This window comes from Dendrobium catenatum, unplaced genomic scaffold (assembly GCF_001605985.2).
Source record: "Dendrobium catenatum unplaced genomic scaffold, ASM160598v2 fragScaff_scaffold_31, whole genome shotgun sequence".
Classification (NCBI taxonomy): domain Eukaryota; kingdom Viridiplantae; phylum Streptophyta; class Magnoliopsida; order Asparagales; family Orchidaceae; genus Dendrobium; species Dendrobium catenatum.
Window position 1 is genome coordinate 195,271 of NW_021318493.1, and position 144,179 is coordinate 339,449.

The 144,179-nt window shown below is 33.1% G+C and overlaps 1 protein-coding gene across 1 annotated transcript; it reads left to right on the top strand.

Moving 5' to 3' along the window:
• The first annotated feature begins 95,895 nt into the window (after positions 1-95,895).
• Positions 95,896-96,897, top strand: LOC110113074. Its single transcript, XM_020845497.2, has one exon. It carries the CDS (start codon positions 95,896-95,898, stop codon positions 96,895-96,897), a length of 1,002 nt encoding a protein of 333 aa, XP_020701156.2.
• The last annotated feature ends 47,282 nt before the right edge of the window (positions 96,898-144,179 follow it).

The following is a 144,179-nucleotide window of genomic DNA, read 5'->3' on the forward strand; positions in this document are numbered from 1 at the left end:
CTTTAGTGATAAGATTCAATTCATCAAAATACTAGGATAGATGTTTAGATTTTTGGTAGATAAAAATTTGTTGGAGTTGATCACCGAACGCATAACCAGCATAACTGAAAATTCTACCAAGGAAGAAAATTTGAAATTTGCTCTCTGTAAAAACACTATTTCTCTAACTCAAGGAAGCAAATTCATTTGACTTCTCTTGGTTTGGGATGGGTTTTGTGTTCCTTTTTTTCAAAATAAGTGATCGAGAAAGTTATGTCAGGAGGACCATGGTTTATTAATGGTTACATAATTGGTATAGAAAAATGGAGTTCAGATTTCTCTCCATCTTCATTAAAAGGATTCAACTCGCCAGTTTGGGTTAGGATGCCTAACCTTCCTCTTTTTTGTTGGGATAAAGTCAATGTGGCTAGAATTTCTTCTTTAATTAGAACTCCTTTATTGATAGATGGCAATATGTTCCAATGGAGTAGAAGGGAAATTGCTAGAGTTTTTGTGCAGGTGGAGCTAGATAAACAACTTCCTTTGGGAGTTTGGGTGGAAGGATTGAATGGAAAGTTTTTTCAAAAGTTGAGTATGAGAAGGTTTCTTCATTTTGTTACAATTGTTGTAAAGTTGGTCATTTGATCAATTCATGTGTATTGAAGAATGTTGAAGATAGTCGTGGAGCAATAATGGAGAAGAACAGTAATGAGCTGGTGCTTAAAAATCCTATTTTTAAGGTTCCTTCTTATGGACCTTGGATACATATTAATAGTAAAAAAATAAATGGGCAACTGCTGCAAGTAGGAAAATGAATGTTATTTCTAAGTTTGTTCCGATTAAGAACAATCTGAGGACAGCCATGCAGGATGATTCAAGAGTAAGGATATCTACAATCAATAATGATGATGAGGTGCTTATTAAGAAGGGGAATCATAATCATGATTCAATAGAGGAAGGACGTTTGAATATGCTGGTTATTGATCTAGTGATCCATAATTTAAAAGGTATGATTTCTAACAATTAGAGATTTCCTTCTTTATCTATAATAGTTAATCAAAGAAAATTTGATGTTTTAAATGTTTTGGATGCGAAGGATAGTGGAAAAGCATTACTGATTAATTCCAAGAGACTGCTATTACTGAAATTAAGTAGGTGAATTTCTTAAGCAATGTGGTGAAAAGGTGGAATTCTCTGAATTTTGAACTGATGTAGGTGAGGAGGAAGGTAATGGGGTTTTGTTGAATATTGATAATAAAGTATCATAATGTAAGGGAAAACCAAAATAGAAACTTCGATAAAAAAGAACTCAGATTTTTTGGGCCATTGAACTCTTCTTCTAGAATTAAAAAACTAGAAGGTTTGAGTAAAACAAGGAGTGGGGGTCATTCCCCCTTGGAAGGGAAATGAGTTCAATTTATTTTTGGAGTTATAGGGGGGCTAATAAGAGAGAAGCCTCTCTATACTTGAAGGAGGTGGTTAAAAATTTGGATGTAATTTTTGTGGGCATTGTTGAAACCAAGATTTCTAATATGGATAAATGTGATTTTATTAAACACATGGGCAAAAGTTGGGATTTCTTTCTATCTATTTCTCGCGTGATGTCAAGAGGGATTATTGTTGCAAATTTAGTTTCATGGATTATGTTTTAATGTTTAGGAAACACTCTTGCTTCTTTTTGACAGCCTTTTACTGCTGACATTTTCATGATTCAAAGATCTGACGAAAAACGGAATCAGCTCAAGACTTGGTAGATTAGAGTTTAGACAGATAGTATTTTTTTTTCCTTTTCTTGAGTCAATTGTAATCTTTGAAGTGACAGATGATAACTAACCCTACACACACACTTGAGTGACTTAGAATTTCTATTTTTACTCATATCATCCCAGATGATATTAATATCATCCTGGACGATCGAGTTTAAAACAGAAACAATCAAGATTTCTTAGTTAAGGCAGCCATAATTAGCTTATCGTCCTGGACGATACATTTATCGGATAGGACGATATACTCAAAATAGAAAGAAATAGCTGCCATGATCAATTTAAGTATTCTGTATTTTTGGAAATTGGCCAGGATGATCGTTAGATCGGTTTGGACGATATTTCACAATTATGCCTAAATTGATCTGGCAATCAAGGAAATAATTAAGGATGAATTGATACGATCACATCATCCTTTACGATCGGGGGATCGGCCAAGACGATATATTGAAAAACCCTTAGTTTCTCCTGGACAATAAATATTGGCCAGCACAAATTCAGGGCGATGTTCTGGCAGATCATGATCGGACAGCTCGAATTCATGGCAATGCACTGAACGATTTCCCCCTGATTTGAACTGATGGTCCAGGACGATTCTAAGATTGGCCGGGATGATCAAGCCAATTTTAGATCAACCGGGATGGTGCCAGAAAGGAGGTGTTTTGTAAAGGCTTCTCCGCCTAGCTGTGGGGGCTAAAGGAGAGTCACATTGGAAGTGCAATACTCGGAGGGTGCATCCGGGGAGTGGACATATATCAAGTTGACCGAACCACTAAAAAACATTGTATTCTTTTTACTTCTTCCGCGCTTGTTTTCTGTGATGATTTTGGTTTGTGATATTTATTCATTATTTTAAAGAATTTTTTAAAATACCAATTCCCCCCCCCCACTTGGTTAGCTTTGGTCCAGTATATAGCGCTTAACATCCCTAATGAACTTTCAAATGGTATCAGAGCGGGATTCATAAAAACTTAGTTTGAAAACTTTTTGAATTTTGATCCATGGCTAACTTTGGGAATCGTAATACAACTGAAGGATATTCTATTGCACAACCCCCTTTGTTTGACAACCTTCCTTTTGATTTTTAGAAAACTTGCATGTCTAGTTTTTTACAATCAACTGATTATCGCATGTGGATGCTTATTAAAGAAGGATATTCTCCATTTTCTCGTGAACTTAATAGAACTAAAACTGAAGTGCCTTTTACTGAATGGACTTTTGACGAAAGAGATTTAGCTCAACTTAATACGAAATGTTTGAATTATTTTTTCAGTGCTTTAAAATATGAGGATTACATGCGTGTTTCTACTTGCTCTAATGGAAAAGAGATTTGGGATAGGCTGTGCATTACTTATGAAGGAACCAATGAAGTGAAACAATCTCGTTTGAATATTCTCTTGCATGACTATGAACTTTTTTGTATGAACCTTCTGAATCGATTTCTGAAATGTATATAAGGTTTACTCAGATTATAACTACTTTGCATGCATTAGGAAGAGAAATTTTGAATTATGAAAAAGTAAACAAGATTTTGAGATGCTTGCCTTTATCTTTTGATGCAAAAATCACTGCAATCATCGAATCTAAAGATTTGAACACTTTTTCTATTAATAACTTACTTGGCTCACTCATTGCTTACGAGCAAGGAGTGAATCAAAGAAATTTTGATGTAGGTGAGAAAAGAAAGGAGAAAACTATGGCATTGAAGGCCAACAACACAAATTCTGATTCTTCTGGGTCTGAGAGCGAAGACATTGCCTTAATCACAAGGAAGTTCAAAAACCTTCTAAGGAAGAAGCACTAGCATCATCAAAACTGGAGAAAATGCAAGGATAATAAATATTCTAAAGGATCTTCTGATATTGTTTGTTTTGAATGCAGGAAGCCTGGACATGTCAGAGCGGATTGTCCTACACTTCAAGATCACTCAAGCAAAGAAAAGGGTGAGGAAAAACCCAAGCTCAGGAAGGACAAAAAGAGACTTGAAAAGGGGTTTTGGGCGGATTTTGCATCTGATTCATCGGAGACTAAACCTCAAGATGAAACAAGAAACTTGTGCTTAGTGGAGGAAGAACATCTTGATAAAAGTGATGAAGAAGAGGTATGAAAACCAACTTATGATCAATTGTTCGAAATTTGTGAGAAAATTCATGCATCATACAAAAAACTTAAGAAAACTCATGCTAGTTTAAAGATGGAGCTTTTAAATATACAAAAAGAGCATAAAATTATTCCCAAAGATCATTCTACGATTGATTCAAACCACATGGCTCTACTTGATGAATTTGATGATTTAAATAAAAAGCAGTCGAAATTAATTGATGAGTGTGATGCATTAAAAGTTTTACACACCACACTCAATTCTGATTTGAAAAAGATACAAAGAGATAGAGCGCAACTTGAGGATTGATAATAATTCTTTAGAAAATACTAACTTGAGGCATAAAAATGAATTAGACTCAATTAAGAGAAATTGGATAACACCTACTTTTGATCTAATGCCGAGACCTAGGAAAAGGCATTACAATCCAAACCATTTAAGAAATCCTTTTCGTGGCGTTAAATGCTTTTCAAGTGGCATGCTAGAACACATCTCACACACCTGCACTGTTCATCATAGTACACACTGGTGTGGAGAACAAAATTGCATTATTATTAACATAGCACACAAGCATCACTTTTTACTATTCATAAGAAGGGACCCAAACCTTTTAGGGTTCATAAATCTGATAGTTGTTGATTCTTGCAGAAGTGCTCTCACCAAAGACCTCGTGAGAAGCATATGATACTTGGACAAAACGGAGGCTCACAGCTCATAATTGCTTAAACTTGCTGCTTCACAATTTCTTGAAATGCTTTGTTAATTAAATGATTGTTTTGTTTTTTTTTCATGCTAGCTTTTTGTTGTTTAAACTATTTTTTTCTTTGGTTTTCTATATGATGATTTTTTCAAGCCTTTTAGATTTTAGAGATTTAATTCCAATGATTAGCACCTCTAAATAAGTTAAAGGGAGAAACAACATTGATGTTTTTCCCTCCTAACTTCTTTTAGTAGGTATATTTTTCTTCTCTAAAATAAAAGTCTATCTCATTTTAACAAATAGTTTTTGAAATTAAGATTTTTTTGTCTTGATATAATAATATATCCTATATATAATTTCCAAAGTTTTTATATATCTTTCAAGTTATTTGAAATCTTTCCATTGCACATATCATATTATTTTAATTGTGTTTTGTGACTAGTTGTTCCATATGTTAGAGAGAGAGCTCCTATTCTCTAATATCTGGAAGATATACTCACAACTAAAAATAATTTTTAAGATATTACAAAAGAGAATTTAGCTTGCAAAAATAAAAAAAAATGAAAAGTGGCAAATACGCCAAATTGAAATAAAAAGAGTATACACAAAAGTGTATCAAAAATCAAAAGAGGCTCAAAGAGAAAATCAAAGTTACATGAGGCATAAAATGAGCCCACTAAAGGCAAGCTATCCTCTCTTTTCAAAACTTTTAAAACTTAGATGAACTCATGGGTTATTTGATATTTTCAAAACTTTTATTATCTATGAGATATTTTTGTTGTAACCAAGTTTTAAACAGATCTTCTTTTTACCCAATTAAGTTATTCTGAGTTAAGCCTTTTATTTTCAAAAGACAATTTTTACCCTAAAAGAAGTTCGAGCTAGGGATTAACAGGATCGGATATTGTACCATTTTTAGATTATGACATTGTTAACTCATTGATCTTTTGAATCTCTAAAATTTAATGTTTTGGGAAATTTGTCAAATGGATGCTTTGCTAAAACAAAAACAAAAAAAAAAATAATATATTAAAAATAATAAAAAACATAAAATTTGTTTTTTTCCTTTGCTGGTTTTTAGTTTTTTTGTTGTTGTTGTTCTTTTTAGAGGAAATAAGGAGGATCTACATATGATATTTATTGATTTAGAAAAAGCATATGATAAAGTTCCAAGAGAAGTGCTATGGAGAGTTCTTGATAAGAAAGGAGTCAATAATGCTTATATTCAAATCATTAAAGATAGGTATGCAGGAGCCATTACCTTTTGTGTTCAAAACACAAGTGTGGTTGCACCAAGTTAATTTCCATATTTCGTTGGTTACATCCAAGGATCAGCCTTAAGCCCATATCTATTGCTTTAGGTCATGATTGTTCTCACGCTAGACTATTGCAAGATGATTTCCTGGGTTATGCTTTTGCGGTGTGATTATTCTTCTTGTTGACTAAGACTAGAGAGGGAATTGAAAGGATAAACTTGAATTATGAGGTCAACCTAGAGTCTAAAGGTTTTCGCTTGATAGATCTATAAAACGGAAATATGGAGTGTAATGTTTTAGCAGTAATTCCTAGTGAGGCGATGTGATGCTTTGGGCGATCAAAGTCATTAATAAGAGTACACGTTTTAGGATTCTGTGGATCTATGTGTTCAAGAGTGATGGATGAAATATGATGCGGAGATATCCAGCCAAATTCAAGTTTGGATGGTTGAGAGTGGCGACAATGCTATCGGATTAGACAATTGTTATGTGATAGAAATGTACCCCTCAAAACTTAAGGCTGGAAAATTCATTAAGATGGTAGTGAGGTCCTACAATGCTTTATCGGTGCCGAATGTTGGCCATTAAAAGAGAAGCATAATACTAAGTTAAGTGTGGCAGAGATGAGGATGCTTAGATGGATGAGTGGCTTTACCCTTAGAGATAGGATACGAAATGAGCATATACGTGAAAAGGTTGGAGTAGCTCCAGTAGAAGATAAGATTAGAGAGAGTCGCCTTAGATGGTTTGGTCACATAAAAAGGCGGCCTTCCGACGACCCAGTTAGGAGAGTAGAGGTATTAGATTTGACTTGTGTTAAGAAAGGTAGGGGTAGACCTAAAAAGACTTGGTTAGAAAATATTAGGAATGACCTTTCTTTATTAGATTTAAACGAGAATTTGGCTTTTAATAGGACACAATGGAGAAAAAGGATTCATGTAGCCGACCCCACGTAGTGGGATAAAGGCTTGATGTGTTGTTGTGTTGTTGTTGTTGTTCTTTTTAACTTTTTAATTGTTTTTTTTTTCTTTCTCTGATCATCTCTATCATTCCTTGGTTTCCAAGTTCTTGTCACATCATCCTGGCCGATATTTCTATCATCCTGGATGATATGATAATTTCTTTTCAAACTTCCATCTTCTGAACTTTTTTGAGCTTGCTCCAAATCATCGTCCTGGCCAAACTCTATTTCGTCCTGGACGATATGATCATTCTCTACAAACAATCATCTTGATCATCTTGGTTGATAAATGTTTGTCCTGACTGATGCATTTATGTGAATCGTCCTGGCCAATTTACTATATTGTCCTGGATGATTCACGTGTCAGTACGTTTAAAATCCTTAAAATCGGCCCTGAACGATCCATTATTGGGCAATCGGCCCGGCCGATCCACTGTTCGTTCTGGAAAATACACGTGGCACAGATTTAAAATATTTTAAATTCAATCAAAATGATTAATTATTGAGCATCATCCTGGTTGATACACCTAATCAGCCCGGACGATCTGCTTTTTGAATAGTCATCCGGCTCTACTCCTCGAGTAGATCGCCTGTGTCTAATCATCCTGGCCGATATCTAATCAGCCCCGACGATTGGATCGTCTTTTTGACCAATCGTCAATAATTGAACGATATTATCCAGGACGATTCTATGATCGTCCTGGATGATGTGGCCATTTCTTTAAATTCAGTCCTTCCAGCCATTATTTCTCACCTCAAGCTTCTCCTCCTATATTTGCTTACTATTTTTTCTTCTATGGCTGGTGGAAAGCGAGTCTGACAGAATTTCGGGAGCTCTTCAAGTGCTACGATTGATCCTCATTTCAGGGAGGCAGGAGATGAAGCTGCTTACCATTGCTATAAAGAGTGTGGGATTACTCTCTCTAGAACAATCAATCTTGTCCACCTCTCATACCCGATATTAGACCTTTTTACCCACACCTCTCTTTGCTTCATTCTTACTCTCGCTGTCCCTTTCAACTCTGATTTTCTTCATGAATTTTTTGCAAAACTTCGCATAAATTCTGCATACACAGCCCTGACCTCCTATATGAATTGACGCCCTATCGAAATCACATATTAGGACTGTACTGAACTGTTGTAGCTATCCACCACCGAGGATAAGCTGCATACCATCATCTCAGATCCTAATTTTAACTGGACCTCAGCAAATCATTTTCATCGCCAGACCAACACACCCTTTCATGTTGGAGATACTAGCTCTTTAGTCAAAGATGTTAGGACAATCCATCATGTCCTTCGCACTTCCATTATTCTAAAAGCTGGGGACCAAGTCCACATCACTCCTCTGCTTTCTTTGACCACCTTTTACATCATGGCCCGTAGAGAATTTAACACCTTTGACATGATTTTTGGATACATTGATCATTTGACAACAATCCGCGACTCAAGCCATAAGAGGAAACCCAACCAGGCTTTAGGACACCTCATAGCTTATGTTCTTGAAACCAAATATCAACTTCAATATCATACTCCTCCCAACCTCCTAACTCTCTTTTACTTGAACAGCTCTTTTAATATCCTTCACAGTACTCATTTCCACCCAAGGGATGGGGAACCTCAGGGGGCTGAGGAGGAGGAGGCTTCCGCTCCCATTCCTGAACCTGCTCCTTTCCGCCAGAACTCACAGTTTAATCAGTTAGTAGAGAGATTTGATCAGTTGGAGACCCGATTCAACACTTTTGTAGCTCACATGCAGCAGCAGCACGAAGAAGTTATAGCTCATTTCAATACCTTTGATGCACACCAGGAGGAATAGCACGACCAGGACATGGCCTGGTTTGGCTCACAGTTTACTGCAATAGCCAATTTCTTTCAGCCACCACCACCACCACCGTCTATTGATCAGGGACCCTCATTTTTCTAATCTTAGATTCTGTTTCATGTAGTTGCTTATGTTTTTTTTCCTTCTTTTTGTACTTTTTCTTCTTTAGTTGCTTTTTTGTTCCCTCCTCCTTTTTGAGATGTCAAAAGGGGGAGTAATATGTTTGTACTTGCTAGTCTATAATTTTCTTTTTTTCCTTTTCTTGAGTCAATTGTAATCTTTGAAGTGACTGATGCTAAGTAACCCTACACACATACACTGGAGTGACTTAGAATTTCTATTTTTACTCACATCGTCCCGGACGATATTAATATCGTCCTGGACGATCGAGTTTAAAATAGAAACAATCCGAATTTCTTAGTTAAGGCAGCCGTAATTAGCTTATCGTCCTGGACGATACATTTATCAGACATGAAGATATGCTCAAAATATATTGAAATAACCTCAATGATCAATTTAAGTATTCTGTATTTTTGGAAATCGGCCTGGACGATATTTCACAATTATGCCTAAATTGATCCGGCAATCAAGGAAGCAATTAAGGATGAATTGATACGATCACATCGTCTTGGACGATCGTGGGATCAGCTAGGATGATATATTCAAAAACCCTTAGTTACTCCTGGATGATAAATATCGGCCAGCACAAATTCAGGGGGATATTCTGGCCGACCATGATTGGACAGCTCGAATTCAGGGTGATGCACTGGATTATTTTACTCTGATTTAAACTGATCGTCCAGGATAATCATGAGATCGGCCGACATGATCAAGCCAATTTTAAATCGTCCAGTTCATTTTCAGAGCGGTGTTCTGACCGATCATCTGTGTTTTGAACTGATCGTACATGACGATATTATTATCATCCTAGACGATAAAGTCGGCAACTTGAATTTATTGAGCTCCTTTGAAGTTCTTCTATTTAAGACCTATTATTCAACGTTTTTGAACATCCTTGGCTGCTGTCTTGACCTGAGAAAACCTAAAGGAGAGAGAGAGAGAGAGAGGGAGAGAGAGAGAGGATCTTATGAGGGGAGCTTATGAGGGAGTTCACAAGGGTTGCTCCAAGCATTGTTCCACGTCTTCTTCCCTAGAGTCTCATGTCCTTGGAAGGGTTGGGAGTTGTAAGCTTCAGCGATTAATCGAGGTTCTCTGCCTGCTTCAGGAGGAAGCAAAAGGAGTGGGGTTCTCTGCTTTGTTGGGGGTGGAAAAAAGGAGGTGTTTTGAAAGGGCTTCTCTGCCTAGCTGTGGAGGCTAAAGGAGAGTCACGTTGGTAGTGCAATACTCGGAGGGCGCCTCCGGGGAGTGGATGTAGGTCCAGTTTACCGAACCACTATAAACCCTTGTGTTCTTTTTACTTCTTCTACACTTTAATTTTCTGCACTTGTTTTCTGAAGTGATTTTGGTTTGTGATATTTTTTCTTAGTTTTAAAGAATTATTTAAAATACCAATTCCCCCCCCCCCCCCCCCGCCTCTTTCTTAGCCTTGGGCAGGTTTATAGGGCTTAACATCTCTAACGAACTTTCAATTGTGGTATTATGGAGATCAGATCTTGCTTCTTTTTCATTTATTGAAACTTTAGCTCTATGTGTTGTTGGGGAGCTGAAGGTGGTTAATAAGAAAACTTGGCTAGTTTCTACTATTTATGGGAGTAGAGATTTGTATAATAGGAGGAAGCTTTGGGATTGTTGGGGTTTGCATTCTTTATTGGATATTCCTTTGGTAGTTTGGGAAGATTTCAATTGTATATTATCTCAAGAAGATAAAAGAGGACGTAAAAAAATTAAATTCTCTCTTGCTCCTTAAGAGAAGAAATCTTTCATGAATGACTTTGATTTTCATTATGTGGGTACAATTGGTCCTAAATACACTTGGTGTAACAATAAAGAAGGAAATGCTCATATTTGGGAATGACTTGATAGCTGTTTATTGAATTCTAAAGCTTTAGAATTGGCACATTGAGCGGGTTAATAGACATTTGGCAGGAGTGGCCTCTGACCATTGTCCTATAGTGATGAAGATTTTTAATAATGTTATACAAAGCTCTAAAATTTTGATGTTTGAAGATATATAGATATCTTATCCGGCTTTAGTGTTTGTGGTGCAAAAATCTTTGAATAAATTCAATAGAGAAAAATTGATGGAAATTCTCAATATGAAATTTCATAGGGTGTTAAGGGCCTTATTCTTTTGGACCAAAACAAAATTTCAAAATTTATTTGAGCTGAATGTTAAACTCAAAAGGGAAATTGTTGAGCTTTAAACTGAAGAGGAGAATGATGGTTGTTTTCGAACTATTTGTTTTTTGTTGCTGAGAGCTAAACTACAGAAATTAAATGTCACTTTTGCTCCTTTAAACACATGGTGGAGGCAAAGGGTGAAGATCAAATGGTTGGAGATAGGAGACATTAATTCAAAATTTTTTCATGCATTTACTAATGGAAGGAGGAATGGAAATTTTATTAAACAGGTGAAAAATGAAAATGGTGAATTGCTGGAAGACCAGGAAAGCATTGAAAGAAATTTCTTTCAGTTCTTTTGTAAGAAATGGAAAGTTAGGAAATGTGACTTATCAGGTTGGCCAAGAGTTATCAAGGCATTAAGCAATGAGGACTCTATGTTCTTGGATGTAGAATTCTCTTTTGAAGAAGTTGAAAAGGTAATTTTAAATCTTGGGAGGAATAACTCTCCAGGGTTGGATGGCATTTCTTATTCCTTTATTAAGGCATATTGGAAAATAATTGGGCATGATGTTTGGAAGGAGATTATGCAGTTCTTTTCTTCAGGAAAATGTTCTCTGGTTGGAAAGATTTGTTGGTGGTTCTTATCCCAAAGATTCAAAATCTTATAGAGTCTTCTCACTTTCGCCCCATAAGTCTATGCTTCTCTATTTATAAAATTATTGCAAAAATATTATTAAATAGATTGATGATGGTGGTTTATAAGCTGATTTCTGAAACTCAAGAAGCTTTTTTAAAAGGAAGATCTTTATCTAAACATATTCTTCTTGTGCAAGAACTTCTTATTAATTTTAGATTTTCAATGTCTAAAAAAGGTTAGGTGGCCATTAAAATTGATATGGAACAAGCTTATGATAGTATGGGTTGGCCTACTTTGAAACGGGTGTTGGATCTTTTTGGTTTTCCTTCCGATTTTTCAAATATTTTGATGGAATGTGTTTCAGATTCTATGTTCTATATTATTATCAATGGAAAAAATTCAAATTGGATTAAAGCTAAGAGTGGTTTTACACAAGGGTGCTCATTATCGCCGTATTTATTTATATTGTCTTCCCAACTTTTATCCAATAGTTTTTTTCATGTTGATAATGTGTTTGGTATGAAGGTAGCTGCCTCTGCTCCTAAGATTTCGTACCTCTTATATGTGGATGATGTTTTGATGTTTTCGGATGCTAAAATAGTGTATGTTAGAATGTTAAGAAGGATTATTTCAGACTATTACAAATGGACTAGTCAAACAGTCAATTTGAATAAATCTTCTTTGATCTTTGGAAAATCAATTGGTCGAGCTAAAAGGAGAAAAAATTCAAATATTTTGAAATATAAGGAGGTCAATGAATTGAAGTATTTGGGTATCAAAATTTGCTTAAGGATAATGGTTACTAATGATTATCTTTTTAATCTTGAGAAAGCTGTTAGTAAAATTAATAGTTGGGCGGACAAATTTTATTCCTTGGATGGGAAAATAGTTTTCATTAAATCGGTGATGCTAGATATTTCGGTATTCTATGTTTCTCATTCTCTTATTCCTTAAGGCATTTTAAAGAGTATTAATAATATATGGATAGAAATTTTATGGAATAAACCTGTGAATGTTCGTGGCTTTCATTATGTTGCATGGGAAGTCCTTTGTAAACCATTAGAGGAAGGAGGTAGGGGTATTCATTTGGCGGTTAATGTTGCTGATCCATTGAGATCCAAGTTTGCCTAGAAATTCATAAATAAACCTGAAACTCTGCTTTATAGATCACTAAGAGCTAAATATCGAGATAATATTTGGAATGATGAGTGCAGGAAAAAATGCTCATCTACTTGGAAAATTTTGTTGAGAGGTGCTCAAGCCCTTTGTCTCTTGATTAGATGAAATGTGGCTGTTGGAAGATCTATTAATGTTCTAGAAGATGTTTGGCTTCTTGATAGGAGCATTGCTAGATTGCCAACTTTCATTATAGTTTTGGAGAAATAATTCATTCTCTTTATAAGTTCATCAAAGAAGGGGAGTGGATCCGTAGTGAGTTAGATAATTTTTTTCGGAAGAATCTGGTCGAGCTTATACTCCTGGTTCAAATTGATCAGGAATCTACTGTTGATCATATGGAACATCTATATAGGTTCTCTAGAACGTCGATAGCAGCTATATGTTATCCAAGCTTGATGTACTTAATTCAACTGTAGAGGGATAGTGGAATTGGCTTAAGTTGCTGAAACTTTCTTCTAGAGTGGAATGTTTTTGGTGACGAATTCTAAGTAATGCTCTTCCTACATTTGAATTTTTAATGTACAAATGATTACTGGATCATAACAGGTGCCGAAGGGGATGTTTCATGGTGGAGGATTCAGGGCATGTTACGAATTTCAATGATAAACTCATTCTTTTGATTGAGGTGCTTAATAAATGGGGATTTAAAGTCCCTAGATTTTCATCTATTTTAGATTGTAAAGAAAAACTTAATATTCTAGCTAAATATAATCCATTTATTGCCAATCTTTATTGCTCAGTTTTATATTTTTCTTAGAAGAATAGGAAAATGTATACATGATGAATAAGAGGTCGGATTATGTTCACTTCTTGAAGAGCAATTTAGTATGGCTCTTTCTTCATCTAATTGTAGGTTCTATTCGGAACACTGGGTTTCTAACCAGCTTTCAAAGATATCCTCTTTTCTTTGGCTCCCTCCTCCACCCGAATGGATCAATATCAACTTTGATGTGATCTTCTAAATTCTAATGAAGCTAGAATTACTGGTGTTTTTAGAGATTATAAGGAAAATTTCTGCTTACTTTTTGGTTTTAAATGTGTTCATTGGGATATTGGATTTTTGGAGCTTTTTGCATTTCGTGCTTTGAAGGTTGTTCTTCAAGATTTGAGGTTTAATGCCAAAGGTATTATTATTGAAGGTGACAATTTGAATGTCATCAAGTTTCTTCAAAGCTCGGTTGAATAAAGCTTTCAATCAATTGGATAATAATTTGGTGGAGGACTTCACTTTCTTCAAGGATTTTGGGAAATTTTTATTACATTTTTCTAATAGAGAATGTAATAAGTTAGCCGATTTTTGTGCTAACTTAGCTTTAGTGGGAGATTTTTTTATGGGATGATCTTTATTGTAAATAAATTCCTCCTTACTTTCATTATTAATCTAGGAGGATTATGATAGAATAGCAATCACTTAGTATTTTGTATTAGTTTTTCTTCTTTAAATGCTATACGCAGTTTCAAAAAAAAAAAAAAGGATTAGGAAATACAATATCATGGTCAACCAAAGGTAAATCACTCTTATGTGATTGTTTTGAAGATTCCTTCTCCTTTTGAAGATGTGGATGTGACCTATAACACACATTTAATACAAGTCCATGCATCTTACAATGAGAGTAAAAAATATGTATGTTTTCAAATTAAACATTTTTGGAAAATAACCATTCAGTTCCGAACAAATCCAACTCTCATTAGGTTGTTTCTTCGAGATGTCCAATTTAACTAAACACGGGCTATAGACGACTAAGACATGGGTGTTATAGATTTAGTCAATTTGCAAAGGCCTACCAAGATGGAAGTCAAATAAAATATAATTTGGGAATTAAAAAAATGGAATCTGAGGATCAGGAAAGAGATCTACAAAGGGGCTGATAAGAGATTCCTCATGCACATCAAATTCAAGTGCCCAATTGAGCAATCTCATTTGACAACCATGAATGTAATAGGTCCTCTTAAGAGAATAAGCCTATATTCTAGATTATTGCTTAGTTGAATGGAAATATGCCTCAAATCCAATAAAACAAATTGAAATGAACCAAAAAAAAAATTAGGTTAATAAAAAACCAAATGAATGATCCAAATTTGGCTACCTAAGAAGGAACTTGCCACAGCGTATGAGCAAAAGTATAAACCACATCGAAACAACTCGGTCATCAAAAATCAAAGTTGATCAACCTTTAAAAGAAGTATGGAATGAACTAAAGTTTGGCAGAGGTAGAGGAAGAACTAGCCAAAACCTCCTTAAATGACTAGGCTTGACATTCAAAAGCACAACAGACGGAGGTTGATGATGATGGAGTCCTCATCTCACGAATACCATAAACACAAAAACACAAAGTACAAAAAAAAAAAGACAAAGAAAACATCAAAGAAAAAAATCGAGCAGAAATACCACAAAGTCCATGCCAAGAATGAAGAGAATGGAGCTCGAGAATGGAAGCCCTAGATCGCCTCAGAATTGTTAGAAGAGTAGAGAGCCGATGGGATGCCTTTCAACACTGCCGATATATTCCTCGAATCTACATATAAAAAGTTTATAATATATATATATATATATATATATATATAATATATATTATATATATATATATATATATATATATATATAATATATATATATAGTATATATATATATATATATATATATATATATATATTAGATAGAGTTCTAGTAGCTTATGAAGATATAATCACCGAGGTTTAGTGAAAACTTAGCTTAAAACTCTTGTCATCATGAGTAATATTACTTAGAATCATAGTAATCTAAGTAGATTCCTAGTTTTTCATACATGAATTTCCATCTCATCGTAGGATAAAAGCCTTTTGACATATAAGTTTCCTTTTTTAACTATAATAAAAGGCTAGTAGGAAATTTTTTTTAATAGCACTAGTAAGATAAATTGGCTTATTCATACGGATAGTACTAGAGTAATCTTTGGATAACTCCAGTCCTACTAAAAAGGATATTCTACTCACTCATTTATTACTTGACATGACATGTATACGAGTAAAATCATGTTTTGTGCAATCTAATCAATAGGCAAATCAATCTATTAAGTTTTTAGGGCCGTTGCATGTGATTTTTGTTAATTTTGCTTTTATTTAATTTATAGGAATTACTACTTTAACATTATAATTATTCTTATTTATTTTTTATTGAGTTAGTATTATTACTTCTTTTTGGTTAATTTTTTAGTTGATTGAGTAATTAGTGTTTTTGTACTATAATTTATATTCATATATGGTGTTTACTATTAATACATGAATTATAGAGAACTCATAAAAGAGAATTATTATTTGGTTACGACATGTAGTTGAATTCCTTACCTAAAAGATTAATCACCACAAGGAATGATCTAGATAAAAAGTTTTTAGATAAGTTTTTCCTTCCATCCAAACGTACAAAGCTTAGGAATAACATCCTTTAATTCACCTAATTAAATAGAAAGTTTTTTTATGAAGCCTAAGATAGATTCATGAAGTTGTTTAGAAAGTTTACGTATAAGAAGAATATTTTGGAAGAAAATTTTTATGTTTCACATAGTGACCCAAATTCTTCATGGGAAAAGTCCTTAAATGCCATCAGTAAAAAAAATAATCCCTTACTAAACACCTATAAACGTTAATGGAAAAATCACCAAAATTCATAATAGATTAATAACCCTACTATGGTAGTTAGTGGAATTCTAATCAAACCAACAATAGTTGATAAACTTCAAGTGAAAAATGAATTCACTAACACTAAAATTTATGAATGCATCAGTAGTAATTTTTTTTTGAAAAAAATAACCCATTTTCATTTATTAGCACTAAATTGAGACATCAGTGGGATAACTTTGGTCACTTCAATCTAATTATTATTGGTCTAGATTGGGTTATATTCCCCTATAAATCTAGTCAAACATTATAAGAATTATTTAAAGGAAGACCTTGTTATATAGGTGTACATATTATAGGTATGGAAAAATAGTCACTAAACTACTCACCTTTATATATGAAAGGGATGTCTTCATCAATGTGGATTCGAATACCATATCTCCCATTACAATGTTGAGATTATGTAAATGTTACCAAAATAGCATCGATGGTTGGTAGACCATTATTGTTTGATGATGATATTTTTAATGGGGAAATAGGGAATATGCTAGAGTATATGTTCATTTCAAATTTTAGAGTCTACTACCATTGGGTGTTTTAAAAGAAGGCATCTAAGGATAATTTTTCAAGAAATTTGAATATGAGAAGATATCTTCTTTTTTATTTATATATGGTAGAATTAGCCACAATCAGAATGCTTGTTTGGAAATCAAGTCAGATAATGGGATTGTTTCAAATGATGCTAAAAATGCCAAGCATGACCCTAAAGTTACTAAAGATGCTATTCCTAAGGACATGTCACATAATTATTCATTTGATAAATCTACTAAATAGGCTCCTGGATTCATGTTAATTATGGTAAGAATATATTTAAGGCTTTTTGTAGGAGTTCTTTTTAATGAAGATTTCAGAATAACCACAAAGCTACATCAAACAATGTAGTGAAGACTATCAATGATAATATTGCTAAAAAAGGTAACATGTTTGAAACTAATTTTGTATCAAAAATTAAGAATAAAATTAATAAAGGATTTAAGGAGTTGTATATCAAAGACAAAGCATTGAATTAATCCTTTGTCGGGATTTATAATATATATGAAAATGATCCAGTGAAGATTAAATCAGTTGTTCTGGTTCTTCACCGAATTACTTACATAAGTTCTAATGATAAGTGACCTTCAATTATACAATGTGTCAAAAATTATAATGTTTTAACTAAAATTAATGATGATTATGATAAAGTAGACAAGAAGATGGATAAGAATTCTTAACTAGAATATGATTAGGTTTAGCATAAGAAAAGGAATATAAATATTATCATATCAATGGTGGCCCGGTATGGAGAAGGATGTAATGTTATTTCTAAATCCAAACTTAGTAATTAACTCAAAGCTTTAGGCCCTTCTAAAATTCTTTCTAAAAATAGGAAATAAAATTATGGGAATAAAGAAATAGGTGGTGTTTTAACCCCTAATAAATAATTATCTATCATTCTATTTTGGAATTTTAGATGAGCTAAGAAGATTGAGGCTTCAGTGAAAACATTTTCTCGATGAAACGGCTCTAACGTCTCTTTTCCTGGCTTTTGGGGCAATTCTGAAGCGATCATAGGGCTTTCTTTGCGCGATCGTTGCGGAGCATCTTTGTTGGTGCTTTTCAGGGTTTTTTCCTACTTTCATTTGGGAGTCTCTCCTCATTTTTTTCTTCTATTTTTTTCTTTGTTCTCAATTGAGTTTGAGTTCCACTCCTTGTTTTCTTGGTTCTCCGTGTGGCTTTATTTTACATTGTCTATCTGTTTTGGCCCTGCGGCTTTTTCTTTTGCTTGGGCTCTTCTCATGAGGAGTTGGATTTTATTCTGGTGATTCTAGGTTTTCTTGGTTTGTCTCAGTTGTCGACTTTTATGGTTTAGCGGGATGATGATTCCGTTGTCATCTTACCCTTAATTGACTTCTATTATGATTGGTAAATCTTAGTCTTTCAAAAATGTGCTTACTAGGTCCTCTGATTCCTCCCTTCCATTGCATTTTACTCATTTGTCTTTCAAGGGATGTCCAGTGTTAATGTTTAAAAATACTGTGGTAGCTCAATTAGCCACCCCTTTTTCTTTGACTCTAGTGGGTATGTTTTTTCTTAAGCATCTCAATCTTTACATTATTAAATTTTTTTTTGTGAATTTAAAGCTGTCTGGTTCTTTTCATATTAGATTACCTGATCCTCGGTATGTCCCGATTTAGTTGAGTAATGTCTTAGATTATAGCCATAATTTTTCAATATCTTATTACATTTAGGCTTACCAAATAAGGCTCCTCAAATGGACACCTGACTTTGACATCCGTGAGGAATTTTCTATTGCTCCTGTTTGGGTCTCTTTCCCTAACTTGAGGATCCAATTCTTTTAATTCTTAAGTACTTTTTGGTCTTGCTTTTATCCATGATATGCCTCTTAAAACTGATCAGGCTACTACTTTGGTCTCTAGGCCGTCTATGGCTCGTGTTTTGGCTAAATTAGATATTTCAGAAAGCATCCTTAAAAAATTTTGTTAGGTTTTGAATTAAATGGTTATTTCCAAAAAGTTGAATTTGAAAATTTTCCAATTTTTTGTTTCGCTACAAAATGCATGGCCATGGCTTGAATGAATGCTTTAAATTACACCCTCATCTTCGGAAGGAGAAAGAAGTGGTTAGGCCTACTAAAGTGCAAGTTGAAAATTTTAATATATCGGTTAATGATCCTTGAGTAACATTGATGTTGAAGGTAATGGTATTCTTACTTGGGGAAATGTTGTTAGCAATTGCCAACCTGATCCTATTCAGGTTATCCAGGTTGACCCATCCTCTAGTGCAAGGGAACTTATTAGTACTCAAACTATGGATCCTTCATTGATATCTGCTATGTCTGAAGGGGAGGAACAAACTTTATCTATCAATGATGAGATAATATCCGACCCGTCTTCTTTTATTACTCATTTTGAGTCTCACCATATTTTACCTTAAATCATTATTTCCTATTTAAATATAACTTGTCCTAACTCTATTCATTTTATGGATGTTCTGATCTTAATATTGTTAGAAGTGATCCTCTATTGCAGAAGGAAGATTTATCCCTTTAAGGGAACCTTACTATTATCCAATCTAAAGGTGCTAAGGAATGTGGTGAAGGAATTGAGAGGAACATTTCTACTATGGAAGATGGTATTTTCTATATGGAAGGTGAGAGGCCTCCTATGGGGCCTTCAGGTAATTTAAATAATAGTGAGTTGCTCTTAACTGATCATTATCATTTTGATGCTTTTTATAACACAAAAGTGGATATTATGGCTAAATGTTATGTTAGAGAAGATAATGATTTGAGCTTCTGTAAGGGTCATGGTAAGAGAGGTAGAAAACCTAAACATGTCTTTTTATAGTCTCCTAGGAATACCCGTTTGCATACTTCACATTAATCTTGTTTTTCATGTTTAATGCCATTATTTGGAATTTTTAGGGCATTGGATGCCCTTCTTAAAAATTTAGAGTTAAAACTTATGTCGTATTCATAATGTTCCTATTCTTGTTTTGCTTAAACCTCTTATTTCTGTGGATAAATTATTTGGCACTACTAAATACTTGGGTTTTAAATATGCTAAGTCGAAATGTTGCCAAAAAATTTGGGTGTTCTGGAAAGATTTTGTTAGAATTAATATCATTGGAGACTTTACTCAAGTTTTACATTGCAATATTGAAAGTTCAAATTTCCAATGTTGTACATCTTTTGTTTACGCTGCTTCTTCTCGTTATACTTGAAGGATTTTGTGGGATCAAATTATGAACTTTCATAGTGTTTACAACCTTCCTTGGTTGGTTGGTGGTGATTTCAACACTATTACGAACCCGTCTAAGAGCATAGGGGATTCTCTTCCTATATATCAGTCAACGGAGGATTTTAAAGATATGATTATGTCTTGCAATCTTATTGATATTGGTTTTTCTAGTTATAATTTTACTTGGCATCATGGGCAATTGTGGCAACGGTTGGATAGAGTCTTTTTAATAATGCGTGGCTTAACACTTTTAATTTGATTAAGGTGGAACACCTTAGTCATACCCTCTCTGATTACTCTCCTATTTTTATCAAAATTAAGTATAATATTACAGGTTTACCTTCACAATTTAGATTTCAGAACATGCAGTTGCAACATGAGTCTTTTCTTGATGTTGTTCAAAATAATTGGCAAGCTCCTCTTTTCCGAATGATTATATTTCTGGCATGACTAGACTCTGACCTATGTTTAAAAGGTTAAAGCAAGTTTTGAACTAGTGGAATCATAACATTTTTAAGAGTCTTTTTTCTAATATTTTACTTGCCAAAGACAGGGTTAACTCTTTGTAGGATTTTTGTCAGTTAGTCCCTCTGAGCCCAATCTTTTTCTTTTAAATGAGGCTAAAGTGGATCTTTACATGTTTCAAGTTCAGGAAGAAATCTTTTGGAAGTCGAAGGTTGGGGTCAAACATTTGGTGGAAGGTGATAATAACACTAAATATTTTCATTATTTGGTTAATAAAAAATGTGCTATTAACTACATTCATAAAATTACATGGGAGGATGGCTCTGTTACTAAGAATAATGATGAGATTTCTAATCTTGTTGTTAGTTTCTTTCAAAATAACCTTAACAAGTCCTTTAATCCTACTACTATTGCTACTCCATCTTTTATTCCTAACTTAGTCTCTCAAGAGGATAATTGTGGCTTATAAAAGTGTCTTCTTCTTGATAAAATTAAAGAGACCTTGTTTGTCATGAATGCGGATTTTGTGGCTGGTCTGGATGGCTTCACTACTATATTTTTTAAGAAATCTTGGCATATTATTTCTAATGATATTATTATTTTTGTAATTAATTTCTTTAATGGTTCTCCTATTCTGAAGTTTTTTTCTTCTACATCTATTGTCCTGATTCCCAAGAATAATGTTGTTAATTCTTGGAATAATTTTAGACCCATTAGTTTGTACATTATTTTTTATAAATTGTTTTCTAAAATCTTTTTGAGCCAGCTAACTTGTTATTTCCTAATCTTATTTCTACTTTTCAAATGGGATTTGTGAAAGGCCGTGCCATTGTTGACAATATCTTGCTAGCCCAGGAATTTTGTCATGACTTGGATGTCATGGTTAGAGGTGGTAATATGATTATGAAATTGGATATTGCTAATACCTATGATAATATTAACTGGTGTTTTATTTATAAAATCTTGAGATTATTGGTTTTGATGATAAGTTCATTTCTCTTATCAATTCTTTTATTAAAAGTCTTTTTTTCTCTGTTATTATGATTGGTAAGCATCATGGTTTCTTTAAAGCCTTCCATGGCCTGAGGCAAGGTGATCCCATTTCTACTGCGATCTTTATTATTGCAGTGGATTACCTTTCTAGGGTCCTTGTGGATCTTATTCACAAATGTCCTAGTCTTTATTTTAGAACTTTAGGTTGCAATAAAATTTCTCACTTATTCTTTTCTGATGATTTCATTGAGCTTTCGAATGCTTCGAAGAGTAGGATAGGTAAAATTTTGAGTTTTTTTATCAGTTTTAATCTTTTAGTGGTTTAGCTTTAAAAAGCATAAGTGCTATTTTATTATTGCTAAAAATGTTTCTTCTGCTTGGGTTATGGATATTAAGAATCTTACTAGTTTTACTCAAGGTGCTTTGCCTTTAAAATATATGGGTATTCCACTCTTTATGGGCCGGAAGATGTCCTTTCCTTTCAATGATTTAATTTTTGTGGTTTAGAATATATTGACTTTGTGGGATTCAAAATTTTTAAGCTTTGGTGGAGATCTTATTCTTATTAAAAGTGTTCTTTCTTCTATTCCGATTTATAGTTTTCAAACCCTTCTTCCTACTAAAATGGTGTGCAGTAGAATTGATAGAATTTTTAAAAAAAGTTTTTGGAAGGGTACTGGGAATAATTCTAATATTCATTAGACGTCTTAGACTAATTATTGAGGTACTTTCCAAAAAGGGGCTCTTGGGTGTAAGACTATGTTTGATATGGCTTCTACGTTTTTCTTTAAACTGTGGAATAATTTTAGATCAAATGTGAGTCTTTGGGTCAACTTTATGATGGCCAAGTATTGTGGGTGGATTCATCCTTCCAGGTGCAATTTCTCTAAAGGACACTCTAAGGTGTGGCACAGAATTTGTTTGGTTAAATAGAAAGTGGAGCCTTCTTTAGTTTGGGGTCTTGGGGATGGAAATATTCTATTTTGGCAAGATTATTGGATTAATGGCCAGTCGATTGATTCTTTATTAAACACTAGTTCCATTAATAATGTAAAGGTTAACTATTTATTTTCTTCTAATGGGTGGGATTTGGAGAAGCTTTCTATTATTCTTCCTGATTCTATTGTTTAGCTTGTTTTTAAGATTCCCCTTAATATCAACTCTAATGATGTTTTGCTTTGCACTTTTACTAAAGATTGTTTATTTATAATTATGGATGCTTGGCACTCTTTTAGAAGTAAAAATGAACCTTCTAAGCTTTTTAAAATAATTTGGCACAAAAGCATTTCCTCTACGATCTCTATTTTTATTTGGAGAATCCTTCACAAGTTCAATCCTACTGATGAGATGATAAGGAAAAGAGGATTTATCCATCCCTCTAGTTGCTAATGCTTTTTCCATGTCGACAATATGCATCACATCTTCATTTCTGGTCCCATTGCTGTTTAGGTTAGGTATTGTTTTGAGGACTTATTTCAACTTAACCGTTATAATCCTAATATTTCTTTTTACAACTTGCTTGATGATTGGTTACTGAGGTCTAAAGGTCATGTTTGGAATGTGATACATGCTCTGATTCTTTAGTTCCTTTGGTTGGAGAGAAATTATTCCTGTTTCAATGGGGTTGTTATGAATCATTAGAGAATCATTCATAAAGTTAAGGATAAGGTGACTGCTCTTTTTTCTGCAAATTTACATTCTTTTATTTTTAAGAACTTTCTTTTTACTTTTAATGCTTTTGGAATTAACTTGGATGTGGCTAATTCCCAAATCTCTTCTAGGTGTATTAATTGGCACAAGCCTCTTCCTAACTTTTTAAGTTGAATCTGGCTAGTGTTTATGTGGGTAACTTTTTTTTGTGGTGGTGGCCTCATTAGAGAACATAATGGCACTTTAATTTTAGCTTTTGTTGGGCATGTTAACAGTGGTGATCAGAATTTTGCCCTCTTTACTGTTGTGCTTCATGGTTTAAATCTTTGTGCTAGTCTTTATCATATTAATATTGTTTTGGAGGTTAGCCCTTACTTTGATTTAAATTTTCTTCTTGGCAAGGAGGATAACACTTGTTCTTCTTCCCTTTTCTACATTCAGAGAAATGTTAGGGAGATTTTGGTCTCCCTAAATTGCTCTTATTCGACCATTCTGGATGAGCGAAATGCTTGTGCTCAGGCTTTGGCTAATTTGGGTTATAATCGTACTAGTATGACTGAGTTCTCTATTTCTCAGTTGACGGTCCTGATTCAATGTCTGGTTAGATTGGATCAAATTGGGTTAACTTATGTTAAATGTTAATTTTGGTGTTTGCCTGCTATTCCGGTGACTGTGGGCCTCTTCTTTTCTCTGGGGCCCTCTTATTATTCTATCATGTTTCTTTCTTGGTTTTGCTGTGCTAAGTTTCTAGCTGTGGGGTTCTCCTTAGTTTGTTTGGGTGGCCTTGTGGTTTATAAGCTTGTGTTTCTTATTTTTTGGGTTCTATCTGGCCTTGGCTGCTTCAAACTTTCTATGGTTCTGCTTTGGGGCATTTTCTCTTTTTTGTGAATTAATAATGTGTGGTCATGAGTTTGGATTACCTGGTGTCTTGGAGGGTTATGGTTTATCTGGTGCAGGTTCTCGGTGTGACTTTGCTTGACCTGGGGTACTGGCTTTTTAGGGTTGGTTTGGCATGCTGGGGTGTTACTGATAGTTGCTCCTATTTTAACATTCAGGTTTGCTGCTTGAAGTTTCTTCATATCTGGATTGATTATGTTCTGCATTATTTATTTCCCTATCTCAGTGGTGTCTATGTTCCCCTTATGCTTTTTGTGGGTTATTACTTCAACTGTTGTTGGATCCTTCTTCTTTAACTTGTTTGGGTTTGGCTCCATCCTTCCTATAAGCTATTTTCGTTGGTGCCTGTTAATGGGAGTTATTTGGGTTTTGAAGATATTAGCTGGTTACTTATGTCTTGTGGTAGTTGGAGTTGTCTTTGCTTGCTGAGTTGGTATTTCTTTGCTTGCATATTGGTTTTTAACTGATCACCTCTTTGGTTGGTCCTTTACTACTATTCAGTGGATGTGGTATGACTTCTGCTTTCAGATCCTCTCTTTTGGCTATAATCTCTTTAAGTTATGTTATTTTGCCTCATTTTTTTGTTTTAAATTGGTTTTGAAGGTATTAGTTTTTGTAGTTATCAAGACTAGTACAAATTTTATTGGGAAGTAGATCGCTCACTCTTGCGCACCTTAGAATTTATCTAGTGCTTGTGTATTTTTGTGTAGTTGGGACCAAGTGCTCGTAGGTATTTTTTTGTTTTTCTAGCTTTTTTGAGATGTAGAGGGCGCGAGGCACCTTTAAAAACTTTAAAATCTTTCCTTATATTAAGGCATAGGCCCCTACGTGGGTCCCCCACCAAAAAAAAAAATAAATAAATAAAATAGAGACTTCTATTATGGTAATAAATATATCAATATTATGAGAAAATAATTGGATAGGCTTGAGTTTTCTTCCTCAAGTAAAATTATTCTATTGTGGGAGGAGATATTAACTATATTTATCTCAAGGAGAAAAAAAAATGTATTATCTGAATATCCTTAAGAGATTAAGAGAAAATACAAAAGGGCTCATATCAAAAGGAGGTATGTGACCTATCCTACGATGAAATTCAATAAATCATCTTTAAAAAAATTTGTATTCCCAAGGACATGTCACATAATTAATCATTTGGTCTCCTCTTAAAGATGACTAATAATCATTTTCATTATGTATGGGTTATTGGTCCTAAATTCACATGGTTTAAGGACAAATATAGTCAGGTTATTATTCTGGAAATGTTGGATAGATGCTTATATAATTCTTACAATCTTAATACTATTCCATTGAAAATTGCTAGACATATGTGTTAGAAAGAACATAACTTTGGTAAAAACTGCTAGAGCCATATTGGTTGAATATTCACTTCCAAAATATTTTTGGAATGAAGCAATTGATAAGGTTTATTAAATTCTGAATAGGGTGAATGTTTGACTTAAGGTTAATAATACACCCTATGAACATCCTAAGGGTAGAACACACAACCTCTCACATCTACATACTTTGGTTTTAAAGTATTCATTCATACCATTGGAAAAACTCTTTTAGAAAAAATTGAACCATATTTATTCATCATGTGTTTCCAATTGATTACTAACTCATTCGAGCAAAGAGGGAAGAGCCTTGGCATTCAAGTTTCAAGTGGAGGGCCAAAGATTACGAATTTACTATATGCAGATTATGCTCTAATTTTCTCTCATGCATCTGTTGAGCTTGCTAAAAGTATGAAGACAATTGTGGAAAAATTTTGTAAGTGGACTGGGCAGAAGATTAATATTGGCAAATCTCAATTGCTGTTTGGAAAGGTAGTCAACTATCATATGAGGAGGAAGATTGGTAGACTTCTTGGGTTTAAGATAGTGAAGGAAATGAGATACTTAGGAGTAAAAATCTCACTTGAAAGAATGAAGATGGCTGATTATCAAGAAGTTCTTAGTAATGCCATGGAAAGACTTAATGCTTGGAGCAGGAAATCTTTATCCTTGGGAGGTAAATTGATTCTTGTAGAAAGTTCTTTGCTCTCTATGTAAAATTTTCTAATTACCCAATCTTTGGTACCTAAGAGGCTTTTACATGACTTGGAGAACCTATGTAGAAGTTTTATTTGGAATAATAAAGGTGGCACTAAGGGGATGCATTATATTGCTTGGAATGATATTTGCAAGCCTAGTAGTATGGGAGGATTGGGCTTACATTTTCCTTTACAGAGAATCGGAGCTTTAAGATCCAAAGTGACATGGAACTTTTTTCAAAAGCCTGATTCTTTGCTTCACCGTGTCATGGAAAGTAAATATGGGGATAATGTAATGAATGGAGCTCACATGAATATCCGCTCAAATGCTTGGAAAATCTTACTGGATGGTGGAAAAAATTTGAAGATGGTGGTTCGATGGAAGGTGGGGAAAGGAGATAAAATCAGCATCTTAAATAACACTTGGGTGCTTGATAAATGCAATAATCGCTGGCCTACTTTTGTGGACAGCAATTTCCTGGATGGTATGAGTGTGCAGCAATTAATCCTTGATAATGGTATGTGGAATTATGAATTGTTACAAAGAACATTTCATCCATATTTTATCTCTTTAATCACTCAAATTCCAATTGAGTATGATGAGGAGGATCAGATGGAGCTGATGAAGATTGGTTCAGGGAAGACAGTGTTTGCAATGATTTTTGAACAAATGTGGCTCAACAAATGCAATATGGAGGATGTGGAATATTTCAGCTGGGTGAAGAAATTGAAGATGAGTAAAAATATTGAAAAATTTTGGTGGAGATTTGGTAAATCAGCCATACCAACCAATATGTTTCTCATGAATCGTAAAATCTCAGATAATGGTCTTTGTCCTAGAGGTTGCCAAGTTGATGAAACGTATGAACACATTATGGTAAAATGCAAGTATCTGATTGAAATAATTCTGAAGTTGAGGGAATGGGGAATTCTTATTCCTACCTTTCATTCGCTGGATTGCTGCTTGGAGAACTTAAGGAATATGTCTATAAAGAATCATGGGATTGTTCGACTGTATTGCTCTACTGTCTATTATTCTTGGAAGAGAAGAAATGATATTAAACATGGTAAGAATGTTGTGCCGTGTTCTGTTATTGCTTCTAATGCTCTGTTTTATGCTGTCTCCAAATTTAGTCCATTTCTATCTTGGTGGGGTAGTAATCTCCTTAGGGAGTCTCAAAGAACTTGGTACCCTCCACCAAAAGAATGGATTAAGGTAAATGTAGATGCATCCTTGACAAATTCTAATTTGGCTGGCATTGGAGGAAGATTTATTAGTGCTTTTGGAAAGAATGGAATGCATTGGGATATTGGCCAGCTTGAACTACAAGCAGTCCTCACGGTTAAGGAGTTTTTGAAGAGCTGGATGTTGGAATGTAAAGGGCTTATCATAGAAAGTGATAATATGAATATCATCAAATTCATTCAGAATTCTTTGAAGGATAATAAGGAGAATGTGGGTAAGTGGCCACATAAGAATTTATGTTTTATACATGATTTTAATAAGGTTGTCTTTCTCCATGCTTATAGAGATTGTAATAAAGTAGCAAATTGTTGTGCTACTATGGCATTGGAGAATAGCTTTTTCTTTGATAGCTCTTCTTTTGATCGCATTCCTTCCTTGTTGTTAGGCTTAATCATGGAAGAATGTGATCCCCTTATTACTTGTACTTAGTTTTGTTTTGGTTTTAATGCTATATGATACATTTCTTTCAAAAAAAAAAATTAAAAAAATTGAACCTAAATATGATGAAGGATTTTTTTCTAGGATATTCAAGTATTGGTAAAACCTATAGAGTTTTAAACAAATTAAAACACTTTGGTAGTAGAGGAGACCACTCAAGTAGTTTTATGAATGTAATATTTCTGGAGGATCTAGGTTGGAAGAAGAAGATGTTGAAGAAATTACCCCAGGAATAAAAAAATGTAAACCTTAAAGAATGGGTTGGAATAGAAAACAATTTGGTTAGAGAATAGAAGTATTCTAAAGGTCATCCTAAAGAACTCATTTTAAGAGCCCTGAAAGATGGTGTTAGAGCTAAGCATGTATTTATTGAAGAAATAAGTCACCTAATATTTATTTCAATGATTGAACCCACTAATATAAATCAAGCACTTTATGATAAATTATGGATTTTTCTATGAAAGAAGAATTGAATCAATTTATTAGAAATTATGTTTGAGAGTTGGTATAAAGATCTAAAAATCAATGTGTTATTGAATCTAAGTAATGATTCAGGTGTAATGGTTACAAAAAAAGGCAAGATTGGTGACCAAGGGTATAATCAAATAGAAAGAATTTATTTTAAAGAAACTTTTTCCCTATAGCCAAACTTGAATAAATAAGTATTCAAATAGAAGGAATTTATTTTAAAGAAACTTTTTCCCTATAGCCAAACATGAATTTATTTAAATTGATGTTAAAGGTGCCTTTCTAAATGGATTAATAAAAGAGGATGTTTATGTTGGATAACCTCCAAGTTTAAAAAATTCACTATTTCCTAATTATGGGTTTAAATCGGAAAAGGCATTACATGGACTAAAACAAGCACCTAAGCAATGGTATGAAAGGTTGTGCACATTCCTAATAAGTGGATCTTTTATTAAAGGGAGTGTGGACACCTATCTCTTCAAAAAAATTGTTGGAGATGAACTTTTTATTATTTAAATTTTTGTGATGATATCCTATTTTAATCCTCTAACAAAATCTTTGTGATGACTTTTTAGTAGTAATGAGTAATGAATTTGAAATGAGTTTGAAAATAGAAAGTCAATTCTAAAAAATGCAAATAAATTCTTAGAAGTTAAATTAATTTATTTCAAGGAAAATAAAAACCCTTGAACTTCTTGATTTTGAAAATCCATCAGATCAGTATGCATCATTCAAACTTAGGAAGAGACACTATAACCTGAGTTGATTAGTAAATCCTTTTCCTGTTTTTAGATGTTTTTCTTATGGCATGTTAGAACATATCTTCCACACATGCACCATTCACCATAAAACACATTTATTTTGGAGATCTATAGTTCAAAACTAACAACATTGCATGCATGTGTTTCAATATTCTTTCCCTAAGATTGGACACAAACCTATTTGGGTTCCCAATTCTAACATTTAATGATTTTAAAGAGTACTATCATAGAAGGCCTCATGAGAGCATGTGGTACCTAGGCAGTGGATGTTTAAGGCATATGACTGGTGATGTAAATCAATTCAATTCGCTAGAGGCCAGGGCAAGAGGCAAGGTAACACTTGGAGATAACACCACCAGTAGAGTGGTGGGGTCAGGAATAATTGGCAATTCTAAAAGTTTCATCATTGAAATTGTTTTACTAGTTTATGACTTAAAATATAACTCGGCATCAATCAACTCTGTGATAAAGGCTTTAGCATAAAATTTCTGTCTACCAACTGAATAATAAGCTTTAATAACAACATTATTTTATAAGGAAAAAGGATCAATAACATCTACATGCTTGATTTAAATTGCATTAAATTTGATACTACTCTTTACTTTACAACTTTTTCTGATAAATCTTTGTTGTGGCATAGGAAGTTGGGTCATGCTAGTATGAAAAGCCTTAAAAAGATCACCCAAAAAAAGTTAGTGAGAGGGATACCCAGATTAGAGTTCACTGATGATCACTTGTGTTATGCTTATTAGTAAGGAAAGCAATTAAAATCCTACTTCCCCTCAATTAATGATATTTGCACTAGTAAACCCTTAGAGGCCCTACACATGGATCTCTTTAGACTCGTCAACACTACTAGTATAGGAGGGAAATTCTTTAGGTATGTGATTGATGATGATTATTCGAGGTTTACATATGTTAGATTCCTATATCATAAAAGTGAATCATTTGAGGAGTTTTAAGTCTTTTTTCACTTAAATTCAAAGGAAGTTAGGTTGTGAAATTTTAAATATTTATAGTGATCACGGTGGAAATTTTGAGAATGAAAATTTTGAATCTTTTTGTAATGAGCAAGGGATATACAACAACTTCTCAGCTCCTAAGACTCGTCAATAGAATGGGGCAACTGAATATAAGAACAGGACCATAGTAGAAACCACTAGAGCCATGTTAGTAAAATACTCACTTCTAAAATACTTTTGGGCAGAAGCGGTGAATACAACCTGCTATGTTCTGAATAGGGTGAGTGTTAGATCAAAACTGAAAAACACAACCTATAAAATTTTGAAGGGTAGGACACTAGTAGTTAAGGAGACCATTCATGTAGTGTTTGATGAATCTAATAGAGTCTTTAACAAAAGAACACTAGTAGTTAAGGAGACCATTCATGTTGTGTTTGATGAATCTAATAATTCTGGATGGTCTTGGGTAGAGAAGAGTAGGTTGTAGATGTCACCCAAGGATTGGAATCTTTAAATATGGAGGAAAGAATAGAGACTGAAAACACTTCTCCTAGAGAATGGAGATATTCTTTGAGTCATACAAAGGAGTTGATCTTAGGAGACCCATCTAAAGGTGTTAGAACTAGGCGGTGACTTAGAAAAGCACTAAACCTCTTTGCCTTCATTTTAATGACTAAACTCGCCAAAAAAAATCAAGCCTTATTTGATGAATTCTAGATCATAGCCATGCAAGAAGAACTGAATCAATTTGTAAGGAATGATGTTTGGGAGCTAGTTATAAGACTTTTATGGTCGGAATAAAATGGGTTTTCAAAACTAAAATGAATGTATCTGGAGTGGTAGTGTGGAATAAGGCAAGATTGGATGCTTAGGGGTATAACCAAATATAAGAGATTTATTTTGAATAGAATTTTACCCCTGTAACTAGATTAGAAGCCATTACAATGCTACTAGCATTTACTTACTTTAAGGGATTCAAATTATATCAATTGGATCGACATCACTAACTCTTTTTTTCTAACCATTGCGCTCTGCTCTCTTTGGCAATTTTGGGGTGATTTAGGGTTGCCGCTCAAATCTCTGCATTCCTTGACTCTCTGGCATTTTTGTTTGGATTTTTGCTTCTTCTTCTCTTTTTTTTTTCTTGGCTTTTGTTCCTATGTTCTTTTCATTTGAGGTTTTCTTGTGGTTTTCTTTCGGTAGATGACAATGGTGTCGTTATCTATCCAACCGAATGCGTCTTCTCGTTCCTTTAAGGATGTGGTTTTAGGATCTTCTACTTCTACTCCTAAGCTTTAATTTGTGCAATCATCTTTTAAGGGTTGTATGACACTTTTGTTTGATGACACGGTTGTGTCCCAACTAGCAGCTCTATTTTCCTTAACTCTTATCGGTAAATTTTTGCTATGCTGCCCGAACTTGGATGTTACTCAGAGGTTTTTCATGAGCATGAAATTGACTAGGGCTTTTTATGTTGGTCTGCTGGATCCGCGGCATGGCACCATTCAACTGATGAATGATCTTGATTATAGTCATATTTTTGCTCAGAGGTTATACTGTATACAAGGATGTCAAAATCATCTTCTTAAGTCGATGCCAAACTGTGATGTCAGGGAAGAATCTCCCATTATTTTGGTTTGGCTTTCTTTTCCTAATTTGAGATTACACTTTTCAACTCACAAATTCTTTTTGGCCTTGCTTCAATCTTTAGAAGACCCTTACAAACTGTTCTGGCAACTGCTTCTATAACTCACCCATCTGTAACTATAGTTCTTATGGGACTTGATGTTTTGAAGAAGCACCCAGGTGAGCTATGGTTTGGTTCAAAGCTTAATGTGTAATTTCAAAAAGTTGAATTTGAGAATTCGCCATTTTTTTTTTCTCACTATAAAATGCATGCCATGGTATTAATAAATGTTTTAGGCTTCACCCCCACCTTCTAAAAGAAAAATATGTGTCCAAACAATCTCAACCGAAGGATGATAAAGAAATTTCTAAGTCTGATGATGAGCCAATGAATATGAATGTGGTTGACGTTTTTGTCCATGCCCAAAGTGACCCATTCCCTCCTCTAACAGATCCGCCCATTTTGGAAAGTCTTCCTACCGGTCAGCCTGAACTTATTTCTACATTGAATCTATCACAGAGTGTTGCTAATACTATGATTAATCATGGGTTAAATGATTTTCATTCTCTAAATAACACTATCTCAACTTTAACTATTACAATTTGTGCTTTAAATATTACTAAACCTATCAATATTGATAAAGTTAGTTGCTTTGTTATTAATCAAGAAGGTGCTATTATTAACGGCCAGATTAATATTAACAATAATGTGGGCCCTAGTGAAAAGGAATTGGTTGAAACAGAAAGATTTGTTATTTGCATATCTAATGTGGTGACTGATAGTGAAGAAGTTTTGGAGGAAGGTGAGCTTCCTCATAAGATTAAGGGAAAGGATATTGATTGTAAGTCCCCTTCTTCTTCCCATTTTGATTTTGAAGCTTTTAATGATAATGAGGACATTCAATTTTCTACCAAATGTTTTGCTAAAGATAACAATGACTTAAGCTTTGTGAAAGCTCAAGCTAAACGTGGTAGGAAAAGCAAAAATCTTATTCTACAATTCGGTAGAAATACATGTTCACAATCTACTCATTAATTTTTTGTTTTTTATGTTTAAATATATTATTTGGAACATTAGGGGCATTGGTTATGCTTCTTCTCATGTGCAGGTTAAGAATCTATATCGTATTCATGATATATCAATTCTACTTTTACTTGAACCCCTTATTAATGTTTCTAATTTATTTACTACTACAAGATTTCTTGGTTTTTATAATGCTAAGGCTAATTGTGCTTCTAAGATTTGGGTTTTTTGGAAAGACTCGGTAAGAATTGATGTTCTTAGTAATTTCACTAAAGTTTTGTACTATAATATCAAAGTTTTAAATGTTAATTATTGTGCTTCCTTCATTTAACTGGCTTCCTCTCGTGGCATTAGAAAAATTCTTTGGGAGCAATTAATTGACTTTTGTAATATGTGTAGTTATCCATGGTTGGTTGGAGGTGACTTTAATACCAACTCTAATCTTTCAGAGAGGTTTGGGGTTTCCACTCCAAATTTTCATTCTGTGGATGACTTTAATAATATGATTATGGATTGTAATCTCATTGACATTGGTTTTTCTAGTAACCGTTTAACTTGGAATAGAGGTCAGATGGATCATATTTTATTTAATGATCAATGGATTAGTTCCTTTAGTTCCCTTTTTGTTGAGCATCTTAGTCGTACTCTTACTGATCATTCTTGCTCTTAATATTAGAAATGTTAATGCTTTTCCTCAAATTTGGTTTCAAAATATGTGGCTTCAACATGATTCTTTTTTGAGAGTTGTCAAAAAATTGGAATGCAGTTTTGCATCCTGATAACTCTATTATGGGTATGAATAGACTTTGGTTTAATTTAAAAAGACTTAAGTAGCTTTTAAATTGGTGGAACCATAATATTTTTAAAAATATTTTCTCTTATATTTTAACTGCTGAAGAGATGGTCAATACTATTGAGACAAACTGTCGAAGCTCTCCTTCTGATACCAATTTTGCTTACCTTAGCGAGGCTAAGGCTAATCTGTTTAAACTTTATGCTTAAGAAGAAACCTGTTGGAAACAAAAGGCTGTTGCTAAGCATCTGTTGGAAGGGGACAATAATACCAAGTACTTTCATGCCTTGGTTAAATGGAAATGTGCTTTGAACTCGATTAATAAAATTACTTATGATTATGGAATTGCAATTGACAAGGCTGATGAGATTGCCATGTTGACGGTTAACCATTTTTAGGATAGGCGCAATATGGGGTTAAATCCTGGTAATATCATTAACCCTGAGATTATCCCCTCACTCATTTCGGTTGAGGATAACGATCTTCTTGTTGGTATCCCTACTATAGAAGAATTAAAGAATATGGTTTTTGATATGAACATTAACTTTGTGGCTGGCACTGATGGTATCACCACTAATTTTTTAAAAAATACTTGGAGTTTTATCAAAGAAGATCTATTTACTGCGGTTTTGGATTTTTTTGCTGGTAATCCTATGCCCAAATTTTTTTCCTCCACTTTTATTGTGCTTATTCCTAAGAAGAGTAATGCTAATAATTGGAATGACTTTTTTTTTCTTTTTGAGAAAAATGCAAAGTTGAATTAAAATTAAAATAAAAAACAACCTAATACAAACTAGGAAATAAGAAACTAAAAGATTTTTTGATGAAAAGGATTCTTATTTAAAGCAATTTGGTTATCATTAAACCTATTAATTGGAAATGAAACCCACTGTTTCCTATTTTAAAACGGTTGAGATGCAGGGGACACCAATAATTTGAAACAACCCGAAGATTGATTAGTATCCCAGAGTTCCCATCTAGTTAAGAATAGAATCCAGTAATGATCCTATAAACAAATATAGTACGTTTAAAAAACAAAAATGCCAAAAGAAGAAAACAGCTATAAAGGAAAATCAAAAGAAAATTACAAAAAAGATAAGACATTCACAGAATACCTATAAAAACTGATGATAGGTATTTTAGTATTCTTTTCCAAATACCAATTCTGTAATAACAAGAAAAATAAATAGAAAATTCTTTGATTAGAATTTCTGTCTTCATGTCTCTAACAGCTTTGCAAATTGCAATGAGAAAATCGGGTGTCATATTACTAAAAGGTTTTGGGAAGAACTCTTTAAATCATTCTTCACTTTGTGATCAACAATCCTTTTCCTATTTTGATCTTTCACTAGTCCTAGCCATTGTAGTTCTTTGAATAGCATGAGTTTAGAACCGGATAGCTCCAATAAAGTAATTTTTTTATCTTTTAATAAAACAGTTTTATTGAATTTCAAACTGATTGTAGAAGAAGGAGATAAGGAATTAGAAAATCCATCTCTTAGTTTATCATTATAAGCAGATAATCCCGAAATATTATCAGCTTTAGAAGGAGTCAAAACCGTGACCTGCTCCTTCTCAATCTTCTCCATAATAGTCTTCATCATTTGTGGAACTTGAAAATTCAAATTCTCAGTATCCGTTGGAAAAATAGAATTTTGTACAGCTGGATTTGTTGGGAATAAATTTGGCTGAAGCTCCTCAATAGCCTTATCTGCCTCCATGCTTGGTGGGATTTCAAAATTTGAATTTTGAGATCCTGAATTTTCTGCACTGTTATTTTAAACTCTGGTGGATCCTTCCTCATGTATTGGAATAACCAAATCAACTTCAGTAATTTCATTTCTAATTCCTGGAATCAATGAAGCAACTTGATTATTTTCAGTATTTGTATTTTGAGCTATATCCGGCTCAACAAACAAGTTTGAATTAAGGCTAACAGCACCTTCTTCTCTTCCCTTAATTTCAGCATTTTTTTTAGCTGTCTTCAATGTATGGCGTTCTGAATTTGATCCACCATAGCTCTGGCAAACTGGTTGGAATTCTGAACTGTGTTTTAAATGAGAATCCCTCTTAACACTTTTAATATTTGTTTTAGATTTGAATTTAACGTGCATCCAAGGTCCGTAAGACCTATCTTCAACTAATAAAGGATCTTTGGGAACTTCCATGTTAATTAATTCTGGATTTTGAAAACCATTTGGACATACCACATCTCAATGTCCAATTCTTCCACATTTGAAACAAATAGAAGATAAATTCTCAAATTCAAATTTTTTAAACAACTTTCCATGCATACCTTCTACCCAAATACCACAAGGGAGTTCTGAGTTCAATTTTACACGAACACATGCTCTAGCGAATTCCCTTCTCACCCATCTAAACATATTGCCATCGAATAATAAAGGAGTCCCTATGCTCGAAATAATTCTTGTAATGTTGGTTTCGTCCCAGCAGTGTAATGGAAAGAGAGGAAGATGATCCCAGATTGGAGAAGAAATTCCATCCAAGGAATAAGGAGAAAAATTGGGAGTCCATTTATCTAGACCAATGACAAAACCTCCCACATAACACAGACCTCCATTGAGAACTTCCTCCATTGCTTCTTGAGATTGAAAAGTGCACAAGAACTAATCTAATCCTAAAGAAGTAATATGAAATCCTCCAAATTTACCCCATTGCCTCCTTAATTCAAAAGCACAATTTGAATGGGGCAATTTTTTGCAAAAGAATTTCTTAGAACATGAACATTGGATACTTTTTTTTCCAAGTCAAGTTTAACCACATTATCATCTTTATTACCTTAATGAATTTTAGATGAATTGATTTTAATGTGTGGTTTTTTACTCCACACATTAGAATTATTCAAATTGTGATCGGAGCCACCAGAGGTGGAAGTGTCAAAATCATTAGCTCTAGGGATCAAAATAGGCAAAGATGAACAAGACTTACTTATCAAAGCATCCAATACTTCTTTTCCTTTACCACTTTCCATCAAATATTTTTCCTTAGAATCCAAACCTCCCTCTCTAATAACTAGAGGAGAGTTAAAAATACTAGAAAAGCTGCGATTGAATGTAAACCTACCTTTTGTATCCAACAAAGTTGGACGCACGGTAGATCTAAGGGAATAGGTGTTTCGGTCATCCAAGGATGACCAGCCACCATCCTCTATTTACAAAGAATGCAGCCGAAAATCTCCTTCCAAATCGTTCCTCAAATTGTGGATCTTCTCTCTCTTCACGCCTTGGCTTCCTTTTTTCGGCTGATTTTAATTGGAATGACTTTAGACCCACTAGTTTATGCACTTTTTTCAATAAACTACTTTCCAAAATTATTTTGTCTCATTTAACTAATGTTCTTCCTAAGATTATTTATCCTTTTCAATGGGTTTTGTCAAATGCTGATCCATCTTTGACAATATCTTGTTGGCTCAGGAATTTTGTCATGATTTGGATGTCAAGGTTAGGGGTGGTAATTCTATTCATAAGTTGGATAGTTCCAAAGCCTATGATAATATCAATAGGTAATTCATCTATAATATCTTGCATTTATTTCGCTTTATTTTCACTTTTATTAATCTTATTATAAATTGTATTGAAGGGTCTTATTTCTCTATAATTATCAATGGTAAGAGTCGTGGTTTCTTTAAATCTCCTCATGGTTTAAGTCAAGGTGACCCACTTTCACCTATTCATTTTATTATTATTGTTGGTTATCTTTTTAGAAGCATTGCTAAGATGTTTGAAAATCAACCCAATTTGTATTACCGCACTCGGGGTGGTTTTCCAATATCTCATCTATGTTTTGTCGATGATTTTATTATTTTTATGAATTCTCCTTGTAATAACATTAATAAGCTAATATATTTTTTTCAATATTTTCATTTTGTTAGTGGTTTATCTTTAAACAATCATAAATTCTCTTTCTTGGTTTCAAATAATATGAAGTTTGATCATATTTTGGCTATTAAAGATTTTACTAGTTTTATGCATGGTCACTTACCTATTAAGTATCTTGGCATCCCTTTATATAAAGGGAGAAAGAAATCATTTTATTTGATAAATTAATTACTTCTATTAAAAATAAATTGCAATTTTTGGAATATAGTTTTTTGAGCTTTGGTGGTATACATATGCTTATTAAAAGTGTTCTTTCTTCTTTACATGTCTACTCTTTTCAAACCTTCCTTTCTACTAATCTGGTGTGCAAAAGAATTGATGTTATACTTAACAAGTTTTTTTGGAAAGGCATGCGTAGTAACTCTAAAATGTCTTGGGCTTCTTGGGACAAATGTTGTGGGGTTCTTAAAGAAGGTGGTCTTGGTTGTAAAACCATGGCTGGTTTGGCCCATGCATTCTCTTATAGGTTATGGTTGCACTCCAATTTGTCTTTATGGGCTAAATTTATGTTTTCTAAATATTGTATGGGGAAGCATCCTTCATTTTGTGCTTTTAAAATTGGTGACTCTAAAGTTTAACAGAGTTTGTGTAAGGTCAAGTGGGAAGTGGTCCTGTTGGTGGATGGTTATTTTGCTGATGCTAGTTTTGGATTTTGTCGGGAGGAGCATTGATTGTTACTTTCTTTTATGGGGTTACCTATTAGTTGTTTTTCTCCTTGTGGCTGTGGGTATGCTAGTCCTTATTTGATTTTCTAGTTTTGGCTCCTCTAGTTGCTGGTTGGTGTTATTGCTACATCTTGGTCTGGTGGACTGGTGCTCTATATTTCTCTGTCTAAGTGGCTTTATCCTTTTTATTAAGTTATCTAGTTTTTATGTTATTTCTTGTGGCAGTTTGGTCTGGACTGACTGTTAAAGGTGCTTGTCTATTTTGGGTTTACTATTGAGCTTTGGCAGCTGTTGCTTTGTGCTGTGCCTTTCATGTAGGTTGTAGTGGCATCAGGGTTTTTCCGATGTTGTTGTGTTTCATTTTTTTATTGGTTATTGGAGTTATATTGGGTATTCTTGGTATAAGCTGCTAATTTGGATTGATTTTGTTATTTTATGTTGGTTTTCCCTCTTTGTTCTGTTTTCTCAAAATTAGTTTTTTGGGTGCTAGGGTCTTGCTGATCGGGACTATTGTAGTTTTTGGGTTGTCGAGTTATGTGGGGATGGGGGGGGGTGATCTCTTTGGTGGTTTTTTCTATATTTTCCTAGATTGCTGGTGGGTTGGGCCTACTAGGTTTGTTGTGCAAAAGATGGTGATTTTATTCTCTACCTATGAGGTTGAAGTGCTTGTTTCCTGCTGGAACTTTACTTGCTTTTTTTCCCTACGACTTTGATGGGATTAATAAAATTTTGGTGGTCTCTTGTTTCATTCTGCTTCACTCCATTTATCTTCTATCTATTTTTAAATATTGTAATTAGAGGGTCTGCTTTTGCTATTTTTTAGATGCCTAGTTATTGTTATTACTTTTTTGGTGGAATTGTTTTTCCTATTTTTTGTTGGCCTATTATTTGCTTTTTTTACTGTGCTTTCTTCTCTATTTTGCAGGATTTTTTTTTTGCAGGACATTGCTATATTCAATTTTGGACCTGGGAGCTTGTGCTGAAAGCCTTTTTGATGATTTCCCTATTTTTTGGGTGCTCTTACTTTCGCATCGTAGAATGCACATAGGTATTTTTGTATTTTGGCGTAGCAAGGACCTTGAGCTTTTAGTGCTTTTTGTCTTTTTGCTTATAGCTCTTATGAGCGGTAGAAAAGCTCTAGGTCCCTTTATGGACCATGTAATTTTTTCTTTATATCAACACGTAGGCTCCTTTGTGGGTTTAACCTTAAATTGGATGTTAAGAGTGTCTTTTTGAATGGGGTGATATAGAAAGATGTGTATGTTGAACAACCTCTAGGATTTAAAAATATATAATTTCCTAGTAATGTGTTCAAATTAAAAAAGACATTATATGGACTAAAATATGCACCAAGGGCTTGGTATGAAAGGCTAAGTACATTTCTACTACAAAGATCTTTTGTTATGGAAAATGTTAACACCATCCTATTTTTGAAAATGATAGAAGATGAAATACTAATTGTTTAAATTTATGTTGATGATATTCCATTTGGATCTTCTAATAAAAATCTATGTGATGCATTCTCAAAAATAATGAGTAAGGAATTTTAAATGAGTATGATAGGAGAATTGACTTAATTTTTTGTGTCAATTATAAGGAAAAATGATGATGACATCCCTTCATCAATCAAAATATATTAAAGACATCCTTAAGAAATATGAAATGGTAAAATCCATGCCAATCAACACTCCTATGAGCTCCACTATTCAGTTAGACAATCATTCAAATGGAAAATTTGTTAATCAAAAGATATATAGAGGAATAACTGGATCACTCCTGTACTTGACTTCTAACAGACCTGATATTATGTTTAGTGTTTATCTCTATACGATATTTCAAGCTAATCCAAAAGAGTCTCTTTTGATTACATCTAATAAAATTCTTAGGTATCTCTTACGAACCCCTAACTTAGAAATCTGGTATCCTGGGCATAACACCTCTTTTGAAATCATATGATATTCTAATTTAGATTTTATGGGACATCAAGTTGATAGAAAAAGCACTTTTTGAACTTGTCAATTCATAGGATAGACCTTAGTCTCTTGGTCTATTAAAACATAAAACTAAGTTTCCCTATCAACTGTTGAAGCTAAGTATATTGCCTTTGAAAATTATGTGGCCCAATTCCTCTGGGTAAAGAAACAAATTATTTATTTAGGTTTACCTTTAAGCATAATTTCAATCCTCTATGGTAACACTAGTGCCATCTACATTTTAAAGAACCTAAACTAACACTCCAGGACCAAATACATTGATATAAGGCTTTACTTCATTAGGGACCATGTTATTAAAGGAGACATAAGGCTATAGCATGTAGCCACTCAAAACCAACTTGCTGATATCTTTATAAAACCACTAATCTTTGAAACTTTCAACATCTTGAGAACTAGATTAGGTTTCATAGATATTAATTCTTGGAATCGTTACTTTCTATTTACTTATTTTTCTTTTGTTTTTGTTTACATGTTTGTTTCTATTTATGTAGCTTTATTTTCCATTGTTATGTTATTTTTCCCTTCAGATTTTTTTAAACAGATCTTTGGTCACTATCGATATTAATTTCTTAAATGACTTTTTTTCTTCACTTTTGGTTTTGAAAATTTGTAAATAATGATTGACCTCCCAAAATCAATTAAAGGAAGAAACATCATTGATTATTTCTATTCCTCTAACTCCTTTAGCAGTGTATTTTTCTTTTTGAAGAAAAAATCTATTTCAAATTATAAGTTGGACTAAAATTGAAATATTTTCTATCTTCTTATCGTAATGTATCTCATATGAATAATGTTTAAAATCATTAAATCACTTTCAAGTTTTCTTGATCAGGTTGTTGCATTTATCAGATGAATAAGAATGTGATTTGTGGTTTATTCTTCTTTATATTAGAGAGTGAGTTTTTCTTCTCTTATATCTGGAAGATATTCTCATAGAGTCTTTAAAGGTTTCAAAAGGGAGCAAGTTCCTAAAAATGACAAGAGGCACAAAATGAATCCAAAAGAGAACTTGAAAGAAAGGCACAATGATTGCCAAATAATTGAAATATACATAGTGTATCAGAAATCAAAAGATGAGCAAAGTGCACCAAAAAATTAATAAGAGGCACAAATTGATCCCACAAAGAAATAAGCTTCCTTCTCTTTCAAGCCTTTAAATCTTAGAAGAATTCATGTGTCTTTTAATATCTTCAAACTCTTGGTTCTTGAAACTCCTAATTTTGACAAATTACTTTTCTATTTTATTACATCACATAATTTTTTGAAATGAAGTTTTAAATAGGGCACTTCTCTTACCTAATTTATTTTCTGAGTTAGATTTTAGTTTTAAGATAAAAATTATCCTGTAAGGAGTCTGAGGTGGAGTTAACTAGATCGGTTGTTCTGCTGTTTTTGGATTTTGGCATTGTTAATTTGTTACTTACTAATTTTTAATCCAATCACAAGAAAATTTTATCATTTTTAGTGTTAATTAATTCAAAAAATTTTTATTATTTTTATTTATGTCTGGTTTTTCATAGTTATTTAGTGTGGTTTTTTTCCCGTTCCCTCTTTTTATGATGTCAAAAGGGGGAGTAGTTGTTGGGTTGCTTTCTTTTGTATTTAGTCAAATCTACCTTATTTTACTAGTGTTATTTTTATGGTTTAGGTTTTATTATTTCTTTCTTTAATTTGAAATTTTTAAATAATGTTTATTGATCTAAAAAGTTTAACAACAATGTTTGTCATCATAAAAAAGTGGAGATTGCTATGAATGTGGATCCAAATACTTTGATTTTGATGATAACAAATATTATTTTATCTTTAACACTATTGTTATAGAATATCTATTTTGTTTGCCCTACTTACTAACCTTTTAGGTCTACAATGATCACCTGCAATTCAAATCAGCTCAAGATCAGGAAGATTAGGGTTGAGTCTGCTTGTAATTTCATATCATGAATATGGTGGATGCCAAGATAACTAACCTTGTACACCTACACACTATGGGGAAGAAATTTGATGAGTTAGAGATTTTTTCTATTTTTGACCAAAAAATACAGGATAATATTTAATTATCATGGATGGTCCGTGCAAAAAACATAAACTTTATTTAGGGCATCTAGCAAGTGATTAAACTACTCAAACTGGATGATCCATATCATTTACGACGATCAGATTAAATGATGAAAATAGCTGTCAATCAAAATTTTGTCAATGTTTTAATTTTTAATTTGTGTTTTATTAGTACATGACAATATGTATCATCTTGGAAGATTTTCAACAATCATACCTAAATTTATCTGTTGATTAGGAGAATATTAATGGTTAAATTGTTAAATAAAATCATTCTGGATGATTCATTTGGATCATGCTGGATGATTTAGGGTATTTCATAGGACGATCCCCTATTATTAAGGACAAAAAACCAAAGCTTCACTCCAATCATCAAGGAGGATCATCCTGGATGTCCCGAGATTTTTTTGGGATTATATAAAGATCGCCACCCATCGACAATTTTCATATTGGATGATTAGTATGTTATGTTGAACTAATTGTCTTAGATGATCCAAAGATTATACTGGATAATATGTAAAAAATACTTATATTGATTGTACAGAGTAAAGGTGATCATCGTGGCAAATAGGGCTATTTTTACTAATCGTACAAGACGATATGATCGTCCTGAATGATCAATTGCACATAATTAAAAATTAGGGTTTCTTTTGAAGGCTCTCTATTTAAGGAATGGTATTAATCCTTGGGTTAATCTTTTGCTATGGAGTTAATCTAAGAGGGAGCTTAGTGAAGGAAGAGAGAAATCTTGAGAGAGAGAGAGAGAGAAAGTGAGATCCTTGTGAGGGGGAGTTTGTGAGGGAATCACAAAGGTTGCTCCAAGCAAGGTGTTCATCATCTTCCTCGAGTTGCTCCACTAGTTCCTTGGTGGATCCTAGGAGATCATCTTTAGTAATAGATCCAAGTTTTTGACCTAATTTAGATGAATAAAGAGATGAAGAATATATACCTAATTTAACTAGTAGTATTTTAGATTAGCTAAATAAAAAAGATGGATAGATAGCTCAGATGGAGAAGAAGATGGAAGGGCTATTGGATTTTATGGCATCCCTCCAAAGCAAAGAGCTATCTTAAGTTATGGCCAGATATATTCCATTCCAATTGAATCTTTCCAAAACTACAACAAAACTAAAAAAAACAAAAGAGAATAATATTAAAACTATTGAAATCCAAAAAATGAAATAGTGCAAGTCATAGATATTAAACAGATGGTAGAGCAACAAGTCAATGAAGCTTTAGAATATTCTAAGAGTACCTCATCTATTCTTAAGGGTAGACCATACCAAGAAGAATATGACTTGATTCCATATCCTAAAGTATTTTTTCTACCATCATTCAAAAAATTTGATGGAATAGGGAATCTGAAGCAACATTTAGTGCATCTTAAGGCCAACAATTATAAACCAGAAGCAAGCAATTCTATATAATTTACATTGTTTGAAACAAGTTTATTAAGTGTTGTATTTGAATGGTATGCTAAGATACCTAATGGGTTAGTACAAATAATGACAATATTAGAATAAAAGTTCTCTAGAATGTTTATTAGAGACATTACAATGTCAAAGTAAGGGACCTGGTTGTGGAAAAATAGTAAATTGGTGAAGGTCTTTGTCTTAAATCTATGGTGGAGAAATATTAGCATGAAATGTGAGCCTCAACTCCAAGAACATCATGCTATAAAAATTATTTTGAAGAATGCTCTTGTTTTAACCACCTCCATACTAAAATGATTCGTAAACAAAGCTTTCTAGACGTTATTGAGTAAGGTGTTTAATCTCCTAGAAGAAATGTCTCAATTTACTTTCTCAAAATATTAATCCCCCTTAGAAAAAAAACCAAAATCTATGAAGATACTTGAATGAAGTCTGGATCAATAACCACAATCGATAAGGGTAAAGTGTCGATGGATATTTTGACATAAAATCTAAGTCATTTATCACATTATTAGTATTATACTAGGATATATAATACTTAAGTTAGATCTCACATATATATTACTACTAAAGAGAAAAGAGAGATATTTAAAGTTCCAAAGAATAAGGCTTACTCATTTAAAAGATAATCTATCAAGAATCTTCTAAGGAAATCATAACTCAAACTTCCTAAAACAAAGAAGCAAGAGGATTTAGAAGAATCTAGATAACCTGGACGTTGCCCATATCACCAAATGATTTGTCATAAATTAGAAGTTTTTATAACTTACAAGGAGTAGCTTCAAAAAATATCAAAGATGGATCAATTATGATACCCAAGGAGTATTTAGCTAACTCTAGTCAAGGATATGCAAAATGCATGATTTGTGAGCCTTTCATATCAATTTTCATTTCAAAGCCTGATGACGAATAAGATATAGCTTTATCAAGTTATTCTAAGAAGATTCTAGTTAAAATTTATCATTAATATGTTTAGGTGTTTCAAGGAGTGTAGAGTCCCCTCTAGGTTGATTGAAGAGATCCTAAAGAGAAAGTTCAAAATAAAATTCTTTTTGAAGAAACAAAGAAGAGATCGTCATATCAGTCTTAAATAGTTTAGAAAGAGGAACTCAATAATGAAGTTATAATATAAATAAAAAAGTTGTAATTTATTCTAATGGCAAGAAAGGTATCTTGTACTGCTTATACTGTATCATTTATACTTTGTCTTACCAGGAGATAGAAATGATGAATGATTAAGTGTATATCTTGTTTATATCTAGTGATAATAAAAAAATGATGAAACATAAATAATTTTATATAGGATGAAATTAATTTAAATTATTTAATATAATCTCTTATATATTTATCTAGTAGTGATTCTCATATCCTCAATATTTAGGGTGATCCTATTTGTATTGAAATTGAGATGTTGAATTTTTATAATTCATCAGATGAAGCATTATAGTAAAATGAACATACATAATCAACATAATTGATTGTCTTTTCTTGTGAAGAGATAGTCCAAGTGAATCTTTACATCGTAAAGGTATTTCCAAATTAACATTTACAGACAATAAAGGAAAGCAAATGGTTTTTTATCTAGATACTTCAGCAACAGTACAACCATATATAAATGTTTCTAATTCAAATATTCCTAAAATAGATTATAATGTATTAGCACATAACATAATACTTCATGAAAAACTAATTATTTCTTATGTGTTGGTTCTTTCCAAAGAAATGTGGGAGGATTTAATCAAAACTTTGCTACACACAAAAATTTGTATGGCTCATTTAACATTAGTGTATTATAAAGAAATATTAGGTTCCAAATAAATTATAGAAATTACATTTTAAGATGAATATCTATTTTTAGGAACTGCATATCATAAATTTCCATTATAAATTTCTAAGAATTTAGAAAATTTAAGAGCGTCACATGTCCATATTTATCGGGGAGCATTGGTCAACATTATGACTCTTAAAACTCCTGGATACATTAAAGTGGATACTTATAAACTTAGTTTGTAAAAAATGATGTTATACAAGTTTAAGAAAAAAGGTGAGAGGGATTTGAGTTAAATCTCTTTGTTGTTAAAAGTAGGAACCCTATAGATTAAAACAAAGTTATATATAATTTATTTCATAGCTTCTTTTAATGCTCTTTTTAGTAGACCACAACTACAAGAATATAGAATTCTGACTTCCACCATTCATTAATATTTTGAATACTCTCACGAGGTAGCATAACACTATATTTAAGGTGACTTGTAGCTACTTTCAATTCAAGAAGTTAGTATATACCAAGATATAGCATACTATCTACCTTTTTTTTTTAAAGAAATGCATAGAGCAATTTTATAACGTACTATCTACCTATAAAGCAGACTATCCTATCTAAAAATATCAAATTGGCTGAAAATGTAGCATATGAAATGAAAAAAAATAATAATAAAAAAAAGGAAAAAAATTAAAGCATTTTGATCTAAAAAATGATTTTCGTTGGTCACTAGCTCCTCCCTTACAAAAAAGGTTGTAGAATGGCTTAATGATTTAGAGGAAGAGGTCAAGAATGGAAAAATTGAGTAATAAAATAAAATGAGAAGTGATGTATGAAAATATACACACCTACGATACATATTGATTTTGAATCCATTTTTGAAGGTGAAACATATTTAATTAAGAATAATCCATAGGGTGTAGAATATATGAATAATGCAAAGCAACTGAAGTATAAGATTCGTATTGAAGCTGATAATGACAGGGATAGGGTCCAAGTCACTAGGGAAGCAGATTCAGATCTATCTACTATAGAGATATTAAATAAGTACATCAAAATAATTACCCTTAATCCACTCTCCCAAAGTGATGTAAAAAGGTTAGAGGTGAAAACCACTCTTCCATCAAACCCATACACCACTGGCAACATCTTTGTTACTTCTACTAGAAAAACCACAAAAACTTACATACTCTTCAATTTTCAATTTACATATGAAATAATGGATCTACCTTTTGATTGGTACTCAAATTATTTAAGTAAGTTCACTAAGAAAAATTTAATACCATCGAATTGGACTAGTAGTGAAGCTGAACAATTTGAATATTTGTACTTACACAAAATACATAAATATTCCATGACCAGGTAATAGCTAGTGTATTCTATATTTAATTAACCATAATGAATATTGCTTAGTTATATTAAATATTATAGAATTTGATAGTATCTTTTCAAAAACTTTAAAATCTTTAACTAACTCTATTTAGAAACCTCATATGTTCTAGGTGACTCTTAGGTTATTGATGCCCCTCTAGAGATTAAAGAGGAGATTAAATCTTTGATTCATGATTTGAACAAAATAAATTAGGAAACTAATGAAGTACCTCATCCAATTTTAATAAGCTCCTTATTAAATGAGAATGAGAGCAATAAAATGATAGATTTATAAAGAAAATTAAAAGCCTATTTTACCTTATCTAACAAAGAAATACACAGGTTATCTCCAAATATAGGAGTTCATAATTTGGAAATTTAACTAGAAATTATTCCCATTAAACAAACTCCTCAATGAATGCATGTTTACAAAGATAATAAGTGATTTCTAAAGTCAAAATGTTAGTTGATATAGCCTTTATTAGGGAGGAGAAATATACAACGTGGTTAGCTAGTGTTATTCTAGTTAAGAGGAAGAAATGTCAAATTCAAGTTGGAATTGATTATAGAGGTTTAAATAAAGATTTTTTTAAGATGTATTTCCACTTTCTATATTGGAATGTATGATTTATATTGCTTCCAGTAATGCAGTATTTTCCTTTATGGATGGTTAATCTGGATATAATAAAATTATGATGGTGAATGAAGATGAAAAATATATAATATTCAAAACATTGATATGTTCAAATAGCTATAATGCATTGTAATTTAGATTAAAAATAATTGTAACAACTTACCAATAAGAAATGAATAAGATTTTTGATGAACTTATTCACCCCTAGGTGGATTGTTATGTTGATGTTCTAGTCATTAAAAGTTTTGAAAGAGATGACCATTTGTAAAAGTTAACAATTATTTTCTAAAGATTACATCAACATAATTTAAAATTTAACCCATTCAAATGCACTTTCAGCATCAACTCACGAAAGTTTTTAGGTTTTTTTTAGACATCATGAAACTTAAATAAATCCAAATAAAAATTGTGGATATAATTGAAATGTCATCGCATAAAAGTCTTACTAAGTTAAGATCTTGCCATGTTAATTGGCTTACCTTAGAAGATTCTTGTAAAATTATTAAAGTTGATGTTAATCTTTTACAACTTTATACAAGAAAGATGATAATTTCAAGTGAGATGAATGTTGTCAGAATTTATTTTAGACTATAAAATTGTATTTGACAAATCCTCAAGTTTTTATAATTTTAGACAAAATAATTTAAGTGAATTTCTTCTTGCCTTGTTAGCTCAGGTTAAGATGGAAGGAAAAGAGAATACACTTCACTATTTGAGTAGATGGTTAGTTCCAACTGAAGCAAATTATTCTCTGTTAGAGAATTAATGCTTTGCTTTAATCTTAAATTCTCAGGAGTTAAGGCATTATAAGATCTCATTGGGTGATTATAATACCAAGAATAAATTAATTATAATATTTAATGACTCATCTAATGCTAGAAGAGAGATTTTATAGATGGTCAATTATATTGTCACAATTCAAAATAACATTCATTCCTTTATGAGTAGTGAAAGAAGCTGTGGTAGATTTCCAAGCAGCTCACCCAATATAGGATGATTTTCTAATCAATGATGAACTACCAAAGGAAAAAATTCTAAATCTCAAAACAAATCAAAACACAATTAAGGATTTTTATTTTTATTATGCTTTTTCAAGTTAATAATTGGTAGTTGATCATATTTCCTAACGAAAAGCTTGAATCGGTGTAGTATTTGTTACCTAAAAAAGGGTGTAATTTATTACTCTTACTATTTGTCAAAATTTTGTGAAAACAACAAAGCATTGTATGTGGCAGTAATAATTGGGTTAGAATTAACAATCATGAATGAAATTAGGAGATCAAAATTTTTGGAGATCCCAGCTAATGATTAATCAAATAGCTGGTACTAATCATGTACTAAACAATATGGCATTTATCATCAATATGCAATTCATCTCCTTGAGGAAATTCCAAATGCAAATTAATACAATATTCCTCATAGACATAATTCTACACAATATGCAATAGAAAAATTAGTAAAAGTTATATCTTATCCTAAAAGAGATTCAATTGCAATAGAAATACAAGGTCACCAGGTTTTATCACCTATATATGTTTAATATATAAACAAGAAAATTTTCAATGAGGTTAAATTTGTTTTAATAGTAGAAGATGAGGTGGTGGAAGGGAGAAAGCCTTTTTTTGAAATCTTTTAAGAATATTATCTCCCTCTTGAGAAATCTATAATAGACAAAATTAAAAGAAGTTCTTTGTCATATACATTACAAGACACATTATATAAAAGATTATTAAATTAAATATGGTTGTGATGTAAGTAAATCAAGAGCATTAAAAATTATCAAACAATTATATGTCAAATTATGTTGTGCATTATGACAGTTAAAGCAAACATATCTAGTAATTTTCTAGTGAGAGAAGCTCCCATTTTTTAGTGAGAGAATCACACATTTTCTAGTGAGATTATATTTGAAATTTTCATCTTCATTGTTTGGTAGAATTTTTTCTTATGGCGACAGATCGCACGACGGCCTCCTCCGATGGCCAGAATTCTTCAATTTCTACTCACACTACTTCTCGTATTCTTCTAGGTTTGGAGGATTCATCGCAAGGTGGAGTAAAGTAAAAGATTAATTTCATAATTTCTCCATTAGTTATCATGGAACCAATTGGTGTTCCAACTAAATCCTTATCACCTATGATTAGTGAAGGCAATCAAATTATGGAAGGTTTGGAGGCAAAGACTTCTCGATCAACTGTTAAGAGAAAACCTAACAACTTTGAAGCATCCTAATCATAGGGCATGAAGATTATTATTAATAGGTTTGGAAATGTTAATGCTAAACTTGTTCTTATATCTAAGGGAGACCCCTCTATTCAAAAAAATCATATAAGCCATCAAGCATTTATGGTAATGCTCAAGACAATGTTTTTGTTGGTGATGCTCCAATGGAAATACTGAATGATATTGGTGTTTTGGGTGGTAGGGTCCCAATGAATCCTTGGTCTAGATGACCATATAATAAAGGTAATCTTTCAAATGACAAATCCTTTTTGATAGAAGATGGGGTTGCGGTTAAGTTGCACGAGCAAAATGTGAATGTTAATTTTGAAATACTTTAATATTTTATTGTAGTGAATGTTTTTGGGAATGATATTCTATTCCAAGTGATGGAGGAGGAGTAATGATGCTAGTTGTTGTAATTTGGTAAATTCCATATTACAAGTTTCGGTTTAGGCTGGGTATTATGCTCTTTTTCTCTAGTGAAGCTATGGAGAATGTTCTATCGGGTGGACCTTGGTTTTTGAATGGTTATATAGTAGATCTTTATAAATGGAATCCCAAATTTTCACCTACATCACTGAAATGACTATCATCTCTTGTTTGGGTCAAGATGCCTAATCTACCACTTTATTATTGGGTTGAGATTAATGTTTGAAGACTTGGTTCTTTGATTGGAACACCACTTCTAATAGATGGTAATAAGTTCCAATGGGGAAGAAGAGAGTTTTCTAGAGAATGCATTTGAGTGGAATTAGATAAACAACTCCCTTTGGTGTTTGGGTAGAAGGTTTTGATGGCCGATTCTTTCAATAGGTGGAGTATGTGAAAATCTCATCATTCTATTTCAAATGTGGGAAGATTGGCCATTTGAAAAATTCTTGTAAATTGGAGGAGATTAAAGGTGGTGATAAAGGTGCTGTTAAGCCGATTATTCAAAAAAATAACTCTTAAAAGTCTTTATCAATGGATCCAAATAATGATTCGTCTTATGTTCCTTGGTTCAATGTTAACTTTAGAAGAATAATGAAGTTTACTGTTGTTTCTCAAAAAAAGGTTAATTTTCCTAAATCAGTTCCTATCTATCTTGATAAAACATAGACAAAAGATTTAAAGTTCTCTTGACTAGATAAAGTTTAGAGTACGATTTTTGATGCTGAGGTAGCTGAATTGGCTTCGATCATTATAGAAGGTCAATTTGGTGCTAAACATGTAGTTATGGAGGATGTATTTATCTTAAGAGAGATGGTAGTGATCATCAAAGTTATGGCAAAAGAGGTGTGGATTTATCTGCTATTGCTGGTAAGGATCAATCCTCTTCTAACATGGTGATTTCTACTAAAGATAATATGTATGAATTATTGGAATCTTATTATGGGGATGAGGTGAATATGGATATGTCTTGGTTGCTGAATTTGGGAAGGCATGAATTAGAAGATGGTGAATTGGTGAAGGTTATGAATGGCAATGTCCATCTTGCTTTTGCTTTGGAGGTGAAAGCTCAGGTGCAGTGAAGTGTAGATCTTCGCAAAGTTCATTTTTTGTCTCACAATAGAAAATCTGAATTGATGAAGAAGGGTTTTAGTTGGAGCGATCTCACTTTTAATCTTAAATGACTTCTATTGCTTTTTGGAACGGTGGGGGAGCTAGGAAAAGTGAAGCCTCTCAGTATTTGAAGGTGTTTGTGAATGGTTTTACTACATTTTTTATTGGGCTTGTGGAAGTGAAAATTACATCTATTGATAAGTTTGAGTTCAATATATTCAATGGGGGTAACCATGATTTCTTTCTTTTTCCTACAGATGGTTTATATGGTGGTATCATGGTGTGCTATAGGACAAACATTACTTCTTTTTCAATTATTAAAGCTTCTGCTGATGTTGTTTTTGGAATACTTAGTATTGTTAATAAAAGGTTGTGGCTGATAACTACGATTTATGGTAGTAGTGACACTTATAAGAGGAGGCGCTAGTGGAGTATTTTGGAGGTAATTTTCGGTAGTAATCTTCCTTTTGTGGTTGGTGGTCACTTCGATTATATTTTCCCCCAAGATGATAAAAGATGAGGTAAAAAGTGTGTCCTCTCTCAAGGGCCTCTAGATATGCTTTAATTCATGAGGGATGGAGAGTTTCATTAGTTAAGGCTGATTGGTTATAAATTCACATTGTTCTGCAATAAAAGTGGTAATGATAGTATTTGGGAGAGGTTGAATTGGTGCATTCTCAATTTTGTTGCCTTAAATTCTATCCAGATGGAGGTGGTAAGGCATCTTGCTAAAGTGGCTTTAGACCTTTGTCCCATTTTGCTGAATATTGTCTCTACTAGCTTTCAGTAGTGCAGGACTGTAAAGTTTTAAGATGTATAGGTATCATATTTCGCTTCTTTTTATATTATTTTTCATCCTTGGAAGAAAAGCATCCAGGGAGTTGTGGTTGGTATCCTTAGTAAAAAGTGTAAAGAGAATTGAAAGCTCTGTTCCTCTAAAGTAAAGCTAAGTATAAATAACTTTATGTTTTAAAATATCATCTTAAAAGAGAAATTCTGGAGTATAAGCTGAGTAAGTAGAGTGTGGTGGCTTCTAGGATAGTTATCTTGTCTTATTGAAGTCTAAGGTGATACTAAATCAAAGTTCTTTCATGCTTATGCAATGGTTAGAAGAAATGGAAACTTGATTAATCAAGTAATGGATAATAATGGGTTGTTGTTAGAGGATCAAGACCGTATGCAATAAGTTTTTTTTATGAATTCTTTAAAGATAAGTGGAAGGAAAGGAGGTGTATTTTACATGATTGGCCCTTTCTCGTTATGGTGCTTGAAGATTGTGACAAAAAGTTTTTAGAAAATGAGTTTTCTAAAGAAGGGCTGGAGTTATTTGTGAACTAGTTGGAGGCTAATAACAGGTAATGATGGGGTTACTTACTCTTTCATTAAAGCATATTGGTCAATTATTAAAGAAGATGTTTGGCTATCCATTAACTCTTATTTTACATTTGGAATTATGTGTTATGAGAGGAAGGAAACTTTAGTTGTGTTGGTCCGAAAGGTGAAAAATCCTTTGACACCGTCCAACTATTTACCTATTAGCTTGTGTTTGATTGTTTATAAAATAGTGGCAATAATGTTACTAAATAAGTCATTATATACCAAAAGTTTTTTCTGAAGATCAATCAGCTTTTGTGAAAGGTTATTCAAAGTCAGATCATATCTTACTTGCTCAAGAGTTTTTTAATAAGCTTAGATACCCTAAATCAAAGAAGGGGCTGATGGCAATCAAAATAGAAATGAAATAGGCTTATGATAGCATGAGTTAGTTGTCTTTTAAGCAAGTGCTAGAACATCTCATTTTTCCTTTGAAATTTACTAATCTTCTACTAGAATGCATGGAGGATCTGAAGTTCTCTATCAAGGTGAATAGTGATAACTCTAAATGGATTGCGAAACGAAGTGGGATTATATAAGGTTGTCCCTTATCTCCATAGCTTTTCATTACATTCTCATAATTGTTATCAGATGCATTTGCTTGAATAGGGAGAAGTATTGGTATCAAAGTGGCTCTAAATGCATTGAAAAAATTCTCATTTATTGTATGTGAATTATATTATTATATTTTCTAAGGCTAACCTCAGGAGTGCGAGGAAAGTGAAGAATATTCTATATAAGTATTATAAGTGGTTTGGACAAAAAATTAGTTTCCAAAAGTCTTCTATCCTTTTTGGAAGTCTGTTAACCGAAGAATTGTGAGGTGTCTTTCAACAGAGATAGGGTTTAAGTTTGATGGTGAAATGGACTGTGTGGGATTTAAATTTCTTTAAGAAGATTGGTCTTTCCAAATTTCCAATGTTTTTTGGAAAAAGAATCTTATAGATTAATGTTTGGGAAAGAAGTTTATTTCTCTTTCTAGAAAGTTCTGGCTAACTTTTCTTTTCTTTCTATTCCTATAATTTTATGAACTTATTCATTAGTTCTTTTGGGGGTCTTGAGTCGGTTTGATAAAATGTGTAGGAATTTTTTATTGCACAAAATTGATGGCAGTAAAGGGCTCCATTATATTGCTTGGAACGTGTTAAGCAAATCCAAGAAAAGATGTGGTCATGCATTATATTCTGTGCCAGGGAAAGGTTGCCCTATGATGGCTAAATTGGCCTAGAACTTCATCTCAAAACCTTACTCCTTGCTCAATAAGCTTTTGGCGTCAAAATATGGGGAGGATGTCTGGAATTCTTGTCTTAAAAGGAATGTTGCATCTACTTGAAAGATTATTTAGGATGGAGTGAATTTTTTTCATCTGATTGTTAGATGAAGGATTTGTACAGGGACTAAGATTAAAATCATGAGGGATACTTGGATTTTTCATAAAAGTATTGAGAGGTGGACAACATTTGTCCCAATATGAATGAGGAGAATAAATGTCTTGCGAGTTTTATCAAAGAGGGGAAATGGAATGAATCCCAACTGAGATAGGTTTTAGGAAAGTTTTTGGTGGACATAGTTTTTTCTACCCCAATTTATTCATATGACCAGAAGTATTGCTTGGAGTTGTCATTAAAGTATTCAGTGAAGTCTATTTTTTTTCTAGCTTTTGATAAATCTATTGAAGATAGTGGGGAGGAGGATCATTGGAGATGGATCAATAAACTCAAATTGAGACCTCATGTTAAGTTATTTTGGTGGCGTCTAAAAAGGAATTCCATCCCTTTAAATAACTTTCTAGTGAATTGAAAACTTATGGAGTTTAATGGCTTCCTGAGAGGTTATTTATTTGTTAAACATTCAGATTATGTGGCAGTAAAGTGTTTGAATATCTCATAAGTGTTTCGTTCTCTTAATAAATGGGGATTCTTTCTTTCGATTGTTTGTTCACTTGAAGAGTGTATCTACTAAAACAAATTGCTAATTCATATCCCTTTTCCAAGAATTTGTATTGTTCAGCTAAATTTTGATGTTGGAAAAGTTGGTAAAAGTTAATCCATGGTGGATCAGAGGATAGCCCGACATTCATAGAAGCTAATTCTATTAGTTTAGGTATGGCTTTTTTTTGGGATAATCAGGTTTGGGAGAATTGAGATGCTAACCAGCTCTGTTAGCTGTCTCAGCCATCTTGGCATCCCCCCTCCCATATTGATTAAGGTTAATGTGGATGCCTCCTAGTTGAGTTTGAACAAAGCACGTGTGGGCAGTGTATTTACATATTATAAAGGTGGATTCTTGTGTGCCTTTATATTTAGTTGTCTTCATTGGGACAGTTCACAATATAAACTACTTCCTATTATTTCTTTGAGAAGATTCATGAAGCTAACAATATCACGATTGATTGGAATAACTATAATGTTATAAAATTCTTTCAAAAATTTATTTTGAATAAGGATGAAGTCAAGAAAGAAATATTAAATTTGGAGGATATAGTTTTTCTTAATGACTTCAAGCAAGTTTTATTTCTTTTTGACAATACAAACTATAACATTTTAGCCGATTTGTTTAGTGTTCTAACTATGAACGTCTTTCATATGTTTTTGGGAAGATATTAGTTGTAATAATATTCCTCCTTCCTTTATTTCTTTGTTAGAGGAATGTGATGGGAATTCTTAGGTTGCTCTTTTATGTTTAATAAAATTTACTAGTGCATTTCTTCAAAAAAAAAAAAGAAGATTATGTGGTGCTTACTAATCAAGTCAAAAAATAGGAATAAAAATAAAAAAATAATGGGTCACATTGATGATTAATGACTTCATAAAAATTGCATGTTAATGTCACAACTTGATTCTTTCGAGGAGGGAAAAGGTTTGTTCGAATGAGAAGCTTTAATGATTAGAAAATTTAATTAAAATGAAGAACTCTATGATATCTATCTATCATTGTTTTGGAGAATTTTTATCTTTACAAATATGATCTTAGGACTTGCTGATTAATAGCTCTTGATTCCTATAAGTAGTTGAATTCTTTATTTTTTTTTTTTCTAAATCTAAAGATTGCTAACTTTAATAATTAAAACATATTTAAAAGAAATTTAAAACTTCTAAATCATTAAAAATTAATTCAAACATTCATTTAAGAAATTGAATAAATAAATTTATTAATAGATATTTTTAAACTAATAAAGCATAAGAACTATCATAGGCCACACAATTAGATGGTTTGCTAGGATGACAAACTCTTTCCTAGGCTAGGATAATTTTTTGAATTTATTGCTAGGAGCTTTGATTATGGATATAGAGTTCCTTGAAATATTATGGATACTATTGAATGATTAGATTATCTATATTATTTGCTACACTTTTCTTTTGATAAAGGTTGTTATGCTGCAAAAATTTCTAAGGAATTTTGAGTTATAAAATTTAGTTCTTAGTGGGCCTTCTTGCTAAAGTTCTTTGAACTTAATGTTAGAATTGTTCATCTAAATTTTACAGTCTGGTTCATTCTTTTGATTACTTAGGACAAGGCATAGCTTCTCATACATTAAATATAAGGTGATTGATTAGGAATTGGCATTGTTAGCTGGAAATTCACTCCAAGCTAGTATATGTCAAGATTTAAAAAACATCTTCAGTCTTCATAATCAATTCTTTTCAAATTTAGAATTTATAATATAAATTTAGAGGAGAATTAAGGATTTTATATTCTTAAGCTTATATATTAAATCTTATTTACCCAATTATTTATTAAGATCCATATGTCTTTGAAATCTTTATTCATCAATTTTAATCGAGCATATTCTTTTTGTTTCTATTAAGAAATGTAAATAAAAATAGGGCTTAACCTTATAGGGAGTTTGTTGCAATCTAGAACCTCTAATTTGTGATTTTAGTGATGATAAACATTATTGATAAAATTATTTCTTTTCATAATGAATATATTGGATATTATTTTTGTTTGTGAGCACTAACATAATAGGTAAAAAATACTTTGCTTAAGGCTACTGGAAGCACAAGACTGGGTTGAATAGCATGCCAAGTAAAATAGTATATTGTTTTATTTTTCTTCTTTTCCTAATTCTTGAGTTCAGCCATAAAAGAGTATTTGCAATTGGGTGATCGTGCACATACACACTAAGGGAGTAAGAAGAATTTAAAATTTATTTTTTTGTACTAATCATATTGTATTACATAAAATCATAATATATAATGAGTTATAGAGAAATTGGGCTAAACAGCTAATTGAATAATTAGTATTTTTTAACTAATCATACTATATGATCTAGATCGCACTGCACAATTCGTTATAATTAAAAAATCCTAGCCTCTGGATAAATTAAGTAAGATATTAAAAATTTATATTTTGAACTAATTTTATTGTACGATGTGATTCATATTATAAATTTTTTTGAAATATTACTTAAATTAACCCCCATAATTAGTTAGTGAAATCATGGTTTAAATAAGGATATCAGATCATACTATATGATCTTGATCGTACAAAATAGTAGGTATAGACAAAATTTAGTCTTTCCAAAGATCGTACTAAAAAAATTAATTTTGATTGAATAATATTATATGATATTTCTATCACATTAGACAATCAACTTGAAATCAACTAATTGTACTGTATGATGAAAGCAGTATAAGGTGATTGACAAACATGACTTCCAACCATTCCATGAATCACTCTATATGAATTGAGAGAAAGAAAACAAATCATACTGGACGATCTTTGAATTGTACTGTACAATGTGTTCAAAAAGTTGAATAGTTCATCGTAATAAGTTTTTGCATTGTAATAGATGGCTATAGTTTTTAAATAGATGGTACTATACAAATTCAAATTGCACGATACAAAGAATGCTGGAAAACTTGAGTTTTTAATGTTTCTTAAAGCTTAATACTTAAGTAATATTTTGTATAATATCTTAGCAATAATTGAGGATTGTGTGTATGCTGAAGGAATTCTATGAGAGAAGATTTTGAGAGAGATCCAGGATTTGATAAGAAGGAGAATGGGAAATTGAGCACGAGGGAGAAGATGTGTGAGGGGATCACAAATTTGCTCCGGGCTAGTCTCACCCTTGCTCCTCCTTTGGCATTTTTTAGTCCTTAAAGTCTCTATTCAGTGAGAGGCTTCTAATTGAAGTCTTCCATGTACTCTGCCTTCTCCAAGAGGGATAAAAATATTGGATGTCGCTCCTTTATATAGGAGGGAGAAAAATCTTTGGTTTTACTTTATCTTCCATCTCCAAGAGAGTGTAAAATGATTCAAGGTCTTATGCAATCACCGCAGAACTTGACATAGTAATCAGCACTCCACCATACCAGGTTTTGTGAAGGTGAGTCAGTAAGATCATATATGCATTATTGTGGTAGAAAATGTAGAGACACTATGTGTTAGAGTGATACATAGAGTGGATGGCTCCAGGGAGTAGACATTTGTTAAAGTTAACCAGACCATTATAAAATTCTTGTGTGCTCTCTTTGATTTTATTTTATGTAATTACTTTTCTATAATTTATTTTTTTTTATAATTGCTTGCTTAAAAATTTGATGTTGATGTTTGATTGATTTGATTCAAGTATTATCACCAATTTTATAAGTATTGTTAAAGTTATTAGCTTCCGCATCAAGTGATCAAATTATTTATTTCAAAGGAATAATATATTACAAAAAAAATTTCTTGTGATAAAGAAATTTTTTAGAAAACTAATTCACCCCCCCTGTTGGTGCACCTCGGGCTAGTTTTATGAGGTCTAACAACCTCGTCAAACTTTCAAGTAGTATCAGAGTGGGTTTCAAAAACATGATTTTTGAAAACTATTGAAAAATGATCAATGGAGAATTTTGGTAATCAAAATACCACAGAGAGTTATTGAATAACCCGTCCACATTTATTTGATAATATACTTTTTAATTTTTGTAAAATTTCCATGTCTACTTTCTTGCAGTATATATATTATCTCATGTGGATGTTATTCCAAGAAGGATAAAATTGAACTATTGTTTAACAAATGGAGTAATGCAGATAGGAATTTAGCCCAACTAAATACAAAATGTTTAAATTAATTTTTATATGTATTGAATTTTAAAGTTTATATATATGTATCAACTTATGCTACAAGAAAACATATTTGGGATATACTATGCCTTACCTAAGAAGTAACGAGTGAAGTAAAATAGTCAAGGTTAAACATCGTGCTTTATGACTACGAACCATTTCCCATGAAACTTAGATAATTAAATTTTTAAAATTTATACTAGGTTTAAACAAATAATGACATCCCCTGATCCATTGGTAGAGAACTTAAAAATTATCAAAAGGTTAATAAGATTCTATGTTATCTACCTAGTTATTTTGTTGCTAAGATAACTACAATTATTTAATCTAAAGATTTGATTGTTTACACAATTAAAATTTCTTTTGTCACTCATTTCCTACGAGGAGTAAGTCAAAGGAAAAGTGATGTGGAGGAAAAGAAGAAGAAAAGAATTGTGGCACTAAAAATAAACTATTATGACTGTAATAGTTTTGTAGTATAGGAGAATGATGATCTCACCTTAATGACATTGGAGTTCAAGAGCTTTCTAAAAAAGAAATAGAGGAGTCAATAACAACATTGGAGCAAAGTTAAAAGCAAAAAAAAAGTTAAATTTTCTCCTAATAGTATTTACTTTGAATGCAAAAAGTCATGCCACCTACGAACTAACTTCCCTAACCTAAAGAGTCACCAGATCAAGGAGAAGGTTAAAAAGAAGCCAAATTTCAAGAGGGACAAGCAAAAGACACTAAAAGAATTTTGGGTCTACTCCACTTTAGAATCATCTGAACTAAAAGCAGAGGATGATGTAATAAACATGTGTTTTATGGATAATAATAATCCTGATTAATCTAATCAAGATGAGGTATGTCAACTTTTATATGATGAATTAATCATAATTTAAGAAAAATTATTGATTCTTATAAGAAGCTAAAAAAGATGCATGTTAGTCTCAATGCTTAATTTTCCACTTTCCAAAAAGTGCATGGTTATTTAAATTCTGAGCATTCTAATTTAGATATTGATCTCAAGATCTTTCTTAGAAAATAAAATTCCATAAAAAAAAAGTATATCAACTTAACTAATGCATAATACTCCTTGAAAACCTCACATGTTGAATTAGAGAATGCATGCAAAGGATTAGAATCATGTAAAGGTTAAATAGATGGTAGAGATATTGTATTAAAAATTGAGATGTCCATTCTTGAATTCACAAACAAATTTTTAGCAACAAAATTAACTGCACTTGAGATTAACAAACCACCACCAACATTAGAAAATTTTCATAACCCCTAAACACAACATGAATCATATAAACCTAGTAAGAGGAACCATAACCCATATAGGTTAGTAAATCCATTTCCTGGTCTTAGGTGTTAGTCTTGTGGAAAGTAAGTTCTGAAAGTTCATTAGTGATGTTAAGCCCTTATGAACTAGCACAAGGCTAACCAATAGGGGGGAAAATTTGGTATTTAAAAAAAAAAATTGAAACGAAACACAATCATAAACCAAAATCTCCATAATCAAAGGGGGGAAGAAATAAATACGGAAGATTAAAAAGAAAAGATAAATAAAATTTATAATGGTTCAGCCAACTCGACCTACATCCACTCCCGAGAGGCACCCTTTGGGTATTGCACTAAGCATCGTGACTTTACTTTTGCTCCCATAGCAAGGCGGAGAAGCCCTCACAGAAACTACTTTCTGCCGACCCCGACGAGGCAGAGAACCTAACTCCTTTTGCTTCCTCCTGAAGCAGGATGAGAACCTTAATCGATTGCGGAAGAAGACCTCTCTCAACCCTCCAAGGACAAGAGACTCTAGTGCAACAAGAAGAAGTAGAATAATGCTTGAAGCAACCCTTATGAATTTCCCTCACAAACTCCCCCTCACAAAATCCCCTCTCTCTCTCTCCCTCTGTCTCCCTCTCCTCTAGGCTTTCTCAGTTCAAGACAATAGTAAAAGATTACCTCTAGGGAAGAGCAAGAGATCTTAAATAGAAGAGCTTCAAAATAGCTCTTATTTTATACAAACCGACATTATCGTCTAGGATGACAGGGGTATCAGCCTGGCCGACCAATATAAATTTCGCTCATTAAGCTCGGCCGATTTGAGATGATTAGAGTAATTTTTGTCACATCATTCAGGATGATGGAATATCGTCCTAGCTGATTAGTTCAAATTTGAGGAAAATTATCCTAAACATCGCCCAAAATAGAAGTAGGTCGATGTCAATCGTCCACGCCATCATCCTGGCCGATCCTGCGATCGGCCCGACTGATATGATCATGCAATCAGCCTTAATTACATTCCTAAATTATCAAATTAATTTAGGCATAATTGTGCTGTATCTTCCAGGCCGATAAGATATCATCCTGGATGATATCCTAAAATAAAGAATACCTAAATAGATTATGGCGGTTTATTCTTTCTAATTTTAGCCTAACATCCCAACTTATACAATATCGTCTAGGCCGATCTGCTTAATGATAGCTGCCTTAACCATGATGACCTAATTAGGTTTTTATTTTTGAACCGATCATCTAAAAATAGTAAACTCTAGATCCGGCCGATGTTACCAAAAATAGTAAACTCTAGAAACAATAAAAAATTCTCCCAAGATGTGTGTGTGTGTAAGATTACTTAGCATTAGGAGCCTCATCTTTTACAATAGACTCAAGAAAAGGAAAAGTGTACAAAGTAACTCAAACTTAGTCTACCCAATCTTGAGCTTGTTCTAATAGCCATTTGATCATGTGGACCTAAAATGTTAGTAGGTAAGGCAGTCGTAAAGAAACAAGAGTGTTTGAAATCATCAAAATCATAATCCATAGATTTGAAATAATCTCCCACTTTTTGATGATTTCAAATATGCAATGAATAATTCTAAGTACTTAAGATAACATTGTACTGGAAATAGTGCAAAACATAGAGAATATAAAATATCAGAGAAGAATAGTACAAGTATAATCATACTACTACCCCTTTTGACATCTCAAAAAGGAGGAGACAAATAAAAATAATGCAAAAACTAAATAGCAGAAGAAAAATAGAAACTAATCAACAAAAAAAAAGAAAAAAACTAAAAGAAAACTAGTAAAATGATGAAAATATAATACAAAAAAGACATAAACAAAAACAAAAACAAGGATTTTTTATTTATCAAGGCATGAATATGACATAGTCTCCATGTGATTAATTTTAAAATTTTGTAAGGATCATTGAGTTAACTTTGCCAAAATCCAAAAAATAGTTAGAACAACTGATCCTGTTAACCCTAACTTAGTCATCTTCAGGGTAAACCGTCTTTTGAAAACAAAAAATCTAAACCAGAAAAGCCAATTAGTTTAGAAGGGGAATCATTTCAAAAACTTGTTTCCAGAATAATAATTTATATAATAATATATCAAAGTAATTAGTTACAATTAAAAATTTGAATTCAAGTCTTTGAAAAATATCAAGTGAGACATGAAGTCTTCTATGATTTAAAAAATTTTAAAAGGAGAAGAAGCTTGCTTTTGGTGGGCTCATTTTATGCCTACTATCAATTTGATTGGCTCTTTACGCATCTTTTGAATTTTTATACACTTTGTGTGTGTGTGTGTGTGTATTCAATTTGGCGTCATTGTGCATCTTTAATTTTTGGCTTCATTGGCCACATTTTTTCATTAAATTTTATGCAAGCTAGATTCCTTTCAAAAATTCTTAAATATTCTTAGTTGTGATATTATCTTTTAGATATTAGAGAAGAAAAACTAACTCTCTAATATAAGGAAGAATGAATCACAAAGCAGAATAAAAAATCATATGATAATTTCAATGTGAAGATTACAAAAATTTGAAAGTAAAATAAAGACTTTGAACATTATTTTCATAAAATAGATTAGTTTAGCTAGATTGAAAAGATCTCAGTTTCAAAAGTCATTTGTTAATTTGAAATATATATATTTTTTTAGAGAAGAAGATTACACCACTAAAGAGATTAGAGAAAGAGACCCAATCAATGGTATTTTTTTCATTTCACAGATTAAGAGATGTAAAAATATTGACTCAAAAAATTTAAAAATAAAAAATAAGGCATAAAATATCAATTTCAGCGATGATATCTAAATAAAAAAATAGAAAAAAGTAGTAAAATTAGCAAGAAAAAAAGTTAAAACAACAAAACGTAAACAATAGAATACATAACAGAAATTAGTAGGAAATCAAGTTCAAGCATTTATGTCAATCATACCCAATCTAGTTCTTAAAGTATTGAAAGTGTCAAAGGCCAGTAATTTAGTAAAGATGTCAGCTAGTTGATTTTCAATTGCCACATGGTGTAACTCAATGTCTCCCTTGGTCACATGGTCTCTAATGAAGTGATGTCTAATGTCTATATGCTTGGTCCTTGAATGTTATATAGGATTCTTAGAATTGCATATGGCACTAGTTTTTCACAAAGAATTTGAAGTATACAAACATTTAATCCTAAATCTAGAACTTGTTATTTTAACCAAAAGACTTGGGCAACACAACTTCTTAATGCAATATACTTAGCTTCAGTAATGGAAAGTGAAATAGAGTTTTGCTTTCTGCTAGACAAGGAGACTAATGACTATCATATGAATTAGCAAGACACTGAAGTGCTTTTTCTATCCACCTTACATCCTACAAAATCAGAATCAGAATATCCAATAATCTCAAAAGAAGTGCTGAGCCTAGGGTACCAGATTTCTATGTTTTAGGTCCTTAAAAGGAATCTAAGAATTCTCTTAACTACAGTTAGGTGGGTTTCCTTAGGATCAGATTGAAATCTAGCATGAAGACAAATGCTAAACATAATATCATGTCTGTTAGCATTCAGGTAAAGTAAAGATCCAATCATCCCTCTATACTTCTTTTGATGAACTGATTTTCCATTAGGGTCCTTGTCCAACTGAACACCTGAGGTTATGGGAGTAATAATTGACTTGGCTTTGTCCATTTCATATTTCTTCAAGATGTCCTTTATGTACTTTGATTGATTCAAAAATGTTCCATCATTCAATAATCATATGTTAAACCTCAAAAAATAGAACAACTCTCCCATCATACTCATCTCAAACTCCTTACTCATTATTTTAAAAAAATAATAACAAAGCCTTTTATCAGAAGATCTAAAATGTATATCATCAACATAGATCTGAATAATGAGTAAATCATCCCCTTACTTTCCTTAGAAAAGGGTGGTGTCTACGCTCCCCTTAACAAATTCGCTCTTTAGTAAAAATGTGCTATGCCTCTCATACTAAGCTCTGGGTTCCTGCTTTAATCCATAAAAGGCCTTTTTTAATTTAAAAACATGATTTAGAAATTAAGAACACTCAAAACCTATTCTACAAACACATCATCTTTTATTACCCTATTTAAAAAGCCACTCTTAACGTCCATTTGGAAATGCTTAAATCCCTTATAATAGACAAAGGCTAGTAGCACTCTATTGGCTTCCTATCTAGTTACAAGGGAAAAGGTTTCCTCAAAATCTATCCCTTCTATTTGTTTGTACCCCTTAGCCACTAATCTTACCTTATTCCTAACCACCACACCAGAATCATTCATCTTATTCTTAAAGACCCATTTGGTTCCAACTATATTTTGTCCCTTCGGTCTTCTACAAGCTCCCGAACATCATTCCTAACAAATTGGTTCAACTCCTCTTGCATGGATAAGAACTAAACCTCATCAGAAAGGGCTTGATTGATGTTGGTGGGTTCAGTCATTGAGATAAAGGCAGAGTGATTCACTGCCTTCCTAAGTCCATGCATAGTTCTAACTCCTTCTGAAGGGTCTCCTAAGATCAATTCTTTGGGGTAACTCGAAGAGTATCTCCAATCTCTAGGCAAAGTGTGTTTGGGTTCAACCCTTTCCTCCAGATCTTCATTTTCTGTTCCTTAGGTAATCTCTCTTACTCTAGTATTTTGGGGGTCTACCCCCTTCTTCAAATTTTATACTCCAGTGGTAATCTCTCCAACATCATCATCATCCTCAACTCTAGGCTTCCTAGGATTAGATTCATCAAAGACTATATGAGTAGTCTCCTCAACCACCAATATTCTCTTATTAAACACCCTAAAAGACTTCCCAACACAAGAATATCCTAAGAATACTCCTTCATTAGACTTTGGATCAAATTGTGCTAAGTGAGACTTCCCATTATTGTGAATGAAACCTTACAACCAAAGACAGGAAGGTGGGAAAGATTTGATGTTCTACCCTTAAGTATCTCATAGGATATCTTATCTAATTTGGCCCTAACATTCACCCTATTGAACACATAACAAGCTGTGTTAGTTGCTTCAGCCCAAAAGTATTTTGGAAGTAAATACTCAGCATGTATAGCTCTAGCAGCTTCCATTAAGGTTCGATTCTTCCTTTTAGCTACCCCGTTCTGTTGATGGGTCATAGGAGCAGAGAAGTTGTGGCTAATACCCTTAACCTCATAAAAGTCTACAAATCTCTCATTTTCAAACACTCACCCATGGTCACTATGGATGGTCAAAATCTCACAACCTAGCTTTTTCTATATCTAAGTGAAGAAGGTTCTAAACTCATCAAAAGACTCATTTTTGTGTGATAGAAATCTAGTCCAAGTGAACGTTGAGTAGTCATTAACAATCACTAAACCATAGACTTTTCCTTCTAAGCTAGCAGTACTAATGGGTCCAAACAAATCCATGTGAAGGACTTCTAAAGGTCTAGAGTTGCTAGTGTCCTTAATGAAGTGAAAAGTGGAGTGGACTTGCTTTCCTAATTGGCAAGCACCAAAAAGATGGTCTTTTGAAAACTTAAGCTTTAGGACACCTCTAACTAAGTCTTTTTGGGTTATTTTCCAAAGGGTTTTCATACTGGCATGACATAATCTCCTATGCCATAACCATGAATCATCAACAGTAGTTTTAAAGCAAAATGAAGCATCACATTTAATATTTTTTAAATCAAGAATGTAAACATTGTTGATCCACATTCCTTGCAAAATAATGTTATTATTTAAGTTGATAATGCATGAATTTGCCAAAAATTTTATGATGAAGCCCTTATCTCATTGACTGATGCAGAGCAAGTTGTATTTCAGTCCATCTACAAGTAAAACATTTTCAATTAGAAGGTTCTTAGAATTTTCAATTATAACTGAGCCTACCACCCTCCTAGTGGTGTTGTCTCCAAGAGTAACATTGCCTCCTATCCTGGTCTCCAACAAATTGAATTGATTGGCATCATCAATCATATGTCAAGAGCATTCGCTATCCAGGTAACACATGCTCTCACAAGGCCTTTTGTGAGAGGTTGACTACAAAATTATCAAATATTAGATTTAGGAACCCCAACATGTTTGGGTTCCTTCTTATGGAAAGTAGAATGCAGTGCGTGATGTGAATCATGTAACTTGGGTCTCCAAAACCAATGTGAACTATGGTGAATGGTGTAAGTGTGTGCTATGTATCCTAGCATGCCACATGAAAAATAACTAACTCTAGGAAAAAGATGCACTAATCTACTTATGTGGTGATGCTTCTTTTTATGTGATGCATATAATTATGGTTTTTTATATTAAAAAGTTTTTTAAGTTTTCTAACTTTCTAAACTCTTTTTCTAACTCATCATGAGATGATTTTAATGAATCATGTGCATTAGATAATTCATCATGCTTTTTGTTTAATGTATGAAACTCATCAAGTAAAGGCATGTGATTGCTATCAATTCAAGAATGAATTTTAAGAAGAATTTCATGCTCTTTTTATAAATTTAAAAATTCCAATTTCAAGTTAACATGATTTTTCTTAAGTTTTCTGTATGTTTGTTCTGAAACTTCAAGTAGCTGCTCATAAGTTAGTTCACATATCTCTTCTTGGTCACCATGACCAAGATAGTCGTCTACCATTAAGCACAAGTTTGTTGTCTCCTCTTCAAGTTCACTCTCGAAGGAGTGTGATGTAGAATCCGCCTGTTGGAATCTCTTCTTATCCTTCTTGGACTTGGGTTTCTCCTCACCCTTTTCCTTGCTTGGGTGAGACTTAAGTATAGGGAAATCGGCTTTAACATATCCTGGCTTCCTGTATTCAAAATAAATCACATCATTAGAAATTTTAACATTTTTGTTTCCCTTACCTTTATTCCACTTTTAATGGTTCTTTTGTTTCTTTATTAGAAAGCTTTTGAATTGCCTTGTGATTAAGGAAATATAATGGCATACAGACCCGGAAGATTCAGTGTCCGTGTTATTGGCCTTTAGTGCCATAGTTTTCTCTTTCTTTTTCTCTCCTACATCAAGATTTTTTTGATTAACCCCTTGCTCGTAAGCAATGAGTGAGCCAAGTAAGTCATCAATCGAATAAGTGTTCAAATCTTTAGATTAAGTAATTGTAGTAATTTTAGCATCAAAGAGAAAGGCAAGCATCTCAAAATTTTATTCACCTTTTTATGGTTAGTGAGTTCTCTTCCTAAGGCATGCAAAGAAGTTACAATTTAAGTAAACCTTGTATACATTTCAGAAATTGATTCAGATGGTTTCATACGAAAAAGTTCATAATCATGCAACAAAATATTTAGTCGAGATTGCTTGACTTCTTTAGTTCCTTCATAAGTAATACATAATTTATTTCAAATTTCTTTACTAGTTGTACAAGTTGAAACATGCATGTAATCTTCAGATTTTAAATCACAAAAAAAAGTAGATCAAACACTTTCCATCAAGTTGAGCTAAATCCCTATCATTATGAGTCCATTCAGTAAAAAGAAGTGGAATATTAATGCCATTAAGTTTACCAGATGGAGGTATATAACCATGCTTAACAAGCATCCACATGAGATAGTCAATCGACTGTAAAAAGTAGACATGCTAGTTTTCAAAAAATCAAATGGAATATTATCAAACAAAGGTGGTTGGATAATGGAGTACCCTTATACAGTATTATGATTACAAAAATTAGCCATGGATAAAAATTCAAAAAGTTTTCAAACTTTGTTTTTATGAATCCCGCTCTGATACCACTTAAAAGTTCATTAGGGCTGTTAAGCTCTTACGAACTAGCCCAAAGCTAACTAAGAGGACTAACAGAAAGGGGGGGGGGGGGGGGCTGAATTGGTATTTTAAAAAATTGTTTTGAAATGAAACACAATCACAAACCAAAATCACCATAATCAAAGTGGGAAGAAATCAACGTAGAAGATTAATAATAAAAAAATTTATAGTGGTTCAGTGAACTCGACCTACGTCCACTCCGCAAAGGAGCCCTCCAGTTATTATGCTAAACATTGTGACTCTCCTTTTACTCCTAGAGCAAGGCAAAAAATCCCTCACAAAAACTCCTTTCCACCGACCCCGATGAGGCAAAGAACCCAACTCCTTTTGCTTCCTCCTAAAGTAGGCAGAGAACCTTGATCGATTGCTGAAGAATACCTCTCTTAACCCTCGAAGGACAAAAAACTCTTGTGGAAGAAGAAGAAGTGGAATAATTCTTGGAGCAACCCTTTGTGAAATTTTCCCACAAGCTCCCCCACACAAAATCCTCTCTCTCTCCCTCTCCTCTAGGCTTTCTCAGGTCAAGACAAAAGCAAAAGATTACCTCTAGGGTAGACCAAGAGATCTTAAATAGAAGAGCTTCAGAATAGCTCTTATTTTATACAAACTGACTTTATCGTCCAATTCAATAGGGGTATCGGCATGGATGAACAGCATAAATTTCGCTCAATCACCCTGGTCGTTTTAGGATGATTAGAGTTTCTGTCTTTCAGTCCCATGGCTTTCAGCTGATATCTCATCATTCGCCATTTCACCTATAAAGATTAAAGAACCTGCAATGTTGCAAAAGAAAGAAAAAACAAATAAAAGCAATAATTCATTGATTTCTACTTGCTAGCAATGAAACCACAAAAGGCCAAAGCCTTGGGCTCAATGGCTCAGGGTGAATCTAGTAAAGAAACATCAGCTGCAACAAGTCCAAATATTGTGCCCTCCAAATTTACAACTTGGTAATATGACTTTAAGGCTTTTATCAATTTAATTTCATAGTATCTGCTCAACTGCTCAAGCCATCAAATCATTTATACCAATTTATAAATTGGTTGTATCTAAATGTGTGTTGCATCTAAATCACTTTACTAAGTTCTTCATCACAGATATTAAATGATTAAAACCAACCAAACCAACAATACCAATGAAGAACTACAAGTCTACAATAGAAAAATCCAATAAAAGGCAGCAGTATTACAAGTTTACAACACTTACACAGTAGAAACTAGCAAATTTATAACAACCCGACAACATCAGTACTAACTGATTACAGTAGAAAAACAATCCAGAATTATAGCAGGCATCAAGCCATAAAGGCATCAAGTCCCAACAACATTACTCCAACTTGACAACACCAACTGTCCAACAGCCCAACACCAACACAAAAACCAATAGTCCCACATGGCCTCACCAGCATAAATGTAGAATTACAACATGCATCAAGCTGTACAAGCCAAATAATAACAAAAACATAAAAGATTTCAAGTTCCTGATCTCAAGACTCAAGTTCACAAAGAAACCATAATTAACATTTCAGCACACATAAATCTCTCAGTGTCACTAATCATCTAATCCTCCTTCCTCCATCTATAGATTTCAGAAATCATAGTTCACGGACTCACCAAATCGACAAATCGGTATTGCTCAAAACCTCAAACACCACGATAGGCAAAACTTGAAATTTCCTACAAAAAGAAATAATAAATCTTCGATCCAAAAACTAAATAGAAATAAAAAACATTGCCTGAGGCCCTGAACATCCCACCAACATTACAAAACAACAAAAGGTCATGAGTTATTGAAGATATTACCGACCGTCATGATCGAGAAAGCCAGAAAGGAGTAGGATTTGAGAGCTGAATACTATATAGCAGAAGAATAGAAGATAGCAACAAAACTCCACGGCACAGATTCACTATTCAGTTCTCCTAAAGACCCAGAGAGATGAGGGACAGAGAGAGTGCGGTGATGAGTGAAAACCCTAAGACAGGCGAATGGCTGAAGTGCGCTGCCTCTCGCTCAAAAGTTGAAATAATCCTAAAAATATAAGTAGTCGCAGGTTAGTCGGGTCACCAGTGAGTTGGCGAGTTGACCCGAACCCAACCAGAAATTTAAACGGATCAAGAAATTAAACTCCAACCCGACCCATTTAATTTACGGGTTGACCCGAACCTGGATTTTTTGGGTTGGGTTCGAGTTGGGTTTTTGGGTCGTGTTAGAAATTGACAGGCTTACTTAAGGTATTGCACTATTATCAAAGTGACTCTTCTTTTTCTCCCACATTAATATGAAGAAGCATTTATTGAAAAAATATTTGACTAATCCCGAGTGCAATAGAGTATCTTCATCCTTTCACACTTTCTAAGTGTCGGTAGATTATCATTTTCTTTTCACACTCTCTGAGTGTCAGCATAAAACCATTAGCCTTTCACACTTTGTAAGTGTCGATAGAGAACAGTTATCCTTTCACACTCTCCAATTGTCGGCAGAGAACTATCATCCTTTTGCACCCTTCTGATGTCAGCAGAGAACTAGATCTTCTCCAAAAATTTTCTCTCAAGGAACTTCAAAGAAGTAAGGAAGACATTTGACAAGACTTATAAAGAGGTCCTCACCTCTGGGCAACCTTGTGAACCCTTCACAAATTCCACTGACAATATCTTTTTCCACATTCTCAAACACTCTCCCAAAGCACTCTCACACTTACTCTCAAAGAAAAGATGAATAAGCATTCATTCACAATAAATTTTTAGGACCTTATATATGAAATGCACAAAAAACTATCTAGAAAACTAAAATTTATAGTTTGACCATCCATGATCATACAGTATGATCAAAGATCCTATATACAAATAGTTCAAAATTTACTCGTTTGACCCAGTATGAACCAATTTCATACTCTGGTTAACTTGTGTTTAAAATTTACTAAATAAAGAATTCAAAATTGAATAGGTTCGTCTATTACGATTCAGTACAAGCTAATTTCGTACACTGGATAATGTATTTTATGAATCCAATATCATATAGTATGATATATTCTAATAAAACTATGTTTCAATTGGTATGAAAATGGACAAGTCCATTTTATACTCTAGAAGTAGTCTATATAATCCTAGGATCAAATTATTGTTTAAGTTAACATATAAAACAAATTTTCTCCTCAGCTGCCCCTAAATGAATGACCAACTAAATAGCAAGGGGTTCTCATGAAGATCGAAAATAATAAACCTAAAAATAAAAGGAAACTAACACGAACAGAAACTCAAACAAAAGTGTGAACACGAACAAACATTCAAACATTCAAAACATATAAAATAAACATACACATTCATAATACACGCTCAATACATGTATATATACATAATAAATACATTAATAAATCATCAAATAATATTTTGACTCCCCCTTTTGAAAAGAACAAAAATAGAAGTACAACTTGAAATGAAAGAATTTTATAAATAAAACAAAAGAATTGAAGGCGAAAAGGATTTTAAGCCAATTGTAAATATAATATTAATTTCATAATACTAAAAAGAAAAATTTTAAATTTTTAAATCGAAAAACAACTAAGAAAAGAAATGTCAATCTGGTTCATTGTTCTTGCTAGACAAATTAAATAAAAATGATTATTGCAAAAATGATGAAATGACGATTGGTTAACTTTAAATACAATATTGAATAAGATTATTAATTAGATGGATTTGGATTAGAGATTCAATGAAAAAGGATAGAACAATATAAATATTTTCAATTTGTAACATTGCACAACTTTTCAAATATTTATGACACACTTTATACGTTTTTTCTAGTTTAGCTAATTTTGTGCCTCTTTTCACTTTGTGAATCATTGCGTATCTTTTTTATTTTTGCACTTTTTATGCATTTTCCCTTTCTTTTCATTTTAGGGTCTTCCTAATAACAATAATCTAAATTTAAATTCCACTAATAATAAGTATAAACATATTTAAAAGAAATAAAAATAATAATGCATCAATATTATAATTATTATAGGTTAGAAAAGTTTGTCTATAAGAATATGAAATTGATCTCCTTATTTAAATCCAGTAATAATTTAATTTTAATTTTTGAAAGATTAAATTTTATATGGAAATTCATTTGTAAAGTAGTTGAGAATCAATTCCAATGATCAACTAAAAAAGATTTTACATTTAAAAACTTAAACATTTCAGGAAATAAAATTTAATGCAAGTGAACAAAATATTCCATCATTTTATTAATATCAAGAGCACATACAAACATATGTCTAAAAACATATTTTCTTAACATAACATCTTAGAACACATAATCAAGACAACATCATCCCAATATATAAAAACATTAAATTCAAGAAGAAACATGACAACAACAAATATAAAAATTCATAAGCAACGATAAGATAGAGTATATTTAAAAATATGAGGGGCCCTGGTCTAGAGGAGTTTGTGGATTGATTATTGAAAAATAAATACTAATTATAGCTACATTCATGTTCACCGAGACAAATTGTCCTTCAATCTACCCCATATATTTATTATAACGAGCATCCTACTGGTTGAGGTGATTATAAATTTGATCAAAGTATTGATCAAAATGAGTTTCTAATCGATCGAAGCACTAAAAAATTATTGGGTAGCAGTTATTGTTAGGTGCAGGTGCTAGAATGAGCCACCCCCCCGCACCCCTTCTTCTTCCTCTGAATCATCACTCTCAAAACTCTGATCACTCTTAAAAAGTGCCCGAAAAGAGGCATGAGTAAAATAAATATGTAGTTCGGTGGGAGGATCAGGATGGATAATATTGCACTTTTTTATATGATATAGGCAACTATAAGCCTTAATGCCATGTTTTTCTTTCTCTTATGATGTGGAAGTCAAATTTTAGAAAGATTATAAATGTATTTCAAGATGAGTTGGGCTTCATTAAAGGGTTATTCAATCATAATCAGATAAGCGATTATGAACAAAAGTGGACTCATATTTATGCGATCACCAACTTTTGGAAAAATTGACATTCTCAAAACATATTGGATGATCCGGACATTTTTATTCAAAGAATACACACGAGCAAAATGACTCACATGAGAGACGCCTCTAAGAGTTTGATAAATTTCAGATCAATCATAGTCAACTCTATAGGTTAATGTATGGGCTCTAATCCCTTGGGTTTTCAAGTGGAAAAAGTTTCCTAAATCTTCCTTTATAATTTTTGCACATTATTTCTGAACATAGGAAGTAATCTTAGAATGGTCTTAGTTTACTCTTATATTTTCCAAAAAGAATTGGAAAGTCTTTTTATGATAGGCATACATGAGAGTTAGGGTGAAACAAAGTTGAGTTGAAGAAAACAAGGGCATGATAGAAAAGTTAAGATCACCCTAAATGAGAAGTTGAGATGGGGTGATTTTGGCAGTAGAATACCTAAAGAAGGCATCCTCATTCTCCTTAGATAAAAATTTGTCATCACTACCACTTCTAAATGAAGATTCATTAGAGAAATGTGGACGTTCATTATAACTTATCATTCCTAAGAGGAAAGCTCTAGAGGGTCTTGAAATGGATATGAAATTGAATGAAAATGATTTAAAAAACTATTCTATTTAAAGAAAAATGACTTATCGTATAGTACAAAACTTGGATCATATGTATGATTTTAAAATTACACGTGACAAAAATGTTTCATTTGTATGAATAGAAACAACCATAAATGAAATTACTTTTTGTAAAATGCCATTTCTGACGCATCATTTTATCGATGCTTTTTTACCATACAATCATATAGACGAACAGGTGTTCGTCTATCATCACGGCCAAGAGAGAAGAGAGAGAAGCTCCCCAAAATTAGCAGGATTTTGAAGGAGCATTTGAAGATTTTGGGTTCCAAAGTTGGAGATGGAAGAAGGTGGCCAGTCATCTATGGATGACTGGAACACCAAATCCTTTGTTTCTACATCTAGTCCAATTATGTTGGATTCAAAAGGTAGATTCTACTTAAAATGCATCTCCCCTCACAATCTTCAGGTTTTTGAATCTCCTCTTGTCATCAAAGAGGGAGGTTTGATTTCCAAACACAAGCCTTTGCCGAAATCAGGTAAAGGGAAAGAGGTAATTTCCGTTTTTGAAAAAATACCAAAAGCACCTACATCGGTTATTATCTCTGGAGCAAATGACAAGGAGGCTTCTTCTTCAAGGAGCAGTTTCAGTGATTTATTGAAGAATGATAAGAGTTTTAATCCAATTATTTCATCTAGATTGGATAATTCTAATGTGTGGATAAAAAAACCACACATTAAAATTAGATTGAATTAGATTCATGATGAGATTGAAGATGCTAATGTTGTTAAACTCGACGTGGAGAAGGAAATTTCCAAAATTCAAGTTTTGAGTAAATCGTTGGTGGTGAAAATTCTTGGTAAGAATTTACCTTTTTCACAATGTGCTATTGAATTGAGGAAGCAATGGATGAAATATGGAGGGTTTCATATAACCTTGCTTGGTCTAGATTAATTACTTTGTTCCTTTCAAACTCATGAAGCCATGGAGGAAGTTCTTAATGGAGGTCCTTGGTTTGTAGGAGGCTTCGTTATTGGGTTAGATAAGTGGTCTCATAACGTCTCTCTCAATTCCTTGGATGGAATTTCTTCTCCATTATGGGTTCATCTTCCTCACCTACCTCTTCATTGTTGGGATGAATCTAATATCACAAGGTTTGTTTCTAAAATTGGGACTCCTCTATTGTTGGATGGTAATATGTTTAGATGGGGAAGAAGAGAACTTACTAGAGCATGCATCCGGGTGAATTTGAATTTTAAACTCCATTCTGGTGTTTTGGTTCAAGGTTTGCATGGTATATTTTTTAAAAAAATTTGAATATGAATATCTTTCTTCAAAATTTTTCAAGTGTGGGAGAATAGGACATTTGGATTCTGTTTTTCCTAATTTTAAAGATGTCTCTTCGAGCTCAGTACACATTGAAAATCCTTATGGACCTTGGATGCATGTAAAATTCAAAAAGAAAAATTATGTGAAAAGCAATCCAAAGCTTCTAAAAAAGGAATTTCAAAAGAATTGGAAGATCGGAATGCTAATGATCAAAGTTTGGTGTCCGAGCCTTTGATTGAAGCAGGTAATGTTGATCCATTTGTTGATCGTAATTCCAAAGAAAATAATTTGGTAGCCGATCCAATGACAGATCCTCTAAAAGATGCAGATTTTGTTGATCAAATAAAGGCCGATCCTATGAAGAATTCAGATTTTAATTGTCAAATTGCAGAAAATGCTGAAATCAAGGAAGGAGTGGAAGTTGCTGTCAACAAAAATTCAAATTTGATAATTGAGTCGGTTGATGCTCATAATTCAAATTTTGAATTCAATCAATCACAAATTTGATTGCTGAAGATAATACTGATTTTGCTAAAACTGTTTTGATAAATAATCTAAAAAATATTGCAGCTATTCCCGTGGATCAACAAAAAAAGGCTGAAATTATGGAAATTCAAAATTCAACTTTTGAATTACCACAATTCTTGGATAAGGAGGATAATTATTCGGCAACAAACTTGTTATCCGAATAGATTGTTGAGCCTAGCTCAGCAAATATCTCAAAAGACGGTTTGAATAAGTCAGAAAATTTTGAGGAGATAATCTCGGCCTTAACTCCATCAATTGCAGCAAGGTCTTTTGAAAAAGATGGTTATTATGAAACCAATACTCCAACTTCTACAATCAGTTTGAAATTAAAAAAAACTGTATTATTGAAGGATTAAAAGGGTTCTACTATGGAGCTTGATTCTTCCGGTCATAAACGTAAATTATTTAAAGAACTTCGAGCTCTAGAACAAGTGAAAGAGCAAACTAGAAGAGGGATTGCTGATCTCAGGAAGAAGAACTGCTTGAGAGGTTCTTCCCAATCGTCTCAGTAATATATTAGTCGATTTTTACATTGTAAACATCAAAGTGGAAAGATACCAGAGGTTGGAGCTTATGAACAAAGAATTTACCAAATCTCTTGCTTTGGACTACATCATTGGAAGTTGGAATTGACATCTGAAATACCTATTAATGTTATTCTTAGGTATTTTGCTATTGTCTTGGATTTTTTGTAATTGTCTTATATTTCTATTTTGTAGCTTCCTTTTGCTATGGTCTTTTTATTTGTTTTTTAAACTTATTAGATTTGATTATGAGATCATTAATAGATCCTATTTTTAACTGGATGGGAACTCTGGGATACTAACCAACCCTTAGGTTGTTTAAAACTTTGGTATCCCCTGCATCTCAATGGTTCTAAAATAGGAAATAGTAGGTTTCATTTCAAAAAAAATAAGTTTAACTTAAACAAATATGATTTGAATAAGGATCCTTTTTCTATTGATCAAGGATCTATTAAGTTTTACTTCCTAGTTTGTATTCGGTTGTTTACTCTTTCATTTTAATGCAACTTTTGCATTTCTTCAAAAAAAGAACAGGTGTTCATCCGAGATAATCATAATAGTAAATATCATTTTAAAGGTGGTTAGGTTCATCCCCCATAGAATCTGATAAATGGATAGTATAGATGAAATACAATTTTGTACGTATTATTAGCAATTAATAACTGACTCAACATGGTAAAAATAATCCCCACTTGTATAAGAAAAATTGCACATATCATACATTATGATAATATCATCATATAGTAAAAACCCTATCATGTATAAGCTATATAATTCTTACAAGATGAAGAAATTTTGTGTAGTATAAAAAGAATAATTAGAAAATAATACATGACAATCATAAAATCTTCTCAAAAACTAATTACCTTACATCAAATGACATGCTTCACAGTAAAAATAAAAATGAAAATAAAAAACGCAAAACTTAGCACAAAAAAATGAATAAAATAAATAAATAGAAACAAGCAAAACAAGCACATATTTACAATACATTAACTTTACATAATTTTCAATTTAAGCATTAAGATCAATCAAACCTAACCTAGTTCTTAAGGTCCTAAGAGTGTCAAAGGCTAATTATTTTGTAAAAATATCTTCATGTTGATTTTCCATAGTAACATGATTTAGTCCAATCTCTCCCTTAGGCATATGATCTCTAATGGAGTGATACCTTATATATATATGAATGGTTCAAGAATATTGAATAGGATTTTTTGAAATGCATATGACACTAGTGTTATCACAAAAAATTAGAATTATGCCAATTGAAAATCCTAAATAAATTAATTATTATTTTATTCAAAGAGCCTGTGCTACATAACTACCTAAGCTAATGTATTCTACTTCAGTAGTAGATAGGGCTACTTAATTCTATTTCTTATTAGACCAAAAAACTAAAGAATTTCCTATGAATTGATAAGTTCGAGATGAACTTTTCTGATCAACCCTATATCATTTAAAATTTGAATTATAATATCTAATAATTTCAAATAAAGGGTTGTGCTATGGATACCAAATCCATAAGTTTTGAGTTCATAAAAGATACTTTAGAATTATTTTTACTACTATCAATGTGATTTTTCTAGATCAAATTAAAGTCTAGCACACAAATAAACACTAAATATTATATCTGGTATGCTAGCAGTTAAGTAAAGCAATTATCCAATTATACCACTAAATTTCTTTTGATCAACAGATTTTCCCTTTGTGACCTTATCCAATTGAACTGAGGAAGTCATTAGTGTAGATACTAGTTTTGCAATATCTATTTCATATATCTTGAGGATTTCCATAATATACTTTGATTGACTAAGAAAAATTCCTTTCACATTTTACTTTATCCCAAAACCAAGAAAATAACTCAAATCTTCCATTAAACTCATCTCAAATTCACTACTCATTATTTTTTAAAAATCATCAAAAAAAAAATTATAGATCCAAATAAGATGTCAACAACATATATTTGAAAAATAAGTATATCAACTCTTATAATCTTAAAAAATAGAGTTGTGTCCACACTTCCTTTCTTAAATAATCTTTCTAGTAGGAAAGTGTTTAACCTCTCATACCAAGCCTTATAGGATTATTTCAGTCCATAAAAAGCCTTTTTTTAATTAAAATACATAATTAAGGAAATTTAAATTTTTAAAACCTAGATGTTACTCAACATAAACATCCTCTTATATCACCCCATTCAAAAAGGCATTCTAGACATTCATTTGATAAAATTTAAAATCTTTAAAATATGCAAATGCTAACAAAACCCTAACTGTTTCAAGTTTGGCTATAGGGGGAAATGTCACCTCAAAATCAATCCCTTCTATCTGATTATACCCTTCATCCACCAGTTATGCCTTATTTCTAATCAAAACTCCAGAATCATTCATTTTATTTTTAAAAGACCACTTAGTTCTAAAAAACCCTTTGATCTATAGGCCTTTTAGTTAATTCCCAAATATAATTTCTTATAAATTGATTCAACTCTTCTTGTATGGATAATATAAAAAATTTGTCCTCAAGTTCTTGATTTATATTTATGTGTTCAACCATTGATATAAAGGTAGAATGGTTTACCTCTTTGCTAAGTCTATGCCTTGTCCTAACACCCTCACTAGGTTCACCTAAAATCAATTCCTAAGGATAACTTTTAGAAAATTTCCATTCTTTAGGCAAAGGGTTATCTTTTTCCACTTTTTTTTTTGAAGTTTATCTTTTTAATTCCTTGGGAGTTATTTTTAATATGATCATCTTCCAATCTTGGCTCTTCCAAAATGCTAGATTCATCAAACAAAAAATATGTGATCTCGTTAACTACCAAAGTCCTCCTATTTAAACTCTATAAGATTTTCCAACCCTAGAGTATCCAAGAAAAATTCCCTCATCTGATTTTAGATCAAATTTTTCTAAAGGAGTTTTCGCATTATAATGTGACAAATTTGGTGTTCTCCCCTTAAGAAGTTCATAGCATGTCTTATTTAGTTTTGATCTAATGCTCATCCTATTAAGAACATAACAAATTATATTAACCACTTCAACCAAAAAATATTTTTGAAGTGAATATTCTACCAACATGGCTTTAGTAGCATTATTTAATGTTCTTTTCTTTTTTTTTCTACTACACCATTCTAATAAGGGGTCCTAGGTGCTAAAAGGTTGTGATGAATTCCTTTCTCTTTATAAAAATTTTCAAGTTTTTTATTTTCAAATTCACCTCCATGATCACTTTGAATTGATAAAATCTCACACCCTAATTTTCTTTGAATACATGTTAAAAAAATTTATATAATCCTTAAATGATTCAATCATATTAAAAAAAATTTAATCCAAGTGAATCTTGAAAAATAATCAACAATCCCAAATCTCTACACTTTACCTTTTAGACTTACAGTGCTAACTGGTCAAAAAAGGTCCATGTGAACGAATTCTAATGGTTTGCTAGTTCTAAGATCCTTATTGGAATAAAAGGAGGAATTCACCTAATTTCCTAATTGACATGCATTACACATGTGATCCTTAGTAAATTTTAGTTTTAATATTCCTATAACAAGTTCTTCTTGTGTAATTTTTCCAAACTTTTCATGCTAGCATGGCAAAGTCTCCTATGTCATAAACATGATTCATCATTAATTATTTTGAGACAAAAAGCATTAGAAGATTAAATGTGATTCAAGTCAAGCATGTACACATTATTTATCCTTTTTTCATGTAATACAACATACCATTTTGGCTTAATATGTAGCTAGTTTGAAAAAATTTACATTATAACCCTTATCACATATCTAACTAATATATAAAAGATTATGATTTAAACCTTCTACAAGTAAAGCATTCTCCAAGAAAAAGTTTTTTAAGTTTCCAATCATACTTATTCCAACCATTTTTTTAATGGTATTGTCTCCTAGTGTAACCTTGCCTCCACTCCTGGCTTCCAGCAATATGAATTGTGTAGTGTCTCCAATCATATGCTTCAATTATCTGTTGTCCAGGTACCATATTCTCTCATTAAGTATTGTATGAGAGCATTTAAATAAAATAATTCAACATCAGTCTTGAGATCCCAAACAAGTTAAGGTTCTCCTCTTTGGAAAATTAATTTAGATACATATTTGATATGCTTTGTTTTATGTATCTTTAGTCTCTATAGTAGATATGATTTATTATGAATAGTGAAAGTGTGAGATATATGGCAAATTTTTCCACAAGAAAAATAATTGACTCCAGGAAAAGGATTTATTAATTTACATGTATTAAATTATATTTTCCTATGTTTTAATGTTTTAGGCTTTAGCTCAGGATTAAAAAATCTTCAAGTGTTGTGAGAATTCAATTATCCTTAAAGGCTTTCACTTTTTCTATGAGATATGAGTTTGCATTTTTTAAATTACAATTATTAAATTTCAACTCATATTCCCTTTGATTTGATTCAGTCATATATGTTTTAAACTCTTTTTCAAGTTTGATTTATGATTATTTCAATAGTTCATTATATTTATTCAAATCATCAAACCTATCAAATAATTTCATATGGTTGTTATCAATTAGTTTATGATCTTTCCTAATAATTTCATACTCTTTTTGTTATTCTAGGAAATCTAAGTTTAACCTAACATGCGTCTTTTTGAATTTTCTATATGCATATTAGCTCAAAAACATAAAATAGCTCTTCATAAGTTAAGTCACTTACCTCTTCTTCATCTAACTAATCAAGCTTTTCTATCATCAAAAAAAAATTTATGACTTCCTGCTCTCCTTTTGTTTTTGAGGAATCAAAGCTGGGTCAACCCAAAATACTCTATGCAATATCCACTTGCCCTTCCTCACATTTATTTTCACCTCGACCTTCTCCTTGATAGGATTGGTTATAAGATTTGGTCATTAAGATTTGATGTGTCCAGGTTTTATGTATTCATAATAAATAATATTTTAAAAGCCTTTGCATTTTTGTGGAATATACCTTTATTCCACTACTAATGTCTCCTTTGCTTCATCTTTAGAAAACTCATGAATTACCTTGTCATCAAGGCAATGTCATCTTCATCTTCAAGCTGAGGCTAATCACTCTCTGAGTCGTCAAATTTTAATGCTATATTCTTCTCCTTTTACTTTGCTTCATCTTTAGAAAACTCCTGAATTGCCTTGTCATCAAGGCAATGTCATCTTCATCTTCAGGCTGAGACTAATCACTCTCTAAGTCGTCAAATTTTAATGCTATATTCTTCTCCTTTTACTTTTTACCTACATCATTCTAAATTTGAGTCACTCCTTGCTTGTAAATAAATAGTGATCCAAGAATATTATCAATTGAATAAATATTTAAGTCTTTTGACTCCATTATGATAGTGATCTTTGCATCATAAATAGTAGGCAAATAAAAAATAATTTTCATTATATTCTCAAAATTTGTTAGTTCCCTACCTAAAGCATGCAATGAGGTGACTATTTGTGTAAAACATGAATACATGTCAGTGATTGATTCATTTGGTTTCATGCAAAATAGTTCATAATCATGTACCAAAATATTCAATCTAGATTATTTAACTTCAATGGTCCTTTTATATATGGTACAAATTCTATTCCAAATTTCTTTTCAACTTTTACAAGTAGGAACACGCTTATAGTCTTCAGATTTAAGTGCACAGAAAAAATTATTCAATTATTTAGCATTTAACTAAGCAAAGCCTTTTTCTTCTATAGTCTAGTCTGAAAATGGTGTTTCACTTTTAATGCCATCTACAATATTAGTTGGCATAGTGTATCCTTCCTATACTAAAATCCACATGCGATAGTCAAGCGATTGAAGAAAAGTAGACATACATGTTTTTTGAAAACTGAAAGGGATGTTATTAAACAATGGAGGTCTACTGATCGAATACCCTTCAGGTGTGGTATTGTTTCCAAACGTAGTCATGATCATTTTAAAAAATTTATCTAAACCTTAATTTTTTTGAAACTAGGCTTTAATACCACTTAAAAGTTAGTATAGGTCATTAGACCTAAAGCAATTGTCCCAATACTAACCAAGGACCTAAATTAATGTTCCAAAGCTAGGGGGGGGGGGGGGGGGGGTGAATAGGTAATTTTAAAAATTTGCTTAGAAGTTTTATGGAAACCCATTTAAAAACATTACAACAATTAAAAATTTCTTTCCAAACTCAAAAATTTTTCCAAGAAAATAAAACGTGCAGAAAAAGAAAAATGCCGTAAAAATAAAAACACAAAATTTATAGTGGTTCGGTCTAACTAGACCTAAGTCCACTCCCTGAAGGCTCCCTCTTTAAGTATTGCACTATTACCAAAGTGACTCTTCTTTTGCTCCCCCAACAAGATGGAGAAGCCTTTATAAATCACATCTCTTCCACCAATTCCCAATGTGGTAGAGTACCATCATCCTTTTAGACTCTTCAAGTGTTGGCAGAGAACTGTTATCAATTCACACTCTCCAAGTATTGATGGAGAGTCATTGTCCTTTTACACTCTTTAAGTGTCGGTAAAGAACCATTGTCCTTTCAAACTCTCCAAGTGTTGATAGAGAACCTTCATCCTTTCACACCCTCTTGATGTCGGTAAAGAACCAGATCTTCTCCAAAGATTTTCTCTCAAGCAACTTCAAAGAATAAAATGATTCGACTAAACTTATAAATAGATCCTCACATTTTGGAAACACCTGTTCGTTCATTCACAATCAGTTTTTAAGATCTCATTCCACACTCTCAAACACTCTCCCAAAGCACTCTCACATTTGCTCTAAAAAAAAAAAGATTGAGAAGCATTCATTCACAATCAGTTTTTAGGACATTATATATGAAAGGCACAAAAAATCATCTAGAAAACAAAAATTTTTAATTTGACCATCCATGATCGAACACTATGATCGAAGATTATATGTATGAATAGTTCAAAATTTGCTCGTATGATCTAGTACAAACCAATTTTCTAATCTGATTGGACTGTGTATGAACTGACATCGTATAGTACAATCAATTCAAAATTGAATAGTTTTGTCCAGTGCGATTCAGTACGAACTAATTTCATACACCGGATAACATACTATATGAATCCAATATCATACAACACAATATGTTTTAACCAAATCATGTTTTATTTGGTAAAAAAAATAGATGAGTCCATTTTGTACTCTAGGAGTCGTCTGTATGATCCTAGGAGAGTATAATACAAAAAGTTTAAAAAATTTCCCTATTCGTATAAATGAAAAGATACACAACCATTTCGTAGTCTAAATGTCTTCTATTCGAATGTAAGCTTATATAGTATAAGTAGTTTAGAAAATATTAGGAGTTAATTAGGATGAACTTGTATGTATCTATTTTGTACTCTAGATGTCCTCTGTATGAAGGTAACTTCATATAGTATGAATAAGACTTAGAAATTTTTTCTAGCATGGTTCGATTAATAGCTTTCTAGAGGAACACACAAGCCAAACTGTCACATATGATCCAAAATAGTACAATATTATTAGTTTTAAAAATTACAAATTTTTATACTCCCCAGTGTGTGTGTGTACAGTTATCCAATAATAATCATGCTCTCTCAGACTCAAATAAATTATAAAAATTATATACCTCAAATACAGTTGATCCTAGTCTAAACTTCCTTGAAGTCTACAATTATCTGGAGTATTATTTTCTTGAAACATTAGTACACACACACAATAAAAGCAATATTTCCAATATATGTTAGAAGAAACATTAATCAATATAATAATTTTTTGGAATCATCAAAAACACACATGATATGAAAATTTAGTTATGAAAATTAAATTGGAACACCCTTCTTAAGTTTTGATGAATCATCATAATGCATGTCTTGCTATGTTTGACACAACTTAGGTCTCCACACCAAGTGTTTTCTATGGTGAATGGTACAAGTGTGGCTAATGTGTCCTAATACCCAACATGAATAACATCTAACATATGGAAAAGGGATAAATAAACTATGATAATTATGATCTCCATTCCTAGTTTTATGTGAAGCATGACATGGTGAGTGCTTAAGAAAAGGTTTTTTTTAAAATCCTTTATTATTTTTCTAACAAATTTTCATTAGCTGTTTTAAGGGTAGATATTTCAATTTTTAGAAAGTGCTCACTAAGATAAAAAATGTTAACACATGATTCTAACTCCTTAAATAATTTTTCAAAATAGATATGCAATGCTTTCAAAGAATCATATATTTCAGATGAAGCAGTATAATTCTTATTCAATTCATCAAACTCATCCAGTAAATCCATACGATCTTTATCTAAATCAAAACCGTCCTTTTTTAGCATTTCATTTTCATTTTTCAAAACTAAGCATTCAGTTTTCAAGCTATCATGCTTCTTCTTTTATTTCCTATATGAATCATGAATCTTTTATGAAACATCAATTAATTCATTATATTAAAGTTAACATACCTCATCTTGATCATACTGGTCAACATAGACGTTGGCGATTAAGCACAAATTTGTCACTTCCTCTTCTACTTTTATTCTAGATGAATCTAAAGTTGGGTTATCTAAATAATCTTTTTGAGATCTTTGCATGCTTTTATAGGACTTTAATTTTTCTTTAACATTCTTTTTTTCTTGGGTGACATTTTCCAATTGACCATTAAATTTTAATGTTCCCTAATTTCCTACATTCATCACAAACAGTATTATTTGAGGCTTTCAATTTAGAAAAGCACTATTACTAGTGTCTCTTTTCTATGGAGCTCTGGCAAATTGGTGGTAATTTAGCATTCCTGCTTTGTGCTATTGGTTTTTCCCTCTTGGCGTGGTTTCTTCTCAAATTTCATCAAGTTTTCCTTCTTGTTGCTTCTCCTTATTACTTTTGTGTGTTGTTTTGAGGTCTTTTTTACAGTTTTGTTGCTTTGCGAGATTAGGACTCCATCGTCATCCATCTGCTCAACTTCCTCTCTTCTTGATGGGAAATCTCGATCATTTAAGGATGTTTTGGTACAAAGCTTTGATTTGTTTGTATGCCATTTATGGGTTGTCCTTCTTTGATCTTTGATGATGTCATGGTTTCTTAGTTAGCTGTTCCATTTGCGTTAATGTTGGTTGGCAATTTCATCCTTTGGAGACCTAACCTTGATGTTATTCTAAAAATTTTGTTAACCTAAAACTGTCGGGTTCCTTCCATATTAGCTTACTTGATCAGAGGCATGTTGTGATCAAACTTTCCAATGATCTCTATTAAAGACATATGTTTTCTAGGAGATCCTACTATATTCAAGCGTGGCAAATGCATTTACTCAAATTGACACCGAATTATGATGTTCGGGAGGAATCCCCAATTGCTCCTTTATGGATTTCAATTCTAAACTTGGGACATTATTTCATTAGTTCAAAAATTTTATTTGGTTTAGTTCGATTTTTGGTAGGCCTTTGAAAATTGACCAAGCTACTACTTCTTTTTCTCAGCCATCTCTGGCTCGTGTTTTGGTTGAGTTTGATATCTTTATGAAACATCCAAATCAAATCTGGATTGGGTCGGATTTGAATGGTTATTTTTAAAAAGTGAAATATGAAAACTTACCCATTTTTTGTTCTCACTGTAAAATGCATGGCAACAATTTTAATGAATGTTATAGGTTGCATCCTCACCTTCGTATGGAGAAAGATTCTTCCAAACAATCGCAAAGAAATGTTGTATTTTCTTATTCTCATGACAATGTCAATCCTATGCTTGGAGTACTTGAGGGCAATATGCCAAATTAAGTGAGAATATTGAGGAACCTTTATAATGAGCTTGTTCTATTTTCAAATAAGTGGTTATTAATTTTGATCTTCTTATTCATATTCAGGAAGAAAATGTTAACTCTACCTTTTTCTTATCTATTGGTAACCACAAACGAAAATATTGCTATTTCGAATGCTATCAATCCTTGCATTATTAACAAAAATCATTCGGATAGAGATTTATTATTGCTTTCAACTACTTTTACTAATAACTTGGTTTTTGAATGATCAGGAGGAATTGGTGGAAGCTAATGCGGGTATTGATTTATGTAGTAAAGAAATTATTGGGAATGGCCACACCTTGGAGGAGGGTGGAGGATAGCCTTTCCTTGGGGAAGGCAATGCTGAGCTTGTCATGAGTAACAAAAGAAGTGTGGAGGATGACTGTATGTTTGAAAAGGGTGAATTTCCTCAACTGGTAAGGCAGATCGGCCGACAAATTGATAGTAAGCTTCCTTCTACTTCTCATTATCATAGTGATGCCTTTTTTTTGATAAAGAGGATATGGATATTGTTGCTAAATATTTTGTTAAAAATGATAATGATACAACCTTTACTAAATTTCATTGTAGGAGAGGCAACAATAGCAAGAACATCATTTTAAAATCTCCTAGGACCACCCATCATTTACAAACTAGTCATTAACATTTTTTCTTATGTTTAAAACTATTATTTGCATTATTAACGGTATTGGTTGTCCTTCTTCTAGGGTGATAGTTCAATATTTATGTCAGATTTATAATTTTTTTCATTGTTGATATGCTTGAACCTCTTATTAATATCTCTAAATTACCTATCAAGATTGATGTTATTGGAGATTTTACTCAAGTTTTATATTAAAATATTGAATTTTTAAATTTGAACTATTATGCCTCTTTTATCTATGCCTCCTCTGCCCGTAATACTAAAAAGGTGTTATGGCAGCTACTTCTTAATTTTCATAGTATTTTCAACTTGCCCTTGCTTGTGGGTGATGATTTTAACATGATTTATAATTCCTCTATGTGTATTAGGGGTTCCACTCCTAAATATCACTCTATTGAGGATTTTAACAAGATGATTTTGGATTAAAATTTAATTGATATTGGTTTTTCTTGTAATAAATTAACTTGGAATTGTGTTCTTTTATGTCAACATTTGGATCAGGTTTTGTTTAATCAAAATTGGCTTAACTCTTTTAATATTATTTATGTTGAAGATCTTAGTAGAACTCTTTCTGAACACTCTCATATGTTGATTGCTATTGCTGATAATATTCTTTTGGCTCAAGAATTTTTTCATGACCAAGATGTTAGAGTGAGAAGTAGCAACATTGCATTGAAGCTTGATATTTCTAAGGATTATGAATACATTAATTGGGATTTTCTTAACAAGATTTTATAATTATTTGGTTTTAATTCAATTTTTATCAGTCTTATCAAGAATTGCATTGAAGGATCTTGCATTTCCATAATTGTCAATGGCCAAAGCACTGGTTTTTTTAAATCCTCTCATGGTCTTAGATAAGGAGATCCTATCTCTCGTGCCCTCTTTATTATTACGATGGAGTACTTATCAAGTGACCTTGCTAACCTCTTTGAAAATTATCATAGCCTCTATTTTAAAACCATGGGTGGTTTTTAGAACTCTCACTTATGCATTGCTGATTATTTAGTTATTTTTATAAATGCTTCTTTAAAATTTTGAAATTATTAGTGGATTGTATTTAAATAAAAATAAATGTTTCTATATAGCCCCTAACAAAGTGCCTCAAGCTCGTATTATGGCTATTAAAGCCCTTACTAGTTTATGCAAGCTCAAATGCCTATTAAATATCTTGGGGTTCTTCTTTTTAATGGTCATAAGATTTTTTTTTTATGATTTGATTTTCTCAATGCAAAAAAAAACTTTTATCATGTGATTCTAAATTTCTGAGCTTTAGTGGTTAGCTTAATCTCATTACAAGTGTTCTTTGTTCTCTTCCGATTTATACTTTCCAAACTCCTCTATTGGGAATCTAATTCCAGGGAATATAATTTTGATGATAGAAAACATTTTTGTTTTTCTACGATTGGCTTGCATACTAACGTTTCAGGACCATAATATCAATTATTAATTAAACTATCTCAAGATTGGGTATATTAGGACTGAGTCAGCTTGTAATGTACGTCATGTGTCTTTCTCCTTTTATTGAGTCCATTATAATAATATGGGTTCTGATCCTAAGTAACCTTATACACACACACTTGGGGGAAAAGTTTGTTGAGTCTAGTAAATAGGTTGTTAGACCTAAGTTAATGTCCGAATGCTACCAAGAGGGGGGTGAATTGGTAGTTTAAAAATTTAAACCCTCTTTGAAAAAGTGTTGAACCGAAATGAAAATTTTTATTAAGTTTTTATAGAAAACGTTTTTCAACCACAGAGTTTTTTAAAACAAAAACAAAATGCGGAAAAATAAAAATAGTAAAGTAAATGACACTAGATTTATAGTGGTTCGGTCTAAACCAGACATACATCTACTCCCTAGAGGCACCCTCTAAGTATTACAATAATACCAATAGTGAATCTCCTTTTGCACCCACAGTAAGGCGGAGAAGCCTTTACAAAACACTCTTTTCACCACTACCTAGTGCGGCAGAGAACCGTCATCCTTTTACAAAATCCACAGTGTTGGCAGAGAACCATCCATCCTTTCACACTATCCTAGTGTGGGCAGAGAACCCTTCGTCCTTTCACACTCTCCTAGTGTAGGCAGAGAATCCTTCGTCCTTTCACACTCTCCTAGTGTGGGTAGAGAACCCTTCGGCTGTTCACACTCTCCAAGTGTAGGCAGCGAACCCTTCGGCTGTTCACACTCTCCAAGTGTAGGCAGCGAACCCTTCGGCTGTTCACACTCTCCAAGTGTAGGCAGCGAACCCTTCAGCTGTTCACACTCTCCAAGTGTAGGCAGAGAACCCTTCATCTGTTCACACTCTCCAAGTGTCGCACGAAATGTTTTCGTACAAGATGATCGTCCAGTACGAACCAAGTTTGTCCGGTACAAACAGTTATTACAAGGTCGGTTACAAAAACTGCAGAAAAAATGTCCTAAGTCGATTGTATCGTCTAGACGAAAATTGGTTCGTCTAGAAGAAATTCTTACAGAGACCAGATCATCCTGGATAATATTTAATTTCATCTGGATGAAAATATTACAGAGAGCAAATCGTCATGTACGATAATTTAATTTCATCTGGACGAAAATCTTACAGAGACCAGATCGTCCTGGACGATATTTAATTTTATCTGGACGAAAATCTTACAGAGAGCAACTCGTCGTGTATGATAATTTAATTTCATCTGGATGAAAATTTTACATAGAATAAATCGTCCTAGATAATTTTTAATTTCATCCTGGACGAATAGGACTTAAAATTTTTTTTTGGCCAGTTCCTTCTTATTTCCATGTGATCTTAATAGGAGATAACTATCTGATAGTCCCATACGAACTGATATAGTCCCGTACGATCAGAATAAATTTTATATGACCTCCTTATGTGTGTGTGTATGTTTTTATTCACTCAATTACAATCACTCCCTTTCAAGTTTATTTCAAAGAAAAATACAAGCTTCAAATTCACAAAGTATCTCATGCTGAATTTGATTTGAAGTCTTCGTAGTCTGGAGTTCGATTTTCCTGAAATGTTAGTACACACAAGAGAAAATACAAATCTTCTAAAATTGTTAGGAGATAACTACATATTTGAACAATAATGTTTGGAATCATCAAAACTATACAAGTTGCAAAAATGTAAAACATGCAAATAGCAACTATCTTAACAAAGTTCATACTATTTTAGAGTTTTCTCTTTACGAGCATATAATACAGGACGATCCCAAATCGTCATGAATAATCAGTTAAAAATAGAAATCTTAATTAGGGCGTCCTGGTTAAGGCAATCACAATTAAGCAAGTCATCCTGGATGGTATTATCATTGTCAGGGATGATAGGATCAAATCAAAAAGAATCAGCTGCCATAACCTTTTAGGCATGTTTTATTTTTGGATATTTTCCAGGACAGCATCTAGGACAATATCATAGAAGATGCACTATAATTATGCCTAAATTAGTTTGGTAGTTAAGGAAAGCAAAAAAGGTTTGATTGCTTGATCATATCATCCTTCATGATCATAGGATCTTCTAGAATGATCAGTTAATAAACCTTAATTCTTCCTGGATGATTCATAATTAGTCTGGATCCATCTAGGGCGATATTCTTGCCAATAAGTGATGATTTATACTAATTGTCCCGGACGATCGTGAGAATGACCAGGACAATCAAGTTATTTTTTCATCATTCAGATATCCATGCAAGGGGATATTCTGGATGATATGTGACATTTTGTATTAATCGGTCCGGATGATCAAGTTACTTGTTTATCATTCAAACATCCATCCAAGGTGATGGTCTGGATGATATTTAACAAATTAAACTAATCCTGCAGGATAATATATTATCATCTTGGATGATCTGAACAAAGGAACGTTCTAATCATCCATACTCTCTCAAATCATCTTGACAGATTGAGCTAAATTTGAACTGATCGTACATGACAATCAGTTGATCATCATGGACAATATTTGATATTTAGTTACAAATTAGGGCAAATTTGGAGCCCTTGTTTAAAAAATTTCTTATTTTCTTAAGAGAAAATCTTTTGCTACTATCCTAACCTGAGAGAGCTAAGAGGAGAGGGAGATCAAGGGAGATAGAGAGAGGATCTTATGAGGGGGAGTTTTTGAGGGGCTTCATAAAGGTTTCTCCAAGAAAGGATCTGAATCATCTTCTCTGATCATCATCCCTAGTTCCTTGGAGGTTTGAGAGAGGTCTACTTCAACAACTGATTGAAGTTCTCTACCTACTTAAAGAGGAAGCAAAAGGAGTTAGGTTATCTGCCTTCTTCAGGAGGAAGCAAAAGGAGTTGGGTTCCCTAACCATATTAGGAGGAAACAAAAGGAGTTGGGTTCTTTACCTACTTTAGGAGAAACTAAAAGGAGTTAGGTTCTCTACCTAACCAGGATCGGTGGAAAGGAGTTTTTTTATAGGCATCTCTGCCTTGTAATTGGGACAAAAGTAAAGACACTGAGTTTAGTGCAACACCCAGAGGAGAGGCTCTAAAGAGTGGACGTAGGTCAAGTTGACCGAACCACTATAAAATCTGGTGTGTTCTTTCTTTTTTTTTCATTTAATTTATGTACTTTAATTTTTGTGGTGATTGTTTGGTTATGTTTGTGATTTTGTTTGGAGAAATATTTAAATACCAATTCAACCTCCCTCTTGGTTAGCCTTAGGACTAGTTTATAAGGGCTTAACATCCCTCATGAACTTTAGAGTGGAATTAGTGCACTTTCAAGTGGTATTAGTGCACTTTCAAGTGGTATTAGAGCAGGATTCATAAAAAACAAATTTTGAAAACCTTTGAATTTTGATCAATGGCTAACTTTGCTAATTGTAATACTGCAGAAGGGTATTGTATTACCCAACCACCTTTTTTCACAATAAACTTTTTAATTTTTGGAAAACTTGCATGTTTATATTTTTACAATCAATTGACTATAGCTTGTGGATGCTTGTTAAGGATGGTTATTCACCTATATCATGTGAAATTAATCGCATTAAAATCGAACATCCTTTTATTGAATGGAATTTTGATGATAGGGATTTAGCGCAACTGGATACAAAATACTTGAACTATTTTTTCTGTGCTTTGAGATCTGAAGATTACATGTATATTTCAACTTATTTTACTGGTAAAGAAATTTGTGATAGATTATGTATTACTTAGGAGGGAACAAATGAAATTAAGTAATCTAGGTTGAATATTTTATTGCATGATAACTAAAATTTGTATATGAAACCTACTGAATCAATTTTTGACATGTATACTAGGTTTACTCAAATTATCACGGCATTGCATACCTTAGGAACAGAGCTAACTAACAATGAAAGAGTCAATAAAATTTTGAGAAGCTTACCTTCTTCTTTTGATGCTAAGATTATTGTAATTATAGAAACTAAGGATTTGAATAATTATTCTATAGATAACTTACATGGGTCACTTATTTCTTACAAGCAAGGGTTGAACCAAAGACAACTTAATGCAGGTGAGAAGAAGAAGGAGGAAACTGTGGTGTTGAAAGCTAACTATGTGGATACAAATTTTTTCAGGTCTGAAAGTGATGAAGTTGCCTTAATCACTAAGCAATTCAAAAGCTTTGTAAGGAAAAAAATCACAAGCATTATGAAAAGTGGAAAAAAAGATAAGGATAGTAAAATATTTAAAAGTTCTTTTGATACGATTTATTTTGAATGCAGGAAATTGGGACATGTCAAAGTCGATTGTCAAACACTTAAAGCTTACCCAAGAAAGGAGAAGGGTGAGGAGAAACCTAAGTTTAAGAAGGATAAAAAGTGGTTATAGAAAACATTTTGAGCATATTCTGCATCTAACTCCTATGAGACTGAAGCCGAGGAGGAGACAACAAACTTGTCCATGATGACTGGTGATTATATTAGTCAGTCTAACCAAGAAGAGGTATGTGAAATAAGCTATGAATAATTACTTAAAGTTTGTGAGAAAATTCATGCATCATATAGAAAACTTAAGAAATCGCATGCTAGTTTGAAATTGGAGTTTTTAAATTTGCAAAAAAGAGCATGAAGTTCTATTTAAAGATCACTATATAATTGATACAAATCATATGTCATTACTTGATGAGTTTGATGAGTTAAATAAAAAGCATTCTAAGTTGGTCATTAAACATGATTCATTAAAACATCCCACACAACACTTTAAAATGTTTTTAAAGATATATTGATGAATCTGAGCATAGAGAGCACTATTTGAGAGTTGATAATGCCATTTTAGATTGTGTTAACTCAAAGTTTAAAGCTAAATTGAATGCACTTGAGAAAAATATGAATACACTCATACCTAAATTTTTTTTAATCCTTATCAAAAGTAAACATTTTTGAAACCTAGGAGGAGGCACTATAACTCGAATAGATTAGTATATCCTTTTCCTGGTGTTATACGTTTTCATATGGCTGCTAGAATGCATTTCACACACTTGCACTGTTCACCATAGTACACATTGGGTTTGGAGACCCACAATGCTTGAAGCACAGCATAACACACATACATTGCATTCTTCTTTCTATAAGAAGACACACAAACATGTTTAGGTTCCTAAATATGACGTTTGATGATTCTGTAGCTTTCTCTAATAAAAGGCCTCGTGAGTGCATGTGGTCCCTGAACAATGGAGCCCCGTGACACATAATTGCATAAACTTGTTGCTTAATAAATTTTGATTTGCATGTTTTCTAATATATTGCTCGTTGTTATTTTTATATTCCTTCCTTCTAGTTTTGAGTGTTGATTTTTTATTTGTTATTATTTTGTAGTTCTTTTATCTTTGATGTTCTCTTATTTTTTTTTCTTTTTGTTCATAGCTGAAATGATATTTATTGTTTTTTTTTGAAAATTTGTAGTCAATGTCTGACATCTCTTAATCAGTTAAATGGAGAAACATCATTGATTATTTTCCTCCCTCTAAACTCTTTTAGCAGTGTAATTTTCTTTTCTAAAAAAAAGTCTATCTCAAATTAAAAACTGGACTTTGCGATTGAGATCTTCTCTATCTTGCTACAGTAATTTAACTTAAATATATAATGTTCAAAGACTTTATATTACATAAATTAATGGAAAAGCTGCTATGGAAGTCAGTCCAAGATCCAATAGAGAGGAAGTTCAACTAAAAAATGCTTTTGAAATCCTTAGTGAGGAGAAGGATTGTGATAATTCTGAACCAATGGAAGATGACAGAATTCTGCTATATAAAAAGATGGAGGATATACAAACTAATGCTATGGAAGAAGACTCAGGCTGTGAGTTGGAGCTAACCTATGTATCCATTAATTTGAGCAACCTCGATTGAGCTCTCATGGTTTTTCTTTTTTGGGACATTTAGGCCATTTAAGGAAAACTCACACACACAACATATACACAAACTCGAACTCAAGATCTCTTAGTTGGAAGCCTAAGCTCTCAACCAACAAGCCAATGTGAGTTGTGTAGCTCTCATTGAGCCGAGCCAAATAGGTGCACTACCCATTAGAAATTGGTGTTAAGTGTAAATAATTTATTATTTTATGTGTTCTCTTTTATGTAGAAAAATATGTTATTTTAATTGTGTTGTATGGAAAAAAATATAAGAAGGCACATAATCTAAGTCTTATCTAGTGTCGCGGCATTGGAGAAGACAACGCCATAGCACCATCATGGTACCTCTGGAGCGCCACAATAGCAGTATGGTGCCGCCAACTTCTCTGTTGGATAACGACGCAGCATCAAAGTTGTCATCTTTGTTGCGACATGCTCACTGCCTTCAAGTACCATGGCGTCACAATCTATCACACATCAACACCAAGATTACCATTTCAATGTCGCAACATTCAGAAATTGGTAGCACCGCAATATAGCAGTGTTGTAACTTCCAAATGACACGTTCTATCAACAAAACAATGTGATTGTTCACTAAGTAATAGATCTAAGTTAGCAAGTGCTGCGATAGAGTTAAAACATAGCAGATCAATGTTAGTTTATTTGTTGGGCACAACGGCGTCGATCTTTCAAGCGTCGCAACGCCAATTTTATACTTTTTTTCTATAAATATCCATTATATTATGTTTGTAAGAGAGTTCGATCAGTCACTTGTATAATTTTAGTACTTTTCCTAGTACTTCATTCAATCTCTCTTAGAGTCAAATCATATAGAGAGACTAGGGAAGTACTAGATATAATCATTTCAGTGTTTAGTCAAAGTTTATTTAAGTGACTTTGTACGTTAGGGAAAGAGTGTAAAACATATATAATAATCCTTCATGGTTATATCATTCTCTTGTATTTTTATTTTGTTATGATTCTAATGGAAATAAGTTTGCTTATTTTATTTTCCTTGTCTGGCTAAGTCTTTGGTTTTAAATTGATAAGAATTTATTTAAAGTGACTCTATACGTTGAGTAAAGAGTGTAAAGGATATACATTGATCCTTTTTGGTGATATCATTCTCTTGTATTTTTATTTTGCTATGATTTTAATGGAAATGAGTTTGCTTATCTTTTCTTTATTGTCTAGCTAAGTCTTTGGTTTTAAATTGATGAGGTAGAGAACATATTAAGTCTTAATAAAAATTCTTCTGCTAAAATTAAAAGATGTTTTTAATATTATCCCGCTCTTTATTTAATGTACATAGTGGTCATATGTGTCGTTAAAATTAAGTGTGATGTTTAGCCTTGATGAAGGAATGCAAGAACAATCAGAAATATTGAAATAATGTGTTTGCATACCTAGACATGAGATGTAAAATATGCTAAGTTCCTTAAGAGATGATAGAATTATATGAGGTCAGCATATATCATTTTTAGCCCTATAAGTTCAACAGATATCTAGGGATGTATATGCTCTGAATCACATTGAAAATAATAATTTCATTTTGAATAATATATATTTTACATTCATCACTAAAAAAAATATTATTTAAATATTGTATCCATTATTCAATAATTTTTATTTAGTGATTGAATTTTCACAATCAATAATTTTATTTTAGTTGGATAATTTTATGATTATAGTAAATAGTAATAATTGGTTGCTAAAAAATATACTTTCTCATGAGGTTGACACTCTACTATATCATTTTATTATTTGATTTGATATGCATACCTACCTGTATTATGTAGGATTTATTATTTTATATAAAAAAATCTATGTATTATTTATGGGAGATAGAGCCTTAATCAATTTTATCATTCAAAATTAAACTCCATGATAACACCCACCATCAAGTTTTTGGTGTCATTGTCGGCAAAGTATTTTGCCTTTTGAAAAATTTTAACTATATTATTGAATTAATTGCATAGTTATACATGCTTACATATTTATTTTTATTATTTACTTTGATCACTAATTGTATTTTTTGTTGCATGCTTTATAGTCATAGGAAGGAGCTTTATCATTTGATAGAAATGAGCTTTTGTCATTTGATCATGAAATTTAGAAAATGCTTTCTACACTTCAAAAAATTAATAAGATTTTAAAAATGGTTGAACTTGAGTTAGAACAAAATAATTTTATACTTCCTAAAGATTATGCAAATTCCTTAGTAGATAAAATTCATCAGAGCATAATATACTTACAATCTAAGCAAATAATTTTGAATTAAAATATGTTATTATTAAAATGGTTCAAAACTCTTAGTTTGGGAAAACTTCTATAGAAAATTTTAATTTTAAAAGTTTGTCAGGGGTGTTTGGTGGAATTTTAAAAACATGTTATGAAAATATTGATTTTCTTTGGGACTTAAAATTGAATTCTAAAATTGAATTATCTCGTTAGAAAAAGTATATCACCTCGAGAAGTGAAAATAAAATTTCATAACGGTATTTAGATTTAGAATTATAAATTTCATCTTGAGTATTGTAGTCGGATTCTAAGAGAACTTCATATGGCCCCGAAAGGTCAAAATGAGGTTCAACTAATTATCCAGTTATAACAGTTAAGAAGTGTGATTGATAAGTTCACATCCAAATCCTTATCAAAGAAAGCTGTATCTCCCTAGAGGGAGAAAATACCATTCGATGATAATTCTTTGAATGTGATAATAACGGTCATTTTTTGATCTTTTCCAAAGGAACCCAATAAAATTTTTAAAAAGTCAATTTTTAAAATTAGGTGAATATGTGGTTCTAAATCTCCTACGAGTGTTAAATAGAAGATTTAATTTCATGGAAGAAGGTTATTACAAGTGGCTCAACAAACTCAAACTTAGCAAAAAGGTGGAAACGTTTTGGTGGAGACTTGGCAATGCTTCTATTCCAACCAATTTATATCTTAAGAACCGAAAGCTTTTTGATGAGGATGCTTGTGCGAGAGGATGTGATATGGTGGAAGATTATGAGCATATTAGTGTCAATTGCAAACACTTGGTGGACATCATCAATCAACTCAATGCTTGGGGTATTCCTATTCCTACTTTTAACTCCTTGGATCATTGTTTAACTGAACTTAAACAAATTTCTGGTAAAAATCTGGGAGTGGTACAGATTTATTGTACCATTGTTTACTTCTCTTGGAAGAATAGGAACGAGATAAAGCATGGAAAATCTGATCTTCCTTATTATGCTGTAGCTGCTAATGCTTTATTTGTAGCCATCACTAAAGCTACGTCTTATCTTTCTTACTGGAGCACTAATCTCCTTAGGGAGTCTTTTATTTCTTGGTGCCCCCCACCGAAAGATTGGATGAAAATCAATGTTGATGCTTCATTAACTCCTTCGGGACTAGCTGGTATTGGTGGAATCTTCCGAGATTGCTTTGGGAGATTCATTCTTGCATTTGGGAGAACATTGATACATTGGGATATTGCTCATTTGGAGTTGGATGCTATACTCTTGGTCAAAGATTATGTCAAAAGCTGGATGAAAGATTACAAAGGAGTCATTATTGAAAGTGACAATTTGAATGTTATCAAATACATTCAAAATTCTTTGAAGAAAGACAAAGGTGCTATGACCCTCAAGCTAGTAAGTGATTCTTTATTTGTAAGTGATTTCAATAAAGTAGTTTTTGTACATGCTCATAGAGAATGTAATAAGGTAGCAAACTTATGTGCTACTATGGCTCTAGATGATAGCTTTTACTTTGATAGTTTTTCTTTTGATGATATCCCTCCCTTTATGGTTAATTTAATCAAGGTAGAATATCATCCCCCTGCTGATTGTAATTAATCTTTTTTTCCTATTAATGCAATTGCATTTTCCTCAAAAAAAAAAAAAGAGTTTATATTACTTTCAAATTTGTTATAATCTTTTCATTGCATTTATCATATAATTTGATTCTATTTTATAGTTTATTCTTCCTTATATTAGAGAGTAAATTTTTCTTCTCTAATATTTGTAAGATATGCTCACAACTAGGAGTATTTAAGAGTTTTGAAAAGGGATCTACCATGTAAAAAATGACAAGGGCATAAAATGAGCCCCAAAAAGAATAAAAAATAAAAGATGCACAATGACCACCAAAAAAAAATAAAAGATACATAAAGTGTATCAAAAATTGAAAGATGCGCAAAGTGCGCCAATCAATTGACAATAGGCATAAAATGAAACCACAAAAGGAAAGCTTCCTTCTCTTTCAAATATTTAAATCTTAGAAGAATTCATGTGTCACTTGATATTTTCTAAGGCTTGATTTTGAATTTTGTGATTGTGACAAATTACATTAGTATGTTATTCTATAAGATACTTTTTTTTTAGACCAAGTTTTGAACGAATCTCATTTTCTTATCCAATTGATTTTTTTGAGTTAGGCTTTTTGTTTTCAAAAGACGATTCTATCCTGAGAGAATTCCGAGCAAGGGCTAACTGGATCGGCTATTCTACCTTTTTTTTTTATTTCGATGAGGTTAACTCATTATTTTGACAAATTTTTAATTCAATCATAAGGAGACTTTATTAAATTCATGCTTTCATAAAACAAAAACTTTGATTTCACTCCTTTTTTTCATCTTCTAATCTAATTTTCTTTTCTGGTTTTCCTCCTTTTTGTGATAACAAAAGGTTGAGTAGTGGGTAGTGATTGAGTTGTTTCGTAGTATTATTTTAGTTCTATTTGTGTTTTATTTAGTTTTAATTATTTTCCATCAACACAAAGGGAGAGATTATTACAAATATGATTTTAGGAAATATAATTTTGATGATAGCAAACATTTCTATTTTTCTATGATTGCATTGCCTACTAACGTTTCAAGTCCACAAAATCAAATTAAAAATTTAACCAGCTCAAGATTGGGTAGATTAAGACTGAGTCAGCTTGTTATATACATCAAGTATCTTTTACCTTTCCTTGAGTCCATTTTAATAATGTGGGTCCAGATACAAAGTAACCTTATACACAGACACTTGGGGGAAAAATTTTAAATGTTTTAGAGTTTTTTGTTTTTGATCATTTCATTCGTGATGATCCTAAATCAACCTTGATGATTCGTTAAAAACAAAAAACCTTGATTAAGGCATCCTGTTTAAGGTAGCCATTATTAAGCAAATCGTCCTGGATGATATTATCATTATCCGGGATGATAGGATCAAATCAGAAAGAATCAGCTGCCATAACCTTTTAGGCATGTTTTATTTTTGGATATCATCCTCAATGATGCACTACAATTATGCCTAATTTGTTTGGTAATTAAGGAAAGTAATTAAGGTTTTATTGCTCAATCATATCATCCTAGATTATTTTAAGATCGGTCGGGATGATCAGCTAATAAACCTTAGTTCTTCCTAGATGATCCATAATTATCCTGGCTCCATCCTGGATGATGATCTGGATGATATGTGATGTTTTATGCTAATCATCCCAGATGATTGTGATATTGTCTTGGGTGATCAAGTTATGTTTTCATCATCTTTTTTTTTGAAGAAAGCATTAAATGCATTAAGAAGAAAACAATGAAGCTACAAGGTTGATTCCTCCTTCAAGATTTTAACAAATGAAGGAGGAATCTTATTACAGTTAAAATCTTCCCAAACAAAGTTTCTAACCTTAGTAAGATTAGCACAAACATCCGCCAACTTATTGTAATCTCTCCTAACCCAATTAAAGATGATGTAATTGAAGTCCTTGAGGAATTCCAACTCTTCCAATCTTTTGAAGTCAAGAAGCCAAGCTTTATGAATGACCTTAATTACATTCACATTGTCTCGTTCAATACAAATCCCTTTGTATTTGAACATCCAATCTTTGATTACTTCTTTCAGTGATTTGATAGCTAGCATTTCCAGTTGTGAAATGTCCCAATGGATGCACGATTTGCCAAAGGACAATAAGAATCTTCCTTTATAGTCACGGATGACACCCCCAATACCGGCAATATTGGATGAGTCAAGAGAAGCATCTATATTAATTTTTAACCATTCGGGTGGAGGGGGATACCAAGATTTCAACAGTCTAAAGGATTGATTAGCATCCCTTTATTCCAATTTTAAGTTAAAAATCAACTTAGAGAAACAGGAAGAGCTGACTGCATTTGTAGCAATATAAGTAGCACCTTGTGTCACATTTTCATGAACAAGAATGTTCCTAGCTTTACAAGAAAAATATAAGACATTGCAATAAAAATTGACAATTATACTGTTGAGAATTGTCTTAGATTCCATCCAAGAATAGTATTCTTCCAAGCTATTAAAATTTGGAATATAAAATCCCCATTTGCTTAGTTGAGTGGTCACCTCTTTTAATTTTCTACATTCGCAAACTACATGCTCCACATCCTCTATATCCTCAGAGCACCTTGGGCATAAAACATTCTCTTGCAATCTTCTGTGTGATCGAAACTGGAAAGTAGGAATTACATTTTTAAAAAGCCTCCAACAAAATGTTCCCACCCGTGGATTTATTCTTTCCTTTTTGAGCCACTTCGGAAAACTGCATTTTGAAATAACTTGATGATTGGCTTCAGTAATTAACCCTGAGATGGTTTTTCCAGAGAACTGGTTGATCAGCTCCTTCTCATCTTCTATAAGAGATGATTTAATTCTAGTTTGTAGAATTAAATTCACCAAATCAGCTCCAAAAAACTTCCTCAATTCTGTTATTGTTCCAATTGTCTCCTTGAATAAATTTGTCCAGCATAACATTCTCCTCATATTGGGGGATAAAAAATGTAGGCCATTTGTTAATACTCCTATCTAAGATCCATTTATCTTCAAGAGTATTAATAGATTTTCCATTAACAATGTTCCATCTTAAGATAGGATTGAGAGCTTTTCCACCATCTTTGATAATATTCCATGAAGATGAGATTCTTTTATTACTATTTCCGGATTCAATCCTGTTACCGTATTTGGAAGCCAACACTTTGTGCAAGAGAGAATATTGATTGTTTATAAATCTCCAAGCTAGTCTCCCTCTTAGATCAGCCACCGTAGAGGATGAAGAGCTCAATCCACGTCCTCCTTGATTAACTGAAATGCAAAGTTCTTTCCAGGTGACATAATGAATACCCTTTACTCCATTAGATTTTTTCCAGAGAAAGTTCCTGCAGATTTTATCAATTTCCTTCAAGGTCCGTGAGGGAACCAACATGTGTGTGCTGTAGTAATTTGGAAGAGCCAAAATTATTGATTTGATTAGGATAATTTTTCTATTCAAAGAAAGAAATTTACTTCCCCACATGTTAAGCCTTTTAAAAAACTTTTCAATGATGAATTGGAAGTCATTAGAAGCTAGTATCTTTAAAGACATCATTTTTCCAAGATATGTATTGCTTGACCTCCAAAAATCCCATAATGCATTGTCCAGTCCACCTGCTGAATTTATCCAGAACTTCTTTAATCTCCTTAGCCACCTTTCTATTAGCTTCCGAGTAGATAAACACATCATCAACATATAGTAAATGAGAAACCTGAGGACCTTTTGGACAGATTTTAATGCCAATAGTAGATAATGAAAGTGCATTCGAGAGGTGTTGAGAACAAAGAATGAAAAGAATTGGAGAGAGTTGACAACCTTGTCGGAAGCCACTCCTAGATTCAATCCATTCAGATAATGTACCATTAATAATCAAAGAGAATCTTGGTTCAATCACACATTCCAAAATAAGCTTGGAGATCATAGGATGGAATTCTAAGTATTTTAAAACAGCTTGAAGAGTTATCCAACTCATAGAATCATATGCTTGCTCCATATCAACTTGATAGGAAACAAGACCTTTAGAGGACTTAGAATACCTGAATTTGTGGAAGGCTTCTTGAGCAACTAGCACATGATCCGAAATAGATCTACCCTTGATAAACGCTGCCTGTTCCTTAGAGATAAGTTTAGGAACAACTGGAATGAGCTTGTTCAGGATCAGCTTAACCGCAACCTCGTAAGTCTAGTTGCACAGACTAATAGGCCTGAAGTTGGTAGGCAGCACCGGGTTTGAAACTTTAGGAATGAGAACAACTAAAGTGTCTTTCCAGTTTCTATCCATCTTTCCAATTCCTCAGAGACATGTTTTAATCGTCCAAACATCCATCTAGGATGATGTTCTCAATGATATGTGATGTTTTGTACTAATCAGCCTGGATGATTGTAAGATCATCCAAGATGATTAAGTTACTTTTTCATTATCTAGATATCCATCTAAGGAAATGGTCTAGAAGATATTCAATAAATTGAACTATTCATATAGTATGATATATTATCATATTGGACAATCTGAATAAAGAAAACTTCTAATCGTCCAAACTCTCCCAAATCATCTTGCCTGATTGAGCTAAATTTGAATTGATCATACAGGATGATCAATCGATCATCCTGGATGATATTTGATGATTAGTTTCAAATTTTGGCCAATTTGGTGCCCTTGTTTAAAAGATCTCTTATTTTCTTTGGAGAAAATCTTTTGCTACTGTCCTGACCTGAGAGAGCCAAGAGGAGAGGGAGATTAAGGGAGATAGAAACAGGATCTTGTGAGGGAGAGTTTGTGATGGGTTTCTTAAAGGTTCCTCTAAGGATCCAAGTCGTCTTGTCTAATCATCATCCCTATTTTCTTGGAGGTTTGGGAGAGGTCAATTTCAACAACTGATCAAGGTTCTCTACCTGATTCAGGAGGAAGCAAAAGGTTTTAGGCTCTCTGCCTACTTCAGGATGAACCAAAAGGATTTGGGTTCTCTTCCAGCTTTAGGAGGAAGCAAAAGGAGTTGGGTTCTCTGCCTTCTTAATGAGGAAGCAAAAGGAGTTGGGTTTTTTGCCTCACCAAGGTTGGTGGAAAGGAGGTTTTATATGGGCCTCTCTTCCATACTATCGGGGAAAAAGGAGAGACACTGAGTATAGGGCAATACCTGGAGGAGAGGCTCCGTGGAGTGGACATAGGTCAAGTTGATCGAACCACTAAAAAATCTGGTGTGTTCTTTCTTATTATTGTTCCGTATTTAGTTTTTGCACTTTAATTTCTGTGGTGATTGTTTGGTTATGTTTGTAATTTTGTTTGGAAAAAAAATTAAATACCAATTTACCACGCCTCTTGGTTAGCCTAGGACTAGTTTATAAGGGCTTAACATCCCTGTCGAATTCAAGTGGCATTAGTGCAAGTGGTAGAGCACTTTCATCTTTAACACACTCAAACTATTTGCAATAGGATTAATAAACTTATGAATAATTTTTTTTTGGAAAGTGCTAACACCAACTCTAAAATTATCTGGTCTCCTTGGGACAAGTGTTGTGGTATGTTAAATGAGGGGGTTTTAGGTTGTAAGAGCTTGGTTGATTTATCTTACACTTTCTCTTTCAAGTTGTGATATACTTTTCATGTTAAAATGAGTCTTTGGGGGCTAAAATTATGTTTGTCAAATATTGTGTGGGTAGACATCCTACTATTTGATCCTTTAACTAAGGTGATTCTTAAGTATAGTAGATACTATACAAGGCTAAATGAATTGTTGAGCCACATCATTCCTGGGGGCCTAGATGTGGTAATATTTTTTTTTGGCAAGATCTTTGGTTAGGCTCTCACTCTATTGATTCTATTACTTATACTTCTTCCACCGTTGTGATTAAGGTGACTATTTCATTACAGATAATTTTTGGGATAATGATAAACTTACGTATGTGATTCCTAGTTCTATTATTCATAAAAAAATTTAACCTTTCCCCTGAACACTAAATTTGAGGATTTACTTTTATGCAATCTGTCCAATGATTGTGCTTTTAGACTAAAGGATGTCTAACATGCTTTTAGAACCAAGAATGATGTTTCTACTATTTTCTCTATGATTTGGCATAAAAGTATTCCTATGAGTATACTTATCTTAATTTCGAGAGTTTTATAAGTTCATTTCTACTGGAGATAATTTAATTAATAGAGGTTTTATTTTTTCCTTCTAAATGCTAATGTTGCTATCTTGTAGAGAATATGCATCATACCCTCTATCTGTTAAAACATGGACTTACTTTGGTGATATTTTAAAATTAAATTGCTATAATGCTAAGTTATCTATTAACGTTATGCTTATGCTATGGTTTGTCAAGTCTAAGGGTCATTTAGAAATGTTATTCATCCTCTCATTTTATGGTATTTATGGTTGGAGAGGAATAATTCTCTTTTTAATGGTGTTGGCATGAACCATGAGAGGATTATCAATAATGTGAAAGACAAAGTTATCAGACTTTTTTCTGTTAAGCTGCTCTCCAACAAGATTTTTAAGAATTATTACTTTGTGGCATCTAACTTAGGTCTTAAGTAGGTTAATGTTAATTCTTCTCCTTATGGACCAAGAATTTTTACTGGATCAAACCCCTTAATAATAATTAGAAATTTAATGTGAATGGTAATATTTTCCATGACTGCTCAAGAAATGGTGAGATAATCAGGGTCATTAATGATAACATTGTTATGGCTTTTGTGGGTTCCTTAAAAACTTGTGATGTGAATTTTACTGAGCTCTCAAGTATTCTTTAAAAAAATAGATTACATATTTCTCTGGATATTTCTAACATTGGTATTTTGGTTGATTCTAATTTTTCTATTCAATTTTTAAATAATCTGGATGATTCTATGTGTAATAATAATGTTTTTTATTTTGTGAGGGATATTAAATAGTTAGTGATATTTATTAATGCTTCGTTTCTCATGTGTGTAGGGAGGGGAATGCTTGTGCTATTTGGCTGGCTAATTTGGGTTGTGAGTTGGATTTTATCACTGATCTTGCCACTAAAAACTTTCCTTTTCATTTAAAATGGCTTCTTAGATTGCATAAACCTGGTCCCCCTTATATTAAATGTTAGTGTGGTTGGGTCGGTGGACCTTGTTTCTTGTCTTACAGTTGCTTTATTTTGGGTTTACTGGTGGTTGTTGCTGGAGTATTTTCACTTGAACTGTTCTGTTGAGTTTTATGGCTCAAAATTTTTTTTTTTGGTTCTTAGGATTTTGGTAGGCTAGATATTTAGATGATTTTTTGTTTTTCCCTTTTATGAGGCTTTTTGATTCTTTTCACTTGGGATGCTTCTTGGGTATATTTTTGCTTTAGCAATGCTCTTATGTACTGCTGGGTGATCATTATAAGGAATTGGTTATTTTTCCTAATTGTGATTCTAGAAGATTTGTTAGGGAGATCTATTGTTTTGTGCCCTGCTGAGTTGTGTGATAGTTGGTGTTGTTGTAACACTTTTTCTATGGTTGGTGAGCATTTTTATTTATTTTCTTTTTAATGTTTTGATGATAGTATTGTTTATGAAAGTTGTTCTTATCCTATTTTGATGGAAGCCTATATGGAGGGGTGCTGGAGGTGTTGTTCAATTTTCTGTTCTTTTTCCCGGCTTCTAGTGTGGGTGCTTCTCAGGTTTTTTTGAGGACCTTATCATCTAGAATGTTTATTCAGGGTAAGGTTTTTTTGGGCTTGGTTATCTATTTTCTATGGTAGGGCAATTTTGAGGTTGTGTGGGTGGCTATTTTCTTTTTCCTTTCAGGTTGCTAGCTTGATGCTACTAGGGATTTCCCAGATTGGTTTGGTTTTGCTAGGGCTATATTTCGGATCTTGACATTTAACATGGATTACCAGGTTGAGTATTTCTTACATACAAACTGTGTTTTTATACCAATTCTTTCTCATGTTTGGAGGAATAGGATATATGGTTGTTTCTTTTTATTTATTGCTGCTTGGTGCATTTAGTTTCCTGATGGTAGGACTATTGGTGGTGGCTGGGCTTATCCATTTTGTTTCCTATTTGATTACTTGTGTTTCCTCTATTTTGGATCTCATCTTGTTTTACACAATATTCTTAGTGCAGGTATTTGTAGTGAGGTCATCTTGGATTCGAAGCCGGAGTTCAATGCGGATCTTTGCTCCTTTCGTATTTTTTGGTTTATTTTTTGGGTGCTCTTTCTTGCGCACCATAGAATGTACCTAGGGTTGAATTTACTTTTGCTTAGTAGGGATTTTGAGTTCTTATGTTTTTTGGATTTAATTTTGTAGCTTTTTTTAGCATCCGCAAGCTTGAGGGCCCTTTAAAAAAATCATTATGATCTTTATAATTTCTATAGTTCTTACCTTTGGTCCATTGTTGATGATTCTTTAGATTTTTATTTGGAAAAGCTTCTGAACTATGGAGTGATTAGTGTGATTTCTTCCACTTCTAATAGATGAACTGTCAAAATCATTACCCTTTAAGGCTATAATTTTATCCTTCTTTCTATCTCTTGCATGAAGCTATCTTTGGCACACTTCTTACTCATAGAGAATGAGCGATCCAAGAAAGTAATAATTAGATTAAACATTCAGATCCTTATATTCAGTAATGCTAGTAATTTTTGAGTCATAAGAAGATGGTAAACAATGCAGAATCTTATTTACTTTTTTAGAATTTGATAATTCTTTAACTAAAGCATACAGGGATGTGATGTTTTTTTTAAACCTAGTATTGATTTTGAATATGGATTCACTAGGTTTCATGAGAAAGACTTCTTATTCATAGAGTAGAAAATTTAACCTAGATTATTTCACCTCATTTATTCCTTTGTAAGTAATGCATAATATATTCCAAACTTCTTTACTAGTAGTGCAAGTAGAAACGTGCATGTAATCTTCAGATTTTAAAGCATAAAAGAAATAATTTAGTAATTTAGCATTTAGTTGGGCAAAATCTCTATCATCAGTACTCCATTCTAAAAAAAGTATTCCAATTTTAACGGCGAAGGTACAGAACATCCTTCCTGATCGAACATCCACATGTAATAATTAATTGATTGCAAGAAAGTTGACATGAAAATTTTCCAAAAATTAAAATCTATATTATAAAATAGAGCTGGTTGTGTGACAGAATATCCTTCTATAGTATTTCAATTTCTAAAGTTAGCGATTGATCATTTTCAAAAAGTATTCTAGAACTTTATTTTTTAATCTCACTATTATATCACTTGAAAGTTCGTGAGGGATGTGAAACTCAAAAGAACTAGCCCGAGACTAACCAAGAGGAGGGGTGAATTACTTAATTTAAATATTCTTTAGTTAATAAGAACATCTTTAAAAACTTTTTAAACCCACACATTAGAATCGATACAGAGGATATAAAAATAATAAATGTCACAACAATGAAGAAAAATAATTTTTTTCAACCACACGTAAAATTCCATAAAAGAAAGTGTAGAAAATAAACTGAATGAATAAAATAAAATATATAGTGGTACGGTCAACCTGACCTTCATCCACTCCTTGGAGACTCCCTCTCTAACTATTGTGCTAAATAATAGTGACTCTACTTTTGCTCCCATAACATAGAAAAGAAGCCTATATAGATATTATTTCACCTCCCTGGTGGGGTAATGAACTGTGACTCTTTTACAGGTAGAGAATCTCAATTCTATTTAAACCCTCCAAGTGATGGTAAGAGAACCTCATCTCTATTTTCACCCTCCTGGTGATGGTAAGAGAAAAAAAACTCTATTTTCACCCTCTAAGTGATGGTCAGAGAACCATAACTCTTTTTTCAACCTCCTGGTGATGGTAAGAGAAACATAAATCCATTTTCACCCTATTGTTGATGGTTATAGAACCATGATCTTTGCTGAGGAACTTCTACTATGGAGCCACAGGAAAAATCCAGGAACTTGCTTTTAGATATTAGGGAAGATTCTTGGTTGAAAAAACCTTATGAATCCCCTCAATACTTTCTCCCTAATAAAATCTCCCTCTCTTCTATCACTAAGCTCTACTTCTTCCCTCCCTCAAGGATCTCTCACCTTACGCCCTCTATTGTTCAAAAGAGCTACAATATTAAAATAAAAAAAAACCTACGAGCACAAGGTCCCTACTACACAAAAGTATAAGTAACCCTAGATACATCCTACGGTGCGCAAGAGGGAGCACCAAAAAGAAGGAAGAAAAAAATATTGAGCTTGAACGATATGCTTCCCATAAAAAATCCTATCAGCCTTGAGACCTGAATAAATAATGTCCTGCAAGACCAAGTGATAACCCACAAAATAGTAGACAAGGATCAAAAATAACATATATTAAAGAAATTGTTATCACAAGGATATAAGCAGTAAGAATTATGATAGTAAAAGTCATACAACCTTCGCTGAATAATAGTGTAACACCAACCCTAGGGGTGAGCTGGAAAAAACCAAGTGGCAACATAAAGAAAGACCAACCAACCAACCAACCAAAAAGAAGGTCCAACTACCACAAAATAGAAGTAAAATGCTGAAATCATCAACAACCATGAGGCTCCCAACAATAGATAATAACATATCTAGCTTATATAAATGATTAAGCCAATGCCAATCATGAAAAAGATATAGGCACTAGTGACCCTTGCAATAATAACCCTCAGACACCATAGAAAAATAATCACCAATAGCAAAGCAGACTAGACTAATAAAATAATCACCACTAGCAAAGTAGACTAGACCAAGGGAGGCCCATCCACCACCATACAAATTGAACGGGGGTCAACCTGAGAGCTATGATCCAAGAACTAGAAATTGAAGAAAGACCAACCCAAAGAGGAAACCAAATAGAGAAGAACAGACCCATTCCATAATTGAAAAAAATTTCAAACACCAATTATAGATGCGATAAGGACCATCAATCACAAAAGTGAGGCAATCACCAATAACACAACCCACCAAAACCAATACAACCACAAAGAACTCGAAGCAGTAATACACCTGACGGATCAGAAAAAAACCAAAAAAATGCCTAGAGGCTAGAAGAGCACCCAATACAACCATAAAGGAGAACCCCACAACCAGCAAAATAGAATAGAACCACTAAGAGAAAAGCTAAACAAGGCAGTAAGAACACCCCAAAGAATCAATAGAGGGGAAACCCTTAGCCACCAAAATAGAACCAAACCACCGAATTTAAAGCTTTACATAAGATAACCCAATGTGATCCAGCCTATTAAGTTCTTGAACTAGAATAGGCAGCTGAGCAAGAGAATGCTCAGTCATACTAGTAAAATTACAACCCAAAGTAGCCAAAGCCTGCGCAGACTCATTCCCCTCATCTAGTATGATAGAAAAGGAGTAGTTAGAGTGTTCAAAGTCTCCCTAATGTTTCTTTGAATGTAGAACAGGGCAAAGGAACAAGTATTATCATCTTTTTTAAGAAGAAAATTTAAATCAAAATAAGGACCAACCTCCAAAATAGTATTACTAAGAGAAAGAATAGCATAGAGATTTGACCCATGAAGCACAATAGAGAAAAAAACATAATTAATATCACCATAATTAACTAGCCCAGCAAAACCTAAAATGAAAGTGTCATTTTAATCTCTAATGAAACCACCAAAACCAATAATATTTCCCAGATTAGCACTAGCCACATTCAACTTAAAAGAGTTAGGATGACGCTTAGACTAATTAATACACGTCATTATGAATTGGAACTTATCCACTATCAAGTTAATACCAAACGAAGTAAAGTTAAATAGATAGTTCTTAAAATTCTTAACCGAGAGTAAATTGGCAGAATAAAGGGCAGCCACTTTATCCTTAACTTTATGGATGATTCTCTAGTGATTCATAACAACCCCATTGAAATGGGAATCATTTCTCTTCAACCAAAGGAACCATAGGATAAGAGAGGAATAATATTTTTGACATGGCCTTTAGACCTGCAAACCAACAATCAAGCAAATTGTACATAGAACTAATAGTATTATAAAAGTTAAGATGAAATAAGTCCTTAAAAAGGGACCAAACCTTAATAGTAATGGGACTGAGATGAAAACATGATGCATATTATCAACACGGAAACAACATTTGCATTTAGAGGGAAACATAAATCCTCTTTTCCTCAAAATCTCATCAGTGGAATAAGCTTGTGAAGAATTCTCCAAATAAAAATAGAAACCGTAGAGGGAATACTTTATGACAAATCATTTTTAAAAGATTAGAAGACTCATTTTTAGTTCTAAAAGAAAGCCTTGCATCCTTAGTTCTAAAAGAACCATCTTTAGTAAAAGTACAAAGTAACACATCCTTAGAGTTACTGTTAAGCGAAATCTTTAAAACAAGATAAATAATGAAGTCAGGTAGAACAGCAGAAAGCCTCTCCAAATCCTAGGCATTAGTAGAAAATAAATTGTTAACCTTCAGCTTAGCAATGGATAAAATGTTTAATAAAGAATCCATCGACTGGCCATTTATCCACCGATATTACCAAATGAAAATATTGCCATTACTAAGACCCGAAACTAAAGAAGGCTACACCTTCCATTTAACCAAGCAAACCTGATGCCAAACTTTAGAGTGGCCTTTAGAAAGACTACACCTAGAAGGATGTCTCCCCCCACAATACTTGGCCATCATAAAATTGGCCCAAAGACTCACATTAGACCTAAGGTTATACAACAATTTGAAAGAAAAATAAGAAGCCAGATCTAACAAAGTCTTACACCCTAAAGCCCCTTCTTGTAGAGTACCGCAACATTTACCCCAAGAAATCCAATGAATCTTTGAATTATTCCTAGTACTTAAAAAAAAATATATTAAGAATTCTATCAATTCTATGGCACACATTCTTACTAGGAAAAAGTGTTTGAAAACTATAGATCAGAATAGAGCAAAGAGCACTTTTAATGAGAATAAGACGGCCACCAAAACTTAAGAAGTTAGAATCCCAAGAAGACAATATATTTTGAACCGCAAAAATTAAATCATTAAAAAGAAAGGACTTCTTTCTTCCCTTAAAGAGAGGAATACCTAAATATTTTAAAGGCAAAACACCTTGAGTAAAACCAATAAGATTCTTTATATCCATAACCCGATCAGAAGAAACATTTTTAGCAACAATAAAACATCACTTATGCTTATTAAAAGCCAAACCACTAACGGATTCAAATTGTTAAAAAAACTCAAAATTTTATCACTCCTATTCATCGAAGCATTCGAAAACACAATGAAATTGTCAGCAAAACATAAGTGAGAAATTTGAATACCACCTAAAATTCTGAAATAAAGACTAGGACATTTATACAAAAAAAAAAAGATTAGCTAGGCCCCTATATGGATATTCTATAATAATAATAAAGATTGCAGGAGATATGGGATCACCTTGCCTCAAGCAAAGAGAAGCCTTAAAGAAACCATGGCTCTTATCATTCACAATAGTGGAGAAAAAAGGACTTTCAATACAAGACTTGATGAAATTATAATCAAAACTAAATAAGCATAAAATATTATAAATAAAACCCCATTTAATATTATCATAAGCCTTAGCAATATCCAATTTCGTAATCCTATTACCACCTCTTACCTTGGCATCCAAGTCTTGAAAAAAAATTTCTATGCCAACAAGATATTGTCAGCAATGGCACGACATTTGACAAATCCCATTTGAAAGGGAGATATAAGATTAGGAAATAAAATATTTAATCAGATCATCATGATTTTAGGGTGAAGTTTATAAAAAATAGTAGACAAACTAATAGGTATAAAATCATTCCAAGAATTCACAGCATCGTTCTTGGGAATCAGAATAATAGAAGTAGAAGAAAAAAACATCGAAATAGGAGAACCATTAAAGAAATCAGTGATAGTAGATAAAATATCATTAAAAATAATAGGCCACATTTTATAGAAGAACTTAGTAGTAAAGCCATCCAGACTAGCCACATAATTTGCATTCATACTAAGTAAAGTATCTTTAATCTCATCAAGAAGTGGAGGCTTAGATAAGCTACAGTTTTCCTCTTAATAAACAATATTAGGAATAATGGATGTGTTAGCAATAGTAGTAGGATTAAATGATTTATTAAGGTGATTTTGAAAAAAAAAATTATTGCAAGAATAGCAATCTCAAAACTATTCTCAGTAACAGAGCCGTCATCATGAGAAATTTTATAAATGCAGTTAATAACACATTTCTTATTCACCAAAGTTTGAATATATTTATTGTTATTATTACCTTCCGCCAAAATGTTAGATAGGAGCTTTCTATTTTCACAAGATTTCTTTCTGAGCTTGAAGCTTACACAGATCCACTTTAGCCTCATTCAAAAGACAAAGGTTGGACTCAAAGGGATCCCACGACAAAGATCCTCAAAGGAGTTAACCCTATCTTCAAAAATTAAAATATTAGAAAAAAGATCCATAAAAACATTATGATTCCACGAGTTCCAAAATTGCTTAAGCCTTTTCAGTTTAGGCCAAAGTCTATTCATACCAAAAATAGCATCATTCGGGAAAAGAGGAGCTTGCCAATTATTTTGGACGACATCTTGGAAAGACTCAAGTTGCAACCACATGTCTTGAAATCTAAATTGAGAAGGGAAACCCTTGGTACTATTCTTAATGTAGATAAGAAGAGGGGAGTGATTAGAGAGGGTACGGCTAAGGTGTTTAAACTTAGTCAAGTTAAAAGAGTTAAGCCAGGAATTATTAAAAAGAACTCTATCCAACCTTTGCCACAAATGCCCATAATGCTAAGTAAAATTATTACTAGAAAAACCAATATCAATGAGATTTCATGCCATAATCGGATCTTTAAAATCCTCCATTGACTGATATATAGGAAGAGAACCTCCTATATGCTTAGTCGGGTTCATAATATTGTTAAAATCACCACGAACCAGCCAAGGAATGTTGCAAACACTATGAAAATTCATGATTTGATCCCACAAAATCCATCTAGTATAACGAGAAGAAGCAGCATAAACCAAATACGCACAACATTGGAAATTAGAACTTTCAATATTATAATGTTAAACTTGAGTAAAGTCTCCAATGATATCAATTCTGACATAATCTTTTTAGAAAACCCAAATTTTGCTGGTAACATTCGACTTAGCGTGTTTAAAGCTTAGGTATTTAGCAATACCAACTAATTTATCCACCTAAATAAGAGGTTCAAGCAAAATAATAATAGTCACATTATGAATACGACATAAATTTTAAACTCTAAACTTAGAGGAGGGGCATCTAATACCCTGGACATTCCAAATAATGGCGTTAAACATAAAAAACATAATTAATGAGAAGTATGCAATCGAGTGCTTCTAGGAGACTGTAAGATAACATTTTTTGGGTTTTCTACCAAGCTTATCGAAACCCTTGGAGAAACTCAAATCATGATCTTCTCTAGCATAACATTTATCCAAAACATCAACTTCCGTATCAGTAAAAGCATCACAATGATAATGATCATATAATAGGGTTACTATCGTTTAAGTTACCAGATGGCCCTTAGGAAGAGGCTGCTCACTTTCCACTAACAAAACACCATCTTCCATAGTAGAAAAATTATTGTCAATTCCTCTACATAAATCCTTCCCACTCTCGATTTGGACCAAAGGAAGATTCACCTGAGGAGCCAAACCTTCCACCGACAATAAAGGCTCATCTCTTATATGAATTAGAACATTAAACTTCTCATTATCATTCATAGACTGGCTAGGATTAAATCCGTTAGTATTAACATCAAAGACAACCACTTGAGATAAATTTTGTAGTGAAATAGATGGAATAGATTAAGAAGATGGATCAGATATATTATTAGAGAGATTAGGTAATAATTTTTCCTCCCCAATAGCAATGGAAGGTGGGGGGGGGGACCATACTTAATAAGATAAGGCTAACCAACCACCTCCTTACCCTGAGGTATAACTCCATTACCTTCCACCACATCATGATTCACAACAGCATTAACATGAACATTCGAATTGCCCTCTTACATTTTAGTATGCCTAACCATTTCTTTTTTCCTTCTTGAGGTGTTGGAGCAATATAAAGAATTCACTCAAACCATGTCCGTGCATCTTACAATGAGAATAAAAGATTAAAAATTTTTCAAATTCAACCTTTTAGAAATAACCATTCAAATTCAAAAAATTTATGGATAACATCTAGGTTAGGGCACTTCACAACTAACTTACCCACGAGAGTAAGTGCAAAAGGAGCAACAAATTGCACCACAACAATATCATCAAACATTAAGGTGAAGAGACCATTAAATGACGTGCGAACAAATTGGAAGGGGGGAAAAGAAGAAGAAGAACCAGCATGCACATCCTTAAACAGACGGGATTTTCCATTCGGAACAGTAGCCAAGAGATGGAAAGATGATGATGGGGTTGTCATCCCCGAAACCCACAAAAATCGACGAACAAAACAAAACGGAAGATCAAAAAGAGCACAAACAAGATAGAAAACATAGAAGAAGAAGAAAATTGAGTGGAGAATCCATACATCATATAGAAAATAGCCCAAAACAAGAACAAAAAGCAAACCTATGGTCTCAAAACAAAAGCCAAAGGTATCAAAAAACCACATCACCAAAAACTAGGAGGAAATAACATAAGAGGTCCGACCAGGAAACACTAGACGAACGCCCAAAGAGGAACCCTAGACTCGCCTCAAAATTGCCAGAGGGAAAAGTTGAGGCGGAAACATTTTTTTCTTACAAAGTATAAACCAAATTGTACTATACGATCAACACCAAATTAGTAACTTTCTTAACCTTTAGCAGCTAAGGTTTTTACAAAGTACAATAAATTGTATAGTATGAATTAAAATCTTATAGTACAAAAAAAAATCTTTCAATACGAAGCTAACATTGTATAATACAATATTCTTAAAAAAACTCTCTTAGAAAAATTTTGTTTCTCTCCCTCTCTATATGTGCAAGGTTACTCAATAAAGAAATCCACCCAATTATGTGGCACAACTCAAAAAATGGAAAAAATAGAATAAAATGAAAATTGAATGTTACCCCAATCTACCTAGTCTTGTGCTGATCAGAATTATAAGTGAACGATAGATTAATTTTCTAAAATATTAGTACACACAAAAATAAAACAAAATATCTCAGAAATAGGAGAAAGCTGTTATAGACATAATAATGTTTGTTACAGCAATATCACAGTGCTTGGATCAACTTTGCAATAAGAGGGAAGATATATGGATTTATAGTAGTATATGACTTCTCTAAATTTACTTGGTTAGATTCCTAGCACATAAGAGTAAGTCATTTGAGGATTTAGAATGTTCTCCGCTAGGATTCAAATGAAATTAAGATGCAAAATTTCAACCATCCACAATGATCATTATGGAGAATTTAAAAATAATATGTTTGAATCCTTCTGTCAAAACATAAGTATAAAACATAACTTCTCTACCCCTAGGTCCTCTGAGCATAATGGAATAGCTGAAAGGAAAAATAAAATTTGGTAGAAGATTCTAGGGCCAAGCTAGTTAAATACTCGCTAATACTTTTAGATAGAAGCAGTTAATTCATCTTGTTATATTTTAAATTGGGTGAATATTAGATCCACCTTGAACAAGACAGTCGTTGAACTTTTTAAGTGTACGATACAGTTGTATATTTTTGGGGGTAAATGTACTATTATGATAAATAGAAAAGGACCCTTTGGGAAATTTGATCCAAAATCTAATGATTGAGTCTTCTTAGATTATTCATCTTATAGGGAAAGCCTATAGAATCTTTAAAAAGCGGACCTTATTAGTCTAAGAGTCTACCCATGTGATATTTGAAGAATCAGATTGGACCTCTTAATCTAAAGCTTATGAAGAAGAAGTGCAGGTCATTCAAGGGGTAGAAACCATTGCTATAAGAGATAGAGTAGAACCTCAGGAGCCACTACCGAGAAAATGGAGATAATCTTCTAATAATCATAAATAACTTATCTTAGTTGACCCATCTAAAGGTATTAGATCTAGGCATGGACTAGGAAGGAAGTTATCCATTCTACTTTTATTTTTATGATAGAACCCACCAAATATAGATCAAGCCCTAGGTGATAAATTTTGTATCATAGCAATAAAGAAGAGCTAAATGATTTTTTTAGAAATGATGTATAGGAACTAATGAAAAGTATAAAGGACCAAAGTGCTAATGGAATCAAGTGGGTATTCAAAAATAAGATGAATGACTCTTGAATAATGATAAGAATTAAGGCCATATTAGTGTCTAAGAGGTACAACAAATTAATAGAATTGAATTTGAGGAAACCATTGAATCTATAGCTAGACTAGAAGCCATTAAGGTACTACTAGCTTTTACCTTCTTTAAATAATTTAATATGTAGCAAATGGATATTAAGAATGCCTTCCTAAATGGGGTGACTAAAGAAAACGCTTATGTTGAGCAACCCCCAGGCTTTAAAATTTCACAATTTCCAAATCATGTGTTCAAGTTAGAGATGGCATTATAAGGACTAAACAAGCACCTAGAGTCTGGTACGAAAGGCTAAGAACTTTCCTGTTAGATAGTTCCCTTGTTAAGCTAGCGTAGACAAAAACCTATTCCATAGAAGGGTATAAGAAGAATTACCATTATCCAAATTTATGATGATGACATCTTGTTTGGATCCTTAAATAAAAACTTATAAGATGAATTTTAATAAATAATGAGTAGAGATTTTGAGGAGAGTTATATGGGTGAGCTAAACTATTTTCTTATATTTATTGTCAAGCAGATGAATGATGGAACCTTCCTTAGCCAATCTAAATATATCAAAGAAATTCTTTAGAAATGTGAAGTATACAATGTCAAGGAAATAATCACTCACATGAGCTCTACCATATAGTTAGATAAGTACATAAATGAAAAGTACGTAGATCAAAAGAAATATAGAGGATTGATTGGATCACTTCTTTACTTGACTACTAGTAGACCTGATATTATGTTTAGTGTTTGTTTTTGTACTAGATTTAAGGCTCATCCAAAAGAATCTCATTTGACAACTTTATGAGAATCCTTAGACATCTCTTAGGAACCAAAAACTTAGAAAGATGGTATCCTAAGCATAACATTTTCTTTGAAATTATATAATATTCTTATTCAAACATTGTAGGATGTAGGCATTATGAAATCATATGATATTATAAAATCATATGATATCAAAAAGTTCAATTCGAAAGTCCCAAAAAAGCATATAGACAATGGAATAACTTCATAAGAGAAAATTTAGCCAAGGGAGAAATAGAATTATATCGTATAACTTAAGGAGGCTAATTAAAAGACATCTTTTCTAAACCACTGCCTATGATACATTTAGCACCTTGAGGACTAGACTGTGTTATACATATTCATGCTTAACCTAAGATAATTCTTTTTCTTTATTGAAGAAATGCAAATTTCATTAAAAGGAAGAAAATAAATCCCTAATACAAACTAGAAAGAAAATAAAACTAAGAGTTCCTGATCCAAAAAGGAAAGGAATCTTATTGAAGTGCATATTTGTTAAAATAAAACTATCATAATTGAAATGAGACCCACTGCTTCTTATTTTAAAACCCTTGGGGTGGAGGGGATACCAAGTATTAAACAACCTAAGAGATTGGTTAGCATCCTAGAATTCTCAACCTATTAAAAAATAAAAACTATTACTGATCCCATAAACTATATTAACATTTGAAATTAGAAATTCGTATGTGTTATATTGCATGTGTTTAATTTTTGAACGTTGATGTATGTATTGTCTATTCGTATGTGTTTCACATACTTTAACATTTTGACATTTGTTCTGAAATATGCCGAATAAGTCAAATAGTTTCTCACTCACATACTTCTTTTGTTTTAACTTATTCTTTATGTAAGTAAAATTATTCTTTATGCTACTACATTATGCTGAAGGTAGCTACAGTCACATACCTTTAGCCTCCTTCCTACATAATTCAAAATATCCAATTGATCGAACCTTTCTCCCAACTGTACTTTACCATAATACTTTTCTGTACTTTTACTCTAGTGAGAATCCTCACTACAAGGGCTCTCTAACAGCAGAAGATTCATAGCATTTCCACACTACCTCCAAAAATCATCCATCTCCTACCATATATGTTGATGTTAATCCAGGAATAAGTTCTCTATATATCCAAATTCTCACTTACTATAGACATTTCTTCACACAACCAAACTCATAGATACAGTGTACCGACTCCTCTTGTCAAATGCATGCATGAATCCAACTTAATTAAAGTGCCACATAATAAACTTCTACTCTAACTTTCCCAAACATTGCAAGAAACATTTTAAAACATATAGTTTACTTAAGTTAATTTAACATATTATAAATCGATAAATAACTGTTAATGAAAATAAAATTTCTTAATAAAATTTATATTTATTTATTATGTTTTTGGATATTATAATTCTTCCCTCCCTATTAGAATTTCATCCTTAAAATTCTACATTTCATGCATCTCTAAATAGTTAACAAAATTTCTATTTTATGTCTACTTCTTTTTCCATGTAGCTTGTTTTATTGACATGTGCTTCCATTTTACTTTTACGAAAGGGATCTTTTTTCCTATCAATTTATGAATATTCATTTCCATTATCATTTTAAGATCCTCTACATTTGTCGAATCATTTTCAAGTTCAATTTCATTTTAAAGAACTCTCTGAATTACATTTATAACCCATTTTTTTGAACATTAATGCATAAAAAATATTGTGTATATCAAACATATATATAAGTAGGGCTATTTTGTAAACAACTTATCACACTCTTACAATAATCTCAAATGGAACAATATAACAGGAATTAAGTTTTCCACTTTGACCAAATCTTGCAACAACATTCATTGCTCTCACCTTTAGGAACAGAAAATCTCCTACTTCAAATTCTATCATTTTATGTTTGGATCATAGTAATTTTTGTTAATGGTCCTGGGATGTTTTAATTTGTCTCTAGTTAATCTGACATTTTTAGTAGTTTAATCCACTAACTGCAAACCCACTAATTTCCTATCACCAATATCAATCCAACTCAATATAGTTTTATATTTTCTGTAATATAATGCCTTATATGGACCATCATGATACTTGATTTGTTGTTATTATTATAAGTGACCTCTATCAATAAAATATGATCTTCCCAGCTACCTCCAAAATCCAATATTCATAATCTTAGTAAATCTTATAGTACTAGAATCAACCTATCTAATGAACCATTAGTCTATGGATGAAATTCATTACTAAACTTCAACTTAGTCGCCAAACATCCATGTATACATTTCCATAATTTGGGTATAAAACATCCATCTCCATCTGATGCAATGGCCTCAAGAATTTCATGCAACATGATAATTTCCTCCAAAAACAACATACCAATTTCTATGCTAAATCAATCTAACAAATAGGTAAAAAAATGTGATGACTTTATTAATCTATCAATCAAAACCCATATGCAGTCATATCCTTTCCAACATCTCTAAAATCATGTAACAAAATTCAAAGCTATTTCTTCCCATTTTTAATATAGAATTTGTAATTATTTTAACATACCACAAGGTTTCTAATGTTATTCCTTAACCACTAGACACTTTTCATATTTAGACACATGTTTAGACACCTCTCTTTTTATATCTAACCACCAAAAAAAAGTCTTTAAATATTTTTACATCTTCAAACTTAATGGATAAATAAATTCATCGAGTGGTGGACATCATATAAAATCTCCTAAACCAGATTGGATTTCTTTGTTATCCATAAATGCATATTGCTCCTAATTATTCCCTATTCATCAACATTGAGATCATTTATTTTTTTTTATTGTCAAATTTCCTTAAGCATCTAATATTCAGTACTAATCTTCTAAGCTTTAGTAATTCTTTCTTCTGAAGAAGAATAAACTTTCATCTTTTTAAGGCTTACTGAATCCTTACCTATATGCATTATGACTTCAAATTTTGTGGATTCTATCTCTTTTACTATCTCTTCCTCTAGATTCAACATATAATTTATATGTTCTCTAGACACTGCCTAATGCATCTGCTACTATATTAGCCTTGCTTGGGAAATACTGAATGTCAATACCATAATCCTTTATAAATCACAACCCTCTATTCTAACACATATTTAATTCCTTCTAAACAAAAAAAAAAAAAAAACATTTCAAACAATTATGATATATAAAAATTTTACATCTCACTCCATACAAGTATTATATACAAATTTTTAATGCAAATACTGTTAAGATACTTGCTATTTGTATGCATTACATTTTTGGCAACTTATAAAGTTTTGATGATTTCAAACATTATTGTTCAAATGTGTAGTTATCTCCTAACAAGGGAATTAACTAATGCTGAAACGGTCAATAAGATTCTTTGTTGTTTACCTACTGCTTATGATGCAAAAATTACTGCAATTACAGAGTCTAAAGATTTAAACATTTATTCTATTGACAATCTTCTTGGTTCACTCATTGCTTATGAGCAAGGAGTAAGTCAAAGAAAGATTGATGCAGGTGAATCCGAAAGGAGAAGAAATATAGCACTAAAAGTGGAGAGTCAGAGAGTGACACTCACAACTGAGGATGAAGATGATGTTGCACTAATGACTAGATAATTCGAGCTTTTTAAAGAGGAAGCAGAAGAAACGCCAGCTATGCAATAGAGTAAGTTTTAACAAAAATGGCAAGGTTTCTAATGAAGTGATTTTGTTATGAATGCAAGGAAAGGTCACGATGGCTCTCTGTAAAATTTTTGTCCAGACGAATTAATTATCGTACAGTAGATTGCTCTTGTAAAATTTTGTCCAGACAAAATTAATTATGACAGTAGATTGCTCTCTATAAATTTTTGTCCAGCAAAATTAATTATCGTACAGTACGATGGCTCTCTGTAAAATTTTTGTCCAGAGAATTAATTATCGTACAGTACGATTATTTCTCTGTAAAATTTTGTCCAGACGAAATAATTATCGTCCAAACGATTAACCGACTTAGGCAGTTTTCAGCAGTTTCTAGATTCGACTTGTAATAACCGTTCGTACTGGCGAACTAGTTGTACAGGACGATCATGTACGAAGATATTTCGTACACATATTAAAAATGGGGTCGTTTCAGATAGTTAAGTAAACGTCCAGGACGATCCACGACGTAACAGGATGATCCACTGCGTACAGAATTGAAAACTTGCAGTTTTGGGCGTTTTTTCTTATTTTTGTATAAATAGCCAATTAGACTGCCTAATCTTTTTGTCATTTGATTCGTGCTCTTGAGAGAATAGCCAAGGAGAGAGTGAAGAGAGCATTCAAGGGAGGTTCCTACGATAGAAGCAAGAAGGTTCATTTGGATTTCAAGTAAGAATTCTTTGTGAATTGATTATTCAATCTTTTCTTTCTTCTTCAGATTCTTGTGAGAAATTGTCAAGAGATCGGTTTCTGCCGACCTTGAAGAGTGTGAAAGAACGAAGGGTTCTCTGCCACACTAGGAAGAGTGTGAAAGGACAAGGGTTCTTCTGCCCACTAGGGAGTGTGAAAGGACGAAGGTTCTCTGCCATACTAGGAGAGTGTGAAAGGAGACGGTTTCTCCAACACGGTATTGGTTAAAAGGACGGACGATTCTCTGCCGCACCGGGAGTGCTGAAAGTGTGTGTTGTAAAGGCTTCTCCGCTTGCTGGGGTGCAAAAGGAGAGTCTATTGGTATTAGTGCAATATCAGAGGTCCTCTGGGAGTGGATGTAGGTCTGTTTATAGACTGACCTATAAATCTGGTGTATTTCTTTACTGTTTTTACATTTCCGATATTCATAGTTTTAAAAAACTCTGTGGTTGAAAAATCTTTTTCTACAAAATTAAAAAAAAAGGTCTTAAATTTTAATTTTTAAACTACGCATACCCCCATCTTGGGTAGCCTTGGGACACTCACTTAGGCTTAACAACCTAATTACTAGATTCAACAAATACCACTACAAAAATTCTAGATCATTAGCTGGATGATTATTTAAAAGAGGATTAGCTATTTAGAAGAATAAATAATAACCTTTTTATTTTCCATCAATACACAACCCAACCCTTCAAGGAAAAAAAAAAACATTGTTGAATAATAAAAATCCATTAATTCCATATGGAATTATTAATACAAGTGTTGTTGTAAAACACTATTTTAACTACTGAAAACTTTGTTTATAATCCTAGTCCCTTCAAATTTAATATATTTCCTAGTCAGTAGAGATAAATGCAAAGAAGAGGAGAGTTTGATAAAGATGATTTTGATGGAATGAAGGAGATCAGTGGTTCTCTGTCGGCCATGTATGGCCGATAGAGGTCCTTGGTATGTCTCTGTTGATTTTGATGGAATGAAGAATAGGAGGATCAGAGAATAGTGGAGAGCAATCTCAACATTCTTATTAATTTTGATGGATCGAGGCGATCTTGGCATTTTGGCAGAGCTTTGGCATTCGGTGGAACTCTGTCGGCCCGGTATGGTCGACAGAGTTCCTTGGTGGGTTTTTTGTGGAGATTGTGATTTATGTGGAGAAGTTTGTCAAGCGGAGGTCCTCCTTCAGCCTATTTTTGTGAAGGTGACTGATTTGAAATTTATTTTGCTGGAACATTTCCTGAGATGAGGCGATCTTGGTGCTTCGGCAATCTTGGCGGAGATGATCTTAGCGATCTTGATCGATTTGAATTGTAAAGTGGAAAAGTGTTAGGCAGATGCCTTGGAAAGTCTGAACGGAAGAGAAAGATATCATTCAAGGCCATTTCGGTCGAGGGATGTCATCGACCCTGTGTTGCCGACAGTTGTTCATTTTATAGATTGAAGTTTTTCTTGAAGGATATCTTTTTGTTCAAAAAATAGGGTAGTTGCAAATTCTTTTGGTCCGAAGATTTTTCTGTGGCGGTTTGGAAAAAATTTCAAAAATTTTCATAACCTATTTGTTCTTCATTTTTCTTTGCTTGATTTCTTGAAGGTTCTTGGTGAAAGATTTGATGCAGCCCTGGTTATGATCTTTTATTCTTGCTCTGGATTGTCCAAGTGGCAAGATTTATGATGGATTAGTGAAAGTTGTTAGATTTTCTTTTGGTTTCTCTCATGTATTGGGTTTGGATAACAAGTTTGGTGGAGGATTTGTCAACGTCATATTGTCTTGTGAGGTTTGGTATGTTTCGATTGCCATGAGAATTGGCAACTATGTGGTTGGCAAGAAGGATATTTGTGTTGTTGGATGTGATGGTAATATGATTAAGCATGTGGTTGGTGTTCTTGTCTCCTTTATGAAGATAATGGAGATTTTATTTGTTCATGGAGGTTTCATACCTCCTAGGTTTAAGGAAGTGAAAGTTATATTTCAAGAGGATTCGGTCTGAATACCTGGATTATTGCAGTTCTTTGCCTGCCGCTTAGTGGATCATCTAAGGATGATTTTTTGTTTGATTGGATTGTCCAAGGAAGTTTGCATCTTTTTGCTATTTTAGAGAAAAAGATGTTGGAGAATGTCGAGGAAACTTTTGCTATTAAGGATGAAATTGGAGTTTCTTTAGGATTGATCTTTGTTATAGTTCTTTTTAGTTTTAACTTTTCAATTTTATGTTTTTATTTTGTTTTCCTTCTAGGCCTTGTTTGCTTTTGGAACTATTGTAATGTCTTATGAGACTCTTACTACTTTTCTTTTTTTATCTTTTAGGAACTCTTGGATACTAATCAACCTTTTTGGTTGTTTAAATATTTGGTATCCCCATAACCCCAATTGATTTTAAATGGGAAGTAGTAGATCTCATATACATTATGAAGTTTTGAATGGCTTACTTTATTTTTTGCTTTCAAGTTTGTTATAGTTTTTTGTTCAATGCTATAAGCATCCCTTCAAAAATAAAAGATGAAGGCAAAGAAAGTTGAGAAAAACATTTTAGAAATATTATATAATAACTTGTTATTCCTAAAAAACATCGGACCTCTATCTCATTCATTGGGCTTAGCCATTCTACCACTTATTTTATCTTTTATAGATCTTTCTAATCTACCTTCACCACTGATTATGAACCCACGAATGAAATTTTATTTAGCCAAAATTGATATTTAGAATATTTAGCAAATAATCTATGATTCCTTAATAATTCTAGAAAAATTTCAAATGATCTGAATGCTCATTATCATTCTAGAAATATATCAAAATGTTATCAATAAAAATAATTACAAATTGATCAATGAAATGCCAAAAAAAATCTTTTCATCCTAACCATGAATACTGCTAAAGAATTGGTTTGTCTGAATGGCATAACAAAAGGTCATAGTTCTCATATCTGGTATCAATGGCAGTCATGTTAATATCACCTTTTTTCACTCTAACCTGATGGTAACCTAATCTTAAATCAATTCTAGAAAATACCAAAGTACCTACTAATTAATCAGATCAATCATCTATTCTTGGAAGAGGGTAGATATTTTTAATAGTCATCTTATTAAATTCCCTATAATCAACATAGTTTTTCAACTAACCATCCTTATTCTTGACAAATAATATTGTTACACTCCAAGGAGATCTAATGGGACTGATAAAACCATTCTCAAACAAGCCTGTCGACTAATTTTTTTAATTCTTGATAATCCTTAGTTTCCATACTATACGAGAATTTTATAATTGAATTTGTTCCAGGTTGAAGTTTTATTAAAAATTATACCTCTCTTTCTGTAGGTAAATCATCAATTCCTTTAAAATAATTACTAATAATTCATTTACTACAAAAATTTAATTTATATCATCACTCCTCCCTTTAGTTGCTTCTAATTATGCGATTAAATTTAATTCACTTTCTCTTCTATTTTATGCACTTGACTGAAGTAATCAATGATGAAACTATTCATATTTTACACTTAAAATAGAATACCACTTCTCTAAGCAAATAAAATCTGTCCCTTTTCTTCGAACATTCAATAGTAGAAAAATATTTGATTGACCAATTCATTCTCCAAATTATTTCATACTCCACCAATGGAAATGCTATCAAGTCTAATTCAAATTTCCTACCATCTATCATAAAATTGATTGAACATGTTGTACTAGCAGATAAATAATTACCCGGATGTAATTTAATACTCAACATAGAGTAAAAATAATAGCTTTCTCATGAAATTGCTCATAAAATATCTCATATATAAATGAATGAGCTGCAAAAGAATAAAAAATAATTCATGTAGCTAAATGTGAGAAATTAATAGTACCTATCACCACCTCAAAAGATTCCTTAGCTTCACAAGATGTTAAAATAAAACAGTCAAGCCGATGCTTATTTAATTACTTCATATGTTGCTTCTTCTTTTATTTTCAAAGCTAATTGATTCATTTGTATCCTACCACCTCTATACTGATATGTCTTCTGAATTCCTTTAAATTCTCTACCTCCTAGAATATTCTTTGTATAATTTCCCTTAATATGTCCCAATTCTCCACACAAATTACATTTTTGTGTGTTCATAATATATCTTTTTATATGAGGTATTCCACAATTTGAATAAACTCATATTGTAGGGACCCTTATAGAATGCTATTATTGATTCTTATCAAATTTTTTATCATTTTTTATGATACACTCCTATGATCATTTTGTCTATTTCTATTATCAGCCTCCCATTTCTATTTGACTACCTCGAAATCATACTTCAATAGTCTAGCACATTAGACTAGTTCAGCTAATTCCTTCCTACCAAGAGGATTAAAGGATGTCTCAATGAATACCTCACACCCTTAAAAAATTAATAACATTATTCAGGATGAGTAATGATAAGATGTGGGACATACCTTGATAGAGATTTGAATTCTATCTCATACTGAATAATAGTCATGGATCCTTTCTTTAGGTTCTTAAAACTTTTTTTGCATTGTCTGCCTCGCTGATAGAGCAACACAGTATTCCTTAAAATCTTGCTCAAATTCCTCCCAAGCAATTTGATCATCTGCTCAGTTTGCATAGCTACGTAATGCCAAATGCCAGCACCATATTATCTTACATGTTAGCGATGTAAAGCACATCCAACTATCCCAGTGCCAAAATATCTGCAGAGTCAATACCATAAAGCCCAGTCTCTATCTTCACAGTGCTATCATGCTAAATTCTAGCACCATTAACTCAAGGGAGTTCCACGTAAATATCACAACTCTCAAATTATCAGTAGCACCAGGGTGTTATTATTATGGTTGATCATGACACTATCGTTTAGTGATGTAACATGTTAATTTAATAAATAGAGATTCTACATCAATAAGCACCGCAGTATAGGAGACCTTTAGTGATGTAGCATTAGTTCACTTTATATGTAATGCGACATAAGTGTCTAGATCATTGTAGCACCTGAATCTATTTTGTATAGTTTTTATAAATAGCCTGTTCATAATATTAGAAGAAGTGTTCAATCACTTATTTAATTTCAATTTTATAGAGCTCCTCTAAATTTTCCTTAGAAGTGGCAACAAAGTGAATTCAGAAAAAAAAACTTGATATATTCTGTTAGAGTGTTTGGCTTATATTCACGAAAGCCATTCAGTAAGTTCCACGAGGATTTTAGAGGAGATCATTAAACCATCTTGTGATATTCATTCTTCTGTACTTTGTTTCTTTTGTGCAATTAATAAAAATGAATATGGTTCTCTTGTTCTTTTTATCATGCTAAATTCTCTTATATTTGATTGATAGTATAAATATAATATGGAGCACAAATGAGTTCTTTTCATCTATATTTTCATGATTTTTTCAATACATCAAGTCTTTATTTAATGCACATAATGGACATATGTGTAGTTAATATTAGGTATAATGGGGAGCCTAGGAATAGGAAAGAAGACACAACTAGGTATATTGGTTTTGTATGATGCAAGCATAGACATTGTTCTTATCATGTATCAAATATATAGAGAATAGTTGAAAAGAGTGGTTTTTAATATTACAAACTTTACTTACTCTTCTAACATTTCTATAGGGTGGCTAATTATGGGAGTTTAGATTTATATTGTGGTTGGAAGAGTTTAATCTATTCTTTATCTCTTCATGCTTAACTGAGTAGTAAGTTATGCACTAGCTTTGAATAATATCAATATAAAAGAGAATCATTATGAGATATTTTGTATTAAAATTCCATCAATCCAAAACAATTTAACTCAATGTAATTAAAATAATTATTTTTTATTTTAAATTAAGTGATTTAATCTCCACAATAAAATTTATTATTAAGTTAGATAATTATTGTATTTGAAATAAACATTACTAGTATTGGTAAGTAAACATTCTTCCTTGTTGGATTGATAATCTTCTCAATTACTATATTACTTCATTTAGCATGTATACTTATATATAATAAGTGAAGTTTTTATAATTGTTATATAAATGAAATCCTAAGAATTTTAGATGGATTGATAGATACTTAATCATTTTAATAATCCATTAGGTTACTCCTACCCTATCATACTTTTGCACCATTTTAGTGGAAGAATTTGTTATATTTAAAAAATTGCAATAATGTTGAACAAATTATATAATTAGTCCTACTATATTCTTTTATTCTTTTATTTTAAGTTATAAATTCCATATCTGTGGTTGCATGCTTATAAGATATAGAGTAAAAGCATGTTTAAATTTGGATTTTAAAATTGAGGGATCCCTTTCTACAATTAGAACCACCAAATAATTTTTTAAAATGGATGATCCTATTTCAAACATAGATCATCTTAGACTTTTTTTAAGGTTTTTACAAACCATCACTATAAGAAAATCACGTACAACAAGTAAATTTTAAGATAGAAAATTATTCATTTTCTATAAAGCCTTAAATTTTTTTGAATAATTTCTTATCGAATATTTTTTTGTCAGTAAATTTAGTGCCAAAAATTTTCCATGGAGAAAAAAAATAGCTTTAAAAATTTTTTAGATAAATGTTTCCATTCAAAAATTTTCTGGCTATTTTGCGATGGAACAAATAAGCCAAAATAACTAGAATATTTTTTTAAAAAGTAAACCTACAGTAGTTACCATCACGCCAGCCCGCCGTATGTACCAGCCCATTCTACCAACAAGCATGTTGATGGTGCCCGCAAGCCTGCGTGCTAGCTCACCGAACTTGAAGTTCATTGGGATCATCTAAAGTCTCCAAACAGAGCCCGTCGAGGGGATTGATGGCATACATAGGGACATTTTGATATTCAAGATGGTAAGTTATCATTAGCCAGTATTCATCATCATTAGATGAACTAACAATTCCAAAGTTGATACTAGCTATTGGGTTTTTCTTAATCTTAGTTTGCCAAATATATAATAGTATCTAGCTTGACCCTTAGTCCATCGATACGGCACAGGACCTTTAGATAAAGAGGTCTTTACACAAATAGGGAAGTAGCCGAAAGGTAATTCCATTAATTCATTAAAATATGTCTCCTCAAGAGTTACATCACCTTCTTCCCTTATGGAGGAGGAGCTAGGAAAGAATTTTTGGACTTTCTTTAATTCACCGTTAAGGTTGGGGGCCACTTTAACTTCTAACCCTACAATCCTGCCAGCCGATAGTAGGGTCAGGGAAAGGGCCTCAATCCTTCTATTAAGCTTTTTGTACATTGTTAATTCAGGCTTATCACTTTTAACTTTTGAATTATCTACCTCAAATTCACTGTCCTGTTCTAATGAGAGATCAAATTTTGGTGGAGTATTTATCTTCTGATGCTTAGGGGGATAGTAACACCTTAATTTTTTGGTTCACCATCAGAATCTGATTCCGGGTCAATGTATACAGGTGTTGTTCTCCTATCTAGTGAAGCACGGCTCCGACCTCATTCCCTTAGAGCCATCCTCCGACCTCTTTGACTTAATTTGCTTGGAGGCCTAAGGACAATGATATCAAAGTCATCTTCACTACTCGACTCTATAATTTTTTTATTTTTATCTTTATCTTTTTCACTTTCTTTTTCTTGGTTGGATTTTTGTCCAACCATTTTCTCCTCAATTTTGATCTCAAACTTAGAATGGGACATGAACCCTTTTAGTACAAAATATGCAGCATCTTCATAGACCCCAATTTCTTGAATCGAGAATGGTTGCAGATCACCTCTAATCACATGTTTAATGCCATCTCGTTGGTACTTGATGCATTGGTGCAGGGTAGATGGAACTATTCTATATTCATGAATACAAGGTCTACCAAAGAGAGCATTAAAGGATGTTGTCGAATAAATTATATGAAACTTAGCTTCATAGAGTAAAGTGATTGAACCTAAACTCTCTCGCCCTTTTTGTTGAACCCACAAAGCACCAACTTATCAGTCAAAAGCTTTCTAGTTTCAACTCTAAGGTAAGCGAGGGTCTTTATATTCATTATGTTGACCAATCCACCCAGATCAATGAGGAATCTTGATAACTTGAAATTTCCCACATCTACTGTAATGTAGAGGGGACGGTTCTGGTCAACAATTCTCAAAAGTATGTCTTCATCATAAAAGGTGACTCCAGGGACCTCTTTGAAGTTAAGCGCCTCATCTTTTGAAGTTAAAGCCAATTGGGCTAAGAAAATCTCGGGGTCAAGAAGCACTTTGATTAAAGACTCCCTCATTTCCTTAGAAAGAAAGAGGGCGTTGTAAATAATTAATTTGTTTGACAACTTCCTAAGATGGGAAAAGATGTTATAATCAACCTTAGGAATGACAGACTCGAAACTCTAAGGAATTAAAAGAAATTCAGATTGCTGAGGGGATTTTGGATTTAGATCTTCAAAGACGGGTTGCTTTCCTTTGTCCTAAGGGGGAAGCCTAGGGGGTAAGACTTTACCGCCACAGAGTTGCACTTGCTCGATATCTTTGAGCGTGCAAACTAGAGCAGTGTCTATGCTCACCATAGGCATCAAATCATCATTTCCTAAAAGAGAGTCAGAATTTGAAAACTCTATCTCGATAGGACTTCCCTAAAAATTAAATTGGGGAAAATCACTTTATGATAAGGTTTCACATTTAACATCTCCTTGAATAGTCAACTCGGGAGGGCCAGTTTGTTTGAAATTGAGATTTACTTCACTAAAATTTTGATTTGAAATATGAGAATCATCAAGTTGCATTTCAGATTTATGGCTAATCATCAAGACAAAGGTAGAAGGATATTTTTTATTCATCTTTTGACCTTTTACCTTTGATGGGGAAAAGTAAAAGTCAGATAACAAGAGAGGAGAAAGGGTTTTCACACTGCCATCCGCCACTCAAATACATATCTGATCAACACACTTCCTCTTTACCAAATCATCTCTCTTTATTCCATGTTTTACAATAGTTTCTATGAAATTGGAGAGGGAAGTGGCTCAACATCCTCCTACGAAGCGTCTAGGTCAACTTCCAACAAAGGGCCCTAGGCTATCATAGTCAGCTGTTGAAAAGACAAAAAGTTTTGTTAATCAACTTTTTAAATGCCCGGGATAGAGCAATGTCCTAACCATATTCAGCTGAAAGGGAAGAGTTAAGAAGATTACCTGAGATAGTTTTGACTGAGGGTTTTTCTGGATCCACCAAATACTCTTTAGGAATTATAATGTTACCTTGAATGTAGTTTCTCTCGAGCCAATCTTTAAACACAACACAGTCCTTGAGTGGGTGACTAAGCATTTGGTGGTACGGGCATTATTTATGATCTTCTTTCTTACTCTCATCCTCTGTCTTACTAGCCTCTAATAAATGGAAATCTAGCTACTTTAACAAACTCTCAAAGATCTTTCTCACCGACTCCCTCTTAAATGGATAAGGTTTTTCCAATCTCTCTCTAAAAGGGATGAAGGAAGGATCTCTAGAATACTGAGGAGTTATCTAAAATGGTTGCTTCTGAGGTGGATGTGGCGGTGGTGGAGCACTAGGCTGACTAACAACTGGTCTCTTTCCTTTGTCAACCGCTGAAACCATAGCTTTGTTCTCAAAAGTTTTTACGAACTTGGGACCCTTCTTATCTTCAGGCTGCTCCCGTAAGAATGGCATCCTAGGAGCCTCTTCCTGCAAATTGCTGGCCTTGTTCAGAAGTTTCTCAAAAGTTTTTATTATGAAACCCTTTAGGAAAAAAGCAATCAGGCCATGGATATTCTTTAAAAAAAATCTTCACTGCATGTTTCTCTTGCAACTGGGATTCACACTTCATCTAGAAGTTTTGCCATCTAAAGATGTACTCAACTAGAGACTCTCCCATCTTTTGCTTCTGAACGATGAGATCGCCCATAATAGTGTGTTGTTGTGCTCTGAAAAATCACTTTAAAAAGAGGTTTTCTAGATCGCTAAAGGTTCTTAGAAAACCATTGAGAAGATCGACATACCATTCAAAAGAAATACCGAAGAGATTACTTATAATTTGGCTAAAGAGTATAGAATCTGACCCTCCTACATTGCAATAGCTTTCTTAGAAGTGGGCTGGATGCTACCTCGAGTTTTCAACTATGGTAAAAATTTTAAATGATGGTGGCACAAAGCCCTTTGGATAAGGAACTAAGTCATATTCTTCATGTTAGGGTCTACACTTTGGAATAAAATCAGTCCCTTGTGAAAGAGCCAAGGCCTCCCTTACCTGGTCCTTAATCAATTGTTTAATATATTTCTGAGGAAGAGTTGGAGGGACAGTGGAAACTATTGGCTGAACTGGGGGTGGTTTTGGTGGATAAGGAAGGATCACTGGTGCTGACTCAGGGGATTTGGAACTACATTCTGCCCTTTTATTTTTTTCTATGATTTCTCGAGCTAATTATTGGATTTTAAGATATTCTTGCTGTGACTTCTCCAATCATTCTTGAATTTCCTTGACTTGTGACATCATGATTGCCAACTGAGCCTCCAAGTTCATTATGTGTTCTTCATCTCTAACTTCTTATGGACTCATCTGAATCTGACTCGATAGTAGGTGAATCATCATCTCTAACATGTCGACACTTGCTGGGCTCAGCTTCTTTATTGGACCCCATGGTTTCAACCATATAAATGCCACCGGTATAATCATCCTCCTCCCCAAGGAGGTCATCCAGTTTGGGGTCAAATGTGGCCATTTCTTCTTTATTCAACAAAATGTTTCTTATCTCCTATACTACCTCCTAGACTGGTCTATTCTCAATCAATTCAAGATCAAGGGGTAAGTACCCTTTATATTCAGCCATGTCGAAGAGTTCTTCATAATCTAACTTGGAGATGATTTCTATGTCTTTTGGGTTAGTATCTGGTTGAGGTTTTAAATCTAGCCCATCCATCATTTCTTGGTCTTGGTCAGTTCTCTCCTCCTCAACTGTCCAAGGACTAGTAGTCAAAAGAGTGACATCCTCTGCCGAGTGAGGGACACATACCTTGAGGGGTAAAGTAGGAGCTTGGAGGGTAATAGCTCCTACATCTGGCAAAGTAATGTCCTCGGACACCTGACTAGGGAGCCTAGGAATGACACACAGATCTTGGGGAACATCAACCAGAACAACAACGGAGGTGATGATTGGAATATGTACTAAACTGGTAGTGGAAGCACTATCGACTCTAACAACTAGAGTAATAACATGAGCATCCATCGGATCAACTGTAGCCATAGGAGGGCTAACTAGAACTCATTGGAGTTGAAGAATGAACTTAGAAGTTCTAGGATGTGGTGGCAAGATCTCCAACATGGTTCTTTTTGGCACAAATCTTTTCTCAGGGCCTTGGATCTCTTTCCCTTAACATCTATAGGTCTTTGAATCTCAGCCTCCTTTGGCTTGACGATCACTAAGGCCAACTTTAAAGGTCTAGGAGGGGGACCGGGGGTCTACCAGTAAGACGGTGACCTCTCTCGGACCCAGTCAACACAATACCTTCCATCTTAAAAGATGGAAGGCGTGGCACCCACTGATACCCATCAACTAGTACTGAGTGACAGGCTGTCAGACATACTTCTTATTTCTCCTAACAGGCTGAGGAGTTAAGTTATTTGACTCAAACACTTCTTCTTTCAAGATCTCCTTTTAAAAGCGATGGGAGATAACTCCCCTTAACTATTTTATATACTCCTCTTTGGTTTGCCCAGACTGTGACGCACAGGTGTGAACTATATTCCTTAATGTCCTTGTCCTTTGGAGGTGCTTTTCTTTTGGACTCTTCTTGGTTTAATAGTCAACCAGGCATGGTGGGGAATGGGCTATCCTAGCCACCCTCTCCTCCCCCTGACCAACAACAAGGGGATAAAAGTGACTACCCTTGAGGAGGGGAGAGGAAGCAGGAATAGGTAGCTCCTCAAGATCCTCAGGCTCTACTTAGGCTAAGGTCTTAAAAGGAATTACACTCATTACTTTGGTGATCTTCTTTCTAAGTCTCTTCAGATAGTTCTTTCTCTGGTTCTTAGTGGCAAAAGTAAGTCCAGAATAAGAAACTTCCTCAAAAGCAGACTTAACTTTAGTGGGGCCCTCAATAACTGGCTCAAACTGTCTCTACTCATCACTATCTACTAGTATGGTGGGTGTAGATCCCACAATAAACTCATCCACATGAGGGACTTCCTTACTGGCATCCAAGTTAACTATCTTATGTCCGTCCATGGTTAACTCAAGGGTATTGAATCCCATCCCAAAAATTATAGTGCTTCCTTAATCATAAACTGTTGAGGATAGCTCTCGGTCAAAAGAGAAGATTAATTTGCCGATCATTTGAAATTTTTTGAAATTTAAAGGAAGGATTGGAATTATATTTTTTGAAAAAAAATATTCTTTTTCTAAAAGATTAAGCCTCATAAGGGAATCTCAACCTTCTAATGCATGTTGAGTAATATAAATTATCACTCAACATGTATTAATAGAGTAAAGAGATTGAATATGTTCCAGGGAAGAATTAAACTTCGCAACACATGCTATCCCACATGAAGATACTATGGGATAACATGTGATGATTTGAGAATTTTTTTTTTAAAGAGAGTTTAAGAAGATTTGAATTTTGTGAGATTTAAGGTGGGCTTCTCACAAATTCCAAAACACAACGGGCAGAGTTTGCCCTTGCCTGAAGGCTTTTGAAACTGTGGGAAGGCTCAAGTAAAGTTGATTGCCTAACTCTCCCCACCTCTAAAGGTCAAAAAGGAGGTGAGGGGTTAATGCCAAAGCATTTTAAATACCAGAATTAAGATCTCTAGGATTCTTTTCAATATTAAGAATTTATATATTGAAACAAAAAAACCACTAATATAAATTTGTAGGATTAGAAAGAAGATCTAAAAAAAATTAGAATCAATGCTTAATTAAAAAAGAAATTTTGAGGTATGACCTCTCTTTTACACATATATTTTATTTTAAATGTTGGCCACACTCACCCAAGAAAGAAATGGGCAGAGGGACCAATAGAGGAAAGGGTAGTTAAGACTACATATGAAAAAAAAAATTATCTCTATTAGAGTAGGAGAGAGAGATTTAGTCTCACCGGGCATGCCATTCTTTTGTTGGTGGAATTTTGAAAATAAGTTTTGAAAATATTGATTTTCTTTAGGAATTCAAAATTGAATTCTAAAATTGAATTGTCTCGTTAGAAAAAGTATATCACCTCGAAAGGTGAAAATAAAATTTCATAACGGTATTCTGATTTTAAATTATAAATTCCATCTGAGTATTGTGACTGAATATGGCCCCGAAGGATCAAAATGAGGTTCAATTGATTATCTAGCCATAATAGTCAAGAAGTGTGATTGATAAGTTCACATCCAAAGCCTTATCAAAGAAAGATGTATCTCCCCAAAGGGGGAAAATATCAATCAATGATAATTCTTTGGATGTGATAATAACGATTATTTTTTTATCTTTTACAAAGGAATACAATAAAAATTTTGGAAAATCAATTTTTAAAATCAGGTGAATGTGTGGTTCTAAATCTCCTACGAGCACAAGCCTTCATTGTTAATTACATCATAGGGAGACAAAGTCCCCTACAAAAACTCTTGATTAAAATAATGACAAAATTTTGTTATATTATCTAGGAGATATCAAAAAGAGATAAATTTTGGAAACTCAAAGGGAATGGATCAAAATTGAACAGTTATTATCAGAATAAAGGGAAGAAAAGTAGGGAACACTTTGAGATTTTGAAACCATCCGGGAGTGTCCCAATTTAATCTAAGTGTTGGGCTTTACATTTTATATAAGAAAGAAGATTTCATTAAAGTTAAGCATTTTATTAAAATTTTGGGATTATATTCCAGGAGGTTGGGGTATTATAATCAAAGATCTGTCCCAGATCATAGATCTAAATTTAGACACTGGACCAAAGCCGTTCGAACCTAACTAATGCTGTGAAATATCTGGACTTTCCTTGGCCTAGATTGGGGAGCCAGCTAACCATCTAATTGATTTAAAATACACTAGTCTGATCTTTTATGAAAAAGTGATAGGGATATTTTATTTAAGGTTTTGGAGAGCTGGGGCCGACATCTAATGATTTCCTAGTTGGCCCCTTTTGACTTATGCTGGGTGCAAAATATTAAGGACTAATACAATTAATATTTAGACACTTTTAATTTATTTCTAATGTAAAGCATGCTAGTCAACAACTTCAAATCATGAATGCTTAAAAGTTAAATAACAGACTTAGAAAATAATTTTTTAGAAGATTGGACTTCCCAAGGTCCGACACCTCGTCCTTGCAGGTCAGACTATCTAGACTCTACCTGCAAGCGAGGAAGGGTCTAAAACAAGGAAAGTGGAAGTACAGAAATATGCATGTAACCCTAGGGTCGATCCCCGGATTACCTAGATTCGTTATATTTCTATGTTATTTAGACTCGCCAAATTTTAAACTTTACAATTATTAGTATAAGACTTTTCACACCTTCACGAGTCTCACGTATCCAGGCAAAAACAAAAGCGGCACACAAATGCCAAAAAAACTAAGAAAAGCAAGTAGTTCTATACACAATAATTTCATCACATCAAATATAAATGTATTAATTTATAAATGTTCATAGGCATAGTTGCATTGCTTATTACAAACTAGAGTCTTACAGAAAGTAAAGTGGCCATGCATCACTAACAGCAACCCGGATTCTAAACCTAGTAGAGGTGCAAGTGGTTTTGAATGGCATACTTTCTATCTTTAAATATTCAATTTTGTTCTCCTCCAACCTCCTTTCCTTCAAGCTCCTTGGATTATTCATAGTAGACTGTCCAAATGGATAAGAGGGCACTTCCTTTGATGGGAAGGCCACTCTTTCCTCTTTGGGTAGGGAAGTAGTGATCCAAATTTAGATCTCCAAATAAAAAAGGGCTACTCCTCTAAGGGATGTCCTTTTCTCTTTGGAGTCCAAGCTTTGAACCTACGTATCCCAATTTAAAACACCACTTTCACAACACTTTACATTTACACAGATTACATTTATATGAAAATGAAAAAAATATTGACTCTCCTACAAGGTTATCCTAAGTAGTTAATAAATAAAAATATATTCCAAAGAAATTATATATGTGCATAAAAATAAATAAACGCACTAGCCACACTCTTTTTATTTAAGGGCTTAGCAGCTGAAGTAATCGTGCAAGCATTATTATAATTGATTTTATTTAGCCCCTCATTTTCTATTGCCTTGCATGAGCGTGGCCACTCATAAAAAATTATGTGAACATCCAGATCACACTTATCCTAAGGGTAATCTACTCGCCAAACACATCAATCATCCATAGAGTGCAGTAAAAAGTAAGCATACTTAACAAGGCAATTTCATCAACAACATGTAGTAAAATCACGAAACATCTGGCACACAGCAGAAAAGTAAACAACATCCTAACCTAGATCTAGAGTTGGTTGTCCTAGCAAACCATCTAAAGTGTATGTAAAAGGTCGTGTGGCTAGGGTAGATCCAAAGCTGGGTAGTTAATTAAAGTTTTCTAAAATTTTGAATTTATTAAGGCTTAAAGTGAGATTTAAGTAGAGTTTAAATATTAATATATTAAGAATTTTTTTAAATACATTTGAAGGGTTAAATAATTAATACCTTTGTTTCGCACTGAGGCTGTGAAGTTTATTTCACCTATCATGGGGCTAAGTTAATAGTCTCGTAGGCCTGAGTTACCCAGTAGTAATCGGGGTTGATTGAGTTAAGTTAAATTGGTTGAAATTAAAGGAATATATTAGTATTAAAAGGATTGGTTACTAATTTTTAATGATTGGTTGGGCATTTTATTAAGAAACTCATGAAATTTTGGAATTTGAATGAATTAATGGGTTTAAGGAAATTATTTAAATATGTTAAATAAGGGGTCAAAAGTTGATCTTTAGAATTAGAGGAATATTATGTATATTTCAAATTTTTAATAAATACTAGACTTTATTATGAGTTTCTAGATAGGTGGCACACTCAATTTGGAGTTTTTTATGAAAAGTTATGATTTTTAAAAGTTGTAACCCGATCTTGACCTAAGGTTGACCAAAATGTTGAATTTTTTACTTTGACCAGATTTTGGGAGTTCTACATTTTTAGAAAATTCTAGATTTTAATTATAGTCGTTAGCCACTGAGCTTGATTGATTTGGAATTTTTCAGATTTATTTGCAAATTTTGGAATTTTTTGTATTTATTGGAATTTTCTAATTACCTTAATTAGGATACCTTTTTAGTAATTTGGACCCAAATGAGTCCTAAACTTCTTGAAATCACCTCCTAAGATAAAAAATGATCTATGGAGAGATCAGCAACTATTTAAAGATATTTTGGGATTTTTAATAATTTTTAATTAATTAAAATTGATTAAATAATATTTTTGATTATTATTAAATTTAGGGGGATTTTAATGTTAAATTAAAGGGGTTTTAATTTCTACATATTAAGGGGTTAATCAGGTTAGTTAGGGGTGTTATAGAAAATTTTTAGGGATTAATAAGATTTTGGTGAATTAATTATTCTTTAGGCCAATTCTAGAGAGAAAATGTTTTTGCTCCTAATTAGAGGACCAAATGGGCACCAAACCTGATGAGATTTGGACCATTAGATCACTTGACCTCAGAGCCTAAACACACCAAACTTGAGCATTAATGGATTTATGTAAGGTGGCTAACCAAGCCACCTAAGGTGATCCCTAAGTCACCTTTGAAAAATCCTAGGGAGCTATGGATTGCGGCAAAATCACTAGCCCTAAACTCCCTATACTACAAATCATCACCATATTCACAATCAGATCCTAAACATCATTGGATAGATCTTGATTCCAATTTGGGTTTAAGAGTCAACCCATGACCCTTAAACTTAAATTGGCATGATAATGCCCTTAAACACTTCAAACAAAGGTGGAAAAAAATTGGACATGTCAGGGACATGCCCAAATTCATTCTCCCAAAATTCCAATTCCTGGTGAATTCAATTTAAGCAATAAATGTAATAATTAATAAAATAGTAGAACTGAAATTAAACTTAGTACAAATGCAATTATAGCCTAAAATCATAGGGATTTTGTAGATCTCCTTGAGATCTTTCCAATGAGCCTAAGAAAACCTAATTTGGTCAAGTGTGCAGGCAGATATCAAATTTTGAAGTTTCCCTTAATTTTCTATAAAATTAAATCCTTTAATTACCCAGTTAGCCGGTGCTTTACACTCGGCGCATCATGATTGGTGCATCAATCATTGGCGACTAACTTGATAACGGTCAAATTTACTGTAGTCATCGAATGGGTGATCAGACGGCCACGATTAAATGGCCTCCAAAACTGTGGGATCTAATCTGCGCAATTGATTAAAATAATTGGCTTGGATTATGTCTTCCACCTCCAGCATGAACCTGAAGCCATAGGGCTTTTTCGGTATGATATGAGCGATCCCATCGGTGAACTTCGATGAAATTTTATAGGGAGGATCTGGAGGAGGAACTTTTATTAGGTCCAGTGTAAGGACGTAGAGGAACGTCCGGTCAGAGGCAAAATCTTGCTAAAAAACTTGGTATTTGCTCGGTATTAATAGGTATTATTTGATAATAATGAGTAATACTGTTCAGTGAAGACCAATACCGAGTTATACCGAGCTATACCAAGTAATACCGAGTTGTACCGAGTTTTTTTCTAGGAAACACTGGGTACAACATTTGTATAACTCGGTATTGCTCGGTATAGCTTTGTATAACTCGGTATTGAGTCTTATTGTTTGGTATTCCTCATTATTGTTTGGTATTGCTCGGTATTTCTCATCTTTTGGCACGATTTGGCCTCCGACCGGACGTTCCTCTATGTCCGGTCGGAGGACGTAATAATTATTCCAGGAGGAGAGAAACCATCAATCCAATGGTTGAGATTCGCTGGGGTGAAGGTTTCCTTCACGCTTGATCGGAATACCTATCTAGGGAGCTCAGGATTGAAAGATTACCATAGATAAGGCCTCAGCGAATGAGCTTCTCTATCAGAAAGCTTCAGTGGATGAAGGCGAGCAGATCTCATTCAAACACCAGGACCGGAGGATGGCCGGAGGTACAACTTCGAGCGGGGTCCCGAAAGCTTTCACCGGAGTTCGCTCGAATGAATCGACGAAATGGTCTGGGAAGCTAGGAAATGAAGTAGGAGGAATGGGGGGCTTTGGGGAGTGATTTTGAAAGCCAAGAATTTCATGGCAGCTGCTGGGATGAGTTACCCTAATCAGCCACCACCCATGAGCTTGGTCGACCGAGATTGACTGGGAGAATCCTCGGATGAGCGCCAGGTGGAGGGAGACATTCTCCTAGAGGGTTCATGAGCCTAAAGCTGGCGATCCACAGCCTTTGGAAGGCTTTGGGTTAGGATCAAATGGGGAGGACCTTCAGAATTTTTTCTCCATTAGTTCCGGACGCCATCGGTCGGGGTCTGGGTCAGGTTTGTTACAAACCTATTTTTTTAATTATGATTTTGATGATAGAAAATAAATCTTGTTTCACTATGACTGTCTTTTTTTTAATGACTTTTTAGGACTCAAAGATTAGACGATAACAAGAACCAACTCAAGACTGGGTAGATTAGTGTTTAGTCAGTCTGTAATTTTCTTTTCTCTTTTTTGAGTCAATTGTAATTATTTGAAGTGATTGATGTTAAGTAACCCTACACACACACACTTGAGAGATTTAGAACTTGTGTTTTTACTCATATCGGCCCGGACGATCTAGTTCTAAGCAGAAGATCTAATCAGGATTTTTGTTAAGCTAGCCATAATTAACTGATTGGCCTGAATGATACTTGTATCGGCCAGGAAAATATGCTCAATACAGAAAGAAATTGACACCATAATCAATTTAGGTATTCTATATTTTTGGAAATCAGCCAGGACGATTCTTTGATCAACCTGGATAATATTGTATACTTATGCCTAAATTGATCTGGCAATCATGGTAGTAATTAAGGATGATTGATACTATCACATCATCTTGGAAGATCACAAGATCTTCCAGGATGATCCATTCAAAAACCCTTGGTTGCACCTGGCCGATTTGGACGAATAGCTCAAATTCAGGGCGATGCTCTTGACGATTTTCCTCTGATTTGAACTGATTGGCCAGAATGATCTTGATATCGTTCAGGATGATCAAGCAAATTTTCAATCATCCATTTTGCATTCAGGGCAATGATCTGGACGATCTTATGAGATTTGTACTCATCGGCCAGGACGATGTCCATATTGTCCTGGATGATAAAGTTGACAACTTGCAATTAATGAGCTCCTTTGAAGCTCTTCTATTTAAGAGCTCTTGTTCAATGTTTTTGAACATCCTTGGCTGCTATCTTGACTTGAGAAAACTTAAAGGAGAGAGAGAGGGAGAGAGAGAGAGAGGATCTTGTTAGGGGGAGCTTGTGTGGGGGTTTACAAGGGTTGCTCCAAGCATTGTTCCACTTTTTCTTTCCTAGAGTCTCTTGTCCTTGGAAGGGTTGGGAGAGGTAAGTTTCAGCAAGTTATCGTAGTTCTCTTTCTGCTTCAGGAGGAAGCAAAAGGAGTTGGGTTCTCTACCTTGCCGGGTGTGGCAAAAAGGAGGTGTTTTTGTAAGGGTTTCTCCGCCTACCTGTGTGGGCTAAAGGAGAGTCACGTTGGTAGTGCAATATTCGGAGGGCGCCTCCGGGGAGTGGACGTAGGTCAAGTTGACCGAACCACTATAAACCCTTGTGTTCTTTTTATTGCTTTCATACTTTAATTTTTCCGCACTTATTTTTTTTGTGGTGATTTTGGTTTGTGATATTTTTTCTCATGGTTTAAAAGAATTTTTTAAAATACCAATTCACCCCCCTCTTGGTTAACCTTAGGACTAGTTCATAGGGCCTAACATCCCTAACGCAAGGTTGACCTGGAAAGAATGAGAGGGACATGTTGGACTCAAGGGTGACCTCAATTGGGCGTGGGGAGGTCCAATTCGATTCGGTGTCCTGGTTTGACCCAAACTTGCTCGGGTTGGGTCGAATTGGGCTCAACCCAGGTTAGGCCAGACCCTAGGCTCAATGTGGGAGATGGGTCTGGTTTTGACCACCCAATGCAAGTGGAAATTGGGTTCGATTTGACTTTAGTTTAAAGATGGCTCATATCCATGTGATTTTGACCACTTTGAGCTATCCCAAAAGTTGACCCAAGTCAACCAAAGGCTTGAGCCAGCTGGGGGAGGTGCATTGGACATAGGGCTGCCTAATGCAGGTGTTGGTCAGGTTCAATTGAGCTGAGGATAGGAGTTGGCTCAATCCCAAGTTGTTTTGGCCACTTTGGGTTAGCCTAACTCTTGAGCCAAGTGGATTCAATGGCTGGACGGGTTAAGGGAGGTATATTGGGTCAAGGGAGACCTAATAACATCTTGGTTTGGGTTCAATTTGATTAAGAATGAGAAATGGCTCAAAGGGGGCCTCTCTTTGGGCACTTGGGTCAAGCCAAAAGGCTAACCCAAGTGGACCCAAGGTTTGGGTCTCCACGGGGGATCTCTTTGAAGTTTAAGGAGTCACCCCATCGGTTTAAATGAGATTGAAATGGTTTTAATCAAATTTTTTAAATGGAAGCAAGGGTATGTAGGTCATTTGGTCAAACTTGGTTGACTTGGTCAACCAAGTTGACCTAAAACTAGGAGTTAGGTCCATTGAAATCAATTTGGTCATATGAACCTAATGGATGGGGTATCAAAGTGAGGAGGGGTCATTTGGGTCAAAATGATTATTTTGACCCTCAAGGGGCCTTTAGGTCAAAATGGGTTGAGTTGGTCAAACAAGTTGACCCAAGGTTCAAATTGAGTTCAAGAGGTCTCAAAAAATTATTTGAAAACATTTGAAGAAGTATTCAAAGATTTATGGGTAAATCAAGTTGAGTTTAGGCCAAAAGTCCAAAAATCCCCTTTAAGGGCATTTTGGTCATTTTGTCCTTGAGTCAGTTTTGGTTCAAATTGAATCTAGAAAATGTAGACTATTTCTTAACAAGTCAATATCAAGGTATTGGGAGTGGTCAAAGGGTTTGGAGGGGATTCCAAGGCCAAATTCAAATGGGTGAAAGGTGAACTGGCATTTATTGTAAATATTTGAAGGTTTTGTAACATTTGAAACTGGATTAAGTTTATAAGTTAGAGACCTCCAAATGAGTTCAATTTTGGAGGGTTGGCACTAGGGATATGTCATATCAATATGGAATTATTTGACCCTAAATTAGATGCCGATTTACTGGAGGTGGGAAAATTTATGTCACCACGCAGATTTTGATTTCTCCTATTTTGTAATTGAATACTACATTGAGAATAAAGTACAATTTCGAGAGATTGACACAATATTCTACAATGGATTCAATATCAAAATAGGGTTTTTTTAAAAAAATGATATTTCTATAATCAAACATAGTTCAAAGAAATACATATTATTTCGAAAGACAAACATGAAATTCTTTAGAATATGTTTAAAGATAGAAATGTGTTTTTTGAAAAAGTTTATTCATTCTTTTATTTAGATATGGAAAGAAGAATATTATATCATCTTAAAAGAAGAACATAACATTCTTAAAGATATCCGAAAGCGAGAATGAGTTTTATAAAATTCATCATTTCTAAAGTTGAATATAATAAGTATAATATTATATTATCTAAAGAAGATAATAATAATATTCTACAAGTCTATTCAAAATTAGAAATAAGGTTTTTTAAAAATATCTACGTTCCCAAAGATTCTTCCCTTGTTTTATACGAATAAAACAAGGGTTATTTTGGTCTGGGGTTCTCAAATCCCTATAGAGGCAAGCCCCTATAGTTAATTACATCCTAGGAGAGAAGCTCCTAAGAAAACTCTCGATTAAAGCAGTGATTTCATACCCTTTTGAGTACAAAGTAGAAGACAAGGAAACATTAGTAGGAATTTTTCATGGAGAAAGCTCAATGTTGAACATTTATTAGCGGGTCAAAGGAAGAAAAATAGGAGGCGTCGAAGGGATTTTGCGAATTTAGAAACGACGACTTGGTTTGGAAGAGGAGTGCCAATGGGGGGATTCCACCTGGGGCTTCTCACGGGACTGAGAGAGGGAGACGGGATTGTTCGGGTCTTGGATTTGTGCGACTTGGAGGGGCGATGGGCTTGAGTTCATTCTTTGTGAATGGAGAGGAGAGAGAGGAAGACGGGATGGGGGAGTTCAGACCTGGGGTTTTTTTTTTTGTTGTGAATTTTCTTCCGAGTCAAAACCATAGAGTAGAGGGAGATGGGATGTTTTGGTTCCGTGAGAATGAGAGATATCGGTTTTGCGAAATCCAGAGAGTGACTGGAGAGAGGGCGACCATATGGAGGGGCTTCAGGCAATGTCGGCAAGGAAATAGGGGAAGATGGAGTTTCGTTCGGCTTCCCTGGGCTTCTTATGCGAGAGAGAGGCGATAGACCTGAAGGGGTTTGCGAACTCAGAGGGGAGTTCGCCTTGGTGTCGCACGAATCAAAGAGAGAAACCGACTGGGGGCTTCGTTTCTTGCGAATGAATGTGAGGGAGAGGGAGTTCGAGAGTTAAGAGAGGGGGAGGCAGTTCGCGAATTGCAGGGAGTTGGGGTCGGTTCGTGAATAGAGAAGGAGAAGATCGTTCTGTGAGGGAACTTTTTTGAGTAATTCGTGAATCAGAGAGTGGGAGATCATGGTATCAGGGGTTGGACCGGCCTCAACTTGTATTTTATTTAGTTTAAGGGTTAAAATTATTTAGTTTAGGTTATTAATTAAAGATGTGATTTGAGAATAAATTTTCTCTATTAGAATTTATTGATTAAAGATATATTTATTTGAAATTTATTAGAATGATTTTAGTATTTTATTATCAAAAAAGAATTTAGAGTTGATTTGATGCTTGAATTAGAGGGTCGAGTCAACGCTACGTCAGTGGGCATCCACATAAAGAAATCCTAAATGCGACGTCTACACTAGGCTACGAAGACCTGAGCACTAGAAATTGAATCTGGAGAAATTGACCTCGAATAATGAGGTCAACAAATGGACCCCCAATAGGCATGATAAACTTGCCAAAGTTTATCGTGCGTATTGGTGTTGACCGAAATGATCAATTTGATCCAAAATTGAACTTGAAGATTTGTGTATATAATTTGAAAAGATTTTGTACCTTGGCAGATAATCAAAATGAAAGTTGACAGAATTTTGAGTTTATTCTTTGAAAGATTTAGATTGATTAATTGATTTAAGAGTCGATATTGACAATGATGACTTCAACAAATAATTACTAATGAAATTATCATTATTAAATAAAGCCAAGATATAAAAAAGTTGAATGCAATGATTTGAATGTATTTTGGTTGGAATGGAGAGTTTGATTTTGATTTTGGTTTGAATATGATTTTGATAAGACTAGAGTCTTCTTTCTAGTCCAAGGGGAACGATGCCACCAAGTGGGCACTTACACCTAACTCAACAAACTAGAGGGCGTCTTCTAAGAAAAGAGAGCAACTTATGGAAAAGATTGTATCTAATCTTAGAAGGTTTAAATTTTAAGTTTTACTAGGATGATGCCACAAGGGGAGTTCTCCAACTCTAGCGGATGATCGTGAGGAAAGGATGCCTAAGTGTGGGGACTCACACCTAACCTCAGAGGATCAGAAGATCATATGAAAAGGTAGCCTAAGTGTGGGGACTCACAACTAACCATAGAGGATCAGATTTAAGGTTTAAGATTTACACTAGGATGGTGCCACGAGGGGCGTTCTCCAACTCTAGCGAATGATCGAAAGGAAAGGATGCCTAAGTGTGGGGACTCAAACCTAACCTTAGAGGTTCGATTTAAGAGTTACAATTTAATGAAGAGAAGATGTCGTTGGGGATGCTTATACTTCTCCTCGGGATGAAGATTAGGATGCCACTAGGGATGCTTATTCCTAACTTCAAAGATGTCAGTAGAATGCCGTAGGAGGACTTATACCTAAAGAAGAATTTAAG

What these genes read in the sequence shown, in the direction of transcription:
- LOC110113074 (XM_020845497.2), top strand. Translation starts at nt 95,896, where the DNA reads ATGGAAGAAGGTTATTACAAGTGGCTCAACAAACTCAAACTTAGCAAA.